The sequence below is a fragment of the Chroicocephalus ridibundus genome, chromosome 4 (genome assembly GCF_963924245.1).
Source record: "Chroicocephalus ridibundus chromosome 4, bChrRid1.1, whole genome shotgun sequence".
In the NCBI taxonomy this organism is placed as follows: domain Eukaryota; kingdom Metazoa; phylum Chordata; class Aves; order Charadriiformes; family Laridae; genus Chroicocephalus; species Chroicocephalus ridibundus.
In genome coordinates, this window is record NC_086287.1 from 54,989,415 (window position 1) to 55,090,794 (window position 101,380).

The window sequence follows — 101,380 nt, forward strand, 5'->3', positions numbered from 1 at the left end:
TCAGTGTTGGTCTGTCCAAAAAAGGGCCTCTTTAAATTGGGATATGAAATCATTCCCAAGGGACTGGCAAATCTTTGTACCATGAGGGAATCCTGTCCTGGGAATTAAAGGCAACTAAGATGCCCCCACACTTAAAATCCCACCCTCCCTGTCTCAAATCCAGCTGACCTCACCTGGGCATCTGAAGGTCCCCGGGGAGTGACTTTAGGCTTAGGATGGAAGGAGGGTTCAGGCTGTGACAGCCCCTGGCTCCAGAGGACCTCATAAACCTGTGCGGGGCGAATCCTGGCCCAAGGATTCGGGTTTAGCTGCTATAAATCAGTGTCGATCCACTGAAGGACTGGTCCATAATTTGCTTTTGTTCTTGTGCAAGAAAGGGAGGGTGAAGTCCACATGGGAAGTCAGAGTATAAAACTGCACGTTATCTCTTGCACCAAAATAAGCAGAGTATTATGCAAAAGATAAAAAATAAAAATCACTCTAGAACTTGAGTATGTTGTTAGGGAAACTTGCAGCGCCTCCAGCATAAAGAGAAGGGGTTTCTTGAGCTTTGGGGGCCTGCGGGAATGGATGAGTGTAATTCCTTCTTTTACGAAGCACCAGCAGTGCACACATCTGGGACTGAAACTGCAGGGTTAGATGAGACAGAGCCAGAACCCAGCCAGACACAGGCACGAGCAGCAGCCACGGGCTTCTCCAAAACCAGACCAGGGTTAACCATCAAGCAGGGCTTATTTGGGCAGTAAGAGAAGTGCCTGAAGAGGCAATGCAGCCATTCCTCCTTCAGCGTTTCTCCTCAACAGGTAGACTCAGTTCTCAGCTACATAAGCGACAGGACACAGGAAACTTTTTACAAGTACATTTTTATTTAAAATAAAAATTAATTATGGTGCCTTTTTAAAATAGGGTACTGCACAATCTGTATATGCAACACAGTTTTTGGTACGGAACATACTTATTGAGCAATATCCTTAAATACTAAATATATATTAATGGCTTGTTTGAGAAACATGACAACATTAATTCTGATATTTTTTTTCTCTTTAGTCATTTAACCACTGATACAGATTTCCTATAAACAATATTTGTTTTCATCTGTACATGTGGTACACAGTCAAGAAGGCAGATCTTAGAATATTTACATTCATGCATTGATTTAAACACACTATTTTGCAGTTTAAAATAATATACTTTTGTTTGTACAGGTGCAGGGAGTATTGTAAATACATATCTACCATAGGCCTGATTCTCCATCGCTTGGCAGCATCTATGGTCATGACCTGGCTGGAGCAGGAGGCCCACACTCTCTTCACATGCTGTGACCATATGGCATGCAAGACTGGACAATTAGGTCTCTGTATAGATATATATCAATATATTTATATCTTATACTTAGTAAAACACTCCTCTTTCCTTCCATGTCTGTTTTTGCAGCACCTATCCAAGGTAGAGATGCTTTCCCGGTCACACCGCTGTCGGGTCTGAGCCAGGAAGGGCGCAGTGCTGGGGCTCCAGCTCCACCTTCCCGGCGCTGCTGAGGACCGAGGAAACTCAACACTTTGCAGCTCGGGCCCTTAAAGTGCGTTCCCTGCTAGTGGTGATCCTTAAGAAGAAATTTGGAGCTGATTTCTCCCTCAGACTGACCAGGGCAGTTTTCTGGGCCTGTCTGGTGGTGGTCAGAGCAGAGCGGTTAATGTCTGCGTAGAAGTTGGCCACCTTTGCATCTGCCTGGGATCCGGCTATTTTGTGAAGGGAGCTGTGCAGGACTTTTCTATGCCTGTTATTTTAGTGGCTAAAAATAACCTTGAAATGCTTGTAAAGCTGTATTTTGGATCGCCAGTTCCCCTGATCCAGGGTCACTGCTTAGTGGAGCCCTTGTCCATCAAACCTATTCTTTTCCCTTTGTATTCAGTTGTAGTACAACAAGGAAGCACAGAAGCTCTTCCATAAAAGCTTGTCAAGTAGTCTGTGGAGTGTTGACCGCAACCTTAAACCAGACCAGAAAACTTCAGAAATCGTTCCCCAACCAACCACGCTGCCTCTCTGGCCTCGCCTTTCTGAAGGCTTCTGCTTCCAGCACACTTTTCCAAGAGCTTTTCTGAAGACCACCTTAAATTTTGGTACAGTGCAGTCAACTATACTGAGACAAGAAGGAATGTAATGGCAAAACTACCCCGTGGAGGATTTCCCATCTCTCCCCGCCGTGCCGCTGTGCGAGGGCCGAGGGCAAAGGCTCTGGCCAAGCAGAAGAGTATCTCTCTGCCTGTTTCCTGCTGCTGCTCTTCCGCGGCCAACGGATTAAAAAAAACACACTGGGGAACATTTATTTCTGAAATATTATGGCAACGATGTGCCCAAATACATTTATTTAATATCAGCCTGTTGGATGTACTGATAGTGTAAATCTGCCTACACAAATAGGATACATCTGTATCTCTGAAAATTCTGCCACAGAGCTGGGAAGGATTTTCACCTTGATTAAACAGAAGGGTAAACTGAGGCACAGAGAGGCAAAATTGCTTGCTAGTAAACAGCAGATCAGTGGCAGAGTTGAAAACAGATCCTAGTCCTCATATGCTGCTCCTCAAAATGCCCTGTCTTCCCACTCTCCGTCAAGTTTTTATGTTCTCCGGAGGAGACCTCGGGGTCTGGGGTGGGTTTGCCCGTGGTTGATGTCATGCACCAGGGGCTTCTCCAGTGAGGACATTTCACCATTGGCATCACTGACAATCAGACAGCCTTCGGTGACCATCTCTTCAGACTTTTTCTTGCAAAAACAGACACATATTGATGGACATAATGAGCTACAAATCCCTTGTGTGATTTTGGCCTTACAGAACATGCTTTTAAAGCTGTATTAGGAAATAAATAAAATCAGCAACCTTCAGGAGAAAGTGCTAATCCTGAGCCCGTATCATGCTAAACTCATCTGCATTCACACTTTATACTCTCAGCTAAACATGCAACCAGTCTCAAACTATGCCACGTTTAGGCAGAAACAACTGGAGTAAAAAAAGAAAGGCAAACATAGGTAACTACACCAAAATAAATGTTATAGCTCAAAAAATATTCTAGAAATATACTTGCGATATTTTTATTATAGTATTTAGGGGCTAAGTGCTTTAGGCAATCAACATTTGGGATACTAGACTCAAAGTGTAAATTCTGTCATTTTAATCCCACTTTGGATCTAAGAACATATCACTGTGTCTTGTGCAAGAACACAACATGAATATGGCAGGGAACGATCGCACTCCTGGGCAAAGGGTTACTTATTCCCTTCCGCGTTTATAATTGCATTCACCTCTCAAGAAAGTCTAGCCTTTGAAAAATAATTTTATGTAGCTAAACTTCTACATAGCGATGACAGGCTAAAAAGCTAACTGAATAACTTCATAAATTCCTCAACAGCAGTATATAGCAGCATTTCATTTTATCATTGAAAAGGTACTTATATTTACATACACTCTATTGTTCAACAGGTAATATAAAAGTAGAGATGGGCCTGAGCTGAAACTGCTGATTTGAGCATCCCGGAGCTTTTTCGGGGAAGGTCTGCAGAACATCGTCTTCCTCTATCGTCAACCCAAACTCTACATCCCAGCGATAGACCAACCGCAGACAGGAATGCGTTCAAAATCAAGGTCCGGTTTTTGCAGTTCAGGCACATCCTTATATAAAACTGAAAGCATCGGTGTGTTGCAGTACTGAGGGACGGGATGGTCGGGGCGCAGCCGCGTCCTGGAGCCAGACTGGGTCGGCGCCTGGGACACAGAGACCGAGTGGTATGGAAGCTTGACGTCCAGACAAGAAGCCAGGGTGGAAATTTGTCTTTCACTGCATCACTACTTTCAGCACAGAGGTAAATGGAGACATACACGTGGAGGTGTGACATGAAGGAACGTTTTCAGGAGGTGGGGAAAGACCAGCATCGCCTTTATCCTAAGGGTTACTTACTGAGTCTAACCTGAGATCCTACGTGAAATGAATTTGGGTGGATTTGGCTTTGCTTTAAGTAGTCTGCGATCCACGTCACGGGAAGTACAACACTAAGCTGTGAGGCTGAATTTGGCACGATTGGCAGTCTCTGCCCAGGAGAGGCAGAGACTGAGTTAACGTGGGCACAACCAGCTTACCAAACCCTCAAAAGTGGTCCTCCAAGCCAGACCTACAATGTCCTCGGTGGGTCAGTTCAGGAGACTCGACACTTTCAGGGAACAACACTAACCAGTGAATGAAGAGGACTTCAAAGGGCTGCTAGTCATTTCAACACAATCCCGCCCAAATGCTCATGCCAAGATGCAAAGGACATCTTTCCTCTAGGGTTTTCCTTAGGGAATCAGTGTGATGCAAACACAGAGAGACATGTAGAATTTCACAAAGGAAGAACTTTTTAAAGGTAAAAAATAAAGTGTGATGCAAAAAAGGAGGCTGATTATGAAGTAATAATGTTCAAAGCACCTCTTAATAATATCTCCCTCTCAAGAGCAATGCTATTTGCTAAAATCTTACATTTTGATTTCTTTTGCCTGAAAAGTCTTCAGCCATGGAAATTGCATAGTCACCAGACCGCAGATGAATTTTCTGGGATAAGTCACAAGTTCACAATGCAATTTTTGGTTGCTTGATGGCTTAACAGAAACCTTTTTCCCTTTTTAATAACAAAATAATAAGAATGGTAAGAATGAAATATAAGCATACAAAACTGCCCAGGCTGGAGAAGGATGTAGGTGACACCTCCTACTTATGACCCTCAGACCCACTTATAATCAGCTGCTGCCACTCTGGCAGATCACCTTCTCCTCAAAAGATCCTATTTAAGCAGCTTTTTTTGGACGCTCAATTCAAACTGAAAAGTTTTTTTGGGGGGGAGGCGGGGAGAGGAAGAAGAAGCGGGAGGCATTGCGACATGGCTTTCACGAGATGCAGCATGCAATGCTTATGCCTTTGTGAGGCCTCTTCTCCGGGCAGCCCAGGTGGGCGAGTTTATCCTCCCTGGGAGAAGCAGCAAGCCTGAAGAGCAGCCTGCTTTTCTCTTCTGAATCACTGATGCGTGCGCTATTTCTGAAATGAAGTCCTGGGCCACAGAGCTCCTTTCGTTGCCTTATTTCACCCACCTTGCATAATCCGCGTGTGTGCTTTGAAAGTTTACCACCTCCTGCGCCTCAGCGGGGTTCCAGGGATTATACGACCGCATTGTTATCAACTGTTTTGTTGTTTTGAGAGGAGGTCATTGCATATTCAGCCCGACTGGTTCCGTTCTCTTCTTTTCTCATTGGTTTCCTTGGGTGATCCCAGGTTCGGTGATGTATAGGCAGGGTGGGGGGAGAAGAAAGGACAAAGGTAAACATCATCTTTGTTAATACAGATTGAAAGCAAAGACATGTAAGGTGCATCATAACACTGAACTTTTCCTCTCTCTTTTCCCTTTTTGAACACGGGTCAAACCAGCAGTTAAAATTTTGTCAGTCCTTACGATCCACCTGGAAGATGAGGGGTCTGGTCCTAAGCCCTGTTGGTGGGCTGTTGGTCTCCCCGTGCTAGCCTGTGTATAGATACAGGTGTGCGTGTTGCCTGAGCCAGAGGCTGCTGGAAGGAGAGTCCTCCACCACCACCTTCACCCCTGGAACAGAGGCTTGAGCGCTGGGTCAGGCTCTGCCCTGGGGCAGTCCTGGGCCTTTCTCCTCAAAGTGCAACATCATTCAAACTGGGATGATGACCAGTCGTGCCCACTTGAGGACCCAACTCACTCACACAGACGTCATAAAAACACCGTGTTTGGTCACTAGGAGAGGACTCGTCTGACCAGTGTAGATTTGTACATCTGTGGTGACCACCCCAGCCTACCTTCACGCTCAATGGAGAGACAAAAGCACTTTTAAAAGACAGTTCAGAACAGCTTAAAGTGGATACCCAAAATAAGTCAGATGCTTTGTGTCCAAGGCATTCGTGTTTCTCTGCATTGTCTGTGAAGCAAGGCCAGCTTACTAACGCAGATGTTCATGTTATGTTCTAGGTGTCCGAGTTGGTGACTGAAACACTGTGACCTACCAGTCCCCCAGTACCAACCACTGAGGCACCTCCTTTTTGTTTTGTTTGGTCACCGTTTGGTAACACAGGCCAGGGCCACCAATGCTAATTGTAAGGCAACTCAGGAAACGCCCAGCAAGTGCAGAAATCTAACAAACATCTGCACATCACGGAGCAAAATCATCTTATTTGGGATTTTAAAACGACTCTGAAAAGGGAGACCTGAACATAAGTCCTGTAATGGACCACATTACATCATGGAAGTGTTTCCCCCACAACTTCTCTCCTCAAAAGTGGTGGAACCTTTCCTTTATTTAAAGCTAAATCTGTACACACAAAAGGAGGAAAAAGCTTTGTGCTTCCCAGGCGGATATTTCAGTCATTAGTGCCTTGAGTTTAAGGTGCTTCTAAGGGCAAAAAGAGGACCAGATAAACGAAAGTAATGCAACAATCGGTCTGTGCTATTGTTCTTGACGGTGTTTAACAAAACAAACAACAGTTAATAAAAAAATAGTTAATGACATTTATTTTCAGCAAAGTATTAGTGAAAGATTTGTGGAGAATGATTACAGGAAGATAAATGCATTTTGCTTGTAATCTCAAAGAAAATACTGCTGATGATTGTAATATGTTACACCGCTCTTTAGCTGGTAAGAGTTAAGTCTTGTTAATATGGGCTGCGATTCCAGCTGTTAGAGAATGGAAACGGAAGGGAAGGGGAGACTAAGAGCTTTGTTGAACCCTTTTTCAGCCATTAACATGCTGTGCCTGTTTGTATCTGACACAAGCTCCTGGGGCTCTGTCTTTCATGACATTGTAAAGCACCCATCCACCCCGCCACATCCCTGTCAGGAGGGACGGAGAATTGGATGGCAATACCTCTCTGATTTTTTTCCTGTGTGGGAAAAAACGATGTGGCTGTCTTCAAACTTCTCTGCTGCTTTCAAAAATTCCCTTCTTTTTTTTTCCTGTCCCCCCAAACCCTGTTCCAACCCTGACAATCAGCTCTATGAATGGTCCAAAAAATTAAGACATTTTGGCCACTTCTGATTGCTATCTGTTTCCTGTTTACCCCTTTTTCCTTTTTTCAGTATCCTATGTGTTTCTGCACCTCTCCAGTTCCATTTTCTTTCCCTGTCTAGCCTTCCTCTTCTTTCTTCATGTTTAAAATATGTCTTCCTCTCATTTTAATCTACATTCTTCTTTTTCCTTTCCTCCTCCTTTTTCCCCTTCCATTTCTCTTCCTGAGAGTAGCCGTTTGCTCTTTCCCCTCCCCAGGCTGCTCTCCCAGCACAGACATGGGAGGGTCGGAGACTCTCCTCGGGTGGTGAGACCTCTCTGGAGACACCGGGGGAGAGGCTGCTGGTGATATTACACCGCTGGCACTAGCACACATCGAAAGTGCCTTTTTTCAGAGCCTGCAAATAGCAGAATGGAGATTTTATCAGGGTTCTGCTTCCGCCTTATCAGCCGCTCATGGTTAGCGCTAGCAAAGCGGGGCAACTACTTTCTTGGCTCTCAATGAAATGGCTATTTGAGGCATTTATTAATTTATTTATTGGCAGACACAAAAGTTCGGGCTTGGAGACTGCTCGATTTGTTTCCACAAGCCCGTCAGACACGGATTTAGGGTTAAACTTGCCTCAGTTACACCATTTGAATCGCTGGCTTGGCAGACTTGCGTGCACTTGTCACAGTGATTAAGGCTGACCTATGTATTTAGACACACAAAGTCATTTTGGCCTGTTGCGATTTTTAAACTGCCCTTTTGCATTAGGGCAGCAGCTCTTTTTGTGGCACTAGCTCTGTGTGTCACTAGCTATTTATTTTTTTTTTAACCTCAAATTTCATTGACTGTTGAGATCCAAGCATGCAAGTTTTCCTCTTACACACCAAGGGAAACCCTTTTATCCTATTTTCTGCCTGATAAACCAGGTTATGTATGATCTTCCTACACGTAATACTCCAAGCCCCCTTTCATCGAAGTGCTGTGGCCCTGTATTTATGCATTTCCATTCCAGGGTTGCTCTTCATTGGTAAAAGGGATGTTTCAGATTAGTGAGGGAACGAGTAGGGAACTATTCGTACCTGACATACTCACTTGGTGGCAGGCGAAACGGGCTGTTTGCTAACAAGTGGTTTGCATTGCTTTACAGTATGATTTGCTACACATCGTGCTTTGATGTTTAGCAAAAAAATTGGTGCACTCCTCGCGCCAAACATCTGCGAGTGAAAGGTACATGCAACTCTGCACAGCTTAGTACACGCCTGAAAGGATGCTCCAGAATCCGTAATGACCTCTCCACCATGCATGCATTAGTTTGTATGAGTCCTAAAATCAAGAAAGCATCAAACAGCCATTTAACAGTGCATTTCACGCATCAAGCTTCAATTTCAGATGAGGTTCTAATCACTTTATAAATCTTATTTATCAAAGAAATTCACATTGTCTTGTCATATTGGCTTGTACCACTTCTCTGCAGAGTCCTCTGTAAAGGTCTACAAAAGGATGCACATTCAAACATAATTTGTAAATTGTCTTTAGAAAATTTCTTAGAGGAGGTGTAGTTTTTGGCCCTTGATCATGTCTGAGCACAAAACTCGATATGTTTGACAAAATAGCCTTAAGAAGAGAAGAGTGAAAGGGGACCTCATCAATGCTTACAGATATCTAAAGGCTGGGTGTCAAGAGGGTGGGATCAGACTCTTCTCAGTGGTGCCTGGTGACAGGAAAAGGGGCAACAGGCACAGACTGCAACATGGGAAATTCCACCTGAACATGAGGAAGAGCTTCTTCACTTTCAGGGTGCCAGAGCACTGGGACAGGCTGCCCAGAGAAGGTGTGGAGTCTCCATCTCTGGAGATACTCCAAACCCACCTGGGGCTCCTGTCCAACCTGCTCTAGGTGACCCTGCTTTGGCAGGGAGTTGGACTAGATCATCTCTGAAGGTCCCTTCCAACCCCTGCCAGTCTGCGATTCTGTGATTCTGTGAAAACCCTCCCTGACAGCTTTGGCTACTGGTATAAATTTGGCACAGCCCTACTGTCTGCAAGGCAGTTGTGCGGCAGAGCACTAGGGGAGCGTTTCACCTTGTGTCTCACTTGTACACAAGAAAATCTCTATATATGACTTTTCAGACAAAATCAAGCAAAAGCTGAGAAGGCTGTTAATTTAATCAGAACTTTATTATGCCTTGTTACTTATAGGCTGATTGAAGCTTTGAGGAGAATAGATCACCTAGAAATGGGAATAAAAGTCTTGTCCAGAAGAGTAAATTACAACAGAATTTAAAAGACACAATGCAATCCACATGTTCATACTCTTCAAGGTGCTTTGTGCTTGGAAGAGATGAGAGTTAAGAATAAAACCTGATTTCATAAGACAAGCCTGAGCTTTCCAAACCTGTTTCCTGCTGCCTACCTCCATAGCAATGTCTCTGTTGAGTGCCAGTGCACCATGGCCAGCATCCGGGAAGGTTGGGCCCCAGGGAAACCCAGCTAAGCTAGGAGAGGGTGACTTTGGGCTGGCAGCAGAGAAATGAAGGGATCTTAAATTCATCTCCTTCTGGGGTCCCCACACATGACTCAGCACTGCCAGGAGACACCTGCCTCCGCTCGGGATTTGCTGCCCTGGATTATCCTCCAAGGGAAACACCTATCCTGTTTCTTACAAAATGGGAACAGAGTGTCATTCTTCTTTTAAAATGCAGTTAGAGGAGGAAAGGCCGCTTTGCCCTCCCTGCTGTGTGTTGTTGGAGCCGATGCCCAACGCTCAGAAGACCACAGTGCAACTCCAACTCCTTCCTGAGCAGTGGTGGCTACCACCACCAAAGGGGAAAGATGTTCTACCGGCAAGCATCACCAGGGCTTGTCCGCCCCTCCTGTGTTGGCAGTGGCATGTGCCGGGTCGCGTGTGTGCCTGCCAGTCCCCAAGGCAAAGCAGCAGAAGGGAAGAGGCAAATCAGAGAGCTGGAGATGTATTGCTTATACGTGCAGCGACTTCAAAGCTCTTCTCCATACTGATGAATATTTCATTAGCTATCAACACATAAAAATTAATGATTTTCAATAAAATTGGGTCTCATACGACACACCCATTTGCTTCATAGGATTGGCCTATCCTGAGGTGCCCCCAGCGCACAGCTGAAATATCCCATCTACTGATACACCAGTAGAGACCCAACTGCAGCAGCATCTTCCTGGCTTACAAAAGTTGCCCAAGAAACAGGGTAAATACCTGGTAGGTATATTTTCACTCAGCTTCGTCCCCTGGGCTAGGATGCTTGCGGTATCTATGGCAGCTGTTTAGAGCTCTTGGCTAGACTTCGCTGCTGGAAGCCCAGACAAGATGATGGGTGGGCTACAGTCATGCTTCAAAAACATCCTTATTTAGCAGATACAGGAGAGGAAAGGAAGAATAAATTTTGCAGTGTTGTTCAATTATTGGACCATCTCTCCCAGTAACCTAAATGTTTGTAAGAACATAAAGAACGTGAATGGAGGCTGTTTACAACTCAGTGCTGTGGGCGTTCATCAGACAGCTGTTTGATTCATGCTGTCCATCAGCCATCAGAGGTGAATCAGTTCCTGTGATAGCAACTGGTGGGAGAAGCAAACTCGCTTTCTAAGACTGGTCTGTGAACAGGGCCCTTGCTGGAGGGCCTCAGTGCACTGACAACTGTTGCTTTCTGGGACATAGCCATCAAACTTGTGTGCAGCTGCCCACCATGAGCCTTGCCTAATGACTAACGTGGGCTGCCCAGCCTGGCGCTGTGGCCCAGACACATGGGGCTCATGTTAGAGAGGGACACGTCTCTGGACATAGTTTCCAGAGTCATGGAAAGAGAGTCACATTCTGACTTCTCCATTTGACTGTCTCAGAGCAACCATAAAAATTCAATATCTGGCTATTTATGAGTTGACAATGTGAAGCCAGAAATCAAAAAAGAAACCCTAATGATGAAAATTCTCCAAGACCTTAGTTTTTCTCTATTACATTAGTTAACAGGCATATGTGGACCATCTCTCTGTCCAGAAAACAAGGAGCATACTATTCAATGCTTGTAGGAAGAGGTTACTGGCTCAACTACCTCCCACGTACAAAGCAAATGTTTCACAGCAATAATGAAAACCAGCTCCGTTTGGAAAACTCTCAGCAACGCACTCACTACTGCTCACGGTTTGTCAAGGACTGGTGTTCAATACTCCCAGTCTCCCAAGGCTTTTACGTGTGTTCCCTGTATTTCCATCTCCAGTCTGGTAAGTTAGATAGTCCAGCATCTAAAAGACACAAACTGTCTTGCCCCGGTGTTTCTTACTTACCATCCCAATAAGTGACCTTTTTTACTTACTCTTCCAAACTAGAAAGTTTTATAGGTAACCTGGATGATATTACCTGCACTGTTTGGAAGGACCGCGTATATTGGGTTACTTTCCACTTTGGACATCTGATGGAGGTCTCCTTTTTCAAGCTGCATTGCCCCTTTGCTCCTTTTATCTTCTGTGAATCAGAAAAGGCCATTCTTTCCCTAGAGACCTTTGAGTACTTCAGTCTTAGCCAAACTAGTGGTCAGCTGATAAATAAGATTTTTCTGGAGAAAGTAAGCAAGCAATTTTTAACGTCTTCAGACCTTTCCTGTCTCTCATACGTGGAGAAGGGGAGAAGATATGTACAAGTGCATGTGCTAGGACCATTATGCAAAACGTGAAAGTCTCTTTCACAGCACTGCAAGTCATGTTGTATCAATAGGCTTTGATCTGGCCTCGAGATACCATCTCCTAAGGCGAGTTTCTTCTCTTCTGGCTGTTCGCATGAGCTCTTTTCAAGCCTGCAATTCATGGCTAATTTGGCTCTCCCTCACAGCCATTTTTAAATGACCAGTTTCTGGAGTATATTTAAGGCCCTGGAGGCTTGTGGGCGATTTCTGTTTTGGGGTGTTTCACGCTCCCCTGTGACAATCAAATCCCACTTGCTGTGCACAGATTGAAGATCTACCCTTTGCCGAGTGCTTCTCTCAGGGGGAAAAAATTAATAAATCCATACGGAGCCACTCTGCAGCCGTTCATCAGCACTTCGAGGTTCCCTGAGCTGGTGTGCTCGCGTGCAAAATGTGGTGGGCTGATCTGTTTCTGCAGAAGTGCATCTATCCCAGCCTGCTGAAGTCACTCTGGGTATACCTGAAGGGAGGACTCGGCCTGTTCAGATTGCAAGTAATTGAAATAGATTGCTGAGCCCCACATGTAATTTAAGAAGTGCAAGTTTAGCCTTCATTTATTTTCAGCAGTGCAAAGTCAGAGTAATTCCACAGGCTTCGGTGGACTTGAGGAGGATTTGTTCTGATGTTACCACGGAAGATCTGTCCCTAGGAGACTCAGGTGATGCAATCACTTTTCCTATTAGGTCTTCAATTAAGCTAACTTCAGAATTATGCTTCTACGCAAAACCAATCTTAAGGAAGAGAAGCAGCTCCACTATTAAGATACAGGACTATTAACCAACATAATTGATAAAAGTACTTGCAGTGACCCCTCACATTACAACCCATTCTTTGCATTCCCTATAATGATCTTTAAAAGGTTTTATTGACTGGAGGGATATTACAGCTGACGTTATCCATCGGGTGTTCTCAGTGCGGAATGCATCATCGGTATGTTTTGATGACAAAAAGAAAAGAAAATGAATGGGCCTAATGTAAAAAAATGAGCTCATGTTGCCAGCCTTCCAGCCTGGCAAGAAGCCACAAAATGAAAAAAGGAGAAGATATTAAACGTATGGAATGAAGGTACCTGCTTCAAACAAAACAAAACCATGTCTGGAGGATGGCCACGGCCATGGACGTGCCTGGCAGTGTGCTACGTGTTGGCAGAGTCCTTTGGGGACGAGCTGGGCACACTCCTGCTCCTCAAAGGCCTGTCCTGCCCCAGAGCCGTGTAAACAGCTAAGGAACGTGCACGGAGCTCGGCTCGTGGTGCACCACAGTCTGCCAGGCAATGCAGAAACAGCCTGGGATTGTCACTACATACATATGTCCTTACAAAAACACACCTTTATTGGAGGGGGAAATGGAAGTGGGAAAGGTGCAGGAGTCCCCTGCCACTGGCTGGCTGTTGGTGGCCTGTGCTCCAGGTCAGGGTGACCATCAGCACAGGAAAAACACGGGGCTGGAATAACAAGGGGCAGAGAGAGGAGATGAGCAAGGGCTGCTCTTCACTGCTCTCTCGCCATCTCTAAAGGACAGTATGTCTCTCAGCAGCCAAGCGACCGTAGATATCGCCATTTTAGGCACTGAACTTTTCCACCTCGAAAACAAAGTTGATCTTCTGTGCTACTTTGTGCCCAGATTTTTTGCTGAATGTAGATAACTGCCTTGCTATTTGATCCCTTGCAAACATAGGCACAAACCTGAATGATGGACTTGATCCATGCAGAGGAACAAAGCTACTGCTATTTCACAGAATCATTTAGATAGAATTTCACAAAATTATTTAAATAGTAATGGTTAATTTCTGTGCAGATGAACCAAAATTCTCTGCAGATTTTCCATTATAAAAACTTATTTAATAGAAGAGTGTCTGCAACACAAATAAATGCAAGGAGCTGAGGAAAAAAACCCCAAACCCTATAACTTGTAAAATGAACAGACCTTTGCAACTATCTATCTAGATCACTTTGCATTTGAGGAAATCTGTCGCTGACACCAGCTAGAGTAAGACCACTGATTTCTAAGCAGCTGCTTCTGAATTTCTCCACTCACAAAAAAGAGCCTGCAGAGGCAGACCCTTCTCGTTGCAGGATAAATGCAAACCCCAGTACCTAAAGGGGGCCTACAGGAAAGATGGGGACAGACTTTTCAGCTGGGCCTTTTGTGATAGGACAAGGGGTAATGGCTTTAAACTAAAAGAGGGAGGATTTAGACTAGATATAAGGAAGAATTTTTTTACACTGAGGGTGGTGAGACACTGGCCCAGGTTTCCCAGAGAGGTGGGAGATGCCCCATCCCTGGAAACATTCCAGGTCAGGTTGGACGGGGCTCTGAGCAACCTGATCTAGTTGAAGATGTCCCTGCTCATGGCAGGGGGGGTTGGACTAGGAGACCTTTAAAGGTCCCTTCCAACCCAAACTATTTTATGATTCTGTGATTTAGCCAACAACTCTGCAAGCTGGACAAACCAGGAGCATCGTTCTCCAGCCCAGCCATACTGGAGGGGGTGGCCATGTGCCAGCCGGCGGAGGGGACAGCGGAGTCGGAGCGAGGTAAGTGTGCGGCGGAGCAGGACCACCCCGGCAGATGCCATCTTCTCCCACCCCCTGCTCTGCCCACGCTGACCTACTGTGCGTCTCGCCTTCCCGGCACGGCTCTCCCGAGCGGGGAGCTGCGCGCTGCTTAGCAACCCTGGAGCACGATAAATATTTAGCAGTAAGTACTGGAGGGTGCAGAGAAGGAAGGACGGAGAAATCAGAGCGTGCAGCCACACGAGTGGTGGCAGCACGGCTGCGAGGGGCTCGAGGGTGGCTGCAAGAGACTGACGTGTGCCTGAGGAACGTCGCAGCTCTGCAAAGGGGGACCCTGTCTGCACCATTTCCCCCCCGGCAGCGTGGCTGCGTGGCAGCAAACAGCCCAGCAAGGCGGGGGGTGTGATGTGACCTCCCTTCAGAGCCCCGAAACTAGCTGGTGTGGACAAGCACCCCTGAGCCTTCCTTTACCAACAGCTGCTCCCAGCCAGGGCACGGAAACGCTGAGGTCTTGTTTGCACACCAGGTTGTGACTAATTAGACAAGGGTGTGAAACTAATGCACATAAATGACAGTGGGAAATCCACCTGCTGTGGTTGGATGCCTCGTTACCTCTGGCTGAGATTCCCTGCACAGGAAGACGTGTGTCCAAGCGCGGCTCCTGCCGTTCCCAGAGCTCTACCTTTCCCCAGGGTCTCGGCGCACGGAAGTCCGGCTTAGAGCCAGGCATCAAAACCAAAGCCAGCAGAAGCCACAAATTAGAGGATCCAAGGGTGGCACCAAGCCAAGGCTGCCGGCCAGAAGCGTGCCGAAAGGTCGGGTAGGAAGGAGGTACCTTCTGCACAGTCAAACCTGGGGCAAAATGGGGGTGATGCAGGAAACAAAGCTCTGCAGAAAACAAGGGAAGGCAGAGACTGGGGGAAAAATGGGGTATACACGCAGGGCTGAATAGTCCCGAGTGTCCTGATGGTCGTTGGATACACGTGATGGGTAGGGGACCAACTGGTGCTTGGCTGCTCCACGGTCAGGTCTAGAGCAGACTGAGTCCGGGCAGAGCCTGCCTGGGGCAGCGTGGGGCACACGTGGGAACGGCTGGGGCATTCCCATACTTTTCTGGCTTTCTCGTTCTAACTTCTGGGATTTTTAGAGCTCCTGCAAATCCACCCTGTCCGCTGAACCCACCGGGAGCTGCAGTTGTTCAGCCACTGGAGAAATCAGGTGTTACTGCTTTTACTCAGGCTGCACTGCAAATCCTTCGTGGAAAGGAAAAGGGGGCAATAACGGCACCCAGCAAGTTCCTATGGGATTCTCATTGCGCAGAGGGAATTTCTGGGTGATACAGAGCTGGAGTAATGGATCTACGCTCCCACCCCACTACCATGGGTACAATTTCCTTTGAATAAAAGAAAAAAAGATTGTCCCAGGCACCCCAGGGTGCTGTGCTGGGTTCTTGCAGGCTGTAACAAACACAGGCCTAAGCTCAGATGTCCCAGATAACAAAGCCAAAAACTTCCTTCAAATGTCCCTGCACACTGTGCTGGGTATATCTCAGCCACAGTTGTGGCTTTTCACTGGCAGGGCCAGCCACAAGTGCCCTCATGTCAGCTTGTAAAAATCTATGATTGGCTTAAAAATTATATGAATTTCTAAGAAAAATGTATTGCTTTGCCTTACAGCATTTTGAATATGTAAGAGTCTTGAGTTTAAAGTCAATTTTTAGACTAGCAGGTGAAGAGAACCTTGATCTCATATTTATTCAGATTTCTTCAGAAGTTACGGCTTCAGGAAAGAATGTAATAAAAAGCTCATGGTAAACCTGGCAACTCTCCTATACATTTCAAAACTTTGGTATCCACTTGTACCTTCTAAGCGTGCTGGGGTAAATCAGGAATAGTTCAGCCAATACAGTTAGACCAGCATGAGTGTTATATTCTGGCACCAGCCTGTGAATTCCACCCGTGGCCATTTACAGAGTTGCAGCGGGGCAGTAACTGTACAACACTTGAATCTATTGCACGACTTCTGCCCATTCCATGTGGTACCCTCGTCTGCAGTAGAAAACAGAAAAACAGCAAGTTTGTTTCTGGTCACAGTGAAAAGCTAATTGATCACAGGATAGGCCACAATGCTCTAGAGATTTCTGTTGGCATCTTTCTCAATACATCACAAATTAGGATTGAACAAGTGAAAAATGGTCCATAGGAGAGTATTCTGTGAAACACTGGATCGCTTGTTTTACGCTAAAGACTAAAGCCTCAAGCCTCCTGAAGGCTTCCAGTGTTCCCACTTATGAGAAACAGTGGGGCATTTTATCCATTTATGACAGCAAACTTTCTCCCTAGCAGAATGTGACTTTGGTCTAACTTAAAAGACACAGAGAAATCCTGCCCTGTAATAGTTATGGAAACATGTAGCGCTTATAAAAATCCCAGACTGACAGCCCTGAAGAGCAGATCCTCCTGCTTATCCGACCAACACGTACTGCACAGGCAACAGCAAAACAAACTTTCCTGCACAGCACTGCCCATGTGGTTTGGCTCAGCCATCTCTCTGCATGAAAGGCTATTTTATCCCCTTTACTCATCAGCGCTTGACTTGTCAAATGAACCTGCTAACAAGTAGCAGCAATGCTTTTGCTATTCTACTCCAAAAAATGAAGCCAACCCTTCTTCATCTTGATGCACCCAACAAACGTTGGGCAGCGCCAACTATTAGTCCCCCATCCAAAATCCCCAGTGATGCCACTGAATCAGCAGAATTAATACGGCAGAGCTCTGGCATCTTCACTGAGCTCGGATCAAGTTGTAAAGCTGTTCAGCAACTCGTCTCATACATGCTACCCTGGAAAGTGTTGCACAACCAAGACCCAGACTTCAATACTCTTTGGAAGAACAACTGCTTTTCCTTGTATAGCATTCAGTTTTCATCAAGCTGGGCTACATTTAGTTTAATAAATAGCACTAGCTTTGAAAGAATACAAGAAAACCAACAAGAACTCAGAGAGGTTGTGGACTCTCCATCTATGGAGACATTCAAAACCCAGTTGGACACAGACCTAGACAACCTGCTCTAGCTGACTTTGTCAGAGCAGAAGTTTAGACTAGATGATCTCAAGCTGTCCCTTCCAACCTCAACCATTCTGTCATTCTATGAACTCATTTTTTGATGGTTAAAAAATGGGATTTCCTGCAGAAAGATTAGTCGTTCAGAGTATTTAAATTGTCATTAGTAGATCATCTGCAACCTCATTCCAAGGATGGGAGTAAACTCACCACTGGCAGATGATTAGGCATAGAGGCTAAGCTACACACGGGGATGTTGGGATTCGGTTAGAGGTGACAGAAGACCTGGACAGCGGCTCTCAGTGGTAGATGCTGATCGTTCATCCAGTGCAAAAGACAATCAGGCTACAGTGTGACTGTCTTTTTTCCTTGCTTTTCCAAAATGTTGAAGTTTGTATTTTTTTCAGCTGCCCTTAGTGACATTCCCAGGTCTTCCTGATGAAGACCGTATTCCCTTTTGAGTGGCACTTCTTAGGCGCTGACCTCTTTTGCAGAGCTGAATTGGTTTGATGTCAACGAGTTGCATCAAAGACACTGATCTGCCCTCACAGACCTTCTTCTTCTTCCCTTTGAGTGTCTCTCACTCAAACAGTAATATTAACTCAGCTTTTCCACCGACTATCTTTATCTTCTGAGCAATTACTGTTTCCCAGACACCTGCTGAGAATTAAGGCACCACTTCAGTATGAACCCTTCTAATGTGTCAGAGAGAACAGAAGAGATTAACAATCTCAATTCACCTTGACCTGTCTGTCATCAGCCCTGCCGTGAATATCCACTTCAAAGTGATTAAGTAAGTTTAGGATGCTCTTCTGTCTTCTCTCCCCGCATTGAAAAGCATTGTTTTGTTGCAATTAATAATGACTTTGGACTAGATTGTGCTCAGCCTCGGTGCTTCTCATAGGAGATGGCCACATGGAGGACTACACAGTCCTTGCCCTTTGGGGGAGCGAGTGGTGCTGGGGGAGAGGTGCGGGGCCACGGCCTGCTGAGCAGGACATACACCCCTGCACTATGGGACACGTTCTTCCATACATAGCAGCTCTCTACAGACCCAAATCCCACTTTTTACCCTCTTTAAACAAGCCTCGGTCTTTTCCCCTCTCAAGCACCTGCCTCATTTTGTTAAACAAAACCAACTTCCAGAACCTTGCTCCCACTACTGACACCTTGCAGTATACAGGGCCCATAAATCATACGCTGAGTACCCTAGAAAATAACCTGAGCAATGAATTTTAAGGCAGTTTAAATATGACCTGTCATTTTATTTCAGTACAATGTTTTCTTCCATTTAATTATTATTTGAAGGTGAACTCAGCGCCTATTTAAGGAAGTGCATATGTAGGCATTTATAGCACATTTATCTCAAGCTACAGAACACACACAAAACTGTTGTGGCTCGACAAAGTTAGAGTAGTGAGTAAAAGGTATATCATGCAAAACTTTGCTATCACCAGCCTGCTTTCTCTGCTGACTTAGCAAGAGGGCTTTTTGGCAGCAAACCCTGTGGTAGGTTTGAGAGCAGAGGTATGCATCCTACCTAAAATCCTGCAGAGCCCAGGAGTCACATCCCAACAGGCTGCTCATTTCAGACTATATGGATGTTCTGGAGATACTAAGTACAGGGTTTTCACATGTTGGGGAACCATGTGGAACAACTCCTGCCAGGTTGCATAGCTGGCGCATCAGCTGGCACGGAGACCAGGATGCTCAGCTTTGCTTTCCTCTTTGAGGTTTGAGAGATGGCTCCAGTATCTTAATTTTATACAGGGTGCCAGGGATTTATTTTTCCCCTTTTATGTAAATATCTTACTCCTCTCACAAACACTGCCACACCAGAGAGCTGCAGAAACAGATTACATCCTGCAGGTCCCTCTCTCCCCCGTTTCAGTTGCTTATTTACCAAACAACTCCCGTTAATCCTCTTTGCTGCATTTACTCCTCACTTCCCTCCAGTCTTACTGTCTTACTATTATTCAGGTGCTTGGAGATGTTAAAAAAAACACACTTAAGCAGCAGCCACCTCCAGAGCTGATTAAAATGAATTGAGCTGCGATGATTGCTTTTGAATCCGCACCCGTTTACACCAGACGAAGATTTGTTAGAGCCGACGGCATTCATGGTGCACGTGTCCAAGTCCAGTCCACCAACCATGTAATACTGAAATGACCCAGCTTCCTCCAGCCTCTGCTAGTTTATGAATTGTCCTTGGACTTCTTGCTTTTATGACAGTCTTCCAGGGAAAGAGAAAGAACGGCAGGTTTTTACAAAGAAATGCTAGCGAAATACATGGAGGTATCGCGGGTGTTGAAGCAGGTGTTTGTCTGCTCTTGCTATGTGTTACAGGAATCACCGGTTGTGAGATCACTTTCCTTACCCATGAAATGAGCAGAAATTTCACGCTGCTTCCAATGGGTCCGAGCCCTGGCCAGCGAGGGATTACGTCTGTCCGAGAAATCTGCAAATGTCACAGGCTGTGACTGCTGCCGGCCCCAAGTGCCAATCCTTAAAATTTTTCTATTGTGCCATGGAAAAGTTTCTTAAGAGAAAATTCACTTTTTTTCTTAAAAGAGGAAATATCCCTCTGTCACCAAGACCGGACAAAATAGCTCTTCCCCCGCTGCCAAACGGAAGGTGCTATCGCCATGTGTGTGACCACGCTGCAGCACAACAGGGTATCACGTGCGGTGTCCTCTGGTGCTGGATCTGTGCAGTAGCACACATCTGTACTGGTGTGCCCAACACCGCAGACACCAGCAGCGCACAGAGGGTATTTAGAGGCTGCTTTAAGAGCCTTCAAAGAATTGCACCGCATGTATCTTCCCAAGAGTTTAACCTATCTGGCTGTGCTCTGAGTTTTAAAGACAATTGACACGTGCTGGTATTAGTTCCCTCGTGGACCAGAGAGGTCAAATCCACCCACTGGAATGGATCTCAATATTTCATAGAACCATCTCATACTGGCAGACCCTTCGTATTTCCAGGGGACATGCAGGGATGGAGATAAGCAACGTGCTGGCTTGGTTCTGGTAGTCATTTTATACAAAGATTCACAAATCCACTAGATTGTAGACTTAGTGCCTAAAATTGGTGATATGCTAAAGTTTTAGCGTTTACAAAGGAAAACAAACCACCCCAGGAGAAACGGTTTTTATAGTGATTGAATAAAAATACAGCCGAGTGACGATACATTGAGGATAGTCATTCCCCCTCTTCCTTCTACAGAAAAGCAGACATGAGGGAGTTTGATTGGGTCTGGCCCTTTGAAACCAGTAAATGAGATTTTAACTTAAGCACAAATAGGATTTTTCTTTTTCTTTCTACATCAAATTTGATTCTTATGAGAGTGAGGGATTAATACAACAGATCCAAGCTCTGTGCGGGCAGATCTCCGCCTGCACTTTCTTACTAAAACATTTAACTCTTGCTACACCCAACAACCAGATGGCTGCTGTTATTTCGCTCTTCGGCATCTCTTCAGTGCTTATACTGCTAATTAAGCTGAGCCGTACGCTTTAGGGTAAATAGGATATAGATAGCGTTGACGGTCAGGCTGTAAACCCCATTTCATTTGGAAGACTAACAAGCAGAAAATCAAGTTATTCCAGTTAGGCTTTTGCAATACTCTCCTGTAATACTTAGGGATTTGTCACTGGGAGATATATATGTCTACTATGGGAGATACATAGGATCTACTATAGGTAGGATACATGGGATATAGATAGATTAGATATAGATATAGATCTATCCATGGGTAAAACTAGTACTGTCATCTGATCTGAAATCATGTTCAGTATGCTCTTCATATTTTTCTTTTTATTTATTTAATGGTTATTTTTATTTATCTTTTTTAGCTGATGGGCTGGTGAGAATTTTTACACGGTGTTCCTGTTGTACCAAAAAAGAAGATATGAGCCATCTGCTGCTGCCAAGACAGTTTTCATGCTTACTGGCACTTCCAGTTTTTGTCACACCCCAGGCTCTCATCAAAAATGAGGGTTTCCGAATGTGAAGACATGGATCTCCTTCCCCTGCTTCCCCAGAAAGCAGTAAAAAAAAAGTCCTGTCTAGAAATGCTGGAGGGTGACAGTCTCATGCAAGGTTTTACAGAGGGTATGTTTGGTTAATAATTCTTGCCGCTTTCCCGTTTATACTACTCATCAGACAGTAGGTGATGAATCTCAGTGACGCTCCTGAGATGTAGGCAAATGCTTTCAGAGAGAGGACACTGAGCAGGAGAGGGCTTTGAGGGTCAGCTTGTGATGGGCACTATAAACAGTCCCCCAGACTATAAAACAGTCCTTTGCCACCCTCCTGCTCCTGCCCTGCAGTGACCAGCTACATGACAGCAGGGAACCGAGACTGGGACAACTCTGAAACCTGCAGACATGGTGCAAGAAGGAAAGGATGCTGTTCAGTGGTGGGCCACAATGCTATCCCCACCCAGAGCTACGAAAGGGTCGGGGCAGGGAAAGGTGGGCTCTTTGGGCTGGGCTCTGATTTCTACATCAAGGCAACCAGCGTGTGCCTTTCCTTGGATGAAGAGGGTGGTGCCAGATCGAGGTTACAACCCGATCTAGGTGTGGCTGGAGGTGTTCACATCTAAAGGGGATGGGTACATTGTATGTAAGAGACAATGCGCTGCCCTGGAGGTGGGAGACAGAATTCTCAGAGATGCTGCAATGACAGAGGTCCCAGTTCCAGGAGATGCACAGGAACAAGGGCCTAGGAGGAGGACTGCAGAGGAGACCTGGTGGGACAGGGGTCTGAGAAAGGACTGGGCAGGGCATGGTTATGGAGCCAGAGGCCGGGAACACACTGAAGGAACTCTCGGCTTCAGCGTCACCCAGATTAATCCCCTCACTCTTTCTCTAGCCAATTCCACCTCCCAGCAAAAAACTAGACTGAAGGATTTCTCACATTAGCTAAAGCAAATTCAGCTCAACAATATGGGATAACACTCTGTATTGAAGGCAGAGATGCTTCTCTTGTGAAGCGTCTTATCTTATTTCCCAGCATTTATCAATAGATATCTTTTACGGTGGATCAGGGAACCTGAACTACTGAGGAATGCTGCCAGGCACTTTAGGGCATCCTTCTAACAGATCTGTTTTAGGAAGAACTCATTGATGAATAGAAATGCTCTAGTTACTCTGTAAAAATATAATTAATAAGATTTTTTTTTATAGATGTCCAAAACTGAGCAGTTTTCAGCTTAGCATTTGTCAGCAGTGTGAATGTCAACAATAAGAAGATCTAAGAGGAATTTTCACGTTTCTCTGAGACTAATGCCTGTTCAAGCAGCTGACTTGTATGTTGATATTCACACTGTTGACAAATAATGGATGTCTTCATCACGTATCTGTATTCTTCACCGTCATGAAGCATAAGACTTTGTTATGTGAATTCCCACAGCCTCTTCAAGGCAGCTCTAAATTTATCTGCTTAAATTTCTTTTCTGTACCCCCCATTTACCAGCATCAGAGCAGATTTGAAGAGCAATTCTTTGCTAGGCGCAAGTTGCCCTGGAGAGTTCCTGCTCCTGTAGGTGTATTTTGCAGCCTTGGCAGAAATAATTCACAATTTGGCACTAGGCAGACAAATACGATAGCTGTATTAGCAATTAGGAACTACAACTAAGAAATTTTGCACTGTGTTACCAATCCAATTCGACTCCAATTTCAGTCCTCCAGTCCTCCATAGATGATTCTTAAGAAGTTCAGTAGCTAGAGTGAAAGCCTTCCAAATCCTCAAAACTAATAAGCATTCATTTTAGCTCAACTAGAACAGCAGAGATACTTATGTAAATTTAATAAGAAATTAGATACAGACTTCTGTCTCGTTTGAATTCTCCCTTTTTGATGCTCTTGGATACACTGTCCTTCAAATCCTCCATAATTTTTTCAGACACCCACAAACCACGTGCAATGCTCCACCATTGTGATATGCCTGCTGAGGCTCATCAAAAATCCTGCAGTTGCTTTGCATGCACATAACTCTTTTCATGAAAAGTATTTCCCTTTCTTCCCACCCATCACCCGCCGCCCCCCCCCCCCCCCGCAAAAAAAAAATCCCGAAGCTGAATAAACATCATTTAATCCAAACTGTGATTCAGGTGTCACTGCAGTATCTCACGCGAGTTATGGATTTTAACCTTTTACGCTTGAAATATAAAATATTATTTAGGTGAAGAAATTATTCCCACTCTCATTTTTCTATGTAACTGAAGTCAATAATTTCTAACTACAGGAGTCCTATGCAAGCACATCTATTGCAAAGACAGTGGTAGAGGAGCTGAAATAGTTACTACGCCCCGTGTCGTACATAGGCTTCACATAAGCTTTTAAATTAAAAGAGACAGGTTTTGAAATGGATTCTGTGGATGACAATTTTGAAGCAAGAATAAATTAGAAGTAGAGGCCCCAGATGAAAAACTACACATATTACCATAGAGTTTGGGTTAAAAGAGCTTGGATCACTCTGAAATGCTACAAGTAGTGATGGGCCTGGGCCAAAAATCTCACATCCCCTGTGTAAATTTTGAGTACTACCAGAACTGGATAGGAGAGTTTCCTACCCCTACACTTGGCTAAACCAACGCTACCGACATTCCCCAGCAACCTGCAGCAATTTGACTTTGGGGAGTTCATGTTAATCTGAATATTGTAGCCCTGTCCCATTTCTAGTTTTTCTCCGCCTCATGCCCATGACTGTGCATTAAACTTCACCCTTTACACAGGCAGGATACGGTACATACATTGACTTTCCAATGAAAACACACATTGACTACAGGATGCATTTTGCCTTTAGGACGTCTTTCAACAAACCAAGGCGCCAGCCAAGTCTTGGGTCAACCTCTGTGGGGTTGCATTGCCCCAAGCACAGTAAAAGCATCTGGAGTCTTACCTTTTTATGGCTTTGTAGCAAATGATGACAACTACGAAGAGGAACACTAGTGTGGCGCAGCATACTGCAATGATAATAACCAGGCCTGGCCACCAGGTCTCTTCAGTGGGACAAAAAGTAGACTTGGGAGCTGTAAAAAGAGTGTGGAAAAACACATGGGTTCTCACAAATGAGCAGTGTATAATCAGATATGTTTCAGTCACCCCGTCAATAGCACTATGCCAAGGCCACAGATACATGCAAAGAGGATATTTTACATTTAGAACCCTTTTTTTTTTCCAAGCAATCAACTGGTTTGGTACTAGATATTCTTTGCCGTGGTCCCCAGATGACCAAGTTCTCTGTCTCACTGTTGACCGCAACCTGGTGCTCAATGCAAAGGAGAAAGGCTCAGCTCTGCTACCTGTGGGAAACCTCCCCTCCCTCTGCATTTGCCATCTCCTGCCGCATCAGATTTAGTTTTAGAGAGAGATGTTACGCTGATAATAGTAGGCTTTCAAACCTCATTAGAGGAGGTTTATTAGGGAGCCGCAGCAGGGCCAACCAATCAGTATTGCAGCTGCTGTCATTGTAACCTTGGAGCTAGGAAGGGGGATTTCTTTTAAAAGGACAGGCATTTTATTACATTTATTAATTGCTTTTAGTGGACTATAGTTGACAAGCTTCTTTTCCATTACATTATCTTTGAATTGTATGTCCAATAGTTAAGAAATGTCAACATTAAGAAATGTTAACCCGTGATAATATAAGCAATTATTATTACATTCTTAGTCGATTTAGGGCTAGAATTGTCTAGGTACCACTCAAAACAAGCAGTATTTTGCATCAGGATTAATACTGGTAGTGCTTAGTTCAAATCTTTTCCTTCAGGGCCATATTCCTATTCCCAAGGATAGTGAGCAACAGACAACGCCATGAGTGATACCAGTGTGTTGCAGAGGTGAGAGAGACCCTTAACGCAATGTGTGCAACCACGTAAACTCCATGAGAATTTGGATCACCCTAAATGAAGTTTAATAACGAATTGGTCAATGGGACTGTCTAAATTTACATTTTCAGTTAAGTAGGGGAGAGAATTAAATATAGCAAAAGGCTTTTTTTTTTTCCGTCTAATTATTTGATCTGATATATCCTAAATTCTGAACTTCCTGTTATACACGTCACAAGTAGCTGCACAAGTTAAAATATGTCATCACACCTGCACCGTTTATTGTGAGCTGACATCTCCTGTGCCTCCTGTGTTTGATTAGGAAAGGACACACACATATTCTTAGGTTTAACACTCATTAGGTAAAATCAGTGACTCATGGAATTGTCTAGGTTGGAAGGGACCTTTCAGATCATCGAGTCCAACAATCAAAAAAATCCTGCAGTACACAATTACTGAGAAAATATTTTTTTTTCCAGTGGCATTATCTATAGAAGAATTGGCAACATGCACTCAGAGAAATCTGCAGGAGCACCTTAGAAAAAGACCAGGTAAAGAACTAGAAGAAGCAATCAAAATAATAAAGCCAACGCAAGAGGTCCTATCTTTCTCATACGCATCAGCCTTCAACACACCACAATGATCATATCTGTCGAGAAAAATATTGCTTTCAATTTATTGTACATGTATTGACTGTAAGGGTATGGGGGAGGTTGTGTTTGTTTGTTTGTTTTGCTACAGGACAGAAAAATAAAGCTGAGAAATTCAGTGATTTGAAGAACTAGTGGTTCCTGGCTCATCTTTTGACAATGTCTCCACTCCAAGACTATCTCAGCAACTCAATTTCTACTTTATTACTATGTCAGCTGCAGAAGTCAGTTTTCAGTGGGTGATGGAGCTATTTATTGTGTTGCGATAAAGCTAATGTTTTCAATATTCTCTGAAAATTTTCAATATTGTTTTTTTCTGAGATCGCAGAACAGAAGGCATTTAAGAGATGACAAAATGTTTGCATGAAGCAGTGTGAGCAGGCAGTCTCAGGGCCTACTCTACCCTCCTGGTATTGTCCTGACAGACATGAAAGGTTGCAGTGAAACCAAAGGAAACACATCCATCTGCAGATGCCATGTAAAATTAGGTGAGATCATACAAAAAGTAGCAAGTACGGCTACCCTTACCTAGTCCTTGTTCTTCCTCAAAGGCAGGATCAACCAAACTAGTCATAAAGGAAAACGAGGTGGTGAGACTGGGTTGCTCCTCAGCACAACAATTGAGGCTGACACATGCCTGTGCACCACGTGCTCCTTGATAATTTATCATGGCATTTTTACATGGAAATAAACAGATATACGTGTGGGATTGAATAGCGAATATGACTCCTGACAGCCTATATATAGTTATTAATGACAGGAAAATAAGAATTGCTGATGTGGAGGAGACCCCTAATCCACCTGGCTCAGTTCTATTCCCCAGTGGTCCAGACCAGGCACTTAGAAAGAAGCATGAGAAATCACACTGGAAGCTATCAAGCCCTGTTTCTTAGTGGCTGGTGGGTTTACACGGCTTTAAAAATTCCTTTCTATTTCTACCCCTTATTATTGCAGTGCTAGGTAATCTTGTTTTCCTTAGAAATGTCCACCCTTTTTCCAATAAGCTCCTAGCTGCATGCTCTTTTCTGCCTTTCTCAGTATGCATTCATGTAGCCCTCATTACTGTGGCATTTCTACATCCTTAAAGCATTTCTTCTCACATCCTCTGAGGAAGAGCAGAACTGCTTTTAATCCCCTTTTGCTGATGGGAAGCCCAAGCCTGGTCCGCATGGATGCCTCTGTGTGCAGCTGGGAAAGTCAGTTGAGAGAACTTCCCAAAGAGCCAGCAAGCTGCCTGGGAAGCGCCATGTTCTCAGGGAGGTGCCTTTTGGTGAGTCCTCTTGATGTTAGGGAGGTGTTGATGTCTCCATCCCTTTGGGCTGGAGCTCATGGCTCTGCTCCCTGGGGCAGCCCAGGGCTGGGAATGCTCTCCATCCTCTGCCTGGGTCCCAGTCCCCAGCTCATCGTCCCCAGTGTAGAGAAAAATGGTTGCACCTGGGAGGGGCTGAGCCCACATGTGTTGTGCCCTCAATGATCAGAAATTATCCTGGGGTGAGGACACCTGCAGCGCCCTCTTCCAGCTGTGCCACTTTGTGATGCATTTCTTGGGCACTCTCTGGAGGAGCAAAGACACGGATCCCAAAGCCTCCTCTAAGAAGATACTGAAATTATTATTAAAAACAGTGAGCAGATGATGTCCCACACTACCTATAACAATGACAATGTCCAGTGGTTCCATTGTCTTACAAAACCTTTGACAAAATGCAGGAACACACTTCAATTCTCACGGTCGCCCCTTTCTTTGTGCCATCTCTCTCAAATCCATTACAAACCCCCAGAAGACGTATAGTTTCGGAACCAAATGGTGCCCTTTCCCTTGTCATGTAAAGAAACAACCAGCCATGTACTGCTGTCATTCACAGCGATGTATCTGGGGAATGGAGGACATCCCAGGGCTACCGAGAGCTGAGGGCTGGCCAGCCCGGCCATGGTGTTTGCTCCCTCCGCACCCATCACCGGTCTCACGTGAGCAGCTTCAGCTGCTCAGAGCATGATTGTCTCCTGGTTTGGCTCATTCCCGGCTGCTCTTCACCAGTCTCAAAATCAGCTGAACAGAGAAAGTGATTTTCACAGTGTGCTTTTTTCTCTTAAGCCCTGAAGTGTCATTCTGCACACTGGGTGGAAAGTGGTAGGAAAGTGATGACATTTTAAAGAAAATACGCAGGGTGAGCTAAGCAATCACAGCCTGTCATCCTGACAGAAATCCTGCCAAAATACTGAAAAGCTCGTTCAATTAATAAAGTATGAAAATAAATAATTGATGCTAAACAGCACAGGTTTAGGAAAACACATCTTGTCAGACTAACTAGATATTTTCTGAGGAGATTGCTGGTTTGGTAAATAGATGTATTAGTGCTGGGGTGATAACTTTAGACTTTGGTATGACATTCGACTTAATTCCACATGATATTGGGGTTATGAAACTATAAAGCTACAGAAAGTGTGACATGCATGAATTGAGCTAGAAGCCAGAGAACTGGTATGTCTCAAAATCTAACTATAAATGGAAAGTTACTACTGAGAGAATGTGTTTTTTAGCAGGGACTTCCCCCCCCGCCCCTAAAATAGAGTGATGGATGCTTGTAGAGTTTGTAAATGACTCAGGAATGTACTCCACTACAAGTGGATACTAAGCATATTTACATTAGAAATAGGGTAATTACTATGATTAAGGGTAATTATCCATTACAATAGTCTATCAGCTCTGGTAGAGTATTTAACTGAAAAATTTAGTTTAAGGTAGACTTTTCATTTTTCCTAAAAGAAGTCTAAATTCAGCTAAAGAGACTGGACTCAGAACAAGAATTAAGTAAGTAAAGAAAATGCTCTGTCTCTGAGAAGTCCACAAGAGCACGATGCCTTTCTTTCTCTTGGCTTCAAAATGTATGAAGTACAAATGTTGGTCAGGTTTACTCTTAGAGGGCCAACACCTTCTCCCAGTCCCAACAGCATCAGCTAAATAAATACAACGAATAAACAGACTCATTTCAAACCTACAGTGGGTGACTGGATCCAACTTACGGAAAACAAATTCATGATAAAGTACTTTTAGAGCAAAGGCATCCCGCAAGCTATTTCGGCACCACAAAAATCTCACACACTTGCTTTCTTTGACTAAATTTGTTTTGAAGGCTCAGCATAAAGACACAGCTCCCGTTCTAATGTTAGCAGGTATCTGTACACACATGGCTCTAGCCAGAAAAGTGCATACCAGGAAAGATTAGCTCAGCTACAGAGGGTTTCCCTCAATGCCCAAGCACAAAAATAGAGGTTGTGTCACTGGAAAGGAAGTTTCCATAAAATCACAAAGAAGTTTCTGATTTCTTTTTAGCAAACCTCAGAGTAGGTCATTCTCAAAATTGCCCTGAGCTACCAAACCCAAAAAACAGCGATGAAGCTGCTTTAATCTTTTGGATTAAGCATTAAATGGTTTTGTGTATGTTGTAAAAGCGACACGTACTGCCTGTGAATACGGAAACAGGACTCGGAATCCTTGGATACACCTGCAGGTTATCTTTAGTGGTCATGGCTGTACTTTATAAAGCTCAGATTTTGGGAATCTAGTACTCCCATTGTTTATTTTGATGATTTTATTTTTTATTATTTTCCGTCACAATATGGGTTGTAGGCTAATTGCTTTTCACATGGGAATGCCGGAACGTTAGAAAAGACCACCACCCAGCCTGCCAGGAGACAGCCACAGAATTACAGAATGGTAGGGGTTGGAAGGGACCTCTGGAGATCATCCAGTCCAAGCCCCCTGCCAGAGCAGGGTCACCCAGAGCAGGTTGCACAGGAACGCGTCCAGGCGGGTTTTGAATGTCTCCAGAGATGGAGACTCCACCACCTCTCTGGGCAGCCTGTGCCAGGGCTCTGCCACCCTCAAAGTAAACAAGTTCCTCCTCATGTTTAGGTGGAACTTCCGATGCTCAAGTTTGTGCCCATTACCTCTTGTCCTGTCGCTGGGCACCACTGAAAAGAGCCTGGCCCCATCCTCCTGACACCCACCCTTTAAGTATTTGTAAGTGTTGATAAGGTCCCCCCTCAGTCATCTTTTTCCAGGCTAAAAGACCCCATTCCCTCAGCCTTTCTTCAGAAGAGAGATGTTCCAGTCCCCTCATCATCTGTGTAGCCCTGTGCTGCACCCTCTCCAGCAGTTCCCTGTCCCTCTTGAGCCGGGGAGCCCAGAACTGGACACAGTACTCCGGGTGTGGCCTCACCAGGGCAGAGTAGAGGGGGAGGATGACCTCCCTCCACCTGCTTGATGCCAGCGCTCCATCCCGGGGGTTCAGCGGGGCTGAGCTGGCGCCTCTGCTCAGCCCTCAGGAGTGATGCTGAGGCAGGGAGCCCGCATCAGGGCATCCCTTTCCACCGGCTCTCACCCACCAGCCAGCCTGACAAAGCAAAGCGAACCAAAACAGAACGAACCAAAACAGCAGAAACCGAACCAAACCAAACACAGGGCTGAGCTGGAAAATAGCTCAGGGAGGCAGTGACCCATGCTCCCATGGGCAATCCCAGGGGAGGTGTCTCTGGCCAAGGCCTGAGTGTGACAACCTGCTCACAGGCTCGGTCCCAAGCAGCCCGTGTGTGCGCGCCGATGTGACGTGGAAGGGTGACAGTGACCCCCCCTCACCTCTGTACAAGAACAGTAACTTCATGCCTAAAAAAGGAAGAGCGCTTTCCAGATAAATCAAAACTGATTATTGTTTTTCCTCCCGCTTTTATTCCTGTGCTCGCAGAAAGGTCAAGAGTGCTGGCGTAATCATCTTTATGAGACATCTGCCCGTTTTTAATATTGTATACTCACAACAGGCTAAACCCTGCCATCTCTGTGCCTGCAGCACTCCTCTTGCTATTGTAGGGCTGCCTGAATCAGCCATGCACTTTTAATTAGCATGCAAGGAAGCGAGACTGGATTTTATTTTGAAGGCAGGCTTCTATTCCAAGGGCCTCAAGTGTTTTATCAGCCTTGGTTGGAACTTAAAAGGAATTGGAGACGCGGGCAATGTGTTTCTAGCAACCTCTATGTATGTCACATATTTTAGAGACCTGTTGATCTGCTAGCTAAGGCAGGGTTTGGGGTTCTAGTCTCATCTTCACTCTTATTTGCCTTATTATTTTGATATATTCACATAATTTGCATGTTGGCATCTCCATTTGCAAGACACAGAGAAGCCACTAGTTCCTACAGCCATTATCACAGTGGGATGTAGGAAGAAGCCCACAAAACATCGAGAGGTTTAGATGTGATTTCAGATGTCAAGGTATATGAAAAGACTCCCAGGACACTCCATATGCAGTGAAATATGGAGAGGGATTTTGAATCTGTTGCAGCTTGGGCCTCTTCAAATCAAGGTGTCTCATCTGTGGAACAGAGGAGTTCAATGAATGCCCTGATTAATGTGAAATAACTCGGGTTCTGGGAGAAGAAAAACTACAGAGGAAGAGTTACACAGGCACAGACACCAAGGCTCGGACACTGTATAAGTATTGTGTTGTGTAAAAGATGAGGAACAAGGAGAGCCTCCATCCCCATGCCCACATCTTTTTTGATAAAGCCAATTTCAGTGCTGAGCCTGAGGTCTCTTGTCTACTTTTACATAAGGCCCTTCACCCCTCCCAGCAGTGTAAATTCACCCCAAAGTGAGTGCTGATTAACTTAATGCTGATTAACTTAATTGTTCATCAGAATGAAGCCTTGGGCAGCTAATAAAAGGGGCCAAGAGCTCAAGTGATGTAAAGTAGAAGCTGTCCCTGCTCTTTGCAGGGGGAGTTGGACTAAATAGCTTTTAAAGGTGTCTTCCAACCCCAACTATTCTATAATTCTATGAAACTAGTAGAAGTCCACCCATCTGTGAGACCTGTGCCAGCTGAGGACCTTGTCCCAGCATCTGCACGATGATATTCAAAAGTGCTGCTCTGAATTTTGCTTAAGGTCAGGAGCTCCGTCCCTAGAGCCCCGGAGGCTGTGGGCTCTCCGGGTGACGGTTTTGTTACTTAACCCATGGAGGGTGTGGAGAGATCTGTGAGCCAGTGGCAGCTCCAGCATCCCCTCTTTGTTTGCTGTACTTTGTCACGTAGGAACCACTACAGATGTGTCTGGATAATCCACGTGGTGGGAACATGCTGTGTCTACCCAGGGCTGCTAACAGCAAGAGGCAGCCAGCATGGGAAAAACAAATCCTTCAAAAGAGCCTTCTAACGAAGTTTGCGGTACTGCCAGACTTTGATACAAATATAGATCTTCAGCTGTCATTCCAAAAGGCATTTCAGGAATAGGCAAAGTATGTGCTCCCTTCCAACCGTATCCATCGCCACTCTTGGATTCGAGGGTAAAATTTTCGGGCAGGATGGGGGAGAGGAGGCTGACCAGGAGATGGGCGGGAGTGTCTTGGTGCCTCCTCCTGGGGCAGAAAGCCATGCATATGTGCCATGCAGCAGCTCCTCCGCTCACCCCAGCCTCACGCCTGTCCTGTCCTGTCCCCACACCCCGAAGCTTGCCCATGGCCAGAGGGGAACCTGAGCTCACGTTCACTTTGCAACCACAGCTGCCTGCAGAAGGCAGCGCTCGGGCTGGTGAACAGGCGGGAAGACAGGCACACAGACGGAAGGATTGCCGTTTTCCACTCACAGATGAAGAAGAGGCTTGTCAAACCATGTCTGGTTTCTTCGTGCTGTGAGAGGAATGCCTTGGTGTTTGTATAAACATACACATATATGTATATATATATACACACAAACACACACACACTCTATGTGCATACTTATATGTATATACATATATGCATCACACGTGTATATGTATGTGTATAAACACACATATATACATAGAAAGGATATATCTATTTAATATAGTGTGTGTGTGTGTCTGTATATATGTATAAAGGGGTATACCTATGCATCCATACAAATGAAACGGCTGCCAATCGTTTTGTTCACTGTGTTTGCATTCTGAGTGGCGCCTCAGGATTAGTTAGTAAGAGTTGGTGACAGAATGTGTGAGAAACTCTGCCAACTCCTTTTTTTCTTCTTGCTCCTCCCTGCGCTTGAGATTCCTTACATCAGCTGAACACGTACAGGCAAACATTCACATTTGGGGCACCTCTGTATGTGTCTGAAATGATTCATTTTGAAGATACAGGAGCTATAAGATACGAATGGATGCACTTCGCTGTCTCCCTGGCAGGTCCAAAAATCACCTCATCAACCTCCCTTCACAGTTGTTGCCTGCAGACAACATACCCGGCCACGCTTGACCTGCTGAAGTGGAGATGCGGGAGCACATCACATCAAATGCCAAAAGCAGTGCTGGTATCTACAGAGGCTCAGGGGCTGGGTCAGTCCCCATCCCTGACTGGCCCACCATGGCCTCGGAGACAGCCTGCAAAAGGCCATAATCCTCCTCTGCTCCATGAGCAGACTCTGGGAGGGGGAGGTAGAGGCATTCCCAGATTTCAGCTGTGGTGGATCCAAGACAGGAGGAGTCCCAGCAGATCCAGCCTCAACCACGTGAGCTGGTGACGGCACCAGGCGCTGTTGCCAGCAGCATGTATGCACCATTAAACCTTGAAGAAAGATAAACTGGTTTGGCCACAACTGCAATGGGGCAACTTCTTTGCCCCATGGAAAGCCACGGCCATAAGCAAACCCATCTAGCTGCTGGCCGGAGGGCTTTGGGCACAGACTGCCCCTCTCCTGGCACCCCAATGGCAGCTACAGTCTTGTCTCCCTGGAAGATATGAAATGACATAGAGGACATACTGGGAGCAGACCACCTTAGAGGAGCAATATGGTGTCACATGCACTGCCGTATGCTTGCACAGATTTGCCCAGAGAAGCTGTGGATGCCCCATCCTTGGAAGTGTTCGAGGCCAGGCTGGATGGGGCTTTGAGCAACCTGATCTGGGGAGATGTCCCTGCCCAGGGCAGGGGGGTTGGACTATATGAGCTTTAAATGTCCCTTCCAACCCAAACTATTCTATGATTCTATGACGTTTAAATGTCTGGCATGGAGGTGCTTTGGCATTGCAGCTTCTGGGCACAACGGTTGGGAAGTGGCCTCAGCCCTGCTGCTGCTTCCCCCTTGCTTCTCCCTGAGACGCGGAAACAAAGCAAGCTCCAAAGGAGAGCTCCAAACACTACAGCAGTGTCGAGAGGATTAAATCAAACAAATACAATATAATACGAGATTCCCCCACCACTGTGGCTTCCCATGGCTGTTCTGCTCAAAGTGATGGGCACACTGCTGCCTGTTTGGAAAGTTGAGGGTAAAATAGGGCACGGGATGGGCAGCATAGGAAGTCAGATCTATTAAAAGACATCATTAACTCAAGGGATCGGGCCAACACAGCAAGAATGTAAAGCAGGAATGGATGACAGCCTCAATAACAGATGAAGTCCACTTGGGGCAAGTTCATTTCCAGTAAATCCAAACACGATGGAACGTATTTGGATTATCACAGTCCCCAAAGAGCAATGACCCAGAAAGCTGCTCTGCTGGATCTGTTCCCTGAGATTCTGCCACACAGAACAGGCACAGGAGGAAGATGCTACCCAGCGAGGAAAGACCAAAGAACTGCTTTAAACCAGCTATATCCTGTCCCACCACCCTCACCTCTGGCGCGTGACTGTAACTGTACATGATGTGCAATAGACTGGCTTAAAGAAAATAGAATCACATGATTTTAGAGCAAATTTTGGTCCAGGAAAAAAAAAAATCTATGTTGGTGTTCTTTCGTTTTTTTACTTCCTTATAGATCTGTGCCAAGCCCGTCGCTTGTAAACTTGTAAAAACTTAGGGCTATTTCCAGAGCGCCACGAGCTGGTCGGGTAAACAACTACTACCAGGCAACAGTGGTGTGCTCAGCAGAAAGCCTGTCCTGATTTACGGCCTCCCTGGAGTAGCTAGGTTAAATAATACTGGTAGAAATCAGCTATTCCTGTAGCAGATGATACTTCTGTTTATCACATTGTGTTGCAGACAAGTTTATATCATGCAGCTGCTCTGTGCATATGTTCCTACTACACTTTTAAGGGGGGTACTGCAATCACTACGCAGCAGGAACTTCTGCTATAATAAAAACATGTGTGGGATGATGCTGGAGAAATTCCCTCCCCCGCAGCTTTTACACTGTAGACGCTGTTATTCTACACTCTCGGTTCCCTCATCTCCTTAGTTTTCTCCCCCTTTCTAAAAATACTTCCCTTCTGAAATGAGAAACATGCTCAGTTTTGTGCTTGGTTTTGGAGACTGGAGTTTGAGGAGGTGGAGGAAAGGGGCAGCTCTGCGGGAGCTTTCTGAAGGTCACGGGCAATAGAGGAGCCCACAGCTCATTGCAAGAAACAGGACTGGAACCGCCAGTGAAAAAACCTGAGCCTGGATACAGCCAGTGAAAGAGAGAGGAGCTGGGAGGGGGAGTTTGAAGTGTTAAGATCTAAGCTTTAGAGGTTATTGAACCCGCACACATTTAGGTTTGGGTTTTGCAGTGGATTTCACCAAAGCCCCATGTTGCTGCGCTGTCTTGGTAGGTCCCGCGCAATTGTGTTTCCCTGGCAGATTTGAGAGTCCTTTAGAAAATGAACATATCATTAGGACCCAAGTAAAAATCGGTCGCGTCGCCCAGGCACAAGCGAAGCACGTTGTGAGGAAGCGGCTTGCACAAAGTCACTGCAGCTCAGTGAAAAAGCCAGGAAACAAAATGTCTTTTGACTCCCAGCCAGTTCTACCCTCTGGATCGTGTTGCCTCCTCGTTGGGAGTAGATGCAAACACTGGATTTGGCCATAACTGCATTACAGGGGTAGAAGCAGCAAAATCCCTTGTTGACTTCCTGGGCAGGCGCCAGACCTCTGCCCCAGGCCGGCATGCTGACACCGCGCCCGGGAGCTCTGTGTGGCCGAGATCGATGGACAGAAAGCAGGAGGGATCCCACAAGGTGCCCAGGAAGGGCTGATGCCAAGCTGGTGTGATAACTTGTAATGGTTTTGCACGGCTGCAGAGGAAAACCAGTATTTCAGTTCAGTGTCCTGCATGCTTACAGAAGGATGACGATGGTGCCTACAGCAGGGCAGTCAAAGGACTATCAAAAAAAGTAGGGAGGGAAAGTCTGCGCTCCAAACAGTCGACCGGCCAGATCTGCCAGCCTTAATCCTATTAGGTTGTTGGTGAAGCTGATGGGACCTGCCAGAACTGAGGTACGACCCCGCAACTGGGAGCAAAACATGGTTCCAGCTGCCAAGGTCTTTTGGAGGAGAAGGGGGTTAGCGAGCACAGAGGGAGAGTCTGTTCTCTAAGGCAGGATCTGGAGAAGCGGTAGCATTTAAAGGCCTTGTGGAAAAAAGGCTTTTAAGGAGATTACATCATAGCCAGTTTCTGTGTTAACACTCGGCTCTGGCATTTATCTTTACAATGGACGCTCACGTCAGCCGCTGCCCTCTGATCCGACTTTGTCACATGTTTTTCTAACCAGCCGCCTCCCGATGAGACCCCATTCCTCCCTCGCCATCTGATTCTCCCCCAGCAAAAAGGACCGAATTGTCTTTCCCCTGATTAAATCACACCCTATGGGTTTCTGTGTCCCCGGCAAATGAGAACTGAAGCCTGCGCCTGGCAAGGCAGCCGCCTCCTCACAGCAAGGCAGTCGTTCTGGAGAGCCTGGTGGGCACCCTTGCGTTCCCCCGCTCTCCGCAAGGCTGGGCAGCACCGAGATAGTCCTAGTGACACCCCCAGACAGTCCCAAGCGCTGCCTCCCTGTGAGAGCCCATCGCCCAGGTGAACCCCGCCGTCCTTGGTGGCCTGCCTTCTGAAACGCCGGAGTTGTCCGTCAGATTAGGGGGGTATCTGGTGCCTCCAAGAAACAGGTCACAAGTGCCTGCAAATTTGCTGTTAAATTAGTACCCTGGAATTTATTTTAGAAGGTGACCTGATTTCCAGAGGTTCGGAGCACTCAGAAAGCCAGGATGCTTTAGCTTGGGTACGTAGATATATACAACCTTAAGTTTAATCTTCTGAGTTTTATGACACAGGCTTTAAGCTCTCTTTACTTAGGCAGAGTGTCACCGTGAGTAGAAGGCAGAAATTCCTCTTAGGACATGGGTTCCAGCCTCAGCTCTCCCCTTTGCTTGTTGGGTGATTTTGGAAAGATCTTCATCCCCCCAGCCTCTCTTTCTCCTTCTACTTTTTTTATGGAAAGCCCCAGCTTTCCAAACTGTTGCAAGATGTTGGGATAAAAAGTGCAACACAAGGCTGCATGTCAGCGCTGTTGTTATTCCTTTCCCAATTCTCTAATAGGGCAAATAGGTAAATTTATAAGCACTTCATCTAGATTTCCACAAGAACTAGCTGTATTTCCCTGACCTTCCCATCAACTACCTATTCAAGCAAACACAGCAGCGAGGCCTCAGTCTATGGCAGAACAACAGCAGAATGGCAACGAGGGCACTGACCTGGGGACAGTAATTCTCAGTTCTTTTGAACAGAGGCAGCACCGAGAGGCACAGAGATGCGCCAGCACAGTACCATCCACTTCATTGCACAAACACACAGTCTGGCTCTCTGGCAGCGAGCAACATGGGCAGAAAGCACCGGCTATTTTTCAGAATGGCTATCTTTCAGTGGAGGAAAAAAAAATCAGTGCTGGGGATCAGCTGCTTGCCCCAGCAAACTGTGGGACCTCATCATGTTACAGCAGTGAAAAGAGCATCCTGGAGAAAAGAGGCCCGAAAACACTGAACCTTCATGCTAAGTCTGCCTTTGCCATTTTGGCGGTCTAATACCTGAAAGCATATTTCCATCAGTATTCTACAAGCACACAGACACATACATACAGATATCTATATATGTCCCTCCTCCATTCTGCATTGGCCAGCACAGATTTCCTAGAGAGGATCTAAAAATGACTATGAGACACAGAGTTGAGTGAAATCCCACCATGTTTTAAGGATGAATTTAACACCTGTAGTAGGCTGTAATCAGCCCTGCAGACCAAGCGAGTACTGCAGCCCATCCCCTGCCAGTGTGCCCCAGGTGTGCCTGTCCTGTGGCCGCTTCTGCAAGGAGCCAGTTGGCCACCCCGCTGTGCGAGGCTCTGATTTCCCCCCTGCGTCTCATAACAAGGTTGAAAAAAAATCAGAAGCTTCTGTTTGGGTGTTTGCTGTGGCGGCCCCCCTGCCTGCTGAGAACCACAAAGCTCATTACAGGTGTGAGCAACTTCAACACGGGCAGCGTTGAAGTGCGTTGCGGTGATGGCGCATTACTGTGCGGTGACGGCGTGGCCACAGGCTCTGCCGCTTGCTGCCAGCACGGTGAACACCTTATTCTCCTTGCTGTGTGGTGGGTGCTGCAGCCTCCTCTCCCATGAGTGGTAGGACAGGACACAGCTGCTCAATTCTACAGCAATTACCGTTCACTTTTGAGCCTAAAAATAGTAATGATCTTCAGCACTTGACATCCACTGGTCTCAAATCCAGTTTACAGAGGAGAAAAAAAAAATCTCTGTTTCAGATGTGATAACTCTGAGTGGCTGATAGGGTAGCTGACTGTCTTGGGAACTCCCAGAAGAGGGAGAAGCAGCACCCTGAACTCTCTTTTCGCTGCACCCTGCAGGGTGGGCAAGATGCCTCCTCTGCAGGAGTCACAGTACGTCACCACCAAGCCTTCTGAAAGCTTATCCATCTTCCGCCTCTCACAGGCAACGGGCCTTCAAAGGAGGCTGAAATTCAAACAGCTGAAATGTGATTTCGGAAGTCTAAGTTCCTACATTGATGACCAGTCTTTCACCAGCAAATGATTAATAAGATACCTCGGTGCTGGCAGATTCAATCCCACAGAAAGACGACAGATTTTCTTGGTATAATGTTCTATATATAGGTATAGAATTAAGGTCCAGATCTGCTAAACTTCAGGCTGAATGCTATTCACATGAGTGGTGCCATCAAAGTCACAGGCTATGAAACGTGAGTAAAATTCAGCGGTACTGGTAAATGTTTAAGATATTATCTCAGATCCTTAGCAGCTTTTTAAAGAGCTCGGGAACCTCCAGATAATAGCAAAGATTGGACAAACCTCACAGCTTGGAGCTGAAACTTTGTCAAAATTAGTGCCTTCAGGGAAGGCAGATACAAAACCAGCTTCAGACGACTGCAGACTGAATTTCTTGACACAGATTGTGGAAGACTTGGAAATACTTGGAATATTTTCCTAATGTGTTAGTAGCAGCAGTTTCTAAGGCACTGGTTTGTGTCCATCTCTGAAAAATTAATGGCTTGCCTGTTGGGCATTCAGACACTATAAGGAGAGAGTGACTATAATAGGCACATACTTTAGATTGGTAAGTACAGATGGCTTTAAAGAGTTCACTTTACAAAGAAAGCCATATTGCAAGTCATGTGTCTGAGTTTTAGGGAACAGACGGCTGATTATGTAGCAGATACTTCTATTAGCGTACAGCATCTATATAAACATAATCCTCCTGTTTGATAGTACACCGTTTACTCCTTGTATAGCTCAGTTATTGCTGGAAGTAAGGACTACAGCTATCACTTAAAAATGTCCCTGAGTAGACCAATTAATAATGCCCATACCTAGTGCACTCAACTTGCTTTTCCAAATTGTAGTCAGGTTCCACTCAAGGGAAATAAAATTGATGACCCACCCAGAGTAAAATGGAACCGAAGTGTGAAATGCCTTCCAAACCAGGGGTAAATTTAATTCTAATAAAAATAAAATGACATTTATCAACTGATAAGTTTTCAGGCAGTGTCCATAAAATATGGAATACTTAAAATGGGAATTACATCACATTAACAGATCAAGTCATTTCACCATGCCAAATGCCCAACACGAAGTCCTCAATCACCACTCACGAGTACATTTGTAACTCTTGGAAAGCTAAAAGACAAGGCACAGGCTACCTTACAGGCACAAAAGCAAGCAAATTGGTTACTGGTTGCTATCTGCACTTTCCCGAGGCTTTACACAGGACCTGTACAGGTAGATGAGCTTTTGCAGAGATGCTGCTCACCATCACTCCCTGCAGTAGGCAGCCAGCGCTGCAGAATGATGCCCTGCAAAGCTGAAGGGCATCTCAGCTTGCCAAATCACACTGAGGGTTAACCCAAACCCTCCCTTTGCTCCACTGATAGTCCTTTCATAGAATCATAGAATGGTTAGAGTTGGAGGGGACCTTAAAGATCACCCAGTTCCAACCCCCCTGCCACGGGCAGGGACACCTCCCACTAGACCAGGCTGCTCAAAAAAACCTTCCTTTGATAGCAGCTATGAAATAAGATTATGCACTTCCAAAAGGAAAGGAAAATGTCTAGGGATGATTCAATAGAATCTGCTCCATTGGTAAAAGTCCAGTTTAATAGCAGCATTTGTCAAGGAACAGATTTTTTGTGTAAAATATTTCTAACCAAGAACTGATGAAATATCAGCTCCATTTAAAAGGCACTTCAAAACTATAAAACGATTCATTCTAATAACAATTCGGAATTCACAATTTGCTACTATATATATGTGGTTACACTGTGACATGATTTACTAGTGGAAGCATTAAATTAACTTGCATAATTATAAATGACAGTTTTTGACAGTGGCATCAGTTGTTAACCTATGCTTGTACTATATTAATGTACACTACGTACTCACATTGGGATAACATCCCAAATGTCCTCACTGCTGCTTCCTTGATCTGCTACATCGACTTAAAAATTACCCGTAAGTTGCAATTACACAGGCAGTGCAACACCTTCATATCATGTTTACAACAAAAACAATGCCCAAAACCATTACAAGAACATACATTTCCTGTAATATGGGTCTGCTTTCCCCAGGTCAGCTGCTTAGCCCTCCCTGCTACAACAGCTTGTGCCAATTAAGAGTTTACTTCTGACCAGAAGGCCAATCGCATCCTGGGCTGCATCAAACAAACCATGGCCAGCAGATCAAGAGAGGTGATTCTCCCCCTCTACTCTGCTCTCATGACACCCCACCTGGAGTACTGTGTCCAGCTCTGGAACCCTCAGCACAAGAAGGACACGGACCTGTTGGAGCGGGTCCAGCGGAGGGCCCCAAAGATGATCCGAGGGCTGGAACACCTCTCCTATGAAGACAGGCTGAGAGAGTTGGGATTGTTCAGCCTGGAGAAGAGAAGGCTCCTGGGAGACCTTATAGTGGCCTTCCAGTACCTGAAGGGGGGCTGCAAGAAAGCTGGGGAGGGGCTGTTTGCAAGGGCATGTAGCAATAGAATGAGGGGCAATGGCTTTAAAGTAGAGCAGGGCAGGTTTAGATTAGACATTAGGAAGTTCTTTGCAATGAGGGTGGTGAAACACTGGCCCAGGTTACCCAGAGAGGTGGTGGAGGCCCCATCCCTGGAGACATTCAAGGCCAGGCTTGATGAGGCTCTGAGCAACCTGATCTAGTTGAAGATGTCCCTGCTTACTGCAGGGGGGCTGGACTAGATGGCCTTTAAAGGTCCCCTCCAACCCAACACATTCTATGATTCTATTCGACTTGTGGAGATGAGGCACAACTCCTTCTGCCACCGGCAGGGGAACCTACAATTACTTGTAAATCGGCAGCCTCTGACTCATCAGTAACTTCGCTGAAGATTTGTTATCTTCTTAATCAGTGAAACAGTAGGCATGTACAAATGGATTGCCAGCCACACGGGGAATTAATGTCTCCGGCTTAGCCAACTCCTTTTGCTTAAAAATAAATAAATAATCAAGCTGTTGGGAGTGCGCATCTCAGAGTAGAAAGGACTGTTCTACTGCAGAATCAGTTTAATATTGGATGCTTCTTTTTTTCAAAATTAGACAATGCTTTTAATCTATAGATAACAGAACTCCCACTGATTCCTGCACTGCAAAATCTGGCCTGAGGCTCTTACTTTTAAATACTTCAAAATGTATGAACGAGTGCATTTTCAAGAGAGTGGATTTTTCCATAATATGGATTTATTACTGCATGAAAAATTCAAAACAAATCTGCAAGGTCCCAGAGCAGGGGGAAGATTCATCACTTGCCTAAATAAAAATTAGACTTGACAAAACGTTTCAGAATTTATTGTAGTGAAAAACTCTGAACTGGGAAAGCAATGGAAGCTGTGACTGACAGTCTGATGGAACCAGTGTTTTACAAAGATAGACAGGGAATTTACAACAGCCCGGTGTGAGGAGATGTTGGGTGCACGAGTGACAGCCGAATCCCATGATGAAAGTATTAGCATGAACCTTTCCTGTCTTTACCTGCTTTCCAGTCACTAATCCAGCTCTTCAGACTTAATATAACATCCCAGATGTCCAAGCTATTTCAAACTTCATATTTGATTGCTGCTTAAGAAATCTCCTCACCCTAAATAATTTTCTCATTTTGACTGGGAGGCGAGGAGTTGTAACTTTTATTCCTACGCCAGAAATAACTGTGCTAAATGCAAAAAAAATCAGGATTTTGAAGTCTTCATGTCGTTAGTGATAAAATCAGAGGGGCCTGCAGTTTGAGGCAAGAAATCTCATCATTGTTTTTCTGATTTAGGTGGGTGAATTCTGCCTAAATCCCATTCTGGATGCTTAATGCTTTGGTTCACTGTGCTAACACAGAAGGTAGCATCTGTGATGTGAAAACAACACGATGGGGACTGCACTAGACTCTGCATGTGCCATCATTCATGACTCCCAGCTGCGGGGCTGGATTTCAATTTAGATTTCAAAGCCTCAAAATCCTACTGCCAGTTCTTAGAGTCACAATCCTCCAGAAAAATGGAAGTGTACGTGGGAGAAGACAAGAACTGAATTTTGGTTTTGCTTTGTAAATTATAAACAATGCTCTCACAGAAGACTGTAATTCACAGTATGACAGCTGTGTTACCAAAACTGAAAGGGCTTCCCTGTTTCAGCATTCTGCTTACATTTAAAAAAAAATCACTGTCTAGACCAGACTTGTGGTAAAACAATGTTCTCTCACAGTAGCTGTCATTACCATAAATGTCTTGGTGTAGGAGATGATGTGCCCCTTGCCATTTTGGTGCTACTGTAGTTCTCTTCCATTACTGCTCAGTTTCGGTAGTCGCTATGTTGTATGAAGTATGGAGGAAAACATCTTCCTTTGGGCATCAGCACTTCGGAGAAGTTAATCCAAGACTCCTCACGTGTGCCCAAATATCTCAAAACTACTCAGAACTGGTCCTTCTGGTAAAGGCTGGTCCTGCCAGCTGAGTCCTGAGGGTCAGAACTGTATTTGCACAGATGTTTGGAAAGGCACAAAGCACTCACAAGACAAAAGGCCTACCCAAAGGAAAACTTAAAGTCACAGCTCTCTGAGATGCTCAACTGCTGCAGCTACACCAGATTGCCCACAGCAAATTCTTTGGCACATCATGTTTTAAAACACAGAATCATAGAATTGCCTAAGTTGGAAGGGACATTTCAGATCATCAAGTACAACCATTAACCTAACACTGACCAAAACCATCACTGAACCATGTCCCTAAGCACCACATCTAGCTGTCTTTTAAATACCTCCAATGATGATGATTCCACCACTTCCCTAGGCAGTCTAACCCAACACGACTGCCTGCAGGCTGACATGTGGTGGCCTCCAGGAGGACTTCAATTCAGTTTGCAATCACAACCTCCCCTCAACTCCTGGGGGCCAATCACAGACCTCTGCCAAGGCCAAAAGTCTTTTTGGCATTGTGTAGGCAAGCACACCAACATCTGTACCCACATAGTACAAGGAGCGATGCGGTGAGCATCAGGATCAGCTCTCCTGCTTGAATGGCCATGCGGAGACAGTGCTCAGCATGAGGCTCAAACTCATTCTCTGGATCTACTCTGGGTCACCTCGTCCATTCTACCACCAGGATTTACGTCATAGAAAGGCCTAGGGAAGAACCATTTCTTATTCTCTTATCCCCCAGAGACATAAGTTTTTTATTTCTATAACAAGTTCCTGCTGTGAAGGGATATGTTGTTAGCAGTCAGCAAGCCAAATCTGCAAATTGTAGTTGCTTTGAAACCTACTCAAAGTTTAAGAAGTTCCAGACTGTTCCTGTACGTCAGATTCCTGCCTATATACACATATGGTGACCATCTGTCCTAAAAGATCCAAATGTCCTTAGCTTTCCTACTTGCACTGAAGGGACCCTGGACACTTTCTGAAATTAAACTATACATTTGTGCTCACATAGTTGCCAAAAAGTTGCACCCTTTCTGCAGCTGGTCATTTTTATTTTGGCATTTTCATCAGCCCAAATAATTACTTAATTAGATGCACTACCTCCAAAGATAAAGGAAAAGATTTCACCTTGAAAAACAAAAATCGTACAATTACAGCCTGGAGATTAGAGTCCTCTGCAGTGATGTCATTCACTTTGGCTTTGCACTGACTTGATTGTGCTTTATCTCAACTGATAGCTCAGGGCAAACTTTCGCTGAGGTCAGGAGCTGTGAAGACCTCACCGTGTACCTATGTGCAAGCGTCCGATGAGTCTGAGGCTGGTTCACATATCCAAACTCAGCTGTATTAGTACAGCTTACAGTGATCTCAGGTAAAAACTTTTATTTAAGTTTCCTCCTCTAAATTTTGACTGATGCGATGTTTGACTGGACACTTCCATCATCCAGAGAGGGAACCATGGACTCCTCACCCGAAGTGAGAGATGGGTAGAGCAGAGACAGCAAATGTTGCAAACCAGCAAGTAAGGAGCTCATGCTGAACAACCTTTCTCTTCCTTGTACCACTTTGAAGAAGTCACTTCTGAAGTGTTTTTCCCCTCAAACCTTACACAGGTTAAAACTGATGCTGACTGCAGTGTATGCCTAGCTTTAACCCTTTCCCCTTTGGAAAGCCTAGCTTCTATTTCCAAACAAAGTCCTTTCTTCTTTGCAATGCCCCTGGAGAAACCTGCCTGCTCACAAAGTATTTAAGGGTTGACAACAGCAGTATTTTAGGTTTTGAAGGGTCAACATCATTTGAACTAGCTTAATCTCACGGGTCTGTGAAGCTGGGTTAGAAATGCTGCCTAAACAAGAACCCCATCCACCTTGCCTTAGTCCTGGCTGAAATCCAGAGACAAGGAGGAAAGCAGATGGGGGGAAAAAAAGAAACGGTTAATTAAAGGCCAGGTTCTGAGCATCTGTATCTCCTTCAGGTCATTACGGCCACATCTAGGGAACACACTCAATTTCATTGAAAGTTCCTCTTTTCTTTGCTGTCAGCATCTAAACTTTGTTGGCCTTAGGCCCCGCAGAGCCTCATGAGCTTTCCCTTCACTTCATCAGTGAGCAGTTTTCTAGGCACGGGTTAAAGAGCAGGCTGCTGCTTGCATAAGGAGAGTTACTGCGGAAACATCAATATGCCAGACTGTCTGGAGGAACCCCAACTGGCTCAGCGACCACGTCTCCTGACAGTCCCCACCACTTTTTCCACACGGTCACCACCATCCTAGTTATTTCTAACCCGGGTTGGAGCCCCTCTCCTTGAAGGCCGTCACTCCATAAGGTATACATCTATACCGAACAAGACAGCAGTATCTCAGTGGGACGCCAACAAACTGCATCTGGAATGAAGCCCAGGAAACTCGAAACTGAAATGCTCCATGTGTCCCACTTTATAGAAAGAGACGAGGCTGAACTAGCAATATTGAAAGAACCAGCATCCACAGGGACTAGCGTGGCTGATCCTAGCCTTCATTTAGATACCGTAAAGTAGACGGATTCACTGGGGCAGACCACGAGTCCTCCGCTTAGTGAGGAGGCAGCACATGGATATGCTGCCAGGAGGGAATGTCCCATGAGAGCGGATGCAATGGAGGCAAGAACAGGGGTTGGAAAGGACATCAGAAATGCCAGTGGTCTGTGTGAAGGAGCTAGAAATGTGGGAAAAGGAGGCCCAGAGTAATGGCTGAAGGAAGACAGAAGCAGTCTGTGTTTTCTTCCCTGGGGCTTGGAGTTCTGGTGGCAGAGCCGTCCTCTGAATTCACCAGTCCATAATTTTGTGGTCCATATTTGGAAATATATAGGCCACATGATCCAATTTAATTTCCCATATTCATATTGTTGAACAAATGATATGCCTCCTCAGGCTGCACTGAAACATGCCCCACACATTCCTGTCGTACATACACAACTGTCCTAGTGAGGTGTCTCCTAAAGAACCTGGAAAGTTGGTGTTTCTACCACTGCTCATGTATTTAGACTGACTGCTAATTTGTGTGTGGTTCTACTCATTGTCTGTGGAGGGAATTAGCTTATTGTCCCTCAGAGTAAACACAACATTTACCAGTTATTATGCACAGATTCTGGAACTCACAACATTTAACAGATTTTGTATAAACCTATCTGCAGGAAGCAGAGCTAAAGATTTGTTGCTCGATCAACCTGTCAATATCGAAATGTCTAAAGAGACACTAAATGCACTGTAATTGTTCCTGAAAGTCCTCAGTTGTCCTCAAACACAATAAAAGCCTTTCAGGGAGTGATTCAGTTGCTCACAAACAGTTACTCGGTGCCATCCCATACATAGAATCAGAGAATTCATAGAATTGTCAGGGTTGGAAGGGACCTTAAAGATCATCTAGTTCCAACCCCCCTGCCATGTGCAGGGACATCTCCCACTAGATCAGGTTGCTCAGAGCCCCATCCAGCCCTACATCCAAGCAGGGTCTGCAAAATATTCAGGTGGGACTGATAGAGAGGACACAAAGAGGGTCCCCTGCTTTTCCATGGCAGCAGCTGGAGACCAGACAGAACAAGTCAAAGAGCACTAGATGGCTTCTTTTAGCAGATAACTGAGCTGTCAGTGTCCGTAGCAACTGGATGGACAGGAATTTTGTGTCTTTGGCTTTAATCATCAGGTGCAAGCCACAGTAGCTGTTTCAGAAGGACGTGGAAACGATCTAAACGTCCAACAACATTCAGTTTGATCGCAAAAAGAGCTTTTAAGGACAAGTGCCTAGCAGGCTGCAGCCTTTTGTGGCTCACAAAGCTCCGAGAGCAATGCCAGCACCTTTATGAAGTGCCTCATGGCACAGACGCTGTACCTTATAAAGGTAAAAAACTTGCAGCTCCTGGGCTACTGTTTTTTTTGCAGAGGTCTCTCCAGTACTTAACTTTAATCACTTAAAAAGTGCAAAGTGCAAGTCTAGCATCAACCACTTAATAATAGCTGGTCTTGTCCCTTTACTGCCCTCTCCTCTGAACGCTGTTTAAAAGCGGTGTCTGTAACATCAATATTTAACCACGAGGCTTGCTCATTCTCACCAGGATGGGGATTGCTGTACGCGTGGGCTAAATCACAGTGCCTAGACAGCTGATAATAATGAGAGCATCTTTCAAGATGAGGTACTTGATTGCTACTCTAAAGCTTACTGGTGAAAGGAATGTGTAATCTATTTTTTTCATTGTGTTTGCAATGAAATAACTTGTTTAAATGTTAGTCATCTGGATTTATATAGCTCATTTTTAGAACTGGGTTAGCACCTGGCAATCCAGCCTGAGCAAGCATCAGGCTATCCCAGTCGCTGGCCCATTTGATTTCCCTTTCCTCTTTCTGGAACGCGTGACTGACTGACTGACTTTTTTTTTTCTGATCTGATTTCCTTCCCACTTCACAGGAGACAAATCCAGGCACTCAGACCAGCTGCCTGTCGGGAAGCAGCCCGGCAACGGTGCCCTCCTCCTGGCGGCTGAGCCGCAGGGCTGGTCCCTCTGCCCACACCGCTCTGCCACGTCTCCCGTGGGCAACGCGGGACCCCGGGTACAGGAAAACAGAGAGGCAAAGCACTTTATTTTCCGAGTGTGAGACAAACATCGAGGGAATTTTCAATATCACTGTCCATGATGTTTTCCTGAACATCGAAAGAGATTTTTCCTGCTATTAAAAAGCTTCATCTCTGCTTTCCAAGCTGTCTTTGTACTTCCTTTCCCAAGTGTTCCACTCTGGTTTTTCTCTGCCTTTGCCTTAAATTTCTGCAGCGTGGCCCAAATACAAAGTGCGCTCCCAGCAGAAAACACACTGCAAAATTCTGCCTGTCGTCTGCCTGGCTAAAAGCTGTGCAGAAGCCTTCTTCATGTCTTCTGCACATCTGGGGACAGCGCTGATAAAGACAAACAGGCAAATGATGCTACCTAATGATTTCTTTTCCCTCGGGGGAAGCGCTGAGAAGGATAATAGATATACTTTGCAACACTGTTCCCAGGGGGGTTTGTCTAAGCAGGGAGAAGAATTAATAGGCAGCTTTTTAGGGAGAGAAAAATTTGCGAACATATAGAAGCATTAAGGAGATTTGCTGGGATATCAAATCCCTGGGACCTAAAAGTGTCCAGCCCACATCCCCGCACCCGGCCAGCACAGGTAGCGCCGGTGAGGTCCATCCCACTGCAGTGGGGGGACTGTCTCTCCAGGGACCACCAGCACAGGTATCGCTCTCCGGAAAGGATCCATGCGTCGGGGATGAGAGGAATACTGCTGGGGAGGGAAGCTGGCAGAGCCAGCCAGCAGGAACCACAGGCACAAAGTGTGCCGGACATGGGGATGCACGGCTGGAAATTAAGAGGAGCTCGGATGGGCTGGGTAAGACTTAGGAGCACTGATTTGCATGAAGAGAAATAGAGGAGCCTTAGCCTGTATGTGCATTAGCGGGAAAACTGCTTGCTTGCCATTGACTCCTGACATGCCTCTGACTTTTGTTACAGTCGTAAGCAATTTAAAACCAGCGAACTTGACTCAATGCTTTCGTCAACCAGTAGAGCTGTCTTGAAGACAGCCAAACCTGCAGGACAGTCTAGGCAAAGTGTTTTAGTTTTTGCCTGCTCATAAGTTAATTTGTCTTGGAGTGCCCAGGCTGCATACCTGCTGAAACAAGTCGCATAATTCCAGGGGAAGCACAGCACTATGTCTGTGTAGGGAAGCATTTCCCAGGGCCGGGGCATTAGGGAACCATTTAAAGCTAAGGAATCATACATAATGCAATGAAAGGAGGGAATTTCTCTGGCTTTCCTCCAAAAGCCAAGCATTATTCATTGATCAGAAAACAGATCTCCATCTCTACTGAAAACATTTTTTCCTCCATTTGCTAAGTGGAAAATGACAAATGAGCTAGCGGTGCCCTCTCTCACATCCTTTCTCCTTCCGTCTGTCCAGGCATCCCCATCGCTTCGCCCTCCCTCAGCGTACTACCACAACCGTACCAGCGGCTACTTACTTGGCACCACTAGCAACCTCGGGGGCGGTGGAGGTGGAGGAGGTGGTGGTAACAGTGGAGGTGGCCTGCACTGGCAGATTTCCTGGCAGCTCTCTGTGACTTTCTCCGCTACAGGCTTGGAGCATGACTTCTGGGGCTCACCCCGAGTGATCTGTGAAGAAACAAGTCATTGCATGAGCAGCAGAAACAGTGAAAACTGATTTTCCATGAATGTGTTTCTTGGACTTGAGTATTTGAGCAGCACCTTGGACCTGTAGTAAGAACTGAGCTTATGTTCCTCACTAAAGCCACTACAAGGGGGTCTCTTCCCTACATGGTCTCCATTTTTTATTTTTTAACTTAACAAAATATCTTCATGTCCTCTTTCCCTCTGCCAAATTTGGTGGAAATCGTCCATCTGGTTTCTGAGTTATTGTGGGGCGATGGGAAGTTGGGTACCGGCAGACAGTGTGATTGCGTAAGCCTTCTTTCCTTAGGAAAGCCATCTAGCAGCATGCATTATTCACAGGGTCATTGCTGCAAGCCAAAGAGAGCTAATAAAAATTACAAGACAGTTAGGGTCAGGATTATGTTCATTTTTCCTTATGGCAGAACTGAAAGCCAGAGGAGATCTCTCCTCTGCTTTGCCAGCCTTGCTTTGATGTTCAGATAGCATTTCATGGAGTGTTTCGCTTCCCACCAAGGGGAGAGGGAGCCCACATTTTACTCATCTGCGGACCACAGCAATGACATGGTCAAAATGGAAATGCCACAAACTGTGACTTGTAGCCTCCGTAACATGCAGTGTCGGGTAGTAACAAAGCTGAGGCATTGCAGAACCCAAGTGTAGGCATTGCTTGGCCATGGACAATGATTTAGCCAGTATTGGTGTATAATATATTCAATTGCATGATCGGGTCAGGACAAGGACCATTTATCAACAGCATATTTTTCTTACCATTGGTAATATTTACATGGCTGGGGATTTAAGGAATATTCAGTAAAATTCCTAATCTAATGCTAAGAAATGAAGAGGAGTGAGTCCCTGATGAAAAGGAAATTGGCTGAACATCACAGGAGCTTCTGAGAGATGTTAACTTCAGAGGTCTCTAAGGCAGCTCTTTTTGAACGGACTGAGACTTAGATGGAAAATACTGGATACAATTTTAAGGAGACAAAGCCTAAAAGACAACTAAGCATGTTATCTAACAAGCAGTTTGAATGCAGGATTAGGAGACCACCTGGGACAGACTTGTGTCTTGCTGAAGCTAAGGACAATTATGCTAGCATTCAGCTGTTGCCTTGTACAGTTTGGTCTTGCGCGGGTTATTTTCCTAATAGTTTTGGCCTAACATCATCTTCTTGAATTAGCTCTTTTCCACAACATGTTGGTCATTACAAAGCAGATGTCCCATGTCATGCTTTCTGACCTGTTTTAGGCAAGCCTCTTCTGCCTCCCCAGACTGTTCCCAACCCAGGGTTGTCTTCTCCCCCCTCCTCTCTCCTGCCCAAGCTTTGCCCCCCCTCCAGGCACACAGTCTGTCTCCTCTCCCCTTTCATCCCTCGCCCCCAGCCCCCAGCACAGCCAATGAGCCTCTCCCACCACCCACAGCTGGGCAGCAAGGGTGCTGTGCCACCTCTTGGCTACAGGAAGGCTGTGCTTTCATGTATTTCTGGCCAAAAAGAGAGACGTGGCTAATTAAAACAATATCACTGCACAAAGGACATGTTCACATGCGTGGAAGGTTTCTAAATGCAGAAAGATGCATTACCGTGGCCTCAGGGAATTGGAGGTAGGGCTTTGTTGATTAAATATCATAGAGAGGGAGGAAAGAATAGAAGAGGCTACGCGTAGCTGAGTTGGAAGGACGGCTTGGCACCGCACAACTCAGAAGGCTCAGTTCTTTAAACAGCTTGTCAAATTCTATTACCAAACATAGGGAAAAGCAAATTCAGCACAAGCGCTTTCCAACTTTCCCCTTCACCATCAGGTAACAGCAAGAGGATGGTTAAAGACCATCCCAGACAGCTTCCAGGAACTTACACAAACTCCCTGAACGCACTAATGAATCAAAGTGACTCGGCTTCATAATCCCTCATGTCTGGTAGTAAATCTGTCTACGAAGCAGGCTTATTTATTTTTAAAGCAAGTGATCACAGGCAGCAGAATATCTTCCGTACAGCTCCAGCTCTTCCACCGCTGCCCAAGCGCCGGGTCGGGGCATTAGGGACTGTCACCAGAAAAGCCCCGTGGGAAGAGCAGTGGCACACCTGGGGTACCTCCTAGTTGTACTGGTGTGACAACACCTACTGTGCTGACAGAGGGAATAGGGTAACACCTCTCCACTGGCCCTGGCAGCTGATTAGGAAGCAACCACTAACTCCTATCTACAATTACCGTCCCCTACCTCGTTCCGCAGCTGCTGAATCCCACAGCTCGCTACAGTCTCGGAGGAGCCAGAGCAATGGGAGAGAATAGAGACAGGGAAGAACAACATTGAGCAGACTTGGAGCCAGCTTCATTTGCAGCCCAGAGGCAGCTTTGTGTATATAAGTCTGAAGATGGTGCTGGTATGGAAAAGCTACGTTGACTTATTGCTCTAACTTAATATCAACCAGATCCAAAGGCTTGCTCTGTCTTTTTTTAGAACTATTGACTGCTTTTAAATCCCTGGAGGCTCTCCTACCTTAGGCTGGTAATAGAGTGTCCTCAGAAACCAGTAGATATTTTTCTCAATTACTTTGCAGACAAGATTAACCCTATACATGCCCATCCACTCCCTGCTCCGGTACACTTTTAAAATATTCTTTCTGAAAAAAAAAATAAAAAAAAAATAAAAACGATGTTGCTTTGTCTCTCAATACTTAGTCTGAACCTTTACCAAAATTTACCACAATCATTTTTAAATGGTTGGGAAGGAACTGGTAGTTAAAATCATGGGCTTTATCAGCTATTTGTTTCCCTTCTCTTGTCACTCAGTAAAATGTCTGGTTGTTAGAAGATACCTGTAGGAACACAGATATTACCTTGCCAGGGAGTTTAAAATAATAAAGATATCGTAAGCTGGCTGAAATCTGGCAGGAAAAGGAAAGACCTGAATTGAGGTTGAGGGCCTTGAGGAGGAGAGAAAGAGTCAAGGACTGCTGCAAGAACATTAACTAACAGTAGCAAGATAGAATTAAGCAAAAAAAGAAAAGACATTTGGCTCCTTTTCAAGAAAAAAAAAAATCCCACTGTTGATGTCTATTAGTCTTCGTATGAAAGGAATGAAGGCTATTACTTGTGTCTTCTAAAGGTAAGCAGAACAAATCACTAAAAAATATGCTTTAGGGAACAATCTTGCTCTGGCAGAGGATGATGAAATAAATTACTCCATGTTTCTTTCTTACTGTCTGCAATTCAAGGTAAGATGCCTTTACAGGAGATGTCAGGAAAATAAGAGGCATGTTGAAAGAGCCTAATCTTTCTCTGGCCAGGTCTGCTAATTAGAGCCTGGCCTCAAGCTTCACTGCTTCTTTGTTCTGCTGGACACTACCATGGCCCCAGAGTGGCTTGGGAAGCACTTGGCAGATAACAACTAACCAGACCCTCGCCGGGCTGCCAGGCAGCTTGTAGCACGGAGGTTGCCTTGGCAAGGGGTCATCTCCAGAGAAGGACCACACAGGGCTTGATCCTTAGTTGCCACTTCTGTACCTTCCAGCCATTCCTCCAGGTGCTGGAGGTGCCATGGACACGTGTCTCCTCGGCCTGTCTGAAACTTGGTTGCTTGTTTGGCATGAGGCTTTCTCAGCACACTCAGCAGCTGGCCAGTTTGGACATACACGTTGCCTGGACTTCAAGCTTGATGCATTTTTTTGCCCTGCTCTGAAAAGACATAGAGTTAACTTTATGGATTTGTGTATTTGACACAAACATGCTTTGCAAAAAGGGCAAATGTTTTAAAATATTCATGGAAATGAAAATCTGATCCACAAATGTCCAGGGAAAAGCAAACAGAAAGCGGTAACTCGTAGTTTCCTTTTGCAGTCCCTGTTGGTGTTCATGCCTGTGATGTATTTCTTTTTAATCCAAGATTTCCTTCAGAAACAGTGATCCTAGTCCTGATTTGCACAGAGTGGAAGAATAAATCTGCCTGTGGTCAGGGCTGTTTGGTATTTCAGTAGAGTCCCATGGGGTTGCAGCAGTCCACGAGCATGCTTCTACAGAGTGGGATGGGAAAAGAGGATTAATACAGTCCCCGGAGGGTGGCCCTCTTGTGACTTTTTGAATCAGGTAAAAGGAGGAAAGCTCGAAAAGTGCAGTTGACTGAAAAGGCACTGAGACCTCTAAAAGCCTGCTGATGTGGCAAGAGCTTTGTCTCTTGGAAGCAGTCTACAGAGATGAGATCTCAACACCGCTGCGTAAATCCCAGGACGGCTCTGCATAATTCACATCAGAGTTAATCCAGATCCATGTTTATGAAACCAGAAAAAACGTGACCCCGCTATTTATCATGATACTTACTGCTCTTTTTTTTAATTATGTCAAAAGCCTCAGACAGAATCATCCCTTCCTTCTTGTCACAGTGCTGGCTATGACGCTAATGAGAAAAGATTGTGAGTTTTGTTTTGGTTTTGTTTTTTTTTTTTTTAATAAGATACATGCTTCTCCTCTGATTAGCATCTGACTGATTCTCTTAAGTGCCTGAAGGCAGGGCCTGAGGAGGGAATGCAAAGATGTGGGAGGGAAGGCCATGCCACACGTAAGTCAGGGCACAGACGAATGGGTGGAGAGGGGCTGAGAGGAGAGACGTGAGAGAACACGATGGCTGCTATGGATGGGGCAGGGGAGCGACATGATGGGACATTACTGAATTAGTCGAGGAGAGTATGGCTTGTGAGACTTTGAAGATAAGAGCAAGGATCATGGCTTAACATGGGGAAGGGAGTCATGGGAGGGATTCAAATATGAGTTTTGATCACAGGAAGGCCAGTGTGACGGGAAGCGCTCCACACCTGCCCTTTCCATTGGTACCCGCTGATGGGAGCCTTAGATACATCCCAGTTTTGGGAGAGCTGGAAAAAAGCTTGAGTATAAGCAGATTTGTTGACTGCCCTTCCACAGAACAGCAGGCACAAGTACAGTTGATGAATGGGACAAAAAAACTTCCGAATTATTGCAAGGAAAAGCTGGGTCCCTTGGCTTTTGCATTTCTCAGAGCCTATTTCAGTTCTTATAAACGTAATTATTTCTGAAAGATCAGCTTAAATCATCTAAGTAGTTTGCCAGAAAGATGTTTATGCAAGTTTTTTTGTGTCTGCTTGATTGACTGACTGATTACAGGAGAGAAGTTGCGGAAGGCATCTCTTTTTACACAATGGTGCTTCCCTTAAAAATGCAGTTACAGTTTTAACTTAAGCTTAGCTCCCTGAATACTTGAGCAGGACAGCACAGAGGTAGCACTGGCAGAGATTTTTATGACAGGGGCAATGGTTTAAAGGAGGTTGGTTTTGTTGCATTTCTGTTCATTTTAATCTGCAAGGAGCACAAATCCTCTTTGTCATTCCCGGGCAGAGACAAGATGCTAAAACAAACAACATCTCTCTTTAATCTCTTGGGAGTCACTAAGTTTGGAACAGGGAGTAAAAGACGTGGAGTCCCCACTGTGTTTTCTCCAAGAAAGAAACTGTAACTGTTTTGTTCTTGAATAGCATTTGGCTGGCTCATCAATCACTCCTCTGAAGACATATATTATAAATAAACTTTAAAATATCAAAGTGACGCATTTGAGTTGAGCTTTGCTGCCGTTCTGATTCTCCGAACTGGATGGGTGCTCTCCCTCACCGTACACTCCTTTCTCCCGGTCCATCTTGATGGTCACCCCCCGTCACAATCAAGGTCACACAACGCCACGGCGTCGGAGTTGGCAAAAGCTGATTCAGCCCTTTTACCCAGAGAATCCTCAATTCGCGAGCAACAGCGAAAACCCACGGCAAAACATGACCAAAATTAGACCGCCGGAGCTTCGCTCCGCGCATTGCTCCTTCGGCGCATCTTGCCACCTACAGCAAAACGAGCTTAAAAACCCCTCCATCTGCCGGCGCGCCCAAAAAAGTCAACTACACCTTGCTTAGAGAGACCACACCGAGTTCGGCGGTGCCGGGGAGGGGGGGTTGGGAACCGGCCGCCCATCCCTCAAACGCTCCGTCTGATAAGGATGGAGCGGGGGGGGACGACACACCGCGCCGAGGGGAGCAACAGCTCTCCCTGCTCGACCCCCGCCCCGCCACCCTCTGCTTGCACCGGTCCCGGGGGTGCCGAACGAGGGGGGTGCCCCCCACTACCTGCTCTCCCACCCCGGCCCCGCCGCCCCCCGCATGATGCCGGCGTGCGGGAGCGGCGCAGCCCCGGGCGGCCCTACCTGGACGGAGCCCCAGAGCGGGTGGAGGGCACAGTGCAGCAGCAGGGAGGGCCAGCAGCAGCGGAGCAGCCCCAGCAGCATCCCTCCTGGGCGGGCGGGCCGGGGAGCGGGCTCCGGGCGACCTGGGGAGGGAGCAGAGCGAGCCGGCAGCAGAGGCGTTGGCTCGCACCCATCCCCGGAGCGCGACTGTCCCAACTTTAATTCTGGAGGGGAGGGAGGGAAGGAGGGAGGGAGGGAAGGAGAGGGGGAGGGTGGAGGGAGGCAGGGAGATGGGCGGGTGGGGAGGGGAAAGGGTGGTCGGGAAAACCCAGCGCCCTGCAAGTCCCGGCTCCCTCAGCGGGGAGACATGCCTCCACCCCCGGCCCTGCCCGCCTCCCTCCCCGCCCCTCCCCGGGATGCTCCGCCGCCGGCAGCCTGCCCGCCCCGGGGGCTCACCGCCCAGCCCGAGGCGCCCTCACACCCCGGGGGATGGAGCGGGCGGCGGAAAAAGTTTGGGAGCCGGGGTCGGGGGTTAGAAGGGTCCGGTCGCTGCCGGGGGGCTCTGCGGGGGGAGGCGGGGAGAGCGGCGTGGCAGCGCAGCCCCAGGATTGCATCTCCCCCCTGCCCGCCGCCGCTGCTGCAGTGATTTTTCAAGCCCATGGAGGCAGTTCCTCGGCTCCCCTTCGCTCTCCCTCCCCACCCGGGCTCCTCCCGGCGGCGGCTTCCCTCCGCTCGGCCCCGGCGAGGCTGGTTCGGGGCGGGGGGCGGCCCCCGGTGGGGGTCGGGGAGCTCCGGTGGGACCGGGAGGTGCCGCACCGCCCCCTCCCCGCAGCCAAGCCGAGGGGGAGGCGAGGCGTCCACAGGCAACCCCGTGTCCTGGAGCAGCCTCATCTCAAATTGCAGCCAGGTGGTTTTGGGGTTGGTGTTTTTTGGTTGGTTTTTTTTTTTTCCCCCTCCCACAGTGATGCGGGGGCTTGTCCTGTGCCGGGCGGGAGTTGTCGGGTCTGTGTCCCCAACCCGGTGTCTCTGGGATGTCGTAAGGAAGATGCTTCGTGGCATTTGTGTTTCTATGTGATGACAAAGCACGCGGAAATGTTTAACGGTGCTTGTGGGGAAGCGGGTAAAGAATCCCCTAATATCAAGGCACCACAGCCTGGCTGCCCCACGAAGAGGAAGCAGGAGAAAATCAAAGATGAAGAGTAGAAAACTGAAGATGAAGATGGTTTCCCTTCCAGTGAAGCAATTAATGAGCAAAACAGCTGCTCTGTTAATGGTGGTCATTGCTGAAAGTTGGGCTTGGTGTGTATCAGGACACCCATAAGCAGCTGTTGTTGGGTCCATGGCACAGGGCTCCTGTTTTCAGTGTTTCAAATGAAGTAAGCAAATGGGTTTGAACAAAATATCGGGCCTAGGGTTTATATTTCATACCCAGAGATGAATGAGTTCGAGGACACTGCTTTTAGTTTTTCTTTGTATTTCTGACACCCACTGAGCCAAGTTTAACAAACAGTTTCATAAAAATCTGCTCACTGAAGCAGGAATGGAAATACATTAACTTCGCAGCCGTTACAGGGCTAAAATTCCCTTTTCATACCACCATTACACCAACCTCCACTCATTTCAGCCCTGACAGACACCGGCTTAAATGTCAGGACTATCAGGCCCAGCAACATCTTACAAATGAGAACAGCATAGTGGAATTTAATGGAGTTACACCTGAGTTGGAGTAGACCCATTGAGCCTAGACATTTATTTGTCCCCGTCTCGTGGATCTGTAAGGGCAGAATACAGAGAGACAGAGGCATTATGACCTTGGGTACAGGTAGTAGCTGTACAGCAAATATTTTTTCTGTAATGATGCTGAAAAAGATGGCGTTCTTTTCTTTAAGTCTACTGTGTAACATGCAGTGCTTAAAATATTGTGCTCATTCAATTATAGTTTTAGTGAGCTGGAGTCACAAGAGACAGCAAAGCTTTTCAGGCTTTCTGGTGATTTCCTGAAGGTATTTCAGCACTTGGTCACAGTACAGAACATAATAAATTGCACCATCTGTATACATAGTTCTTGGTTCCTGACAGAATGAGAGATAAGGCTTTAGGCGTTGTACGCCAAAAAAATACAACACAGATTTCTTTTCTTTCAGTATTTACAATGCCTTAATGTCAGAAGAACTGTGGATTTTCCTGCCATTAGCAATTGCCCAAGTAGCTGTCTCGAAGCGTTGTTCCTGCGGTTCAAAGACAACCCAGGGCACTGAGGACACGGGGCCAAGCTTGACCCGCCGTCGCAGGGAAGCGAGCGCAATCAGGGATATTGTTCTGACACAAACAAGAGCAGGGTTTGGCCCAGGTAATCAGCATCTTTTCTGTTTCACACTGGTAATTGACAGCTCCCTTGGGGAATTGATTTGGCTGCGGATATATTAAATCCAGTCTTTCGCCCCGGTCATGCGGTCCACACACAGGCGTATTTCCCGTTAGACTGAATGGCTGAAGAAAGGGCTGAAATATTTGCCCTATTCTTGTCCACATGATACCAGCACTTTTCATTAATTACGTTGGCTTCTATTCCATAGTTTCTATGGAGAGAAAACAGAATCCAGGAATTTTTCCCACTTACAAGGAAGATAAATGGTACAGTGCTCGTAAGACTGCAGACCCTGAACCAGTGACAGGCTGGAAATATGCTTTGCTTAATAACACATTAAGTGTTTTGTAGCACCAGGGCTGGTGCAAGGAAGAGCACGGTGATTTATCTGCCGCAGTCATACTATGGCAGCGTTGAGATGGATATTGGCTGGGGCTACCATCCCTGAACCAGAACCAGAATTTCCTGGCTTGTAGCACAACTGCTAGCCATGGCTTCCTCTGCTACCTTGGGCACAGTTTTAAAATCACCTGTGCCAGGTCCCCTGCCTGTCAAAATGGCATGGCCAAACCCAGCTATGGGTGGCAGAGGTAGTAACGGGGTCGCGTTCTCCATAATGGTTTCAGCACATCACAGAAATCAGGATCACAGCCAGATCCTTCACTGGTGGGATCAACACAGGTCCATGCTCTGGCTCAGTGCTCCGGAGATTAAAAGTGCCTTTTAAGTAGGTGTCACAGCTCAAAATAAAAACTTAAACTATTTGAAAAGATTTTTTTGTTTGTTTTCAGAAAAAAACCCACAGAAACTGTATCATCCAAGCAGTCTCTCAAAAATTTAAGATTATCATAGAATCATAGAATGGTTCGGGTTGGAAGCGACCTTAAAGATCATCTAGCTCCACCCCCCTGCCCTGGGCAGGGACACCTCCCACTAGACCGGGTTGCTCCAAACCCTGTCCAGCCTGGCCTTGAACACCTCCAGGGATGGGGCAGCCACAACTTCTCTGGGCAACCTGGGCCAGGGGCTCACCACCCTCACAGTAAAGAATTTCTTCCTGATATCCAATCTAAATCTACCCTCCTTCAGTTTGAAGCCATTACCTCGTGTCCTATCAATTAATATCCCGTGTCCTGTTAATATTAACCCTTGATAGAATGATGACCGTTACTCTTTTTCCCTTTCATCATTGGCTTGAGAGTATTTATCATGTTTGCTGTGTTGTTTTTTTTTAAACAATTGCTGATAATCAGAACAACCATGATTAACACTCCAATACAGCAGCTACTCAGGAAACATTAGTAAGGACTGCAACACTGATTAGCTGTACAAACAAATGTTATCACACTCCTTTAATCTAAGTAGCCATAATGGTTATAATGGACTCTAAGAGGCTATTTGTTTTTTCAGTATAGATTGAGTTTACAACATGTGTTCAGGTGTTCAGAGGGCACGGGAGAAGGTTCTCTTCCAGGCTGACTTCTCAAAATGTCATTAAAATCAATAGATATTCACCAATATGACTTTAGGTAGATTTTTTGTCCCTATGTCTTCTGATACATGGGAATGGGCTTTTAGCTGGAGGCTGCAGCAGAGGAAGCGAAGGCAACCACTTCTCAGGCTTTGTGGTCAGTCAGGCCTAGGGAGAGTCCACTTAAGCTTTTTTTGCTAATGACATTTCTGGATGCAAGTCAATGGACTCAAGAAGAGTGTCCGATCTGTTGAAATGCTCACCAAAACATAAACAGAAAAGATTCCAGCACTGGGATTTCAAAGCTTCGTGCAGCCAGAAAGCACTGTCTCTCTCACGCTAATTTTTGGGTTTGATTCTAAAATACCATCAACAGGCTGGTAAATGTACAGCATTGCCTCACTTTGAAAGCTTGCACTGAAAATATTTTTGTTGTTATTCTTTTAAAGATATTTTTATTGCTCCATGTATCTAATGCAGTGCTTTCAACATGTGGAAAGCAAATTTATTGGTTTTGGATTTAAATTCTCTACGCAAGAATCCGCACCTTATTGGGAAGTATTTAGCAGATCACAAATTAATAAAGGTCACAGCAGCAGAAACAGTGGAGGAATTTGCAGTTCTCCAAATACCATCATTAATTCTCAGGGCGGGGAGGGGGTTCTTCCTAAAGATCCTGATTATTTTAAAGACTATGGAAAAACGTTAGGACTCTCAATAGTATTTACACATACAAACAACAGATTTGATTTTCAGAAGATTTGATTGTTCAATTGCTTGATAATTCCAGCTTGTGAGAAAATATTCCCAACTTTGAGCACATCTAGAATAAATTGTCGAGACAACTGATTCTTTAATTTTCCTTATATATTAAATTAATAGTTAATCAAATATTGAAAGTGGGGTTTAAGTTTTAAAAGTGCCAGAATTTCAGGAAGTGCTCTTCAAGTTTTCTCCCAGATAAGTATGGGCTGTTGCACTGCATCTGGAAAACAAAGGCAGGGTGTCTCCTTTCAGTTGGTATAAATCAGGAATGCCTTCACCGAAATCAATGGATGCAAATCAGTTTAGGTGAGGAGTGAACAGGACCAACGTGAAAAGCTGCATCACGTAATCTTTAGCTTGTGCTCCAGCACCTGGAGTTGGGGGACACCTCAGATTTGTATTCATGGCCAGAAAAGCTATGGCTATACATCATGTAAGCCTGACCTTTTCAATTTTCTATCTCTGAAATACTGCATTCGGTGATACACGGGCCTCCCGCTTACTCACTTTTGGTAGTTTCTCACAATTTGTTCTCTTCAGCAAATGGGTTTGCTCAGCAGCATCACTATTCTTTGTTTATAAAGGTAAAATGTGTGGGATTAGTTAATCAAAGTGGCCAGAAAAGTCCCAGAGGTGAGGAAGGGCTTGTATGCCCCCAAATATGTCTGTTTTTTTCAGCTTTATCAATTGCTCACACAACACATTGCTTCTCCTTACAGATACTACACTCTTAGTCTCTTGTGGCTGTTATAGAGAAGTCCCTACATCCTGAGTGGACTGCAGGTTGCAGGAATCACTTAAGTGCTATATCACTTTTACACTCAATATTCATGGGTGCTTAGGTTTCGTCTGCCTTTACAGAAGATTAAATACTCGTTATTGGAATGTCTAAAGGGTAATATGAAAACGGTGCCTTCACATTTACTCTTGGACTCTGTTTGGCTCCCTTGTGGATCCGATGTAAAAGGCAGGGCTGGTTGCACATTTCCAGGAGGAATTCCTCATCCACTTTACCATGGAAATCTGGTACAATTGCCTAATATGTTATGGTCTGTAGATGCTCCACCGCAAAAAGGCTGATCAGGTGATAAACATTCATCAAACCTTAGCGAGGCCTAAAAAGATACTTCACTGTTTATTCCATACTACTATTAAGGATGTGTTTCTCTACTCTCCTTGAGGTAGTTATAGATGAAGGATGAAATAAGACCAGAACCATGGTTGCCCAGGCCATTTTGGAAATGGATAGATGACAAGGATGAGGCTGAGTAAATGTACAAGAGAGTAAGTAGCTCCAGATGAAAGGAGAATCACTATTTCTAAGAGAAGAACTATCTTCTTTTTAACCCCCCCTGCAACTAGAAACCTTCTAATTGTTTGGTCTGACAAAGCTGAGGTCTAATTTTGATTGTCACTTCAATGAACCCCAAGCATCAGGATCTTCCCCAAAACTACAAGTCCAAGAATTTCTATGCTCAGCAAAAATATGATTGAATTGGTGACTAAAACCATTGTCTCTGGGTCTGTATATTTGACAATGTTTCATCAAAAAATGCTTGAGAGACGGTCCATTTCACAGAACATTGCGCTCTCTTTCTGCCCTCCCTCTCTCACCTCTTACCTCTGTTTCTAATCGACGCGATTCCCAGTCCGAAAAATTAGGAATCAGATTTTACAAAGCTGTTGGTCTGCAGATCTCAGGTGTGGGTTGTCCAACCTGTCTTTGCATCTCCAAGCTTCGACTAGAATACAGACCATCGTGCTGCTGCATCGTGGGGTCAGGAGAGTGACTGGAAATAATCCAAGAAGAGCTTCTCAGGCACAAGGCAGCAGGAGAACCGGCAGCAGAGCAAAGCCCTGGCACAGAGAGGTTCCCTCTCCGCCTGCGTGCAAGCACACCGTTTACACAGGAGGCAGGAGCTCAAGGTGCTGGTCAATTTGATTCCAGTCTGTAAGGGTGTTTGATGATAACACGAACTGCAGGAAAAGCTTGAATAATGTATGAAATTATTCAGTAATTGATAAAAGTCATCAGAAACACTCCACAGAAAAGTAGCTCTGTAAATAGTTTCTCACCATTCTTTTTCCTTATTATTTTGGTCAGTGGGATACATTTGAAACGTGATGGCAGCGGTGCCTCCATTTGGATTTTGCAGCAAACAGGCAACCCAACACTCCATCGGGCAGGCAACGGGGGACCCTTGCCATTTAGCAAAACACAAGTAAACTCTGCCAAATTTCATCGGGGTGAGTTGTGCCTGACCTTGGTTTCAAGAGGAAATCACAAAGGTGTTATTTATTGTTGTAAGAAAATACTGGTAGAAATACACCCGAAGTTATTTTTGTTTTATTTCACTTACCCATAAGCTCCACAGTGGATTTTGGTAGAGAGCCCTTCTGCTGTTTCTTTTACAGTACATTCAACAAATGCGGCATCCATTGTGGTGAGGTGGATGCGGTAATTTGTGCCACTGATGCATGTGTGACATTTGCTAACGGCAGGGAAAGAAATACAAGGTTGTGCCAATGTCTAACACAGAATTTTGGTGAGCATTTTATGTCAGCCGAGGTTAAGATTTAAGAGCCAGATGCCAAGCCGTTTGGGTTGTAATGGGCCCATCTGTGTCATAAAGAGAGCTATTGATCAGTTATTAGTCATAGCTAGTGGAGGACTATCACAAAGACCCCCCAGGCAGCAGAGCTCGCCATTGAGATCCGCTGCAGTCAGATAGCAGTGGGGTGAATGGGGAGAGTTTCTCTCCAACATCTGGATGCCAAGAACCAAACACTGCACTGGGACCAAACACTGGCAGCTCCCAGGGTCATGACTGGTACCAGCTCCCAGTTCTCACAACCAGTCTCTGGTATATAATACAGGCCATTGTTTTACATATTAATTCAAAACTGTCCATTACGTCTGTACTCTCCTGAAAATACCCTGTGGTTCTGTCTGCAGCTGGGAAGGAAGATCCATCAGTTTGTCAGTGGTTTCTAGGCTTTTAGAGGGTGTTAAATCTCTGTAAGTCTTTTGCATCATCTGTATCTGAAGTCACCATGAGGCACGCACACCAATCCGGTTGGCGACTGCTGTCATTTCTTACATCCTGTGTGGTCTGCATCTATCTGAAGAAAGAAAAGAAAGACAGCTGAACTGGTGCCTGTGCTTTCTGGTATGCAGAAGATATACTGGGATCTGCCTGCTGTCCATAGGTGGTAGGTTATCTTCATGTCTGGTGAAATATTGCTAGGATCTTGTTGGATTACAGCTGTGTAGCTGTTAGATTAGGCCACTAGCTGGGACCATGGTTCCTCGTGGCTTAGACTGACAATCAAAAGGTGACACACACAGACTGCCTGACAGACCTTGTCACCTCCCTTGTGTAGAAGACGGCCGAACATGTGGGTCTGTCAGGACTACTGGCTACTGCACTAATCCTTGCTTGGCCTTTAAAGAACATCAGTTGAAAGCTGCTATGGTGTGGCAGGTGCACCTGCTCTGATAGAGACCAAAACTTCTCAAAAACCTAGAACTTGTGGTTTGAGGGTTGGGCCACCCGGTCCGCATGGTGACTACCATCACGTACACACTTCGGTTGAAAGACAAGGACTAACATGACCATAAATGACCACAGATCAGGTTTGACTATGGTATAACCGGAGTCCTGCCAGAGGGCACATTGAGTCATTCCTCTTCGGAGCAGCAGGTCTGCAGTCGGGGACTCTCCTTGTGGGCTGGGACGCTGCCCACAGTAACTCCTCTAGGTTGAGAGTCCGCGCCTTGCTAGGTGAGCCATCACACATTTTGGATCCTTGTTTCTAAAGTTTAAGAATTCTTAAGTCAGCTGTGTAGTATTAATTCCATTTAACATCTTGAACCTGTAGATTATTAATGTTGTTGGAGTCTTAAACAGTTTTGGTTAGAATAAAGTTTATTTTTCAGTTTATTACTTGCCTAATTTAATTTCTTGTAAGCCTTCATGATGTATGGAAGTCCAAAAGTCTACATTATAAAATATTTTAGACATTAAGGTACTGAGAAGCAGTTACTTCTCTCAGCAACGACCATGGTATGTGTTCCTAAAGCAGTCCTACCAGGCAGTGTCCCGTGGGTTTATATTGCCCTCTCTGAGTATTTTCTAGGGTCAGAAGGCATTTTTCTGGGAGCAAGGCTCACCATAGGGGTAGGCCTGGTGGCACACACATTGCAAAGGATTTTCTCATCTAGACATAAAGAAAAGACAAAAATAAATTTAGAAAATTACAATTCTAAGAAAACAAGTGTAATTTCTGAAAGACTTTACTTTTAGCCTCTGCTATAGATGTTTTCATGAGACCAAAACCAAATTACACCGCCTGTAACTTCTTTTGTATCACAAGTTGTCACTGTAACTCCACATTGCTTCCCTGGCAGAATCTTACGCAAAACGTGTGGACACTAGCATGTCCTCTTACTAAGGCCACCAATATCAGCAGGCATTTATCAGTCTACAGTTTCAACACACCATTGGTTTTACTCTGGATCAGCCAGTGGATTTCGATTTTATTACATTCTAAAAAATGTATCTCCTATCAATAAAATCTCAGTTCCCATCTTTAGCTTTCTAAGATTACAATGTTCTATTTTTTATTATTATTGGAAGCATCCAAATCCTTGATCTGTTCCTTTTCCTTCTTCATCTCAATAAATACACGCACTAGATAGAAGAAGAGAGCTCTCTAAATAGGGCCTGGCAGTCCATAGTGCCTCCAGCTGAAGAATTTACACCTTGGAGTACTCTTTATCTTGCAGTCTGCGTTGTCTCACCAAACAGTGAGAGAGCTCTCAGGAGATCCCAGGAAGATGGTGGTTAAGGTTTCCACCACCATGTCTCCTAACATCAGTGCCCACACCTCAATCCACACAGATCAAAGTGAGCTCTCTCTTGCTTTTTTTCCACCATCCCTGCTCAGCGTCTGTGAAAAGGGATGAAGGAACGTGTGGTAGAATGCCCGTGCTCTCTTTGGAGAAGGATTTTCTTGTTGTGATGAGTGGTGGGCCGCATCATGTTTTCACTGGCACTAATACTACTTGGCTAGTGAGTACATTTTCTGGGTATTATTGTGTTTGCAACCTATTTGTTTCCTGCTTACCTGCAGGCACTCTGATATAATCAGAGAGAAGAAAGAGGCTGGATATAATTTTAAGTACTCTATCACTGGGTATTTTAAAGGATATTAGAAATGCATCTATAAGGATCAACAGAGGCTGAACCTGTTTGGGGACTAGAGGATGGATCAGATCCATCTTTGTCAGCCCTTTTGGTTCCTCAGTCCACCAAATATCACCCTGTGCCATATTTTCACAATGGCTTTAATTTCAAAATGGGCTCAGTTTTGAATGTTGATGTTTTCGCTTTTTTCACTTTTTTTGCTTGGTAGTCCCGCTTGTCTGTGCAGCTGGTGGGAAAAGAGTCTGTGTGCCTTTCTTTTTAAGTCTGCAATTTGGTTTTTCACATTCTGATGTCTTGGAAACCCCTGGGAGCCACTGTTCTGAAGAACCTTCCCATCCATTTCTCTGATGCAGCGGTGGGAGATAACTGGTGTGCAAGGTGTTATGAAGAGATAATTGAGGCAACAGTAGCCCATCATTGCTAATGACAATGCGTTTCAGTTTACCCTGGCACAGCATCCTCATAAGCACGCAGACATGCAGAGTCTCAAAAGCATTATCTGGGGACACTCGCTCCCCGGGAGGTGACACACTGACGTGTGGTACTTCTCACATCGCTGGTTGCCCCTCACACTCTTTCGTCTGCCACCATGCTTGAAGGTCCAATCTTGTCTAGCTGACTGCTGGGCCTCTGATGACTTCCTCTGTCCTTTAGCTTCTCCCTCCTTCAAATCCCAAGTGCATCACCCCCACAAGCTGCTGGTTTGAAAAGAAACGCACCCAAAGACCCGCTGTGATACTGACATTATTTTGCATTCATCCCTGTGCCTCCGAAGCATTTCGAGATTCTCCAATGAAAGTCATTACATAAATGCAAAGCATTGTATTGTTAAAACTTTAAATCATGACAGATTTTGAATGCATATTTTTTGTGACTCAGTCATGAATAATCACAATTTGCATATAATATTTTCCTGCATGCAGCATACCCTCCTTCCCCTTTAATCCTTCTGATTGGTGCCGCCGTAATAACTCGAAACCTGAATTACAGAAGCAACGGTGGATCACCTTGCTGTTAACTTGGTGATGAGTAATCTTGATATACCTATAGGCAGGAATAGTTGGCAATTGTTTGTAGCGAGCAGGGAGGAATCCCATAGTCAGAGGAAACATTTATCTGTTTATGAACAAGCGCATCCATTTTGCTTTCACTGTATCCAAAGCTATAGTGGCTGTCTAATATGAATATTATTTCCTTGTGCTTGTTACTGCAGTGCCAAGGGATGAGCTAATATTGGGGCTCAACTTAATAAGACCCTGGTCAAATGTTGAGAAACGGGCAGTGGTGCCCCAGCGCACTTATGGGCTTAAGGAGCGGAACAGGCACCCAGTGAGACGGTATAAAATGCCAGCGTTAATGGGAAGTGATAAGCAATTCTCTGTCTTTGAAGTATCTTTGTTTGCAAAGGACAGCTTAGTTTTTCTTGGAAACACTGTGCTATTTATCTAATCAGCTCCTTAGCTGCCATTTTTCTCGCTTCCCTTAAATAAATGGGCCAGGTGACAGCAGCAGAGTCCCAGCTGTGGGAGAGGAGCTGGAATGGCTGCAGCAGTCTCCGCGTGCCCACGGTTGTAGAGATCTGTCCAGTGGACTGGAAATCCAGAGTCCAGCTCCACACACTTGTCCTAGATGTATAGGAACATAATTCTGCCATTATATACTGGATATCGCAGGCAGGAGCCCATCATCTTTGTTGCCTTCAGAAAGACGTGACCAGAGTTAGGACCTTCCTGGCCAGGAGAAGCCCTGGGCCTGCCATGTTGCTTTCCACAACAGACCCCCACCATCCTTTTGAAGGTCTTTGCAATGCGTCCTCCCAGTGGGAGAGGCTCCTGAAGATGGTATATCCTACGGCTCCTTTCATTAGGGGGGATTTTAGCTGGGATGACTTCTTGCCTGGGGGACCAAATGTTTACTCTTGAGTAAAAGAATTGCCTCACAACAAAGTTGTTTCACCAGTTGCTGGTTTTACCAGATGCTGGTTTGCTCCATCCCTCTCATGCACTTGCATATATTCTCATAACGCTCATTTTTGCTGGAATAATCCAGCATCAGCTACGCTAATGACCCCACACAGAGCTATTTAGAGCAGCTAAGAGCTGATTCGTGTCCCAGAGAAAACAGGCTGGTTCTCTTCCCCCTTTTTCCTTCCTCCTTCCTCCTACAGCTAACCCAGTGCTGATGTCCCCCTCTCCCCAGCCCTTCTGCTGGTGGTGGTGGTGGTGCAGAGGCACTCACTGGGGTGCAATTCCAGCGTTCGAGGACATGCATCCCTGCCCCCTGCCCTGTTTCTGGTGGGCTTTGGCATCACTGTTCAGAACATACATTAGCCCATTTCTCTCCAATTTTGTGGTGCTGGCAACATGATTTGCTCTCGGCTTGCACAGGTCTCACCCTCCTCATCTTTTCAAACATAACTCAGTCATCATGTTTCCTCCCGAGCATCTCATATGAGCAGTTATTGGATCCCATTTCACTGTTTGAATCTGGAAGCTGAACTCGCCACTGCCAAATTGGAAAATAAGCCACCACACAGCTGCAGAAAGAAAATAATTGCAACCAGAATGATTTTGCTTGGAATTACTTGGGATAAGCCAACAAACTCTCTGGGTGCATTTTCATGTGCCGGCTTCAGTGGGGTAACCTGCCTGCGGTGAGCCACCTGTGCGTGGAGGCTTTCAGGCACCTTCAGCTCTGCTAACATCCTGTCTCTCGCAGTTCAAACTCATTTCTGTAACTAGCTCAAGTGCAAGAAAAGAATTATTCTCCTTTCTTCATGACCAGTTTTAGCTAGAACCAGGTTTTAGGCAAATTTTAGCCTTGGCTTGATCCAAGCAGAGAGTTCCGGGGAGCACCGTCAGAGCCTGCTGGCACCTACAGGCTGAACACCATCAGCAACGGGCACTCTGCGTAATTTCCTTTTGGAAAGGGTGAAAATTTGTATCCAAAAGCTTTCTCCAATGTCAACCATCTGCTTTCAAGAACATTGCTCTTTGTGCTGTTTCCAGTCTGAACTGGGGGTGAGGTTTATCCTTTTTCAGATACTCATTCAGGTTTCCTTTTCATTTATTTAAATTGCGCTCATCCGTCTTGTCCATCGATATGTTGCCTTGCTGACCATGAAGATAATAAACTCCTGCACCCGTAAACACTTTGTTCCATAACTTCTCTCACATAAATATGCCCATTAACTTTTCTACAGGATGACTTGCATGCGGAAGATGACATATGTGCTCACTGATAGGAAGATAAGAGTCTGAGGTAATTGGATTAGCTGTAATAGAAAAATGGGTGAGCTGCGGGGATGGAATTTGCCTAGGACTGATTTGGAGCACGGAATATCAGAGCGCTGCAAATCTGAGAGCAAATGATGCTTGTTTAGATAGCAGTTCAGGAGGCTTTATAAGTGTATATCTAACACTGAATCTGTGTATCATCTACAGGATGCACCTACAGATATTTGCATACAGGGTTCTTCGATGAAAAGAGGCCCTGACGAATACATTTATTCAGGCTAAGAAAAATATAGGAATTTCACCACATTTCATAACCCAGTAAAAATAGCCACCCCAAAAATCAGAAATAGCAGTGTACTCTGCTTTCCTTCTCCTCCTTACCTTTAGCTCTCAAATCTGGAACGACCTCTGCTCCCTCCATGACATCCCATTGGCGTCAGCTGGAGGCACTGCTTGTAGAGAGTCACATATGCTTAGCTCTGTGGGAGGTTCCTCAGAGCTAGCTCAAAAAGAACAGTATTGGCCTTTAACCCAAGGCAGGACATTTAGAACAGTTTTTTTTTACAGAAGACTTAAATAATGTGATTGTCCCAGAGGGCTGGCTGCAGAAAGACAGAGCTAGGATAACTCATACATCTCCTTCTTGAAGCAGAGAGATTTATTCCCCACAGTGGTCTCCAGGACCTGCGTGTGTCTCATGGAGACTTGAAGTTTCATGTTCAATCTTGTCAAAAATGACCCAAGATCTAGTCCTCCAGGGTCTCTTGATGGCTGAACTCAGACGGCACTGCCATGATGTCTGCCTGGTGCTGAGTTGCCAGTGATGGAACTGTTGTTTCCAAATCCTCTTTGCTCTGTTTTGCTTTCATTCAATTTATAGTTGTCTCTGATAGTTGAGATTAATGTGGATTTTATTTTATGAGCTAGCACGGGATTCATTTGCAGGGTATTTATTGCTCCAGCCACATAGAGGAGATAAATCACCTTTGAAAGAAAACGTCCTGCTGCATGCAATGGGCTCAATAAGTTTGTCTGAACTCTTAAAAAGTTCCCATTTAATCTCTGCCTGGGGTTAGGTCCTGTGAAACTAGAACTGAGCAGGAAGCAATACACGGCACAGGCAATAGCACAAGAATCCAGTTCATGCTGCCTCCCTCTTTCAGGGGTACTCACCCCTTCCTTCTACCCACAGGCTCTTCAGCTCTTATTCTATGCTCACTGGAGGCAATTATAATATGCCCACAGCCCTCTCCTGAATTGAATAAATTTATTTTTTTATATATTTACTTACATAGCTATATATCACTGTATTTGTTTTAAAAAACCCTACTCACCTACAAAGGGCTCTCTGCATACAGGGATCAAGATTCCTGAAGACAGCTAATGATTTTGAGCAGCACTGTTGAGTGCTCAGCCTAAGACAACAACGTTAACTTCATGGAGGTTTTTGGGATATAACTCAAATCAGTGACGAGTCCATTCACCAAAACATTTTTGTGAATATCATTTATGCCTTCTGCATTACAGCAGGTCAGTACCAGTCTGATCGTTTATCTTTTCAGACAATATTCCACCCAAGCATACGTAGATCTACCCATTTCTCTATTTCAACATCACCCGTGAGGTAGCTAGATATACATTGACATCTCAGCCTGGCTAGGATTGGCTATTTTGGACTTACTTGATAGTACAAATTTAGTTTTGTTCTCAGTTATCAACTAATGTATTCTTTGTGCTTATGCTGTAGTCAGTTTTGGTGTCTATTCAGAAGTGTCAGAAACAAAAGTGACTTGTTACCTTGCTTAGTAAATGTAGTAAGAGACCCAGTTCTGGGTCATCCAGAACGGCAATTTCATCTGCTACCTGCATGTTCGTGTATGTATTTTGCTCTTGCACTTTACAATCCGTACTGATTGTGACATACTTTCATGCAAAAAATAGTTGCTGTTACTGCATACACGGTGTTCAACAACCCCATGGGGCTGTTGCTATGCTTGTAAGAGTTTCCATTGAAATGCTAAGTAAAAACGAGTTTTCAAATAAACTTAATAGATCACTTTTATTTATCAGCAGTTTACAATGGAAACCAAATAACCTTTTTTTTTTTTTCTAAAATTTGTCATGTCTTCAATGCTGGGTATTGAAATGTTGGAGAAAAAATGGTGTTTATTTTCAGACAGTCATTCATTCAACTGCTTTTGATGAATACCCCAAAATGTCATGTTTGATTTTGCTTTCAGCTGCTCACAGAAAACCTACCTGTTCCAAGGGGACCTGCTGGATTCAGTTAAATAACCATTAGATGAGAGGGTTGTTTCACTGTGATTTAGCAGAGCAGAGCAGGCTGCTTCTGCAGCTCAGAATAGGAATCAGTCCCCTGCTTGCCCTAGCATCATGCCCATTCATGATGTCTCTGGGCGTTTACGGACACCGTACATGCAAAGAAGAGAATACCGTAACCTCATTGCTCTATATGTAGACATTTGAGGTATATATCATCTCAGCCTCTCTGGGCTCAGCAGAACAACTGGAGAAGTCTACTAGTTTACCAGATAGAACAAATAGATAAACACAGGGGCTGGAGTGCACCGATAACATTCTTAATCATATCATAGAATCATGGAATCATAGAACCATAGGGTTGGAAGGGACCTCTGGAGATCATCCAGTCCAACCCCCCTGCCAGAGCAGGGTCACCCAGAGCAGGTTGCACAGGAACGCGTCCAGGCGGGTTTTGAATGTCTCCAGAGATGGAGACTGCACCACCTCTCTGGGCAGCCTGTGCCAGTGCTCTGCCACCCTCAAAGTAAAGAAGTTCCTCCTCATGTTTAGGTGGAACTTCCGATGCTCAAGTTTGTGCCCATTACCTCTTGTCCTGTCCCCGGGCACCACTGAAAAGAGCCTGGCCCCATCCTCCTGACACCCACCCTTTAAATATTTGTAAGTGTTGATAAGGTCCCCCCTCAGTCATCTTCTTTCCAGAGAGAAAAGAGACCCAAATCCCTCAGCCTTTCTTCACAAGAGAGATGTTCCAGTCCCCTCATCATCTGTGTAGCCCTGTGCTGTACCCTCTCCAGCAGTTCCCTGTCCCTCTTGAGCCGGGGAGCCCAGAACTGGACACAGTACTCCGGGTGCGGCCTCACCAGGGCAGAGTAGAGGGGGAGGATGACCTCCCTCGACCTGCTGGCCACACTCTTCTTGATGCACCCCAGGATGCCATAGGCCTTCTTGGCCACAAGGGCACATTGCTGGCTCATGATCATCCTCTTGTCCACCAGGACATATGCTTTAGTTTTACGTAGCCCTGCGAGGAGCAGGGAGTTGGATTAGATGATCCTTCTGGGTCCCTTCCAACTCAAGATATTCCATAATTCTATGGTGGATCCGCATCTCTGATGTGCTTACAGCAAAAGCCAGGAGAGAAAGGTCCCCTTCTAAAATAAAACAAAGCAGAAAACAGAACAAGTATGAGCTGGAGCGATAAATTATAAAGGACTTCATGTGGAGAAATCAAATAAATCTCTCTAAATATTTTTAGCATGCTCACTTTCCTTTCAGTAGCTCAACAGGAGGTTCAGTGGTCTCGTCTGGCATCTTATTAATACTGCACTGATTGGTGAGCATGCAGGAATGGAGCAGCACTGGCATCTCAGTTAATCACGTCTTCGAGGAAATTGTGAAAATGACGCAGGAGATACTTCACAAATGGCGAACTGCGGTTTTGCTGCAAAAAAACCCCAACCCCCAAAAAAGGTCTGTTTTCACAGCAGGTGGTCAATAAATCTAGCTCTGGTAGGGGTCACAGCTATAAGTCAGTTTTCAAATGTTCCCAACCGCATGTAGCATCTGTCTTACTCGGGAGCCCGATCACAAACAATCTTTGCTGCAAATGGAAGGTGGAGTTTCTCCGGCGTTTGAGCTTGCTTACTTTCCTTTCGTTCGTGGCTTTTGCTTCAGCTGTTCTCTGAATCCTGATATTTCGGAAGACTATTTTTGATCAATGTAATCCTTCCGCAGTGTCTAGCGATTTCCTTATTTTGAACTGAAAATCTCTTTCATAAGCAATTCCCCATAGAAATGTTCCTTCTAGTTTTATGCACTACTTGGATTTTTCCTCAGGGATGGAATGTTATTTTTCCTTTTAATTCTCTTTAAACTGCTGACACTAATGCTCTCTCTAAAACTTGTTGTGGGCCCTGCTTTGTGTCTCATATATATTTGGGATTAAGGAGAATTTATTATCATGTGGTCTTAAAGCAGCTTTTTTGTAAGTCTTGAGTACACTCTTCTGTCAGGTGAGTGCTGATTATATATCATAGGAAAAAAAAAAGGTTTTAAAAATAGATCCAAGAGTGAGAAAAATCTGAAGGCTTGAGATGAACAGTTAGGAGAAACAAGACTGGGAGGAATTTGCAGCAAGAGAAAAATCTTTGCTCCCACAGAGGATGCTCAAGTGGATGATGCTGTTTCTTCTGAATGGGAGAAGCTGTGGCCTAGGAGGTGACCTGATACTGCTCAACACCATGATGTCCAGAAGAGACAAGATGTCTGGGCTCACCTCCCTTCAAAATACAGGATTTGCAGTCTGGGATTTTGATTCCATTCAATGGGGTTGGGGACATTCACAGCAGAAACCAGAGTTGCCGGCTCAGAGAGCTCAATGCACAGGCACACATACTGCGTTTATAAATATACACGATCTTTTGGAACACGTATCAAGCTGAACATCCACCCTTTGAATCAGGCTCTTTTCAGACACCCCAAATCAGACACCTAAATATGGAAACAACCCCAAACCCAATCCGGTTTGAATGTGTTGGCCTGACATTTCCACTGCTTTTGGAAGAGATATGTAAATTCACAAAGGAGTATTTCATGCCTTGCATGTAAAGCGATTTCAAAGGCAATCACTCATTGAAGAAAAGAAAAAGAAAGTATGTTACTTCTCAGTGATCTCTAAACCACACAAGTTAAACAGAGGTCCTTGTGTTTTGCGAGGGAGAAAATATCAGAGGTTAAAGATGCAGGTTGCAGAGAAAAATGCATTTTAGTGTAAAAAGAAAGGTCATTCTAAATATTGTCACCCTAAAATTGGTATTACTCACCAGAAGCTTGGGAACTGTTCAGAATTTATAACCTTGATAACTTCAACTACAGCAAAATATATATAAGTGGATCAATTTTTAATATGTGTAACTGCAAATCTGTCAGAGATAAACCCTTCAGTGAATCACAGGCTCAACTTCTTTTTTGAAGTTAACAGTCATTTCATTAGATTTGACTTCAAAAAAAAAAACCTTGCCATGATTTAGCGTTATAAATTATGAACTATTCAAATTGCTTGCTGAAAATGTGTTATTTAAAGATGTACTTTAAAAGTAAGCAAATGTAAGCAATCTGTATATTTAATGGGTTGCACGTTTCATTCCCAGGAGGGCGTTTCACACTGGGAACTACCGTGCTAACTTGTCAGCGTGATCTAGTGGTACCAGCGGGAGTGTACAGGTTGGTGGTTACAAGGCAGGCGGTGTGTGACCTTGAGAAAGACATTTCATCTCTGCATTGGTTTTCCACCTGCAAAACAAGAGAGCAGGGGGAAAAGTAATGTAGCTCTTCTGGAGTCTGCACTGAGTTAATGTTTGTAAAACACTTTGAGGGTTGCAAATGGAGAAGGTGCCAGGGAAGTGTTATAACGTCACTTATTTCTAATTATTTTTTTAAAGCTGGGGTCAGATCCTTAGATTTGGCCTTTTTAGGTTGCTTCTGTGTTGCAAAGACATTGTAAATCTGCCCTCATAGGGCAGCTAGTGGGAATCCCTACACCCTATAAAGCTGCCTTTCTATTTATTTCTGCTGCAGTTTGGCCCATAGGGAAATATCCAGACCATTTTTTGTTTTTACTTGAAAGTTAATAGAAGACATATGATGGAGGTAGAGAATTAAACTCTTTGTAAGAAAAAAAGAGTTTCTCCATGTTTGCATAAACTAGCCTCCCAGCGTATCCATCATACTGGCTGCTCTAACAAGCACCATAGCTCACTTTTTCTTGTTGCATTATAAAAGCCCTAAATCATTAATTTCCATTGCTGTTTCTTAACTCCTTGAACTAGTAATTGGCACTAATGACTTTAATACTGGCTGCCTTCTTAGCTGACTTTGATTCATGCATATACAGACAACCCTCAAAAGCATCAAACCTTTTTAACATGTCACCCTTCCCAGCCCTGCAGGCTCCAGCTAGAATTTCCTTTCTTGACTTTCCCATCAACAAAATTTCCACCTTAAATATTCTGTATCTCTGAAGCCAAATTGCTACACACATGTCATCTGCTGGTAATTTACATAAAATTTAGTTCCACTTAAAAAATATCTCCAGAGCACTGTTTTTTGTTCACATTTATCTAAATACGAGGTTTGGTGCATGCAAAAAATTCACTTTGTTTAATCATGAAAGATAAAACGTTAATCTGAGTTTGTAAATTCATAATTCTGAGTTAATCTGAGTTCATAAAGCAAAGATTAAAATTGTAGCAGGACAAGACTGCGCCATGAAGAACGTCCTAGTAAAAGGAGTACAGGCTCAAATGCCCCACATGAGGTCTGCTGCTGCCGGGCACTGCAATGCTGAGTCCTTGTCCTGCCCCTGGTTCCTCCCTGCTGTGGGCACTGGGGACATGGTGACCTCCTGCAGGGTCCTGTGCAGTTGCCTGGTTAGGGAACATCTATACCCCTTGTAGCCTGGTCAATTCTGATTCGTATTGCCCTGCAAACGAAAGGTACTGGTACATTATAAATAAAAAATATCTTCTGTGCTTGATTAGTGCTGGCTCTCATGACACCCAGACTGCTGGGTCATATGCTTCGAGTCTGCCACCTCTTTTTTTTCTCACAGTCATAAAAAGCCCCTTTCAGGAAGGCAAATTTAATAGCAAAACATCATTGAAACATGGGCTAACTCCCATTGCGTAATTGTAACCTCTGTCTCTGGGAGTTATTAGCTAGGATGACAGGCTTTGCATTTATTTATTCTTCCAGTGGCAGTGAGAACATCAGAGAGCAAAGGTCCTAGGGGACTGCTCCATCTCATTCCTAATTGGTGTATTTGTTTCTACCATAGGCCTCTTAAGGTTGAATGTGAACTGTGTCCTATTAGCCAGAAACCACTCCTCAGCAAAGCGACAGTCAGATCTTCTACAATGGTATTGTTATTTTTAATACACTGGCCTAAGGCTTTTGTGTGAGAAAAAGGGAAAAATAATTGCTTAGTACTGGGAGGCTCAAGCACAATTTAGGATCCCTCCCTATCTATTAAAGTAGGATAATTTCTGTATTGTATATCCAGGAGAATAACCAGAAATTAGATTTGCACTTACACAAACAAATGGCCTTTCTTTTATAATTGGTTCCTGCTTGGAGGAAACCTGTCAGCACATTCTGTGAATGTATTTCAGCCTAATCCAGCTTGGAAACACCTGAGTGATTGAATTCTCCTGCTCAATACTTGGTCTCCAGGGGACTTCCTCACCCTGGCACCTAAAATTAACCAGGCACGCCTTGTAGTCTCAGAGTTCAAAGCTCGCTCCCCATTCAGTGTATTCCCACAATCCAAGCGGGGTAAAGAGTTTTACAAGATTGTGAAGGTTTGCTGTCAAGGATGCTGGCTTCTTTTTGTTCCAGTATTGAATATACACTGTAGAGGACCAAAGAGAGAGGATTTAAAGTCCTCAAAAGTCCTCCAAATGTTACCTACCTGATGTTGCCCAACAAGTAGTTCAGACTTAAGGTTCAAAATAAGCATAACTCTCATCCACGTATTTTACTGAAAGGGGATATACAAAAAGAAAAGAAAAGAGAACAGAACAAAAGGAGCCTGTGCTTCTCTCTGCTTCTTTTCATAGAATCATAGAGTGGTTTGGGTTGGAAGGAACCTTAAAGATTATCTAGTTCCAACCCCCAGCAGGGACACCTCCCACTAGACCAGGTTGCTCAAAGCCCCATCCAGCCTGGCCTTGAACACCTCCAGGGATGGGGCAGCCACAACTTCCCTGGGCAACCCGGGCCAGGGGCTCACCAACCTGACAATAGAGAATTTCTTCCTAATATCTCATCTAAATCTCCCCTCTTTCAGTTTAAAACTGTTACCCCTCATTCTAGCACTACATTCCCTGATCAAGAGTCCCTCCCCATCTTTCCTGTAGGCCCCCTTTAGGCGCTGGAAGGCTGCTATAAGGTCTCCGTGGAGCCTTCTCTTCCCCAGGTTGAAACAACCCCAACTCACTCAGCCTGCTCTCACAGGAGAGGTGTTCCAGCCCTCTGATCATCTTCGTGGCCCTCCTCTGGACTCACTCCAACAGGTCCATGTCCTTCTTATGTTGGGGGCTCCAGAGCCAGATGCAGTACTCCAGGTGGCGTCTCACCAAAGCAGAGTAGCAGGGCAGAATCACCTCCCTCAACCTGCTGGCCATGCTTCTATTGATGCAGCCCAGGATGTGGTCGGCTTTCTGGGCTGCAAGTGTGTATTGTTGGGTCACGTTGAGCTTCTCATCAACCAACACCCCCAAGTCCTTCTCCTCAGGGCTGCTATTAATCCATTCTCCTCCCAGCCTGCATTTGTGCTTGGAATTGCCCTGACCGAGTTGCAGGACCTCGTACTTGGCCTTGTTGAATTTCAAAAGGTTCTCACGGGCCCACTTCCGGAGTCTGTCAAGGTCCTGGATGGCATCCCTTCCCTCCAGTCTGTCAACCACTCCACACAGCAAACTTGATGAGGGTACCCTCAATCCCACTGTCCATGTCGCCAACAAAGATGTTAAACAGCACCTGTCCTAGTACCGACCCCCTGAGGAACACCACTCGTTTTGATGGGCAAATCTTGACAAATTTCTATTTCCATCTTGCAGCATTGTCACGCTCAGTCAAAATCAAGCATGTGCACACACTAGCTCAGATATCAACCTATTTTTGCTTTGTGTCTTCTTCATAGCTCTAATAAAATCTTTGTAAAGCCCAAATTACCAGTCTGCAAGATGCTTTGTGCTGATTGTTATTTCCACACAGATACTCTCTGAAGGACAGAGGGCACATAAATATAAGGCATAGAAGGGACTGCATTGAGGCGAGAGGAAAAAAAAAATTACAGACCATGCTCAAAACCAAAGGGTATTTAAGGTATGGTTTGAAAGTCTAGTAAATCAGAGCTATCCTGTACTCAACGTAGCTCATTCCTTCTTTCAACGTATATTCTACCACAGCAGTAAGCATCCAACCAATCACCTTAATTCCCATTTTTATGGTATTGCCTTTATTTGCCAGTGTGTTGTGCTGGATTTTGTAGTGTATCTGAAACAGAAGGTCATGGTATAGGTGTCTGACAAAGCAGAGAGATATGTGGAAGGATCAAACAAGTTGATGGCCTTAGGGAAAGAGGACATACTGAGGGCGAAACTTTGGCTGCGGTAAGTATGTAATCTCCATATAGATCGACAAGTGTTTTCTAATTAACTTCAAAGTGGGAATGGGTTAGTCCTCAGTCTAGAAGGTCACGATTTAAGAACCCGTGCGACTGTACAGCTGCTCCTATGTGAGACAACTCATAGAGTAACAAGCTTTATGTATATCCTCTCTAGCTTCATATATCACCTCTTACCCATCAGACACTCCAGAGAGACTGTATTCTTGCAGCCTTGTGGAAAAGAATATGAGACAACTGGTACACAAGCAAATGGTCCTGAGATACGTGCTTACATAAAAAAAAAATATTTCCTCTTGCTTTGTTCAGCTCCTGTTTATAAATCTTCTTTCCTTGGCAGGGTTATTAAGAACAACTGGCTGAAGCAGCACTGTTGTTAGCTGAGATTCTTGCTGTCCTACAAACTTGTCAGCCAAGTTACAGGAGCAAGTATAGAGAATCAGTAGCCTTTTTGGCAAAGAGAAAGAGCTGACGTTGATTCTTCCAGCTTTCTGGCAGCTGCCTTTCATACTTTGCCCTTTGATATGTGGTCAAAGCCTGTCTTAGGCATGTTGTGGTCCCGTTTCAACGTTGTGGGATGTTCAGCATAGGAGGAAGAAGGAGATCCCTACAGAGCCACATCTTCCCTAACTTCCATGAGCTAAGGACTGGGCGAGTTTGACAAAACTTCAGACTTTCAGAGGGATAGTTGGGACTGGGTGAAAAGGCTCCTCGCTCCTTCCTGGGGAAACAGCTCTGTCTCGGATGTTCAACCGTCTGTCAGTGTTCTAATTTTGAGAAAATGCCCTCAGTGGACTTCTGGAGAGGTCTCCTGTCATAATTTAATATATCTGACTAGATAACAAGATATGGTCCAGAACCACCACTAAATTAACAATAGTAGACTACAGTCCCAGGCTATGGTATAGACGTATAAAAGCTTGAACTTGCAAAGGAGCCAGTTTGCTGAGATTTGACACTGGCAAAACCAGAAAGGTAGCCTATCTACATTATGATAATAAAATTTACAAGGCAAGGAGTCATGATATTGTTCCTTCTTTCCCTCCATATGTTTCTATCACTCCTTGAAACCAGTAAATAATACCACATTTGACCGATATTACTTTGCAGACCTCTTGAGTATTTGCTTTTTCTCAGCTCAACTGTGTTTTGAAACGCTGTGCACCTCTGCAAGAGCCCAGTCAGAGGTGGGTAGAGGATTTATTTTGTAATGATTAGTCTTAATACTAAATGCCACCTCATAAAACAATCACTCATAATTTGACTTCATTAAGCATTCTTTGTTATGCATCTTTAATTCATTAACCTTGGCATTGTCGGCATGTTGCCACAATCAAATGCAACTTATTCCGTGTTGTGCAACGAGAGCTGAGGGCAGATCTCACACTGGGCTGTCGCCTAATGGACCTGAAGCGCCTGTTAAATGTAACGATGTGCGGTTCTAAGTGCAGGCATCCAGCAAGGGGAGAGGATGTATGTGCTGGAGATGACCAGGTATACGTCCAGGTGCTGAGCTGGGCACACCCAGACCTTTAATCCCAGTTTCACCAAATACCTGACGAATTTTCTGAAGCCCAGACTGATTCCACCTTTGAGCTACAGCTAGACTTGAATCCACCGCGAGGCTGTTTCCATTTTGCTTACTGGGATGCTGTTCTCAGAGGAGGAGAGAACTGACATACAGGCTTTGCACAACATCTGCTGTGCTTTTCAAACTGCAGATAATCAGTGGATAATGCAAAATGAAATAATTTGCATCAGAAAGATAACTGAAAAGCCTCTTACACATATTAGGGGGCATAATTTAGCCCTTTGATGTGAGAACAACAAAAGAATATTAAGGGCAAGTTCTGCTTTGGGTAGTATGTGCTGATAAAATAGCTGAAGCCAATGGCAACCTGCAGATCTCTGTCACCTTTTTTTCACATTGGCCTGCGTGTGTCAGGTCCCAAAGGTCCCTGTAGACCAACATAGGGTACAATAAGTCCTGGAAAGGGTAACTTGCTCAACTCAGGGAGTCAAAAGACCTGCTAAAGCCAAGCACCCTCTCTAGTGCTGCAAAGGGAAGGAAAGCGATAAAAAGCACCCTGAGAAATTTCTTTTCAATCTTGTTATAGGTAAGAATAATTGAACTGCTGAAAGCTGTCATAAGCAATTTGCCTCTGTGTTACAGAAAACAGACCTGTTTTTTGAAGGTGATGATTACATTGACTTCCCAGCAGAAGCTCAATCAAATCTGTGGCTATATGGTTTCATAGAATGGTTTGGGTTGGAAGGGACCTTAAAGATCACCTAGTTCCAACCCCCTGCCCTGGGCAGGGACACCTCCCACCAGACCAGGTTGCTCAAAGCCCCGTCCAGCCTGGCCTTGAACACCTCCAGGGATGGGGCAGCCACAGCTTCTCTGGGCAACCTGTTCCAGTGCCTCACCACCCTCACAGTAAAGAATTTTTTCTAATGTCCAATCTAAATCTACCCTCCTTCAGTTTGAAACCATTACCCCTCGTCCTATCAGTGCTAGTGTTACTTTATAATGTTTTTGTGGGTATGAATTTACAAAATGCCTCCTAGTTGGGCTTCCTTTCATTGGTCGTGTCAGCCCAGACTCCACCAGCAGGAAGACCCTGTCTCAGCCAGCTTCATTCCTGACTTTCTGCCTGGTTTGGTCAAAGCAAACAGAATGTGCCACAGCATTTAGGCCATGTCAACGGTTTTTGAGAACCATCATTTCCAGTATTATCTATGCTCAGGAGGCAGCATGGTGAGAGGAGAGCATTGTGTCTTGTAGGCTGTGGTGTGTTAAAGGAAGATAAAGTCAGTTACTGCCATGTGTGCAAACAGAAGAAAAACCCTTATCACTTTCAGCTCTATAAATCATGGGTTTGATTTCAACTTCTACCCCTTCTCTACAGCCCATATTCCAAGAGGTCACTGAGGTTTCCACCAGCTATTCCTCTTTAAAGACAAAAGATTAATTCTGTTTAAAAAGGTAAAAAGCATTTGTATTTTTTTTTTCTTTTTAAAAGCAACAATGTAAAGATCATAAATTTTACAGATGGATATGATACTTACAGGAATCAACAAGCCCTTCTGATATCCAAGATACTCTTTTCTGGAACACCAGATTTTTATCCAGCCTCTTAACAGTGCCATTTTATCTGAATCAACATATTCTGCTAACAGCAGGGCCCATTGCCTTTTCTGCTTAGTACCCATTTGACACCTATTTATCGACTTCATTCTGGTGCCTGGCCAGAGCTGTTCTTAGGTTATCTCCTCAAAGTATTCTTTACCTTTTAATTGCACCAATTAATATTCCAGACTGCCTGTCAGCTATCAAACTTTCAGCTGGGTGCCTAAGGGTATTTTATTGCTAGTAATTTGCCCAATTCAAGCTATAAAACAGCAATCAGTGTTTTGATGACAAATTACACAGATATTTATCAATGCATATAATGGAACTAACTTGGACTTCACTTACATATTCAGATTATTGCTGAGTTATGCCAGCACACGCAAAATCAACTCCCCAGTCTTCTGGCACTGGTGACCAATGTAACTTCCATGGAGCTGAGCCTACGGAGTCTGTAGAAGATCTGGCTGCAAGTGTAACTTAACTGAATGAAATGGCTCCTCCTGCTCTTGTTAAACTCAATGGGAAACACCTACTATATCAACAGGATCAGGCCAGCTGGGGAGTTTCTGTTTATGGAGAGACCAGTTATTCTCCTACTTCATGTGTTTTGAACTCCTCAAACTCCTCTGATTCCAAAGGAATTAGTTTGGATTTACAGCTGTGTATATCAGAGGAGAATCAGTCTCCAGAGAGGAGGAAAGAGAGGCCACCAAGGATTTCCTTGGGGGAGGTAAGAAAGTACAGACAGAGGCGTGTGGGCTTTTCTTTTTCCATTTTTTTCCTCCCACCCCCCTTTTTTTTCCCCAACAAGTATTTATTTACATTCTATGATTTCTTTTATTATTGCCTTTCAACCATACATTCAACATTTTCGTCCCATGTGCTAAAAATATACCTGTTTTTAATATTCCTAGCACTGGCTTATAAAAACTTCTAAGTACAAAGCCTGAAATCAGTAACAAAAGCCCTCTCCTATCTCAAGAGGAATGACTGATGCATAGGAAGACTTGAAAGCTGGTACAAACGTCTTTCTCAGGCATTTGATGAAAATGATGCCATATAATATATAGGGGGTAGCAGGAAGCTGGGGGAGACCAAAGGTGCTGCTGTGGCTGGCCGGCTGCCCCGGCAGCAAGGGCACCATAGGAACCCAGGTGTGTTCTATCCTCTCTGTCTGACTGAATTATGAGGCTCCGTCCATGGCTTGCACAGGAGTCTTGTGTGCAAAGAGAAGCACCTTTCCCACCACCCCCAGCCCTCTCCATACACTAGCGAACAACACAACATCTCTTAAAATAAATATATACCCTTGCAATTATATATTTTTTTTTGAACAATAATTGGGGATGAAGTCTGCCTTCCGGAATAAACCTCCCTTCTTGTTAGAAGGAACTTATGAAAAAAGGGAATGTAGGTCTTCCTACCTCAACCACCTTCCCTCTTCCTTTACTTCTAAGGAAGGACAGTAACAGAGAGCAAAGTGTGATGGGCACACCAGGGTTGGGAACCAAATGGTGTGGTTTTAATTTGTTATTTCTTTCCATAAAAGATAATTTGTACAAATAGTGGTCATCCTCCCTATTTCTAGACTAGGGATAATAACTTGTGCAGAAGAGGTCATTAAGAAAAATATCAATGCCTGTTGGCAGGTATTGCCCGTCACTACCATAGTTTGATGAATTGCAGGCAATTCCTGGTTTCTTTAATGGACATGAGCTTAATTAGATGCAGGGCATGGGGATTTCTTGCTCATTCATGTTTGTGGTATGCACTGAGATATTATGAGGAGAATACTTCTGAAATGTCAGGTCCCTCTGCTATCTGAGTGCTTCATCTTGTGTGCTTTGATGGTTCTTTGCCAACTTGTCTGAAGTAACAGCCTGACTGCAGTCCCCGAGTCCCTGCAAGGGAATTTAGAGCTTGTTCAGAGCTTTCGTTTCTTGTAAGAGCCAATATGAGGATTATAGGCTGGATTGCAACTGATGTATCTTGACTTGGCTCCTTTAATCACCAAGGACCTGCACCGGCTGGCCCTTGTGACAAAACTGATTTAATTTACCTGGTAACAGCGTGGTCGCTTCCTTGGGATGTGACGGACCTAAACACATAGCTCTGTTCCCAGTGAGCTGAAGCAGTATTGTAAGCTCACAGGTTCAGTAAACTGTGGGGCGAAAAGTAAAACAAACTGGGGTGTTGGTTGGGGTTTTTTTTTGTTTATTTGGTTTGGTTTGGTTTTGTTCTGCTTTGGTCCCCGGCCCTGTCCTCCTCCTTGACTGGTGCATTGGTCTGGGACATGAGGTGACTGAGGTTTGTAGTTGCTGTTCCAGTGAATAATTAATAGCTATTTCTGAGTTGGATTTTTTTGTTATTTATCAAAAATCATGGCTTTATCAAAGCTAAGGAGTCTGACGGAAACTTACTGCTTTTGAGAGAGCCTGCATGGGTGAAATATGTTTCTGAGTGTAATGAGAACAAATGCCTGAACCTCGAGTGTTTCGGAGACAGGTCCCCAGCCAGAAGGAAGGCTATTTAACTTTGTTCGCACCAGCAGCAGCCTTGGGAGGCAGATATCATCCAGCAAGGTTACTGCTGATGGTTCTGTTGAAATGTCTCAGAGATGGAGAAATGGGATGGGGGTGGTGGGGCATGGGGAGAGACCCACGGCAGAGTCTTGCAGCAGAGATTCAGGACACGTTACCCGCTAGACAGCACCAGCAGGGCTTGCTCAGGTTGTAGCAGTAAAGCTTTGTCAGTCCCATTAAATCAGCAGAGAGTGGGAGAGCAAGGACAGACATCCCTCAGGTTTTGCTCTCTGTCTTTGGCCTGGAGATCCCTGCTTGGGCGCAGTTTGTGGCGAGACATTGCATCTGCTGATTTACTCGACATGCCGTGCCCTCTACAGTGCTTAACAGGCCTTGTGGTTCCCCGGAAGAAAATAATTTTCTATTTAATCTTGGAAATACTCCTACTTAATAAATGGAAATATGTCTGAATACTTGAATACTCCGACTAGTCCTCCTCCTCTTCCAGCTGCCTCCAACTGCAGATGCAAAGCCACATTGAATTCTCCCTCCTGCCTCGTTGCTCAACTTGTTGCATGCCAGCAGCCGGGCAACTGATGCTCTGGAAAGACGGGTCAGCAGGGGATGCACAGCGCCTCGTGCAGACAGGAGTGTCTCTTGTCTGTCCCTTTTCTGCTGTAACGGCACAGCTCAAGGCCCGAACAAAGTCACAGTCACGAGCTAAAGGTCTTAATTTACTCACTGACTTCATGAAATGAGGGTGAAAAACACGTGCACGTACAGGAGAGCTGAGCAAGCTCCTCCAAAGCTCTCTGATGTGGTGTTCGAGGCGTCACCACAACTAGATAAGAAGCACGCTCGCACACATGTATCTGCAGGTGCATGGAAGAGCTCCCCAGTGCCCTGGGAACGGGCTGAGCATCCCAACCCCAGGCTCAACATCCTTCCCCACATGGGTCCAGGTGAGCCAGCCCATCACACTGTGCTCCTGTGCCCCATCTCCGCAGGGCAGAAATTACTGAAGACTGCTTTGACCCCAGCTGGGCAACTCATAATGGGTCTCAAGTCCCCTTAGCCCCACACGCGTAGACAAGGATGTCATACAGCTGGTTATATCACGTCATTGGTATTGGGAAGGCATTTGAAGTAAAGCTGAAGATGGTGGGTGTTGGAATCCCAGGCTGCAAATCAATGGAACGTTCCGGGACATCACTCAGTCCAGGGAGCAATGGGCGGCACTTCCCACCGACGGGCTTCAAAAATGGGTAAGCCAGGCTTTAGTACACTGCAGTCTTGTTTAACTGGCAATATTTCTCTGCAAATGGATAAAGCAGACAGTTCTAGAGGCGATGGTGATCCTTTAAATTTGTTGTTTGTTCTTGTAGAATGGCTTGCCACTGTTTTATGGAACAAAAATGTACTTTCTGCAGCTGCTCTCAGTCAATGCTCCTGAAAGCACTAATGGGGTAGTGTCTTGTGTCTGACTATTCCCACGGATTAATCACCCCTCACTCCCACCCCCATTTCTGTTCTAAAGTCCCTTATGTTTTGGTTTTACTTTGGGGAAATCTCTTTCTGGGGTTAGTTTCTTTTCTTGTCATTTCAGTTTTGCAGCGTTGAGCAGCGCTGAAATAATTCTTTCCCATGTTTTTCCTGTGCGCTGTGCTTTTTAGATTATTCCATGCAGCTTCATATTTGTTCAAGCAGAAAGGCTTAAAACCCCTAGCAAGGGGTGTTGTTATCAGGGGTAATCACCCCCCTGTGGAGATGCGAAGTACAAGGTGTAAATGAGTACCTCGGCTCCCAGAGGCAGTGTTAGCCAGCAACAAGCCACGCTCCAGGAGCTGTCTTAGAGGTATTGTGGAATGTCTTGTTTTTCCACATAAATCATTTAAATAAATTACCATGATGGCTGGAAACTGCTGGCTGATACTAAAATGTCTTAAATGAAGACGCAAAGATAAATCTTTTAAGCACTTACCATCATGCCATGTTCCATTAGTCCATTATTATTTAATTATTGGCAAGGGGCAGTGGCAGGGAGGGGAGTGGGGGGGTTGTGAAAGGACATTCTCCTTTAGATAGGAGGAAATCAGGGCATGGACTGGGGGGCAAGGTGAGGCCACCACACTTTCAAAAGATGCTGAAGGATCCTGGCATGCCTGCCCTGTAGTGTAGTGATACCTAAGGTGGTTTTAACCAGCTTTCTGGGGCAAGCTTGCCACCAAGCGGACCTCTGTGCAAGCCGGTTTTGCTGCTGCTTTGCCAGCTCCTAGTGTTGCTGCTGCAGATCTCCCGGCCTTGTTCCCTTCACGTTGCAGGGTCCCATTAGCATCTGCTGCATGAGAGAGACTTCGTCTGAGGGACAGTGGCACCTGAAGTGCATGGTGACTTTAGTCTGCCTGAGTTTGAGAGATGCACGTGTTTTGCTTAACGTCTAGAAAAATAGCACTCCCTTCTTCCCATCCTTCACCCTGGTGATGGGAAAAAGGGTGTTGAAAGACACCGGCCAAGGATTCTGCTGGATCAGAAGAGGAGCACATGTAGGGAGGGAGATCTGCTGTGCTTGAGACAACCTCTTTGAGCAGGTCACCAAAGGAAAAAGACCAAGCTATGGACAACATGGCTTAGTCACGCTCAAAATGCTCCAAAGCTGAGGTCTTCCAGGTGCAGACACTGCCTGTGGGCTTCCACAGAACTCAATACTTGGTGCACCTGGTTGTGACTCATGATTTACAGCTGATAAAATTACATGGGAAGGCATATTCTGTGATTCATGCGCCAAGCTGCATCCATCGTGCTTACTCTTGCAAAACAGCCGGAGGCCGTACGTGATCGGAAGCGGTCTCGCTGGCAGCAGCGTGCGCGGGCCCTGCTGACACTGCTCCGGAGCCACCTCTTCCCCCTAGTTCACCATCCATGATCTGTTAAGCCAGTTTGGATCTCACTGGACATTTGCAGATAGCTCGCTGCTACATGCCATGGCCACCTGCAACTTCTCTGGACCAGGCATCTCTTCTCCCTGGGTTTCTTTCATTATTTTTTTTAGTACTTCCCCTAACGGGGATTGGTCTGGATTGGCACAGGTTCAGAAGTAAAAGCAGGAGAGAAGATCTTTGGGGTCATATAACCAGTGGTCAGAACTTCTCTCACCAAACCAAGCCCCCTGCCACTGTCATTAGAGGAAACTCCATGCATCTCTATCAGCTGTCATGAAGGAGACATGCTCTATATTACAGAGAGCCCTGTCTCACAAGCCGTGAGTGCATGTCACCCCACGCTCGTGGAGATGCCCTTGTGATAACTAACGGGACATAAAAAGCTTAGGTCTAGGTCTAAGTAAGCACAGAACCTGCATATAGTGTGTAACTTTCTGCTTTCACATAAGGCTTCTCTGCACAGGGACAGTTTTCTTGCCACGTAAGCCACAGAGCGGTGCGTGCCTGAAAGCTGAAAGCTATATGGGGGCATGTTAAGATCCACCACTGGGACAAGGAGGTGATGGAGCTGAAAGACTTACCTGCATTAAAAAGCAGCCAGATGGGAAGCCTCTTGGAAGTGAAGAGTTATTATTTGCAGTGAATTTCTGTCAATACAGACACTCCCGCCTTCATGCTTCAAAAGTCTCTCCTCCATCCCCTCATCTTCTGAAAAGCCCTTATATTATCTATATTATCTGCACTAAACAGTCTGTCCTCTCTTTCTTTCTTTTGGTAAGGTTGGTGGATGGGTGAACGAAGGGAGTTGGAGATGCAGCCTCAAAAAGCCCCCTGCCACGCTGCAGGGCGCAGACCGGGGTGGGGGGCTGGCAGGCAGAGCTGCCCTTCTGCCAGGCCCCCCACCCAGCCTGGCTGGGCAGCGGGATCGCTTTACCCCCGGCATCCCTGGATTTATCCCTCGGACGCACTGCACCAAACAGCCCATCCTGAGGTGTCACCCCTGTGTGAGTTCCCTGAAGCAGGAGTTGTTATTCTCCCCTCATGGCAGTGTGAACAGGGTCAGGCTGATCCCGAATACCTTCCTGTTTGATGTGCAAAATGAAACAGGAGAGCTCAGGATTATGTACTGAAAAATGGCATCTTGGTGTATTTAAATGAAGTTGGGTGCATGAATTCATTATGATCTGAAAGCTCTTCAAACACTGCCTAAGTAGGTACAACAGCCTCGGATGAGCCTCAGGACTACTTGCTAATGCGCCTATTTGAGAAAGTTTCCTTGGATTTTTCCCAGTGCCTACTTAGAGCTGCAGAGCTCCAGCTTGTAAAGAGCATCCACCCAAAAGGAGGTACACTAAAAGCAGCCAAAAGCTGTAAAAATATCCTCAGCTTAATTTAACTCTCAGCTGCGGGTCTGCAATTCACAGGACTTCCCCTCCACTGGGTAGACAGGAAACAAACTCTGCCTTGGTTTAGGCATTATGTGTGATAATGCTTATAATAACGCTGTAGCAATGAGGCATTTTTATGTTGCACAGAAAATAATAACCTTTCTATAGTGTCATAATTTTGAAGCTTAAAGGTTCACTGTGATCATAAGATGGCTATGATCGTCTTCTCTGACTCCTTGATTTTACTTTTTGTTTGTTTGTTTGTTTGTTTGTTTTTTTAAAACCGTTTAATAGAGAATTTTATCTTGCTGACATTTTTGGTAAGGCTGCAGGCAACAAGCCTGGCATTGCTATTTCCTACACGGAACCAGGATCAGAACCCCGTCTGTCGGATATTGGTGTACTTACAAGTATGTAAGAAACTAAGAAAGAGCCCTGTAGCTATGATGAAGACATCTCCACCCCCTCACTCTCTTGTGCGTATTGTTTTTGTAAGCTTTTGCAGAGAGATAACTTATGTCTTCATCTAATTTTTCACCCGTGCTAAGGAAGGACTTTCATCCCCCACACTGGGCATGTGGGTCGCTCCTCAGTCTCACTTAGGGTACAGGTGTCACACTGCAACAGTTCGCTGGATCTGCAAAATGTGGCTTCAACTTTCCAAACCCTTGTGGCAGCTCTGGGGGTTTCAGTCCATTAGCAAGACGAGCTGGCAGCAGCGTTAGCTCTCAAACCCTCCCAGAGGGTAAAACATTTCCCACCACAAAATGCCAGCACAATGCACACTGGGAGGGGAACCAGCTATGCGCTATCATCACCTGGCTGGCACCGGGGCAGGTCCTGTCCTGCGGTGCCGTGGTAGGAGATGGGACATGCTGCACTTGGGCTCTGACAGGTCTCCTCCAGCCAGCCATCCCTCCTGCCATCACCAACCTGTGCTGCGAGGTGCCCTGGCATTGGGCACAGCCGAGCAAGACAGAAAGTGCAGCTGCCTACCTGTGATCCCTCACGTGTTATTTCTGACCCTGACTGAGCAAACCCCCACCTCCCCTCCCTTCACAGCGTCAGTTCTTTGTCCCAGATGAAGACCTTGGGAAGTGAAGTCCTTTCAAGGCCTGTTTTCAAGAGCAGCTCAGCTCCCTGCACGTCCCCAGACACAGGCGGAGTGCGTTTTAAAGACAGTCCTTCACTTCTAAGAGGAAAAGGTCATGAATATCAGTTACTCTCAAATTCAAAAGGCTGCTTCTTCCTAATCAGGGGGGTGAAATGTCGCTGGCTGTTCTGTGCAGCCAGTGCTTTGCTCTGAGGGCGTCAAAGATGCTCAGTGTTATCATAGACACCCCCGCACCCCCAAATGAAAGGGGATCGCTGACTGACCAACAGCCCCCACCACCTGGGACCAGGTCTCTCACCATAAGTCCCACTGAGCTGGTTACCAGGCAAAGGCATGCTCATGTCTGCAGTGCAGTGCAAGTCACTGGAGATGAAAGACCAAGAGATGGGGGAATAAGGGACACACCTCACACCCTGTCCCTACCCATAATGTGAGCAGTAAATCACTACTGCTGTGCTGGCAGGAGCTGAGCTGTCTCACTGGAGTGATACAAAGTGAGCAAGAAAGAGAGAAACTGAACCACCTTTGATCAGCAGCCAAGGGTTGACGAAGACCCACCACTCGGGTCTCCCAAATAGTGCAGAGCAGAATTAATTTTTCTACTTGCAGTGGATGTTTGCAAACAATAAGTACTTGATGGACACACTGTGCAACAAAGGGAAAAGGAGGCTGAGGGGAGACCTTATTGCTCTCTACAACTACCTGAAAGGAAGTTGTAGTCAGGCAGGGCTCTTCTCCCAGGTAACAAGCGATAGGACAAGAGGAAACAGCCTCAAGTTGTGTCAGAGGAGGTATAGATTGGATATTAGGAAAAATTTCTTCACAGAAAGGGTTGTCAAGCATGGAACAGGCTGCCCAGGGAAGTGGTTGAGTCGCCATCCCTGGAAGTATTTAAAAGATATATAGACATGCTGCTGAGGGACGTGGTTTAGTGGTGGACTTGGCAGTGTTAGGTTTGCGGTTGGACTTAATGGTCTTAAAGGTCTTTTCCAACCAAAACATCCAATGATCCTATGAAAATTTTCCTATTTGGGCTGCAGAGCAGCTGTCCTTGCCGTCATTCGGCTGCTGGCTGCTTTCTGGTGTCCCAACTCACACCCGTACTGTGGCCAAACAGCTGCAGCCTGTGGGAAAGGGCAGCCATAGAGGTATCGTCCCATAAGGCCACCTTGCCAGGATGATTGGTATTAGGGATTGATTGATATCTCTAGACTGATACTAGAGAAAGAGACCTGCTTGATTTAATATTGCCATAACTAAATTAGATATGAAGTTAACTTTATCTTCTTTTCCTGCATCTTTTGCAAGCATTGTAAATTTGTCGTGTGTTTTGAGGCTGTGAATAAATAAATTGTTTTATTTGCGTTTTACCTTAGGCTGGCTTGAACCTGATAACACGTGGTAACTAGACAGAAAAAGGGATCTCCTGTTTGCGAATATGACAACCCAGGACCAGGGCACCTTTGTAAGTGTTTTAACTCTGCCAGATGAAGGTCCCCAGAGCAGCCAAAGGACAGCAGGACGGGACATCACTTTTGCTGCATGAGTGAGAGGTGAACTGGTATCGCAAGCGTCAGGAGAGGCAGAAGTCTTTTCTGGAGATTGCCCTAGATGCTGGGACCCCAAAGGCACCTAAGGAGTTTGCAGCAGTTTAGCGTGGCCTGGGCTTCAGCTGGGAGAAAAGAGGAAAGGCACATGGGAAGCGACTGCTACTGAAATTAAATGAGAGTAAGGCAGTAGCTGTGAGGATCTGGGCCAGGCTCCTCTGCCAGCAACAGTGAGAGGAGGGCATCCCTTACCACCCCGGTAATACGCATATCCAAGAGGTCTGAGGAGGCCCAGCAAGGCCTCGTGTGTGGTCTGGTGCCCCCAGGCAATGGCAGAGGGAGGGTGCTGGCAAGGGAACTGCTCTCCTCTTGCCAACCACCATTACATTTGTCTTCGCCGCTTAAGTCAGAGCCAACTGCTCCCTGCGCTGTCACGCTTCGCCCTCCTGGGCAACCATTAACCGTCTCCTTCGCACAAGATTTCCAACCGAGAGAATACGGCGTCCCCTGGGACTCCCAGCTCCTAGACGTTGAAACATGGCTCTAAATTGAGCAGATGAAAACAAGGATAGCGAGAGGAAGCACACAGCGTGTATGTACAGTGATCCAGATGCAAACAGCGTGGGCTGCATTTTGCTTTCATCACTGTCCAACAGCATCCTCGGGATAAGGCTGTTTCCCAGCAAATTCAGGTGACATGAGGGTGCTGCTGCTCTGCTTCCCTGGGGTGGCCAGCAGCCCCAGGATGACCTCCAGCAGGACCTCAGCCCCAGCAATGGGTTGGGACTGAAAATGGACCCAGTGCTTGCATGAGGGGCACAGAGGCATGAGGGAGAGATGAAGATGCTCCAAAACCTTTCACCTCCCCCCACCAGGCACTCCAAAATTGCGGCTGCACACCAGTACGTGACTGCTGAGCATGCACGGGTAACTCGGTGCTCGGAGGGCTCTGGCAGAGGGTTTTAAGCAGACAACTTAGGTCTCAGTATGATCTTTGCTTATGTTCAATTTTTTTCTGTTATGAACTTTGGTTCCCGATCTGCATGGGTGTAATCACTTTCTTCCCTTTGTCTGGGAACAGGGAAGAAGTGAATCGCAAGCCAGCCAATGTGGTCTTTCTGTACTGAGTTTTTTATTTGAGTGAAACTTTGCAGCATCCTCTGTGAGATGATGTTCTTGAACTTCTTGCATTTTCCAGGCACTTAAAGACACCCTGAATTACAATGTAATTGAAAAATGAGCCTGTTTCTTAGAAATGAAGTGTAACCAATAGCCCCGGTCTGCTGACTTAATAGAGAAGCTTAACATCATTATATCTATATTAATAACAAGGCCAGTTAGCCATTAGCAAGAGGAGTTCATTCATTGCATCTCTCTGACGCTTTCCAGCTTGCTTTTTTTCATGGTAAATGAGTGTTGCTTGTCCTCATTTTCTATTCAGATAATTCCCATTAGCAAGATAAACATAGGAGTGAGAGATCCTACTTCCCCCTACTTCTAAATACGCGCTGTTAGCAAGATGATGATAGAAATAATATCAATCCATGACAGAGGAAAATGCAAAGAGGAGGAGGACCCATAGAGAAAGCAGTTCTGGGGCGGGAGGGCAGGGAAGGATCGGGAGGAGGGACCTGGAGCCGTGACCCAGAGCAGTTCAAGCCTTTCTAGCAACTCACCCCAAGCTAAAAGAGATTCTCTAATGGGCAGCAGTACTGGAGGGCCTGGGACACGGAGACAGACAGCTGAACTCGCTGGGAGCTTATTGTGTTTAGCTTTATAGCAAGCTCCTAACTGAATCAATATTAGCCACATATATTCCCACTGGTCTGTCATTCTGCACCACAATCTTGTTTTGAATAAACATCTTGGCGTTTGAGAGGCAAGTCAGACAGCTTGGATGTATTTCATTGACCAGATGCACTTAATATAATCTGCTTGATATAACGCTGTGAAGGATCTGTTCCGTTTTCCTTGTCGCCGGCAGATAATGTGTACTCAACAGGTTAGCTCACTTACCTCAAAAAAAAAAAAATCACAATTCTGCTGGAGACTAGGTATTACCAACTCAGCAAAGTCATCAGTTTAGTGGTGTGTAATAATTTCCTCTCTTCTCCTCACAAAGCTGCTCAGGGGGTAGCTGTTACACTCTGGGCTGCAGGACTACATTGTGTCTCCCCTTCTCCATCCACCTGCTCCATGGGTACCAACCAGCTTTTGCTCTTAATCAGTCAGCACCGTCGTTTAATCAGTTGTAACTAAATTAAACTCAGCTTGAAGCTTGCTGCCTGTTTCAGACCAAAAGAACGATCTCTGTGTTCAGAGGCTTACCTGCTTTTCCGACTGTATCAGTTGCACCGATAAAATGAATTTCTACACCCTTTCGCCTTGCTTCCATCTGCCTGAGGCAGAACAGCATGAAGTCTGGCAAATGGCAGTTCTTAAGGAAAAGCTATTCAGCTGCTGATGTGGAAAATGCAGATGCAACTAAACAAAGTGCAGCCTTTTTTTTTTTCTTTTTGGTTTTTTTTTTTTTTTTTTTGTGTCAAAGACACAGCAATCAGAATTTATTTTTCCTACAAGCCTTCCTGGAAATGGATTATCTAAATCTCCTGCCTGCAAATCAATATTCCCACTACCAAGCAATCTCTCCAGAGCCAACAAGCATTCAGGCTCTTAATGCTCACCACAGTTGCTAAACACCGGGCTGGTACGGCTTTTGTACTGGTGATTAGGGCTGCCTGCACACTGCAAACAGCGTTTGTAAATATTTGTGAACCTTCCCCACCGCCCCCCCCCAAAAAAAAAAACCCCACACTGCTGGATTCGTCCATGTTCCTGATCCACACACACTAGTTACTTTTCCGGATATTTCTAGAAAAATCCACCCCTTCCTTTATAATTAGTGGTGAAATAGATTTTCCCGACGGGAGCTCAGCCTGTAGAGGAGACTAAAGCAAAGGACAATGGTGTGCTGGTACGTTAAGGCTTCTGTGTACCACAGTTGCAAAAAGAATGCTGAGTGGTCGATGGGCATGCTTGCGCCTTAAAATACAAAAGCGATTTTAGAAAAGAAAACTTCTTAATTTGTTCAGTTCTATTGGATCAGCATGTGCCTGTGTTTTTCTCTATTTTCACTCATTTTTTGGTCACAGCTATTCCTGGGAAAACAGTTCAGATAACAAAATTACTCAGTCCACTGGTGACAATAGGTGGTTAAAAGGTTTTTAAAAGTCACTGTTAAATAAAAAAAAAACAATGAAAAACCCCAACCAGATAATTGTGCTGATCATCTTGTAGGGCCAGTTAACTTCCTCCCCGCCCCCAACCCCCCCAAAAAAAAAAAGCTTTGTAAAAGGGGGATGTCTCATTCAGGGTATTTGGACCAGGTCTGCAATGACATTTTCAAACTCCACTTATTCCCTGTGCAGCTGGCGTGTGGCATTCACCCCGTGGTGGCTGGCTGCACTGGCCTGGATGTAATCTTGTTTGCAGAGTCAGTCACACACAAAACCAAGAATTACTCTACTGTATGAACAGGGTATTCATTACTTGCTACATCCCATTTTAAAGGTTTCATTCACCCAATCAAGAAACAAAAATGACACAATGTGACCTGGCTGAACTGAGACAAAATGAATTAACCCATTAGCTGGAATGTGGATTACCTAAATAGTCCAGGAAGTCATAACTGGATAATTAATGACTAATTCTTAGAAAGAAAAAGAGCTTTATTTTAGTCTCAAGTAGTTTCTGACCGGTGTGCTTGCATAAATATAAACTAAAGGAATAACAAGAATCATAGAATCATTTAGGTTGGAAAAGACCCTTGGGGTCATCGAGTCCAATCATCAACTCCACTCTACAAAGTTCTCCCCTACACCATATCCCTTAACACCACATCTAAACGACTCTTAAACACATCCAGGGCTGGTGACTCCACCACCTCCCTGGGCAGCCTATTCCAGTGTCTGACCACTCTTTCTGTGAAGATTTTTTTCCTAATGTCCAGTCTAAACCTACCCTGCTGCAGCTTGAACCCATTCCCTCTTGTTCTATCGCTAATTACCTGTGAGAAGAGGCCAGCACCAACCTCTCTACAATGTCCTTTCAAGTAGTTGTAGAGAGTGATGAGGTCTCCCCTCAGCCTCCTCTTCCTCAAACTAAACAGTCCCAGCTCCTTCAATCGCTCCTCATAAGATTTATTCTGCAGGCCCTTCACCAGCTTCATTGCCCTCCTCTGCACTCGCTCCAGCACCTCGATATCTCTCTCGTATTGAGGTGCCCAGAACTGGACACAATGCTCAAGGTGTGGCCTCACCAGTGCTGAGTACAGGGGAACGATCACCCCCCTACTTCTGCTGGTCACGCTATTTCTAATACAAACCAGGATGCCATTGGCTTTCTTGGCCACCTGGGCACACTGCTGGTGTGCCACACTTCTCAAGAAGAGAAGGAAGAGACTAATGCATCCGCATCAAGCCAGTGAAGCTACTATGCCAGAAATTCTTGCTAGTATTCAACCAAGCCTGACCTAAAGGTGGCACACAAAGGTTAAACAGCAACAATTGTTCGGGGACAGTTTTGTTCCGAGATGTTCTGGGATCACACCAGGCCAATTCAGCTGATATCATAAGCATCACCAGACTCTTGTTAGATCTAGCGCTTCTTCCCTCAAAACACGTTTAGCAGTGTCCCCAGTTTGACCCACTGAGTTGCTTGCACTGGTGGAGACCCTGCACAGGGAACAGGGTCTGGTCCAGGGTCTGGCACAACAGGCCACCTCTGAAGCAATTCTAACTGGTGACAGAGGTGGGACACTCAAGTGTCTGTGCTCCTTTTCTTAGTGGTGGCCACTGGATTGCACAAGATACCAGCTATGTTCAAAATCTTGGAACAATCTCTGTCAGAAATCCTGTTGTCAGCTTTGCCCTTAAGATGACATTGCAGAATGACAATCTTTAACATGTTGTTGATTCTGAAAACAAACGAGGTTAATAATAGCAAATCCCCACAAACTATGAGTAAATCAAATTCCTGAAGATCGTGAGAAATTCTGTTGGAAAATAAAGATTCTGCTGAAAGGATATTTCCACCTGCTCACTGCTTTTACCAAGCCTTGGCTGCTTGTCAGTGATTAACTCTGGTCTCTTCTCAACACTTCCACACCTAGAAGAATGGCTGATAAACTTCCTTCTGTTCTTCCAGAGTCCTCTAAATCCTAAATTGCATAGAGAGATGCACGTTTTTCATTGATATTTCTTATTTATTTCTCTTGTCTATCTTTTTAGTGATTGTTTCAAGACTCTGCTGAAGTCCAGCTGCAGTAAAAGAGAAGTTTATGCGGGTGTATGTGTATTTGGAAGGAGATCAGACAGCTTGTGAGTTATCTAGGTCTGAAAAGCTGACAATAGGGTTCTAATGTTTGAAATGAATATTGCTGGGTTCATTACCAAATAAATCTTTGGAAATGTTCTGGGGGCTGATGGGGTACTTCTTTTTGTGGACAACATTCCTCCTGCTTTCCTTGCCTTTCATTATTTATACCTGCCTGATATTGTACCCTTGATGTTCCTGGTATTCATTTATTAGAAAACAGGGAAAGGTTACTTTCCATAATAGCTTTTCACGTTGCATAAGGTAGAGTGCAAAATGACTGCTTTTTGGCTGGAAAAAAAAGAAAAAAAATCTCTATTGTCACAAATCACTGTCTGCATTTTACGATACTATATCTCTCTGAGCAGCTGCAGTCTAGTGTAGGGATTGCCCTTCTTCAGCAGCATGAAGGTGTCCTTAAACAGCTGGAGATAAGGGAATTCAGAGCCTTACTGAGAACACACCATCGCATTTCCATTGGTAATGAGCAAAGCATCTACGGTACTTTCCATCTGAAATGAGCTTTATTGTAAGCTAAAGATACCAGCAACCAAGAAAAAATGTCATGTCAGGTGGGCAGTGGCCTCCTGAAAGCACCATGGCTCTTGCCCGTACACATTAGCCATTAAATTAATCCCTGGGATATCTCCATTATACACAGATGCTTACTTGCACCTACAAGGGAAGGTTTTCTCATTCCTGGGGTTATGAGAGAGATGATTTTGAACCAGAGAAAGGTGTCAGACTGTAAACAGCAGCAGTACTACATGACAGGAAGATGTAAGAATTACACAGTTGCTATATGCAGATATCTCTATCATTTTTTTTTTCCCTCTTGGTTGCTCAAGTTCTGGTTCCTGTGTTTACATGGCAACTTTTATCAAAGACTGCATGAGACAACGTGCTGTGCAGCAACGCTGCCTGAGCAATAGGCTGCGTTTGATTTTTCTGGATCAGGGATCAGTGCTCATGGCAGAGTCTGGATCCAAACATCTCCCTCAATCAGTGAGTTTCTGCAGTGCTCCCTCAGGTCACATACAGGCTCCCGTGGGTGCCTGTGGCATTGCTTAGGCTCATGGAGCTCCTGCAGGGAAAGAGGAGTCCCCATGGCCACAGCCAGGGGCAGGCTGGGTTTGAGCCTGCAGGGATAGAGAAAGGACCCCACGCTCACCTGCCCCATAATTTACTCTTTATGCAGGAGTTAAGAAAGGAAGGAAAAGATGACTTGGACATCATTGTGCTCCACTCCTCTGATCCTTGGTGGTTTTGGTATGAAAAGCTCCTGAATTGGCTTTATTTCTCATGGGTTACAGTAATGTTGGTAGCAGCCAAAGAGCCTGCTGAGCATATAATGACGGCTCCTACCACTTCCTTGCTCTGGATGGCTGTTACACGGAAACGGGGCTGGCTGAAGCAGGAGCAACATTGCTGAGTCGAGACCCCAGAAGTAATTGTTACTAAAGGGAATTCTAACATGAGACATCTTTCCAGCTGTTTTTCCATGCTGGAGCAACACAAAAGCACCCTCCACTCAGTCCCTTTTGTAAACACACCTATGGTGTTTGACTCACTGGGTTGGATGAAGTGACCTTATAGCCAAACTTTGGGCTACACAACCACCTCTCACAAACATCACTGGCCATTTTTCCTTTGTGGCACTGCAGCACTGGGGCTGGGCTGTTGGCTAGACACGTTCTCTGGGCTCTTCAGGTCAGGTGATGTAGGAAGATGCACCATTAACTTCCTGAACAACAAAGTTCCTCAATCCCCGCACCAAGAGATTCAGCTTCCACGGAGATGTGCAACAAGGGGAGTTGAAATGAGGTGTCAGGGTGAAGCTTTTCTTTTCTCTCTTGTGTCAAACTGCCCCTGCTGCCCCACTGCCCCAGGGTCCCCAGAGGAGGAGAGGTACCCCTCAGTGGAGAGGAGGCAGGTTGATGGCACATTTTTCAAATAAAGCTGCATCTGGATTTACATGAACAAGCCACCCATTGAAATGTTTCAGCATTTTCAAAAAACCTGATTAAAAAGTTGGACTTCTAGCTCCGAGCAGAAAAGGACTGCAAATAAGACATCGCCTCTCTCCTCTCACTCTTCTATTGGGGGAATTTTACATAAATTAAAATTAATGCATTTTTTCAACTAGGTCAGTGGAATGTAAATGTTCTGTTCCAGGGAGGATTATACATCGTAACTCAGTTAAGGGATGCACAGCACAGTTCAATCCTGCTGCATTTATCAAAGCTGAGCTGTTTGGAGCAGAAAGCAACCAAAGTTTTCCTACCAAACACTTCATTGCAGTATCTGAAGGCTCACGGGGTTGAGGATGGGTATTTGTCTCGCTCCTGGGAAATCTCAAAAGCTTTGGCTTTTGTCTATGTATCAACTGTGTCCTCAAAAGTGGTCATGAAATCTGTAGGAATAAAATGGGACAGCAGAAACAGCCCATCTCAGTGCTTTTTAGCTCCAGCGGGAACATGCCTCCCCTGTGTTTGCAGGCCAGGCAGAGCAGCTCGAGACTCAGCAGCAAGTTGAGTAAAATTGAATTTGTGCTGCCCCAGGAGCACGGGGCTTGGCTGCTCCTGCCGCCAGGCCCACATCTGGCTGCCAGCTGTGTGCTGCCCTCAGCCACTGCCTACTGCATTTATACTTTGATCCCATAGTCAGCCCTAGATGCAGACACTGTGCCACTGAAGTACCACATCTGAACCCTTGATGGGGGTCTGCAAACCAGCAAACAATAAAGAATGTAATTTTGTGTGTCTCTATCTCTCTGGCTTGGATTTTTTCCCAGTTCCCCAAATCTGCAAGCACGTACACACTCATGTGTACCGAAATGAATGGCCACCCTGACTTCCAGTCACCCTGGAGAGATGCTTCAGAGGTGAGCAGGCGTGTGGGCTGTTTTCAGAACTGGACTGGGGCTTTTGTTTTGATGGGCTCAGTACTGTGTATTCTGGTGTAAGAAAAAATACAACAGCAATCAAAACAAAACCTTCTCAAAAAAATAACCCATTTTTTCATGATGGATGACACTTTGAATTATGTCTTCTCCCCTTAGAGCAACCTCATCTTTCTTGTAAAAAAGCATCATAAGTAAATTTTTCAGAGTTGCAGACTTCTTTTTACAAGCATCAAACCAAAATATCTATGAATGCAGAATAGCCCCAAACAAACTTGTCAATACCAGGTGGAAGGAAATGGGACTTTGTTTTTCACAAGGTTCCAGTACACCTTCTCCTTGCCTCGCACTGCACAATCATACCCAGGATGCATTTTCCCATTCCTTCAGATAATAAATGCTCTGGTGAATGAGATGAAAGGTCTCTCTAGTCCAGTATCCCACCTGAGATGACAGCCTATGTGGATATTTAAGGAAGGACAGAGGAAGTACGCAGTGATCTGTACCTGATATCCTCTTCTGGCTTTTGACAGCCAACAGTTGCAGAAGTCCCTAAGCTAAAGGTTGAAAGTGGACTTTTCAGCTTAATAATGGTCCTTTATGGCATGACTTTGTCTAAATCATTTTTGATTTCATTTATACTGTGGCAACAAGTCCCACGGTTTAACGCATCATGTGGAAAATTCCTTCCTTATGGTTTAGACCTACTGCATGATAATTCAATTTGTTACCCCTAGTCCTTGCATTGGAGAAACATAAATTAACCTTGTCCTCTTTGCCTTCTCCATGCCATCGGTGATTTTGTGCATTTACATCAAGCTCCCTCAGGTAGTTTTCTTTCCAAGCAGAAAAGGTCTGCTTTAGTCTTTCCTCATCAATAAACTGTTCCAAACCTCAGGCCATCCTTGCTACCTGTTTTATACCTTTTCTAAAGTTATTAGCGCAGTGCTGTAATACTGTTTTTTATTCTATTGTATTGTGTTCTCTCATTCAGCAATTCCTGCTATCCAATTTGCCTTTTGACTGCTGCAGGGAATGAGTGATGCTTTCAGAAACCTCATACCTTAGTTTCAGTTACCCAAGATCTCTTTCTTGAGTGCTGCTATCTAGAGCCCGTCACTGCAGATGTATAAGTAGAGTTATTTTTTCCCTAAGTGCCTTACTTTGCACTTGTCAATACTGAATTTCATCTGGCACTTCACTGTCAGTTGGTATTATAAGCTCCTTCTGCAACAGTCAGCTTTAGCTTTGATTATTATGAATAATTTTGTATCATCTGCAAACTTTGCCAGCGTTCACTGTATTTGACATGCCACATACAGAGATGGTGAACAGCACTGATCCCAGCATAAGCCCCTGGGGCACTCCTCTGATAAATCTGCCTCCAGTCCAGAGGAAGTGTTGCTTTATTTATTCTGTTATTCATAAAACTACCTCTCACATTACTCACCTTTGTTCCTTGGGGTGGAGGCTGGCGGAAGCTCTGCGTCGGTAGCTCAGCAATTTCATATTTGAGCTCTTTTAGCACATTTAGTTGAATGACGTCTCGTCCTTGTGGTTTGATCCAGGTCAGTTTATCCAAGTGGGTATGCTTTACAGAGGTTGTCCCTGCTTCTCTTTACCAAAGATGTACCACCTCACCGTCAAAGCTCCAGCTCTGGGAATGATGCAAGTGTAAAGACTTGTTTACAAGAAAATGTCAAACTTTTGCATCTTCCTAATCCCTAAAAGAAGATCCCTGTACACCTAGGTTAAGCTCTTAAACTGAGGGTGATTTCTCCACCGGCTCAGGCCTGGGGACTCCTTCAGTATCCAAAATTTAAATTCTATTAATTATAACTGGAGAACTGTTTTAAATATATTGCATTGTAAACCTGAAGGGCTTGAATTAGCCTTCTATTGAGCATGTAACAGAGTGCAGTAATGTCCTTCTGAGAACTATTGTCCAAAAAAGGGAGTTAGGGGGAACTGACTGCTGCTAATCAAATGTTAACTTTGTAGAGTCCACCTGAATAAGCTTGAGTTGGCATCTGTTGAGTTTCACATAAGCTTGTGCTTATGTATTTCCCTGAACTGGGATCTATAGCAACACATATGTAGGTTTATACTTCTTACAGGTGGGAAGGAGACTCCTAGCTGGACAGCATGCTGCGTTTTGGCCCTTCCTTTTCCCATTTACTTTCAGTGCAGGCAGCTCTACGGTCTACAGATCTTTCTCTGGTAAGCAGATGCAGAGTTTTGCTTCAGCCAGGCTGGCAAACTGGTAAGCCACTGGTCTCTTCTAGTTTACCTTGTGCCATCCCTCTGTGCTAGAACAAACAGCGATCACTAAATTGAGGATTGCCAAAGCTGAGCCAAAGTATTGCTTGTGCCACTCTCTTGGAGGAGAGATCCACACAATGGTGCACTCACCTCTGTCCTCGCAGCCTGGCTCCACAATATACTTCGTGAAGAAAATAACACAAATTCTGACTAAGTATTTTAGGTATGAAAAACTCCTCAGATATAAAAGCTTCATCAGATATAAAAGCCTGTTAGATTTTGTTGCTAAGGTGCAACTCATA

General features: G+C 45.2%; 1 protein-coding gene across 2 annotated transcripts; it reads right to left on the reverse strand.

The window, feature by feature from the left end:
* Nucleotides 1–846: 846 nt before the first annotated feature.
* On the reverse strand, nt 847–55,679 carry PRIMA1 (proline rich membrane anchor 1). 2 transcript variants are annotated; one of them, XR_010070817.1, is made up of 5 exons: nt 55,398–55,679; nt 49,018–49,168; nt 24,232–24,361; nt 8,132–8,362; nt 5,175–5,283 (listed from the first exon to the last, which is right to left on the reverse strand). XR_010070817.1 is itself a non-coding variant. In XM_063333083.1 (4 exons), exons 1-4 carry the CDS (start codon nt 55,476–55,478, stop codon nt 5,184–5,186), a joined length of 462 nt encoding a protein of 153 aa, XP_063189153.1. In that variant the 5' UTR covers nt 55,479–55,670; the 3' UTR covers nt 847–5,183. The 2 variants fall into 2 exon arrangements, 1 of the variants encoding a protein (XP_063189153.1); XM_063333083.1 differs by lacking the exon at nt 8,132–8,362 and having other exon boundaries at nt 847–5,283; nt 55,398–55,670.
* Nucleotides 55,680–101,380: the final 45,701 nt, after the last annotated feature.

Bases quoted from the DNA above. Each gene is read 5' to 3' on its own strand.
- PRIMA1 (XM_063333083.1), bottom strand. From the start codon at position 55,478: ATGCTGCTGGGGCTGCTCCGCTGCTGCTGGCCCTCCCTGCTGCTGCAC. The intron at 49,169-55,397 runs GTAGGGCCGCCC...GTTTCTTCACAG, and splicing joins CGCTCTGGGGCTCCGTCCAG to ATCACTCGGGGTGAGCCCCA. The intron at 24,362-49,017 runs GTAAGTAGCCGC...CTCTTTTTACAG, and splicing joins GAGGTTGCTAGTGGTGCCAA to CTCCCAAGTCTACTTTTTGT.